The following is a 144,179-nucleotide window of genomic DNA, read 5'->3' as shown; positions in this document are numbered from 1 at the left end:
TTGTTCATACGTAAAGCATGCTCTTGCGTATCGAATCAACTGAGAGATATAAACCCCGATGCAGGTGGTATATTTTACAAGATTATCGCATATGAAATGTGAGGATATCGAATAGTAATCAAGCTCCAAAGTCCATTGAAGCAATACAAATTTGGAGCAGAGCAAACATGGACCTCTAAAAACATCAGAGGTGGGATCAGATGCCATGGATAATTAAGCATTCCCTGTCGGCTGGTCACACCTGCTGTGTGCGCCTTGTCATGATAGGGCAAACGGAAAAATATCCGTAGACAATTCAGTTTAGAAGTAATGGCCTAACAATTTGTATAGAAAACGTTAATCACCATTCGATTTAACGAGAGATTGTATTTGCTAACAAGGTCATTGTATCAACAATAAAATTTAAACTGTTCTTATCCTTTTAACTTTTTTTATTTGTCAAAAGCTTGTCTCGCTTTAGAAATTGTTCGTACGTAGAACATGTTCTTGCGTATCGGGGTGAATTAAAAAAAATGACCACCAAACTGAATTTTTTTGGCAAAATGCAACTACTTATAACATATTTTTCACTTATATCACATCATATTGCAAATGCATTCTAGTTTAAAATCCTGAAGTGGCAATAGAATAGACAATTGGATTAAAAAGTTTCAGAATTTTTATGAGTAAAATTTCTTTTGAAAAAATAAAATATCATTACACCTTAAAAGACTTTCTAAAATACATAATCACAAGAAATTATAGTTTTTTATGCTTCAAAATGGTAAAAGGGGTATAAATCATTAAATCTAGACCTTGAATGAGTATCTTCTCTTGTACATGTGACAAAAAATTGGCTTTTTGATTGTTATTTTACATTATTTTTTCAATTCTGGTTTGAAAAGTTTTAATATGAAAAAAAATAATATGAAGAATAAAATTCCCCAAAATTCACTTTTTTGTCCGTTCAAGTCAATTCTTTAAATCTAAGCCAAAAAAGAATTGTTATATACGAGTTTTCTTACAAAAAATACTAGATTTTGAAGTGACCCTATGTTACATTATTGTGTTGCACTCCTGACATCTGATATGTATTTTATTTAACATTGTTTTAAAAATTATAACACACAATAACCCACTCTTACTTTGTAAATCAATTTGTCGTGTTGATATTTTTCATCGTTTACAGCAGGTTTTTCATATTTTGAAGACCTTAAAACATGATTATTTGCAAAGTGTAATATATATAAATTTTATTTAAAATATATGTGAAATGATGAAAACTATTCCCTGAATTGACTGTAAAATTTCTGTAATTTGTTGATAGACATAGTGTTTTGAACATCAAATAGTATCAAGCATTTTTTTTTCCAACTTATTTTTTAGTAAAGCTAGTTAAAAAGCATCGGTAATTATGAAGCAGTTTTGTTGCACTCCTGACTGCAGTAAAGTTTAAAATTAAAACCATAGAACACAAAATTCATAAAGTGTTGGCAACATCAAGTGGTAATGAAATTGTGCAATACTTATAGTCCAATACTTCATAATTAAAACAGATGAAAGTATTTAAAATTCGCATTTTATCTGGAATTATACCCTATTTTATGCCAAAAAACTAGCTTAAATGTATATTTAGAAGATAAAATATATTTTAAAGCATATTTTCCTTTAGAAGACAAACACAGTAACCCACCAGAAAAATTCTACTCATCATTTTCTCTTCATTTTTATTCTTAGTGGATGATTTATAATTCTAACATATTTGTTGCACTCCTGACCAAAAGCATTGGGGCCTTTAAAGTAGAATTGTGAAGTGAAAATTACATAAGAACTTGTTCTGTTGTTTCAGTGAAGTTCAGGAGGAATTACTTGAATTTAATGACAATGTTTAGTGTGTTTATTTTTAACGTTCATTAAAAAAATCACAAAAAGATAAAAACACATCTGAATTGATAAAATTGAAAAAGGAAGAATTTTAATAACAAAACTATCAATAATTTAGCATTAAATTATACAAAAAGATCATTATTAATTAATTAATACCTCTAAGCATGAATAGAAGTCTTTTCGACACACAACTTGAATCTTTAAAAAAAATGTGTTGCACTCCTGACCATAGAAATATGGATCTGAAGCACAGACAGATCCTGTAATTGATAAATCTATTTGGTAAAAATGTTCTTTGTCTCTTTATTTTCCAAAATAAAAATCAGAAAATCATATAATGATAATAGTTTTTTCATGCTTGGGAGCAAAACATCAAATGTTGCACTCATGACATTTTTGGGTATGCACATATACTTGACTCTCATTAATGCTTCTTGTGATTTATATAACATTTTTAAGTTTTAAAATGTATATCAGTTATTATTTTACACTTCCAAAATTCTTTTTTGTCTTAATTTTCTATCAGAATTTTACAATTGATGTTTTTTTGGCAACACTACATTTTTTCTGTTGCACTCCTGACATGGTATAACATTTTTTTAAACATCAGTCATGACCACAACTTGAATAAACAAAAGTTATGACAGTCCACATTTAAAGCTCAATACTTTGAATATTATCAGGAAAGTCTTTATTTTCAACATGAAGCATTGTTTTTTATTTCACAGATCTCAAAAAAATATTGAAATTTCAAAATGTCACAAAAAGGTGTTGCACTCCTGACAATTTTAGCATCATTTTTGCGCATAACTTTTTTGTTAATTGAGATATCAACGAGATATTTGGCAGGTATTTAGACACTATCTAAAGACACATGCTGAGACACAGAAATCTATTTTTATTGCCTGTATTTTTAGTGTGGGTTGATAAATATGCGTTTGGTCATTTTTTTGGAATTCACCCATCGAATCATTTGGGAGACATAAACACCATAATTATGCAATTGCTAAATAAATAAGGGGAGTTGACGAAAGAAAACTTGGAGTCATCACATTTATCATGAAGTTTTGTTGTTAGTTTATCATTAATGTCTTTTTCTAGTAAAATATCCAAATATGAAACAGATGTGTTGGACTCTATGGTGTCTTATTTCAAGTTCAAAGGAACATATCATATGAAATGAAAATAAATATTGTTGATTGATAAAACGTCGTCGAAATTTCTAAATTTCGAATTGAAGGCCATAACAAGAGACTTCTATTCAAGTAGAAGTTTTTAAAACTACAAAATGGGTCTGTTAATATCGGGGCGCAATCAGTACCCATGTGAATTCCAGCAGGTTGTTGGAAGACTTGATCTCCAAAAACTAGATAGATATTATTAATCAGAAACCGAAGCATCTTTTTAATATCAACATTGGAGTACTTGTATGTATATTTAGAATGTTTTAAAAAAATAAGAATAACAATATTTTGCATATAAACAAGTTTCTTAACATGAATATCAACTTTTTGCATGTACATGTAAATTACAAGGTAGTCGCACATAAATCACGAGATTGTGGAATATGAATAATGCGTTTTTGCCTATAAATAACGTTTTCGAATATGAATATCGGCTTTTGCATTCAAATCACAAGATTATTGAATACGAATCCCAAATTTTTGCATATGAATAACAGTTTTTTTTTTTTTTTTTAATTTTTAGCGTATAATTTTCAAGATTATTGAATATGAATCACATGTTTTTGATGTATTATGCAATGCTTGCACAGTACTTATACGTAATAATCTATGAAAACGAAATTGGATTAGCATGATTTTTGATGGGGGATAAGATTTGAAAACGATCGTTACAAAACGGCATTTCCAGAATGGTTTTAGTTAAATAATGATAATTCCAGCCCAAATCAGTCTCAATATCTGGGCATGATGCTTATTTTCCTAAATATCTGAACTTCAATATCGAACCTCTCTTTGCTCTTTTTGATACTTGGATAAATAGTGTTATGCCATACAGCTGAACTTGTAGGGTTTTCTTAAGAGATCTGTGTGGCAAAAGTACATAAATTGCATTTCATATCGTAAGAGAATTTTAGAGGTTAGACAAAGTACGTGTAACGATATGGTTTACCTTGAGCTTGGAAGATGTCTGCTTAATTTCAAGAAAAAGGAATTTTTTTGAATTACTGGTTTAAAAAACACAAAGTAATAGGATTTTTATTTTCAGGATACGGTGGAAAATTATGAATGGATTGTGGGAATAAAAGTTTTATTGTAGGTTCTATTTTATTTTGATATTATAGGAGATAATTAGCGACATTTTGAAACAAAAAATCATTGTTGAATATTGTACCCATGCCAAAGGTAATTTGCATCAACATTTAGATAATTTTACTTTACTATACGAAAGGAATGTTAAACATAACGTCCAATAAATTATTAACCCCTTGTTAAAAATGTTCACTGCTTCACCTCTAAATTACCTACCTACGAAAGTCAAGCTTACCTGAAAGTGTATCATTGAGGTCCTGGAAAACAAAAACAAGAAAACAGTTTTAAAACATTTCAAAGAAAAACCGTGTTAACATTCCTCGCTTTGCTGATGAAACAGATTTTGTTTTACAAGTCTCAATTACCTGCGGTGATTGAAAACAAGAAGTGGTTGAATTTTCGACTTTGATTGAGATTTGAAAATCGTCATTATAAAAAGTCAAAGCTCCATATTTCCACTTTCGAATGTGAGATCGGACACAAAATGGATTATTGGCAGTTATTCTAAAAGACTTATTCATGGATTTCTCCTGGTTAGTCTTATTATCACGTGACCCGTCGATGTATATATCCGTGGCGTCTTGGTAAAGTGGATATATCTTAATGATCCTAACATGTACCTCTCCTGGAGGGACTTTGCTTATGTCAAAGCAAGGGACGTCATATGACGTCATAATACAGAGGTCAATGGGTGGCAGGTGTACACGGATATTGTTGACTCGATCCTTTTCGCCGCACACGACGGATATCAACGCAGAAGCCGTTATTGAGACATTGTATAAACCTTGCAGATTCTGAATCTGAATATTTTCCATGTGGGTCATCGTCTGGATATAATCTGAGGGGAAGGACGTTGAGTTAGGAAATGTTCCTTTATCGGACATTTTGATTTCTATAGATGTCTGATTTCGAAGCGCTGTTATACTACAAATAGTTTCCGAAGCATTGAAATTTACTCCATAGACCAAAATGTAATTTGTTCCAAGGGATGAAATTGGAAGTATGGTGTAATGAATATTGTTATTACCAAATAACCCTTGAAGTGAAACATATTCGTTCGAACGCACTAAAATAGAATCATTGCTTGCTAATCCATTTACATAAAAGGATTCTTTCTGTAGAACGTGTTCAACAGTAGAAACGCCTTGCCTAGTAATGTTAACAGTTGCTATTTTGTCTTCGGAGGGATTTAAGATGATAAATGATTGATTTTCTGTTTCATTTAGTGAGAATGTCCCGAATAAAAACTCTTTTCCAAAGAAACACTCACAAACTTCTACAATAATAAACACAAACAATTCATGTAAAATCAACAATTTAACACAAACAAACATTTAACGTTAAAATAGAATGTTAAAAAAATATTGATTTTAAGCAGTTGTCTAATTATAAAGTAAAGCACATGGTATACTTTGAACTATGCATCCTGTCAGGAGAGCATATATAGAAATGATTCCCCTCATGATATGTGTAAATGTCATGGCAAAAGCGCGTTTTGGGACAGGTATTTGTCGTTTTATCTTCAGTCGAATCTGGTATACAGGTATCTACAAAAAAATGGCATAAAACAAATAAACCCATCTAATTTTCAGAATCATTTCACAATTTAGAATTAATTTAATTTTAATATTAGCATGTGAACAATATTTAAGTTGTACTCACCAATGTTGTTCTTGGATCTCTTCAGAGGACAATAGTGTTAATTCCACCAATATTCTGCGTCTAAAATGGTCAATGTGAAATGTGCCGCCTCATTGATACCGATCTCTTATCATAATGAACCTTTAGAAGATTAAGAATTTCAAGCTCATGTTTGCAGTGAACTCAAATCTTAACATGTTTATTAGACCACGTGGATCAATACCAGAAAATGGGGCTACTGTGTAAATTTGTGATATTTTCCACTTCGTAATAAGAGATAATCAATTATTTTATGTAATTAATGGTTAATTTATAGGATTAACAGGATTGTCAAATATTGAGGTTTGAAATACTACCGAGAAAACGGATGTGATTCTTTGAACGTATTTATTTTGATTTAAATCACTGTTTAATTCTGGTCTGGACAGCTACTACATCGTAAATATAAAACAAGTGTTGCAAGAGAAATATTTACTGATATTTTACATGTACAACGATATCAGGAGCTCAATGAAATATACGATTGTAAAATGATTCCGTGAATGCACAGCATCGTTAATTCCGTGAACGCACAACACTGTGAATGCACAGCATAGTAGATTCCGTGAATGCACAGCATCTTAATACCTGAATGCACAGCATAGTGAAGTCCATGAACGCACAACATCGTAAAGTCTATGAACACAACATCGTAAATTCCGTGAATGCACAGCATCGGAAACTCATATTTATTATTTCTACCTGATCAATATTAATAATGTAATAAAACAGTTAAATATACATGTAGTAAATATATTTAGAAAAGTATAAAAGGTATGAAGGTAAGTTTAAACTATTAATAAAATCAAGTCATAGGTGTTCAGAGAAATTGCTATTGATCAGTTTTTAAATTCGTTCCTGGCATTTTTCAACGTCTAAGTTGTTAAGATTTAATTACAATTTCCAATCTACATCTTCTTAGAAGTCTCTTTATCCAACTAGGACAATGTCGTCTGCGACTGCGCCTGATGTTGGTTCCATAAAGTCCCGCTTGCCTGGCGTAAGCCATCATTCTCAGCCCACTATGGTGAAGCTCTCTCCGGTTACGTACTGGCAAAGCTGTTATAAAAAAAGGATAAGAAACATACACTCACTATAAATTTGAAATATATATGGCTTAAAAGTGTTTCAGTACTCTTAACATAGATAATTTGTAATAAACAATGACTTTGTATCCTAAACTAGCGAAGCAAGTATTATATTGCCATATTTTGTATAAATATTGAGTTATAACTGGATGAAATTTACCTTACCGTAAGAAGAAGACACTTTGTTGTCATAGCAAACACAACTAACCATTAAGACTGCTATTATAAAACAACCAATGGCAAAAATTTTCATTTTCCTCCTGTCAAGATGAGTGCATTTGGTACGTTTTCTTGGTCAAATCCCTTTATCAAATGACACAAAAGGTTGAATAAATCAAACATTGTACATCTGATAACGGAGAGTCAATTGGTCAACAATGGTATTAAAGGCAAGTAAACAAACTACTTTTGGTATCATGTTTAACAACTATAAATTGGTCAAACATCTATATAGATTTACTGAAGCTTTACTTCATTGCATACAAGATTATACAAGTTTTCTACGAAAAAAAAAAAAAAAAACAAACAAAAAAAAAAACTATCCGTTTTTTAACGAAAAAAGATTTTAAAACATAGTACATATTTTACACTAATAACCTTTCAAAACAGTTTCGAAAAAAGATTTTTGCACTGTGAACAAAGTCAAAAGGTCATAATTTCAAAGAAGAAAACTTAAGTAATTATTGAATTCTTGTTGGATAACATTTCGTATTTACACTTTGCAGCAGGTGTATTTAAAAAGAAAAAAAAAGTCATAAATATAAAGCAAGATCAAAGCTCAAAATATCATCCTTTAAAGCATATAATGATGCATAATTATATATATATATATATATATATATATATATATATATATATATATATATATATAAAATCATCGAATCGGGTTGATAATGCATCCTGTCGAAGCATTAACTTTCGTAACATTGCCTTATGACCGCTATTAAATCAAGATTGTCAAATATTATGGATACCAGATCTGTGGATATTTTTTTTTTCAAATGTGTATACATGTAAGTCCTTTGAAGAATTATGTCGTTCAATTGGCTATTTGAATTAACTTTATTTGGAGGGGGGTCATGTGTGTACCTATGTAGTCTTATTTTATCGTATAGACTATTTATAAAGTAAAATGAAATTAATAGAAGAGAAAGATAGTGAAATTTTGAGCCAAAGGAACAAGTTGCTTTCAATAACACTTTTCACAGCTAAATTCAAAATAAAAAAATAATGTAAGATAATGTAATATCTAAGATAGCCCCTATAATATTTATTATAAAACTAAAAAGAAATTGAAAATGTTTGGCATTTGATTCGTTGTATCTAACTTCGATTCTATTTAAATTTAATTAACCATTTCTTATGTAAGCTTGGGTGATATTTTGGTACAGATGGAATATATCGTAAAGTGATGACAGTTTTTTTTTTATGATGATCGTTCTATTTTCATTCGAAAAGTCTGAAGCAGCTGCACTTTCTTTGCTCAAAATTCATTTAAAGTGTCGTTAATTTGAACTTTAGAGAAAAAAAGATATGTGTTCCACTTTATGTTTGATATATTTCTTTTCCTACTGAATATTTTTCTGATTACATCAGCTTCAAGTTTTCATCAAGAAGATGGGCGAACAAGTCAATAAAAATGCATGCGATCTCACAAGTGTTGAAATTATTCGTCTGTGAAATAGCATGCACACACATATCAAAGAGGGCTAAAATGATAATTTCTTCATACTATAACACAATTTTTCTATATACTGTAAATCACTTTTTATTAGCGAGAACTTAATTTTCGCGTAATTACACGAGACGGTCTAATCGCGAAAATTTCATTCTCCTGTATATTTTTGTTAGTATAGGTTATATACAACAATGCCAAGAATTCGTGAAAATTTTCGGGGAACAATTGGTACCCATAAAAATTCCAAGAGATTGTTGGAAGACCTGGTCTCCACAAAACACATAGATATTGTCAATAAGAAACGCAAGCATCTTTTTAATATCAACTTCAGAGTACTTGTGTGTGCAATCAGAATGTTTTTTTTAAACAAAATAATTTTGCAGATGACCAATGACAAGGTAAGTATATTTACAAGGTCCATTATTAATGAAAAAGCTGCTGTCAATGATGTCACCCCTCCCCCCCCCCCCCCCCCCGACTTTAATTTATCGTGGGAAATGGTTGTATATAAAGTTGAAAAGTCATAAGTTATGATGTTATTGATTTTGGTAAAATTTTGTGATTTCAAATTATCCAAAAGTTCCTTGGAATTTTTAAGTATCCACATCTGATTTACACCACTTCTAGAATATATTGTTGCACAGTACTCCTAAAGTTTCTCCTTCACCGCTGTTAATATTTTAATGAGGAGTAAAAAAGGCCTGGTAGAACAATTACTCTAACCCGCTATGTATCTTTGTAAGGATTTTTTTTTATTAAGATTAGGAATCCAATATAGATATGGTAATTCAAATTCATTTTGGTTGTTTGGAATATTATAAATATTCAAAACTGACATATGATTTTGAAGAATTTCCTCCTTAGAAAGGGAGCTATGGGTATAAGTTGGATTACCACCTGTAGAATTAAATCCCAGTTCCTCTATAATGAGCCTTACTAACAAAGCCAATGTTGTTACCTGCTTTGTCAGCTGGGACCAATACATACTGATCGTGTAATCTAATTCTTTTTTCACTTCTGAATTATTTAACACTGAAGGATAGATGGTTTTCATATTACCCCTCAATCGCTTAATGCGAGATTTTAACATACATCTGATACACTTAATCCAATTCTTACAAAGTGTCAAGGTCTTCTTTTTCATGTCTGGCCCATTGCCTGGTGTAATCTTCCACAGAGTTCATAATTTTTATAAAATAACGACTCCAGTTGAAAGATCGGGGTTCCCTAAGTTTTGGCACTTTTAAAATAAGTGACTTAAGGTCCTCATTATTAACTATTTTATGTCACCAGTAATAACGTGTCCAGCAGGACTATAGTTGTAGGGTGAAGAAGAACATGACCACGATGGAATGTTTCAGATGTTTGATATCTAGGCTCAGTAACGTTTTCTTGTTATTAAAAGTTTGGAAGCAATAGACGATATATATTTGTATGAAATACGAGGTGTAGTCTTCGACTTGAAATATGGTGGAATACAAGACTGGACTATTTTGTATTTAATGATATTACTTATATTAATTCCTTTTGATTACTAACACTTCTTTTACTAGTAATCTTACTGGACAGAGCTTCTTTACCAAAACTTGGGAAAATCTTAACTGCATTTTGAAATTTATGTGATGCATTGGTTACTTATATTAACCGCGTCAATGCCTTATTTGAAATATTGATGTTTAAGGAAAAAACAGGTTGTTTTAGCTGTATTTAAACCGTGGCGGTTTAAAAAGCCTAACATGATCTGCAATATCCATAACCACAGATCCGAGTCTGTATTCTGGTGTCGAGAAATCCAAATATGGACTTTCCTTGACCTTTTCAAGTAGACTATTTAAAAATTTCAAAGGGACAGAGTAAAGTTTGGTGCGAATGTGATGAAGACTTAACTGTTGATTTACATAAGGTAGTAAAGAATCAAGGGAAACATCGTGTATAATAGGTTTATCGAAATACCAATGCCAATACGTCTCTGCGTATGGCTAAAAAGTCCCATCACATTTACATTGCTACACTGTGGACTGGAAAGATTCCCAAAACTATCATCACTGTCATTGCATTCATATGGAAAGGTTGTGCTAGTTTTCTCATCCAGTATTTTTCTCGTTGTCTACGGGAAGATGTACCCAATGATGGACTATTTGCATGATGGTTAATCTTTCCTAAAATTCTTACTTTCATTGATAAAATAGAATGATCAGGTAAACTAAAGTGTTTGTATAGAAGCTGCTGCCCCCATTATTAATTTGAAATCTATGTCCTGATATTTTTTCATTAAGTGAACCCTTGATTTCACAAACATAAATAAGTCCACAAAGATTCACATTCTATTCCGTAGACAATATTAGAAGATTTGCAGTTGAGATTTTCTCCAAGTTTTGGTATAGAAGCTATGTCCAGGAAGATTACTTATCTGGTAAAAGAAGTATTAGTAATCAAAACGTCACAGGTTTTGCAGTTTTTCACAGAACATTTTGAAATAGAAGACATGTGATCGGAAAAGGAATCTTCAAATATACCTCTAATAAAAACTTTACATTCTTTCAATTTTTTAGATGAACTTTTAAAATTTTACCAAAACACTGCACATATGACATATGTTTAATATCCCTGAGGATTATCCGAGGGGCACCGATTAAACACTGAGTCTGTGTCTCTTATAGACTCAAAAGCTTGTGCTAAATTTTTAGGATTAAATTTTATGTAAATTGATATGTACTAAGGAGAACTAAATAGGAGTACTTATTTTAGCTTGGATGCGAACACATTTCTGAAAGGCCAGTTTATTTGCTTTAATTAAATCAGTATTTTATTATGTAATGTCAAATTTCAAAATTGGATTGGACTTCAGATATAGCCTATATGAGTCCTCCCAAAGAAGGTCAAGGTTACAAATGTTAAAAATTAACAATTATCATGTGTAATGGTTTACGATGATGAAATCGTTCATAATAAATTATATTAATTTCTAATGTAACTAGAAAAGAAAAAAATGCAAAAGATAAATTATACACAAGAGTTATTACGTAGCATATCTTAGCTTATTATACAATATAATGAAAAGAAAAGAAAAGAGTGCAGCAAACAACAAAATGACTAGATAAATTAAAAAAGTGCAAGAGACATGTTTGCATGGAAAGATACCAAAAATAAATAAATAAATAAAATTGGAATTTATTTGCTTTAGAAGGAATTATTTTTAAAAGTCTTTGAAAAGAACACATCAATACCAGACATTGCAGGAGGTTTCAACGGTTTCTATGCTAGAAATACATGTAAGGGTGCAAGGATATCAACAATCTCATTAAAAGTTAACATTTCACAAATTCTAAGGTCGATACATTGATCTTGTTAGCAAATACAATCTATCATGAAGTAGAATGTTGTCTTACTTTTCCCATACAAATTGTTAGGCTACATATGGTGTTACGTTGAGTCCACTCGCACTTTCGCCTTTAGAGCGAAGATGCGAGCGTTCGATGTTGCGAAGGCGAAAATGCGAAGATGCGATGGCGAAGGTGCGAGGACGAAAGTGCAAAGGTGCAAAGGCTAAGGAGGGATACTAGTATTGCTCCTTTGCTTTCGCAAATTCGCAGTCTCGCCTTCGCACTTTCGCCTATTTTTGTGGAGCTCTCTATGGTTTGAACGTAAAACGTCATTGTACAATTAATTTAATTAAACCATTGCTTACCATAAATTTTTGTGCCATCACACTAATGTAGCTCATGCGTACCCATAACCATGCACTAAGTTTATTTGAATAATACCCAGGGGCAGAGAAGATGGTTTTTCAAAGAATTAATGCATTTTTACTATAATCAACAGAAACCCACCCACCCTAACAACAGAACCCCTGACACAGGGGCCATGAAATTCACAATTTGCAAGAAACACCCTTGCTCATCATAACTATGTACTTCGTTAATTTGTTTAATATCCAGGAGCAGAGAAGAATATTTTCAAAGAATTAATGCATTTTCACTATATAATCAATACAGCCCCACCCCTTTTCAACAGAACCCCCGACCCTGGGGCCATGAATTTCACAATTTGGAAGAGGCATCTTTGCTCATCATACCATGCACTAAGTTTATTAAAATAATACACAGGAGCAGAGAAGAAGAAGGTGCTATTTCAGAAATTTCCTGAATGAAATAACAGAGAAGCTTAGTTTTTGTTTACATGATAAATAATTAATAGCTCAGCACAATGTGAAGTAATCGTACTTAGTCATCAGCGCACACAAGGAGGTGAACTGCTGCTCCAACAATGGAAATACATGTACATCTTTTGCCAAATTGTTCGAAAACAGCAATGTTTAAACTTTAAACTTAATCTTTTATAGGTTTTTTAAATGACCTTAGTACAAATATTAGTAGTTACAGATTCGCAGAGTTTTGTCTATTTTAAATACTCGTAAAATGCCAACTTGTGAAAACGTGCATTATTTTTTACCCGATAATAAGCAGTCAACCAAATCAAATACTTCAAACGGAAGTACGTACATGTAATCACATGGAGGTGTCCCATACTACCTTAATCAACTACTACACATGTAGTATTTCTAGATGAATTTGATCAAATTATCTCAAAATAATGTCTTCAAAAGCATAAATACATGAACTATACTGCGCAAAATATTTGAAGAAATATTTATATAACATATAACTTTTGCACTTATCGAATCAATCTAGACTACACCTTTTTATTTTTTTAGAATATCACTGAATGTTTCCCAGAAATCTATTTCTTTTCTACGAAGTATTTCAATCATGCATGTGAATTTTCAATTGTGGCGGATGAACTCGGTCAGCTTTAAATAAGTGAACTAAGCCACAGGAAAGCAACCCTTAGAAATGATTTATTTTTGTAATATACTTTGAATCCAGTTCAGTTTGTATCTATCAAGGAAATGATTGAAATAATTTAGTTTTTCCATGCAATTTCTTTAAAACAAAACTGCAAGGAAGAGATACTGGAGTATTTTAATTTCTAGAATCATTCTAGTTCTGGTTAAATTTTTTCTCATTTTGTGTATACTGTAGTTTTTCATTTAATTGGTTCATTTCAATGAAAAAAGAAGCTGTGAAGATAACGAACAGTAATCAAGACAATATAATAGCAAAGCAAACAAGCTCCTCTAAAAACATCAAAAGGTGGGATCAGCTGCCATGAAGGAGTAAGCATCACCCGGCCACACCCGCCCTGTGCTACTGGATATGATCGGGCAAACAGAAGAATCCGTAGACAATTCAGTGTAAAAATAATAGCTACTGTATTCCGTTGAGGCCACTCGCACCTTCGCACTTTTGCCTTTAGGGCGAGAGTGCGAAGTTGAGAAGGCGCATGTGAAGTTGCGAAGGCGAAAGGGTGATGATGCGACGGCGAAGGGTGAAGATGCGAAGGGGAGAGTGCGAAGGAAAGACACTAATATTGCACTTTCGCTTTCGCATTTTACTTTTGTGGAGCTGTTTATCGTTATAAATTAATTGTAGTGGGCTAAATTCACTGAATTCTAAGAGTTAAGAGTTAGGGTGTGTGGTTCATTTATTTACTCTTGCCTTTTTTGCACAATTTTTTTTCTCTCGGATGTTATTGGTACCGTCAAGGCCCTTGGGCCTCTTGCTTTAAGGTTTGGCTTGTTTCAGTAAAATACAATTTATTGCCTTAATGTTAGGGAAATATGAAGAATTATTCAGCCAAGAAAAATTATATCCCTCGAGGGCTTCTTCAGATTTTTCTTGGCTGAATGATTCTTCATATTTCCTGAACATTCATGCAATAAATGTACCGAATGCATGTAATTAAAAAATATATATTTACCAGTGTAACATATTTCAATCAGTGTTTTCACCCCTTCGTAGAAGGACATCTAGATATTTTGTGTAAAATTATTTTAGCGCCATTTTTTTTTTACTTTTGGACAAGATGAATGACTCAAGTTATCATTAATATATTTAATTTTTGCATGCAAACCTTGGCCCATTATGAGAGTTCTTCCTCTAAGCACCATTGATACTATTGTCATTACTCCTCTAAGACAGTGCATTCAAGATATGACCTTGAATAAGATCATGACACGACACATCATTTGGTAACTCGGACCAACATTCAAGTTTCAAATCTTTTCAGTAAAGATAGCCACCATCTACATGATTGTATGTACCTTTAATTAATTATTCACAAAAGTTTGGCATTAGCAATGTACTTGGGCCGAGAACATTTTATGAACGAGACACTTAAGAGTGAATTCATTTTAATGAAAAATTTTTGAGTTAAGACCAGATCCCAAGACCATAAACTGAGAACAGACTTAAGTCAAAATTTCAAACCAATATAACTTTTGAAATAATTTTGATAATGAAACAAAATTTTTATCATATATCTAATTTAAATGTTATATAAAATTGCAATTTTTTAAGCATATACATTAAATAAAACTAAGATATATTAAAAATCAAAATTTTGACTTAAGTCTTTTCTTACTTTATGGTGTTGGGGCCAGGACTCTCAGTTTGTGGTCATGGGGCCAGGATTTTATATTTTACTCATGTAACCAGACGGGTAGACAACCTTTCCAAAACAAATATATCTCCTCAAATTTTGAGAGAAACAAATTAGGAATTTGCAGATTAATTCGTTGACAAGAAATTTTTTGTCTTCAGTTGACCATACAACACCATCTTCTTTCAGATACGAAGAATATTTTTTTTTATTGAATCACAAATTAGAAATATTTTCCTACTTTGAAGCTGTACAGGTTAATTAATCAGCTTGGCACAGTAGCAATTATGTTTCATTTCGTAAAATTCTGAAATATGCGAACAGAAAATGACCCGTAGAACAGATAATTCATCACTTCTCAGTACTTTCATGTGAATGTAATAATACATAAAGAGACGGTAATTATGAACAACCCTTCATATTCTCGAATTGACTGATGCGCATTGATTTTATAACTTTATTTTCATAGTAACATTGACTAAACACATAAAAATAGAGAAATATATTACATTTTTTTTTTACAAGCTTTGTCTTCAAAGCGCACTAATTAGAAGTACGCGTGTGTTTTGAATTGCCAGATTGCTTCATTTTATATGAAAAAAATTTCACACTAAATATACAGTACAATAATCAAATTTTCAATTAAAAGATGTTTGAGAGACTTCATACATAAAGATTTCTTGAACGTATTTCAGCGCTGAGAAATAAAATATTTGCATTTACATCTAGTTTTGAGATTTCATCTCTTTGCATATAATCACATAAAAATATCCACAGTGAGTATAATAAATCACAAATTAATTGGTCTAATGCCAGAATAAAGTACAGAAATCTGAACAAGGGTGTGAAGTTCGGCATCGCCTCAATGTTTCTGTATATATATTGCTGATTTCTTGGCCACAAATTTTACACAAAAATGTAAGTAATGACAGTGCTTTTTGTATTTTTATCAAATCACAGGTGCTTTATGCACTTCTTATCTTGGGTGTCTTCACGATTGTTGCAAATTTCCAACAAAAGAATTTGATGTATATTCGGGTGGTATTTTTCACTTGAAAGATGAAAAGGCCTCTGGTGTTGATTAAAGTCATTATGAGAAAGACATCTTGACTAGAAGTCTTATATAAATGATCCGCGCCCAGCTCTTCTATGTACATTGCCATTGTAAACTGTTAACACTTTCCCCTGATCCGCCTCCAAAAACCACACGGTCTCCTCTGGCGGACTCTGTTTGTGTTGTACATCGAATCATCTCTGGCAGACAGAAGAACTCGGACAGTGTTTTCACCAACTCGCCGTGTTTCTGCATCGATAAAAGAGTTTTTATTCAGAATGTATCAATTTTATAAACATATATAAACAGAGCATCATTTATTTATTTGAAAAAAATACTAACAAGCAAAGTCATGTTTTCTAAATAGATATCCTTTGAGCGAAATATTTTTACTCAGTACACTTTTAAAAATGGAAAGAACATATATTAAAAAATAATTTCAAATGTCATATCATTTCACTTTCACTAAAAAGCATTTCAAATTCTGATATCTTTTTTTGAAAAAATTTTAAAAAAAAAGATGAACGTATTGAATGAACACATTGTTCCCTCTCTTTAATTAACAAGCTATTATATTTATTATTCTTTAAAACGATATTTAAGTTGAAGAGAAAATTCCAAAAATTTTAAACAACTCACCTCTCATGGGTTCCGTAGCATCAGTATCATCGACATCGTCTGAATAACAGGCGACCACCAACGATAGAAAAATACAAGCAATAAAAAAGCCCCAAAACTTAGATACGGCCATTCTGCTCTCAAAAGTTTTAAAGAATTTTCTCCACCAGGCTCTTCACTTTTATACGGTTTGAGGGGTCGGAAACTGAGCGTGATTGCGATAGCGAACTTACGCTTTTTCATAAACCGCGATAAGGTTATAATGTGATGTGGAAGTAAACACAGTGGATTTTCCGTGTTCTTGACCTTAATTCAGGGCTTGTATATTTATTTCCGTCTTTTTCTGTATTTTTACAGGTTCACTAACATACAAGATATGCATAGAAGACTATAGTTAATGGAACTAGCAAAACTCCGGGAATGATTAGTATGCCAGTTGCAACAAGACGTTAATTATTTTCATAACGAACAATATAAAAACAAGGTAGCAATCAAATTTCTGTCAGAGTATACGCAAAGGTTCCAGCTTTGTGATTGTACTTTGATTAACTACGCATGGGAAACTGCATTTTGCTTCTTAACACAATTATTAAAAAAGATTCCTGATTGTAGGAACATTGACTTACGAATTTTAACATTTAATGTCAAAGAATGTAATAAATTATAAAAATAGACATGATATAAAAAAAATTGAGTAATCCATCGCAGAAAATAAAAAAAATTCTCGAAGCACCAAACCAGTTGGATACGCAGACAAACTAACATGACACAGACGTTGGAATGACTGCTGTCACGTACATTTGAATAATGTCAATTCTACCTAGAGACAGCTAAAGACTTTAGGATAGTAATACTAAGTACACTAGACTACATGTCTAGATGTTGACAGGGCATCAAAGTACATCTTTGAATAATTATTATTATATAGATTATTTTTTTCACATGGACATTTAAGTGACAAGCAATGTCTTCTACTTCCTAAGCAATAATTTGAAATTATACGAAAGTTTGCAGTATAGTTAACTGCAGTTAAAATTTTGACAAAAACTTTTACTAATCTATTCAAGTTTCTTAATTACATGTAAGTACAAAGGACTTGTAGATTAGGATTGATGTATGTTCTATTTATACGATGTACATTTACATATCAATATACTACTTGGATACTAAACACACACACACACACCCTCACACACACACACACACACACATATTCTCTCTCTCTCTCTCTCTCTCTCTCTCTCTCTCTCTCTCTCTCTCTCTCTCTCTCTATATATATATATATATATATATATATATATTTGTATGTATATATTATACTATCTTTTAATACTATGACATGGAATAAAGAAATAGTTTAGCCTATATCAAGATTGTATCAGTGGGAATATCAGCCTTTTGACCATGTATAAAGTCTTTTTTTTCCAAACGGATGTCAACAGTAAAGGGGCTTAATTTTGACTCCTAGACTTGTCAACTTCTACAGTAACTATATCTCCTAGACAGGTCAACTTATGCAGTAACTATGTCTCTTAGACAGGTTAACTTCTACAGTAACTATGTCTCCTAGACAGGTCAACTTCTACAGTAACTATGTCACCTATAGACAGGTTAACTTTTACAGTAACTATGTCTCCTAGACATGTCAACTTCTACAGTAACTTTGTCTCCTAAACATGTCAACTTCTACAGTAACTATATCTCTTAGACATGTCAACTTCTACAGTAACTATGTCTCCTAGACAGGTCAACTTCTACAGTAACTATGTCTCCTAGACAGGTCAACTTCTACAGTAACTTTGTCTCCTAGACAAATCAACTTCTACAGTAACTATGTCTCTTAGACAGGTCAACTTCTACAGTAACTATGTCTCCTAGACAAATCAACTTCTACAGTAACTATGTCTCTTAGACAGGTCAACTTCTACAGTAACTTTGTCTCCTAGACATGTCAACTTCTACAGTAACTTTGTCTCCTAGACATGTCAACTTCTACAGTAACTATGTCTCCTAGACAGGTCAACTTCTACAGTAACTTTGTCTCCTAGATAGGTTAACTTCTAAATTCAAATTGCAAATTACTGCTTACTTTTGCTTTGTTTAACGATAGGTCAAAAATTAAACAAAGCCTATTACTCTGGTAGCACTATATGTTTCCAGGAAAAGATCTCTCTCTCTCTCTCTCCCAAAAATGTCGTCATGGTAATAAAAGAGTTAAGAACACACATATGAGAAGATGAGCACATATTAGAATATTTTATCGGTCAAATCCATAGGAGATTTACGTATCACAAAGATCTTACATATCCACTTACCAATTCTGTCAAAATGATGCAAAAATTTAAAAAAGAGGTTATCGAAACGACTGATCGTAAATTTATGGCATATATTTCAGAGAATATAAATCATTGGTTCATAAAATTTTTTCCGGCTCTTGACATTCTATATCCTTAATCGAATAGATAGTTTTCCTATGACGTATTTTGCCTCGGAGTTATTCCCCTTGGACGCCATCTTGTAGGATAAAGTAGTGAATTTTCCTCTTTGAGCAACCAATTTTAAACATGCATGCCAGAAATATTTGGGGAAAAATATTTAAAATGCATTGTATTGAAATTATGAATTAAAATAGGCTTTGACAAACGTATATTCATAAGAAAACAGTGTTATCTTCACCTAAGTGCCCAGTATAAGAAATTGAACTTGATTGAATATTAAAGGGATCTGGGGATGTTGACCTACAATATGGCGGCCCTGGGGAATAACTCTTGCTTAAATCACCTCGATGGAAAGCATCTATACCCATCTTTGAGCTGTATAATCCATTACTGAAAATTAGGGATGTCAATTTTGTCAGTAATTCATATTCGAATATTCAATGAAAGTATTCGAATATATTCGAATATTCGATAAAATGAATAAAATCTGTTTTATCTTAAATATGCATCATCCTACTCTCATGAAAGGTTTAGCGTAGGTATACTTATATTGAAAGTAAAATTGTATGAAGACTTTTGTAGGTGTACAATAAGAAATTCCATTTGATATTTGTCAATGTTTGAAATAAATAAGTGATTTAAATGTAGAAAAGTATAATTTTAACAAATGAAACGTGTATTTATAGTAGCTCCAACTGAGGAACCAGTCGTCTTACAAAAGGCAAGATAGTCGTAACGGTATACTGTTCAGATTTCAGTACGTGTAATGAATTACAATTATTTGCCTGATAAGAGATATGATTATAATCTTTGATACAATGTAAACAAATATTTTCATAGACAATTTTCCTAGGTAATTAACTAATATCCCGATAATGAATATAAAGTTCAGGATTATCTACAACCCGAGATAATCAAGTAATTTGCACATTTATTCTGAAATTAAGCCCTTTACAATATTAATTACAGATTATTTCTATCGGACATTCATTCAATGATCAATTAATCTTAATTTGATAAGTATACTCTTCACGCCTTTTAGACATTCTTAGATTTCATTTGTTGTCCTCGATTCTAGATCCGATCGTATCTAACTAATAAAAACTTTGAAAGTACGTTTTGTATTATACATAAAGCATTATTGTACAATTCTTTAACACCTTACTAAAAACAACATACATGTTATTTAGTAGATTTATAAGCTAAGAAAGTAGTGAAAGAAACCAGGCGATCGAAATTGATCGCTAGTAAATTAAACAGGGATAATTCCAGCACTGTTCTAATCAAAATTTATTAATCACAGTACTTCTTTTTATGAAATCTGAAAAACACGGAATATTCGAATCTTAAATTCATATTCGAATATCAACTCATCGAATGAATATTCGAATGTTCGAATATTCGTTGCCATCCCTACTGAAAATATGTATATATGGATTATATTTGACTTACGTAGGTGAATTTAAATAGTATTTTAGATTTAAAAAAAAAAAAGAGTACTGTCAAAACAGCACGATATTACTCGTAAATAAGACAGCCAATTGCTGTACAAGTTTATAATCCGCATTAAAACGCATTATACGATTACCAGACGGCCACCATAGATAGAAAAATACAATTAACAACAGAGTCATTATGGTCATTGTAACTTTGTCCATATGTATGCTTTATAATAACGTTGAAATCAATCTAAATTATAAATAAAATATAAAGAAACGAACAATTATCAAGCTAAAAAGTCCATTGAAACTATACAAAATTGGAGTAGAGCAAACACAGACCTCTAAAATCTTCAGAGCTGGGATAAGGTACCGTGGAAGAGTAAACATCCCCTGTCGACCGGTCACAACCGCCGTGTGCTCCTTGTCATAATCAATTAAACGGAAAAATTCTTAGAAAATTTAGTATATAAAAATAATGGCCTAACAATTTGTATGAAAAAACTTCAGTCAATTCAACTTAACGGTAGATTTTATTTGGTTGTATCACCGTAGAATTTACGAAACATTGACTTAAAAAGAGACCGTAGATTGATTCGTCAATCGCTTCTCTCGTTTTGGAACGTAGAACATGTTCTTGCGTATCGAATCAGCTGGGAGACATTAACTCCATGTGCAGGTGATAAGGGTATATTGCTACATAAAAAAGGGAAGTTGACGATAGAAAGTTGAAGTCATCACGTTTATCATGAATTTTTGTTGTAAGGTTATTATAAACGTCTTTTTCTAATGAAATACCCAAATGTGAAATAGATGTGTTAGACTTCGTGGCATCTTTTAATTCGAGTTCAAAGGGATATGTCGATCGAATCAACGTAGGAATGAAAATGAATATGTGTTAATTGATAAAATGTCGTCGATATATCTAAATGTTGAATTAAAGGCCACATCAAGAGACTTCTTCTTTTCATGTAGAAGTTTTTGAATAAATTCTGCTTCAGAAAGTGAAGGAAGTTCTTTGCTTCATATGAATATAATAAAAGGTCTGCTAATAACGGGTTGCAGTTAGTACCCATAAAAATTCCGACAGATTGTTGAAAGAGTTGATCTCCAAAAATTACTCAGATATTGTTAATCAGAAATTCAAACATCTTTTTAATACCAACTTTGGAGTACTTATGTGTACAATCAAAATGTTTTTTTAACAAAAAAAATAATGCTAATGACCAATGATATTGTAAGTAAATTTACGAGTTCCATTTTTATTTTTTTGAAAAAGCGTGTAACCACCTCTGAATAATAAAATTATTTCTCCTTCACTGCTGTATTTTAGTGATGAGTAAAGAAAGAGGTTTGTTAGAACATTTACTGGAACTTGCTGTGTATCTATGTAATGATTTTCATGTATGGTAATTCCCATTCAATTTGATTGTTGGGAATATTGAAAATATATTTAAACTGACATATTATTTTAAAGAACTTCCTCCTTAGGGAACTATAAGTTTGATTACCACTTGAACCTTTACCACTTGCAGAATTAAATCCATATTCCTCTAAAATACAATTAGAATAATGAATCTTACATACAAAGACAATGTTGTTATCTACTTAATCATTCAGGTGGGACCAGTCTACATTGATCGTGTAATCTATCATTTTTCACTTCTGAATTAATGAAGACAGAAGGATAAATGGTTTTCATATTACCCCTCATCTACTTAATGCGAGATTTCAACATCCATCCGAAACTTTTAATCCATTCTGACAAAGTGCCATGGTCCTCTTTCTCATGTTTGGCCTATCGTCTGGCGTAATCTTCCCCAGAATCCATGATAGAATAGAACATAATCTATTTATGAAACTATAAAACTAAGTTGAAAAATCGAGATTCCATAAATTGTGGCCCTTTTTGTCCTCATTATTAGCTATATTTACGTCACCAGTAATGACGTATCCAGCAGGACTAAAGTTGTAGAGTGAAGAAGAACATGAACACGTAGGAGGATTATGTTTCAGATATTAAATGTATATCCAAGCACACCGTAGAGTTTTTTTTTTATTAAAAGATTTCAATGCAATATAGTCGATGTATATTTGTAAGAAATATAAAGTGTGGATTTTAACTTGATAAATGGTGAAATACAAGACTGGATCCTTTTGTGTTTGAGGATATTACTTATATTTACTGCGTAAATTCCTTTGATGGCAATTTGAAGGTTAAGGAACAAATGGGATGCTTAAGTAGTATTCTCTCCTGTAAAACGTGGTGATTAAAATATATATATATTATATGACTTGCAATATCCATAAGCACATACATTTAAATTAATTAAATCAATAGAGGACAAGGTGCGTTTGATTTCAAATAAGCCAAATAAAAAATTGTCGATCACTTTTTGCAAAATGAATGATTAACTTGATTTTTTTTTGTTCATAATTTCCATCAATCACACTCAATACTATTCTCAATAGAAAAGAAATTATAGATAGGAGGACTCCGGACACACTAGGTATCTTTAGTTGTTCAAATTTTACTATATACGCAAATAAAGTTGCTAAATTAAAAAGAATATAAAACAGGGGAAAAGATACATTTTCTTAAATTTGGTTTAAAATGCAAATATATTTCCATTTTTATATTCGTTTCTCCTTAGCGATAACCTTGTATGTAACTTTTTTCCATCCGCTGATGGGCTTGATGGAAAATAAGCAATTCGGAAATTACATTAATTGGACAAATATATTTTAAAAATAAATTAATGACCAAAACGGTTTGTTTAAGGAATAACCCTCTTTTTTTTAGGGGTGATGAATCGTTTGTAGCACATAGTAATTATTGTTTCAACTCCTTTGTCTTTAAAACAAAATCTGTTGGGTCTGATTGGTATAATACCTAATAGATCCCCCAAAACAATAGAGAAGCTAAGGTAGTTTGTGAGTTTGAGTTTTTCCTTATTTTCTTTCCAAAGAAATTTTGAGGAAAAAATATTCATGAACCAGAACGTCCTAGTACATGTTAAACAAATCAAGATTTTCCATATACACTATCAAAACTTCGGTTGCATTGCATTCAAATTGCACGCATATTCTGCAGTATTACAATCTCGCCATTGATTAAAAAGAGGGCACTGGGTGCACTAGACGGAAAGTCCGGATGTAGACTAGGTATTAAGGTGCAAGTTTAAGATTTTGCAACTGATTCCCTTTTCATCATCAAAGTTCGCAAAAGAGCATTCAGAATGGTGATACATCTGAGATTTCTTATCAGTTTGCAATATGATTTACGAGTTCAAACACTTCAATAAAGCGATGATGACATAGTTTGGCTATCGAATGCTTATCAGTATTAACACGTGGAATATTCACTGTAATACCCTCATTCTTTATGTGACAAATCAAAGAACCTGATACACAGAAATTATATATATATATTAATGTATTAACATAAACCAAATTCCAGTCAAACTAATACTATACTGCTGTTTATTTCATACCTGGGGATAAAACGTGAGATTTTTCTCGGTACTTGTTTGTTCTTAGAGGAACAAATTGGCTCCTTCCGTCGAGCCACATGAAGGTACACAAACCTGTCGAGAGAAGACTTTCTCCGTAAATGAACATGGGTGTGTTCTAAATTTAAAAAGCTTTGTGCTAAAGGTAGTAGGCTACCAGACAATTTTATTTTACGTTATTGTACTTTTACATGTATTGAAGTAAATCGGGTTGCAAGCTGGAATTAAACCTATTTATTATTTAATTTTATGGGGTAACCTTATTTAAAGCCTCGATGAATACCTATAGCATCCAGTATGCAATACAGGAAATATAACCACCCACCCCTTTCCTAAAAATAGCTCTTGCTGGTTTTCTCTATAATTTTTACAGTTAATTATTAATTTACAATTAGAACCCCACCCTGTCCTTTTTTCTTAAAAACTTGCATTTATCATTCCATTGAATGAAATTTAATGAAATGTAACGATGGATTATGCATTCGAAATACTTACTTTACTATATCAGTAAATTGATGATTCATTATTAATATGTTAATCTTTCAGAATAAATGAACTTTTTAAAATGTTCATTTGCATTTTTTGTTATTGCTAAGTTATATCATAGAATAGACAAGTCTTCGCTTTACAACAAGTAGAGGCATGTTTGTCACACACAGTTCTAAATGTACCCGTCTCTACGGCTTCAACACTTAATGTCTATTGCTCAACGTCTATGTGACAAAAAAAAAAGGTCAGAAATTTACCGGCAAGCTATAAAATATCCTTAACATTTTGTGTTATCTGAAAAGTTTTCGTTTTTATCAATCTGCTTTAAAAGTTATATTTTTAAACATTTTCAAAATAATTTGCAGACACAGGTGGAGTTTAAACGATGCAGTTTACAGTTTCATTCTATAAATTACATTCATTTACAATAACATTGATTCTAAAATCCTTCAGAGCTAAGATTTTAGTGGAATTACTTGTAAACATCTATACGAGGGTGAACAAGTCATTTCTTCATAAGATATAAACATATATCAAGAGTCCTGCCATTTGTACTTAACCATTAGCAAAACTTCTGGCCACTATGCCGTCCTGTCCGACAATTTACTTTGCTAAATGAAATCTATAGTCTTCTTTGAGATTTTTAAAAGAAAATTAGGTAGGAAGGAGAGGACAGTACCCAAAACACAAATCCAAAATCTTAATAGAAGCCAACGTTTCATTTCTTAATAAATAATAGTGCACTCTAAAATCCACTTAAATACCTGTGGCTTAGGAAACACGTGTGCTGTTCAGATAATTTCATTTTGATTAAACTGAATGTTTTTTATATTAAGCTAATTTTTAATCGTCCTCTTAGTGTAAGCTGAGAGAAATCAATAACTTATTTGTGTGATTTTCACACTTTACTAAGAAGAATAAGAATTTTGTATGTTTCTGAACAGAGTATAAATTCTTCAACATCAGGATAATGACTTTTTATTTTAGATATCTAATCGGAACTGTACTTCTTGAGTCTGGGATTTTACGTCATGGTTGCATATATATTATCGGTCAAATGTTAAAAATCTTTATTTATGAATAACATATTAAATATCGACATACCATTCTTTCAAAATGACCAAAAAAAAAAACAAAAAAACAGGCTATTGTAGAAAACAAGAAAAGTGTGTCATATCATTTCTAGCAATGCTAGTTCTAAGTTGTTGGGTTTTTTTTTTTTAAGAACTTTGCCCAATCCTATTGTATTTATTTATTACAATAAAATATGTTCAATTCTAAAAATGTACTTTGGTTTTTAAAAGCAACTAGAGCTATTACTAGTGATGAATATGTTTTAATCGAATTACTACACCAAGAAAGTGTTTCTCTGTATGAAAGGAATCATGAAGCTACTAGAATTTAAACTGAAAAGTATTTCACATACTATGATAGAAAGAAAAAAAAAGACCATAAAAAAACATAACCGCATAAAATTATTTTCTAGTGATTTCATGTGGAACGTTGGGCTCAATTAATACATTTTAAATTTGTTTCATTTACAGTCAGCCTTGTCAGATTCTTTACAAAAATCAGCAGGGTGCATCGACAATTTATCTGAAGACCCAAGTGCACCAGTAAAATATTTCTTGTAGTCTGAATGCAGAAGATGTGCATAAACCAATATAGTTTAATCTTAAAAAACAAGAATATTCGGCACTAAATTGAGGAAGATTTATATACATCGATAAAATCAAGACGTGCCTATTCAAATCTCTATCTTACGAGCGCCTTCGATTAAAGCAGCTAGCTTGCTTGCAAAATTTTGTCCCAGTTATTACAATGCCCTCCTCTTCTCTCTTTCACACACACATAAGCACAAAAGAGAAGTAATATATTTAAAAATATATATAATTACGTTTGTTGAATAACATCTTCCTTATAGAGGGTTTACGAAACATAATTCGTCATATCGTAATTGAAAATTTAAATGTTTCTATGACTGTTAAAATATACTATATAATGTTATTGTTACAGGTTATAAATATCGTTGATTCAGTAACATAACCTAGGTCTTATATCATGAACGCGCAGATTTATCTGTTTCATAACCATTACTCTCTTACATTTCAGTAACTCGAATACTATTTACTAAAACTTTACTTCCAAAAAGTTAAACTGTACGAAAAGTGTTTGAAATATGAAATAAAATGACTAAGAAAATTAGTAGTGTTGATTTTCACATTATGCAATAATTTACGCTTTTGACAGAGTCTTTATCCCTCCCCCCTCCTTTGCTTATCAGTGCTAACCTCTAATAATTTGGAGAAGTTACCAAACATTCCTTAAATCCCCTTTCTTTCTTAACCTTTGAATTGATTGTTTCACTTTTGAAATCCTCGAAAAGAATCGTTTTCCTTGAGATAATGATTCGTCATTGTTTTCACTTTTGATGATGATTTCAATTTTCCAGATACCTTGATATTTGTGTTCACTATTTAAATATTCTTTGATTAAGTATGGTGCCTCATTTCAGATGAAGACGCCTGATCTACTTAAGGCCACTTGTATATATTTAGATAAACCGTAATGATGGAAAATGAAAGACCCTAGGAACTTTCTCTAAGCGGTTTGTAATATATCATCATAACAAACGCTTTTTTCACTTGCTACAAATCACTTACAAATGAAACAAAAAAGTTAAAATAAAATAGTAGATGTTTTACTTTCTGTGAAAATGATCCCCGGGTCATTTTTTACCTTGAAAGTACACCCGAAGCCTTTGAATTCTGAATGTGATTCGTTTTCCAACACGGAAGAAAAAAAATTAGAATTCTATTTCAAATACTCATCCTTATTGGCCGCAGGCGAATTTTGACCATACAAGTCAGAAACGTGAGGAATACACTTTGTAGAAATTTCTAATCTTCTGTCTCAATTTTTAACATAAGAAAATCACCCGGAGTCATCTTTCAATTGGGCCAGTATCTTATGAAATCAATATTACGACTAGTGCACAATTAAATTTGCACTTATTTTGACGAACGTTTTTTTATCAATATTTGTAAAAACTGCATTAACACTTAAATTTTTACTTGTATGTTGACATGGATATTATTATTATTCTTCAAATAATGCTTCAATATCGACCGAATTTAAATCATCTATAGAATTTCTGTGTCTTGACGAGCTTTCCTGCTTATGAATACACTATTCTTTAATTAATGCTTTTGAGAGAGAGAGTGAGAGAGAGATAGAATCAACATTTTAAAAGAGTAATCCTAAAGGAATTTGAAAACTCATATATTAAAATTACGACAAATATTTATACTATCCTGTGTTCATATCAAAATATAAAAATTGAACCCTCCAAACGTGACTATAGATTTACTGTACAAAAGATGCACAAATCATTCATCTGATGAGGATTTAAGACTGAAGTGTAACTCTGCTTTAACATCTTCTCCACCATCTGAGTCTACACGGTCGTGGACGTCGGCCATTGGTGTTGTGGAGTCCTCCGCGTCTGGATTTGGTTGTTATTCGGACACTTCTCCTTCGTCTTCGGCTGAAACTGTTCATTCTTCCGAGTATGGATGTTTCGTATTTGATAGCACCTTCACTCAGACTCATCGACCCCACTGCCACTGAAAGCAGTCTACATATGATTTATTTCAGGATTAAAAGCATTTTGCAGAACTACTACAGTTGAACATAGAAAAACACAAGAAAATACTGTTTATGAAATCGTTGAAGAATCTATCGTTCTACATGATTTTTTTCCCAAAATATTTTGGCCTATAACGTATAAAATCAAAAATAAATATGTATAAATACAAATAAAGAATATGGTTGGTACACTTACAAACTCTCTCTCCTGCATTTTGAAGAGCGACTCGATTTAAGTGATGCCCAGATGATGTCCACAGATTGGTGGAGAGACATAGTCCACATAACAGGGATATCAACAAAAAACAAAGTAGTTTCCTCTGCATATCTACATACGTATTGTGTTGGTCAACATGGATTGAAACTGCCGACTGCTATGAAGTAAAACTTTTGTTCAGGATCACCACGGGTTTAGCTCTTTCAATATCTAGATAACTTCTATAACATATCCATCTTACAAGGTTATCTGGTTGTTTACCCAAATTTTTATCATCTAGTATGGCTTAGTCCTGTTTATTTACATTTATGTTTACACATAGATACTAACTATAACAAAACTATTTCTATGATTTATCTGAAAAATAAAAGCCTTAGAAAGCCCCGTTCACATGCGCTCATTTAATTAGATGTATGCAAATTTTACTCTTGGTGTGTAAATGCAAATTTTGCGATCTGCGTTCACATGCACTCTCAAGCTATATGTAAATCAGTATGAAGTTGGTATTTTCAAAGTGTTTGAAAACACTTGTTTGGGCTTTGTAGTTGCTCTTCAGTTGCTACTAGAAATAATAATTGGACTTAAATAATACAACAGATTGTCTCTGTTCTTTCTAATATAAAAAAAGATGCAGTTTTTAATGAAATAAATGATGCTATATTTTCTAGACAATTTCAATATTTCTATTCTTGTGTAAATTTTCCTACGCGTTCACATGACTGAAAAATTCACCAGGAGTTTTACTTATACTGCACCTAGTCTGACTAGATGTAAATTTTGCACACTAGGAATAAAAATACTCACTTGCAAATCTTGCTTACTCCTCGTGCACGTGCGCTAAAATACACACAGGTGCAAAATTTGCGTTTAAGTAAAATATGCTTATCGTTTGTAAAAGGCGCGTGTGAACGGGTCTTTATATATGTCAGGGAAATTTAGCATTTCGCTGCATCATACTTAATGTCATGAAAAATAAAACATAATTTACATTTCACATTATTTTTACTTATCATTAAATGAATTATTTTTCATTTCACAGAGGTATTTCGTTAGTTGGCACATTAAATGGGGGTAATGAACATGGGATCTTTATGTACACCTCTTTTGCAATACAATGACTCCTAAACACGGTATGTATCACCACATAAACTGGAAGTACATATAAAAAATAAACATTAGTAATGAACCAGGTTCAAGAAAAAGGATTTATTATAGGAAATCTACTGACTTCAAAAACAGAGAAATGTCAGAAAGGCCTCTTGTGTTGTTTGAGTGAGTTCTTAGCATCTCCTCCACCATCTTCGTTTACACGGTCGCTGTCGTCTGCCGTTGGTATTGTACATTCCTCCGCGTCTGGAAGTAATTCTGTTTGGAAGAACTCCTTGCTGTCTGTCGTTTAAAGCATTGAACATGCCTGCTCCTCTGGCCATCATGGGTCTATCTCCATTCAAAGTATCAGTTTCTGTTGCTGCAATAAGCAGAAATGTCTTATTTTATTCACTCTTGATGGAACGGGAAAAAGTTTTCATATGCTAATTAACCTAGATAATTGCTCTTAAAAGAGTGTCTTGTCTATAACAAATACATTCTTCATTTTACATTTCATCCTCTTTCGCCCAAAAATATAGATACAATTGATCATATTTCACAAAATAAGTAGAAATTAATTGTGATATACTTACAAGGATTCCGTCCAGTTCGCCCACGTCCATTCAATATTCGCTCCAGAAACTGTCCTGACGACATTCGCCGATTGATCGAAGATTGACATAGCCCCAGCACCACCAAGACAATGAAAAAGAAAAGTAACTTTTCCTGCATATTTTTCAAGATCAGTTAACATGTATAGAGTGTGTTGAGACAAACTTTTGGAAAATTTTCCAGCTACTCAGGTCAGCCTCTCTAGTTTTATGAATATGATTTGCTATATTTTTATCCCCAAATAAAATCTGATAGCTTATGTGAGCTTATCATCGTTGTTATCAACTTGTTTTTATCATGGTGGAATTGAGTTATGTTTAGAAATGAGCACAGTGTTGATTGAGAGATATCTTTAGAAGTAAAATAACTACACAGACTTAATCACTTTTATATTAGTATGTTGTTATATTGTATATCATAATCATAAAAAGTGTTTAAGTGTTCTGAAGGTTACCAACGTTTACATGCGTCAATCTTAGAAGTGAATCAACTGCTGCTCCGTCAGCAAAAAAAAAAAAAAAAAAAAAAAAAAAAAAAAAAAAAAAAGAAGAAGAAGAAGAAGAAAGAAAGAAAGAAAGAAAGAAAGAAAGAAAAAACACTCGCTCTATCTTTTCAACATCATTCCTGTCTTTTGACTGTATATAATATATGAAATTGAATCTATTTGATAATTGCTATTGTCTTAAAATATATAGAGACTTTATTTAAAAGAAAATCTATATCTATAGTTTATTGAAGTTTTTACGCATCAGTTAAAATTTATTCCTTAAATAATAAACAAACAAACAAGCAAACAAAAAACTCAGCAAAAGCAAACTACAAACTAAAAGAGAGAGAAAAGAAAGCAAATTTAACGTAAACAATTATGTAAAGAGTCTTGAAAAAAATATTTTCACGTGACCAGAAGGTAATTGCAAATAAATACAAATTCTCAACTGTTGTCATTGAACGTACAACAATTGTGAGATTTTCTTTCTTAAATTCGGAATCATTCCCCCACCACAAATTAAAGCCTAGGCGTTTTGATATGATAGATAGCTGCTTTTCAACAAAAACAGAACTCATAAATTTACTTATCTTGTCATTGGTCATTTGCAAATTTATTTTGTTAAAAACGTTCTGATTATACATACAAGTACCCCGAAGTTGATAATAAAAAGATGCTTGAATTATCTATGTAGTTTTTGGAGATCAAACCTTCCAACAATCTGTTGGAATTTCCATGGGTACTAATTGCGCCCCGTATTAGCAGACCTATTTTTGTGTTCATATGAAGCAGAATTTAATACATAAAATAAATAATATCCTTATTTATGTAGTATTATACTCTTATGACCTGCACATGGGGTTTATATCTCCCATTTGATTCAAAAGCATGTTCTACCTACGAATAATTTCTAAAACAAAACAATCTATTGACAAATAAGTTGATGAAACAAGAATATCAATAGTCTCGTTTAAATTCAACATTTCGCAAGTTTCTATGGTCGACACAATGACCTTGTCAGCAAATACAATCTATCGTTAAGTCGAGTGCTGACTGACGTTTTTCATACTAAGTGTTAAGATACTATTAAAGCAATATGAGCTGCATTTTTGATAATTTTATTTTGCTGTTAAAATATGTATAATGATAAATCTGTATGTAATCTAAACCTTTATGATCAATTAGACTGAAATCAAGTATTAATTTTTTTTTCAGAAGAAAGGTTTCTGTACAATGAAATGTATAGATTTATATCAGAAATGAATATTGTACAGGATGACAATAGTGTAATTTTGTTTCAATCAAAGCTTATAAATAGTTCTTCCATCGCAAATATAAACAACAGAAGTTCATAAAAGTTTTTTTTCTGTCATTGAAATAGTTTTAATTACAATATTGCAACAAATTTCCGACATCAAAGTTGCAGCTCATATTGCTTTAAAACACTGATTTGTCTATACGGATTTTTCCGTTTGCCCGATCAAGACAAGGAGCACACGGAAGGTGGGACTGGACAACAGGGATGCTTACTCCTCCCTGGCGGTAGAGTGCTCGATCCGTGATCTGAATATCGTGTGTTCGAATCACGGCCGCTACTGACCTCGATTAAAAAATAGGTATACCAACTGTTCCTTCTCCAAGCGCTCGGTACTTTGAAGTGAAAAATGCCGGTCCTTCGGATGAGACCTTAAAAGCCGATGCCCCATTTCACGGTAGGCGTTGGCACGATAAAGAACCCTCACTGCTCAATGGCCCTCAGTGCCGAGTAAAGGTCTAAATTTGAAGCCCTTCATTGATATATGGTGGCGTCTATGTAAGAGTGAAAAAATCTCGAATGGGACGTAAAACAACATACAATCAATCAATTCCCCCACGGCATTTGATCCCACCTCTGATGTTTTGATGAAAATAATGGTCTCACAATTTGTGTGAAAGATGTTGATCAATACTGTAGCATTTTTGAGAAAAAAAGTCCTCATATTCTGAGCTCTAACAAAGAATGTTTGAAAACACATCTACCATTGTATACTCATAAAGTTTTTTTTTTTCCTTTCGTTTTTCTTTTGTACGAGTTTCCCTTTTTTCGTTTTGTTTTGTTTTTCCATATCATTTTTTTACTTTGTCTTTGTTTATACTGACAATGGATGGATTATAGCTAAAATCTTATTAATACCCATATTTAAGTATATTGATAATTTAATTTGGGTATCAAAACCTATAATTTTACAGACTACCCTTATTAAAAAAATTACTAAGTATATATTTGTAGAAGATTAATTCTAAAAACATAACTATGCCAAATTAAATCGAACAGAACTTAATTGTTTATCCTTTTGTCAGATATATCCTCTTAAATGCGTCTTTGATCTGTTTTGTGAGATTACTGAAAAAGCGAAGAAAAAATTCATACTATTAATTCAAACCAATCTAAAATTTATCAATATTGAAAAGAATTACGGTATTTGAAGGGTTCACGTGTTTGAACTTCATAAATACGTAATAAGAATATTAGGGATCATAACCGTTCTGATCCTAGTCAATATGATAACACATTATCAGCAAAGGTGAAGGATAAGAAAGATTACCCATTAACTCAATTATATCAAGAAAATATTCCTCTCTTACTTGGAGATATATAGATACCAAAATACAAGTCTGCAATGGCATAGATTTAACTTATTTACACAATATAAGCATTGACGACGTTTTTTAAAGTTTATATTACTATTAATAATTGTATTTCTTTCACAGAAATGTTTTTTTTTTAATTCTTTTTCTTTTCTACTGAATCTCATTGCTAAAGTAAGCCTTTTTATCCCTCTGATTTGCGATTTTGACTTAAGTATCACATATTTGTGTTATTGAGAATTGTTCCTTGAATGTCTTGATTTTCCTTCATACTAAAATTTGGTAGGATTTAATAGAAACAAATCTACAGAATATCAAGGTATTTTTTTTTACATGGAATCTGCTGGACCCATTCCAAGTTGAATGAACTCATCATTGGTAACTAACGACTGCTATTGTACTGTATTTCTGTTCAAAGTTAATGACGTGGTTGATAAAAAGTAAGGCACAGTGAATGCTTACCCATACATACTAGCATATATAAATACTGTACAGTTATTATTTTGGTCATCATTAATTCGTTACCTGTTAAATTATTTCAATCCATATGACTGGATAAAGAGATAAAAAGAAAGAAAACACTATAATTCTGTATTATGTAATCTAGTCCTTCTTTCATGTAGCCTACCACTGAATTAACGAAAGAAAAAAATCGATTTTAGAACAATCCACTTAAGAGAAGATTTTCAACTTTCACAAGAATTTCCTACCTTTGATATTTTTTTGCACCCTGTTGGATGTAAATCAAGGTACCATTTACAAAAATTCTCTAATCAATTTACAAATTTTATAATATGGTGCTTTGATTTCGACAGTCAAAAATTGCTTCTAACCCATACATTGATACGCATATGTTACATATTTTAGCAAATGGAAGCTATATTTTCAAATTGAAGTCTGTTTCCCCTTTTGTGCGGAAATTATCTTAGGACATGTACATCAGCAATTGTATGCTTTCCAGGCTTATATATATATATATATAGAGAGAGAGAGAGAGAGAGAGGGACATGCAAGAAGATATTGAATATTAATCAGTTCTAAGAAAAAATGTAATTTTTTATTACGTTGTATGTATTTTTTAAACAGATACATTTGGCTTTTAATCTCGAGGAAGGGTTAAAAAATTGTAAAATCGGAATTCATAAAAAAAATTCAAAATCAAATTAATTGACGTCATTTGAAAGCAGCACATGTTTAAAGGGAATAAAAAATGACATATCAATATATTAAGCAATCTTCTTTTCGCTTAACCTCTTTGACTCTACTCGCCAGGAAAAGTTGTTATAACAGAATATACAGAAGTGAATGATAAGAAAAATATTTCTCTTTCATATGAATAAACTCTCTCTCTCTCTCTCTCTCTCTCTCTCTCTCTCTGATTTATAGGCGAAAGCATGATGTGATATTAAGTATTCTCTTCTCAATAACGTCCTGACACATGATATAATAATTTTAGACGATATGTTATCTGTTGCATGCAGGTTTTCTATTATTTCTTGATATGATAGACTCTTTCCTATTTTTTTAAACATGTGCGTTAATAATCTGAAAGATATAAATTACTTCTAAAGTACGCTTGTTGATAGAGAAAGGTAAAAGGTTATCTCAATATTCAAAAAAGTGAATGCCTCCAACTTTTTTGACAACCCTCGTATTCATATCGTATAAAGATGTTTAACTTATGAATCAATAAGTTTATAACTTATCTAGATACATGTAATGTTTTTATCAATGCAGGTTCTGTCAGTTTGAATTAAATATGCTCCTATCCCGGTTTGTGTGTTGTTGTTTTTTTTTTGTTATTGATTACAATTTGAAAATTACATATTGCATCACATTGGGAATCAATTAAATGGTCCTCTTATTTTAACCATTCTGTGTATCTTTAGATGAAATGTAAAGATAACGAACAGTACTCAAGCTCAAAGGTCCTTTGAAATAATACATATTGGGAGCAGAGGAAATACGGGCCTCTAAAAAATCAGAGGTGGGATCAGGTGTCATGGAGGAATAAGCATCCCCTATCGGCTGTTCAACCCGCCATGGGCTCATTGTCGTGATCGGGCAACGGAAAAATGTTCTACTAATGTAAGTCTCTTTCATTACTCCTCACTTAAATATTTACAGCAGTGAAGGAGAAACTTCAGGAGTACTGTGCAACAAAATATTCGAGAAGTGGTGTAAATTATACATGGATACTTAAAATTCCAAACAACTTTTAGAAAATCTGAAATCACAAAACTTTATCCAAATCAATAGCATAAAATCTTTTCAACTCTGTATACAACAATTCCCCATATTAAATTAAAGTCCAGGCTTTTTGACATCATTGACAGCTGTTTTTTTTTCAATAACAAGAGGCCCAAGGACCTACTTTTAGAGGATCCATAGAGTATAAAATAATCTGAGAGATGAAGCTTTGTTGCCCAAAAGCAAGAGAAACATGATAATCAGTATCAACAAAATAATTAATCTTGTATTCAGTAACAACTCATCAATTAAGTTTTAATTCCCCCTTTATCACTATCAGCATGCAGAAAATAACAAACTATTTGTACTTTTGTACTATTTTTAACCCTATATTATAACCTTTCACACTGGCCTCCCTTGGTCTTTGAAAAACATTTAATAAGATAAGTTATTTTTATCTCATTTTTATTTATCTATTAAGTACAAGTCTACTTGATCATTAAAAACTTTGAAAGTACTTTTTGTATTAGGCCAACTTTTAAATAATGTTTGTTTGCCCTCTTCCGATTCAAGATGAAAAAAATTGGGTCGGTAGGAAGGAGGAAAATTCTTTTTCTCAGAAAATATCAATATCAATGCTGAATTTTCAAAATTTATTTTCTGGAATGCATTAAAAAAATAATTGCTTGCTGGAGGTTTTAAAAAAAGTTTTGAATCAGGCCATTTTTAGCCATTCGGTCTGGAGAGGGCAACCAACCAAATTTTTAAAAATGGCCTTATACAAAAAAAAAATTGCGTAATTTTCTTGTTCTATTAACCTTTCAAATACTTTTTTACTCCGATTAATTATCAAAAGTGACTGTCAAAGGGGAATAACTTCTCTCAGTAGAATAAATAATTAATTGAGCCCTGTCCAGGACCAGAACACTTGACCAAATGGTCCAGATGTTAAAAAATCTGGTAAAAATACCCATGCCTATTAAAACTTTCACTCCGTTTGCCTCCGATATGCCAAGAGGCAGAGAAGAATTTCACAGAAACAATGCATTTTTACTATAAATTCAACATAACCCTACCCTAATACCAGAACCCATGACCCAGGGTCATGAAATTCACAAATCACAAATTTGGAAGAGGTGCCCTCATCATCATAACTATGCACTTAGTTGAAGATTTTCAAAGAATTATCACATTTTCACTACATATATCAATTATTAATAGAATCCCCCTCCCCGAGAAACATCAGAACCCCTGACCCTCGTCGGTCCCCAAGTTTTAAAATTATGTAAGGAGCAACCTCGTTCATCAGAACTATGCACCTTGTTTATCTGCTCAACATTATTGAGCAGACAGGATCATTTAAAGGAATTAATGCTTTTTCACTATATTATTAATACAACCCTACCCTTACACCAGAACATCTGACCAACGGGCCACAAAACTCACAATTCTGGAAGAAACATTCTTGCTCATCATAACTATATACTTAGTTTCTTTGCTTCATAACAAGGAGCTGAAGAGGATACTTTAAAAAATATGATTTTTCACATCATAGTCAATAGATCGAGCCCCCAATTTCACAAGAACCCTCGATTTTGGGGCCGTTAATTTAAAAATTTTAGAAAGGCAACCTTTATTATCATAACCATGTACTTAGTTTGTTTAAATAATACCCGGGAGCGAAGGAGAGGATTTTCAAAGAATTAATACATTTTCACTATATAATCAATAGAGCCCTGTCCTAACACCAGAACACCTGACCTAGGGGAATGAAATTAACAATTTTGGAAGAGACATCCTTGCTTATCATAACTATGTACTTAGTTACTTTTGTTTAATACCCAGGAGCAGAGAAGAAGATTTTCAAAGAACCAATGCATTTCACTATATATTCTCAAGAGCCACGCCCTAACACCAGAACCTATGGCCCAGGGGCCATGAAATTCACAATTTTGGAAGGGGCAGTCTTGCTCAACATAACTATGTACTTTGTTTGTTTATACCCAGGAGCAGGGAAGCTTTTCAAAAAATTAATTCATTTTCCCTATATTATCAATAGAGCCCCGCCCTAACATTAGAACCTCTGACCCAGGAGAAATGAAATTAACAATTTTGGAAGAGGCATCCTTGCTCATCATAACTAAGTACTTAGTTACTTTGTTTAATACCCAGGAGCAGAGAAGAAGATTTTGAAAAAAAAAAATGCATTTTCATTACCCATATCCTCATTAGAACCCCGCCCTAAAACCAAACCCCTGACCCAGGGGGCATTAAATACACAATTTTTTGGAAGAGGCGGTCATGCTCATCATAACTATGTACTTAATTTGTTTGTTTGATATCCGGGATCAGAAAGGAAGATTTTCAAAAAATTCATTTTCACTATATATTATCAATAGAGCCCCGCCCTAACACCAGAACCCCTAGCCAAGGAGTCATGAAATTCACAATTTTAGAAGAGGCTTTCTTGCACATTATAACTATGTACTAAGTTTGTTTGTTTAATACTCAGGAGCAGAGAAAAAGAAAGAATGCACTTTCACTATATAATCAATAGAGCCCCGCCCTAACACCAGAACCCCTGACCCAGGGGCCATGAAATTCACTATTTTGGAAGAGGTCATCTTGCTTATCATAATTATGTACTTAGTTAAATTACTTTGTTTTATACAGAGAAGATGATTTTCAAAGAAAGAACGTACTTTCAATATATAATTAATAAAACCCCGTCCTAACACCAGAACCCCTGACACTCGGGCCATGAAATTCTTTTTATAGAGGACTCAATTCTTATCACAATCATGCCAACAGTTTGACTGCTTGAAGTCCAGGACTAAAGTAGAAGATTTTTAAAGATTGCATTAATTTTGGTGGTTTTAGCCGCACCTCTCAGGACCGCGGGGGGCAGGGACCATGAAATTCACAATTTTTGTTCCCCTTCAATCATAAATTCTATATACCAAAATTGGTTTAATTTGGTTTTGGTGCCGCCGGAGAAGAAGCTAAAAATGTTCAAAAGTTAACGCACGATGGACGTCGCACGACGACAGACAAAAACGAATAGCAATAGTTCACGTTAGTGACTCAGGTGACCTAAAAATGGAAGTCGTAAATTTACTTACCTTGTCATTGGTCATTTGCAAAATTATTTTGTTAAAAAACAGTCTGATTGTACACATAAGTACTCTGAAGTTGATATTAAAAAGATGCTTGACTTTCTGATTGACAATATCTTTGTGGCTCTTCCAACAGTCTGTTGGAATTCCTATGGGTACCAATTGCGCCCTGTTGTTAGCAGACCTATTCTTGTATTCATATGAAGCAGAATTTATTTAGAATCTTATACATGAAAAGAACAGATCTCTTGCTTTGGCCTTCAACTCGACATTTAGATATATCGACGACGCATTATCAATTAACAATAGTGATTTCCATTCATATGTCGACACGTTATATCCCAGTGAACTTGAAATAAAAGATACCACAGAGTCTGACACATCTGTTTCATATTTGGATATTTTACTAGAAAAAGACTTTAATTGTAATCTAACAACAATCTAACAACAAAGCTTAATGATAAACGTGATGACTTTAACTTTTTGATCGTCAACTTTCGTTACTTATGCAGCAATATACCCTTATCACCCGCATATGGGCTTTATATCTCAGTTCATTCGATAGGCAAGAGCATGATCTACGTATGAACAATATGTAGAACGAGGTAATTTAATGATAAACAAGTTGATGAAACAAGAATATCAACAGTCTCGTTTAAAGTCATCAATTCGTAAGTTCTATGGTCGATACAATGACCTTGTCAACAAATATAATCTATCATTAAGTCATACGCTGACTGACATTTTTCATACTTATTGTTAGGCCATTGTTTACACACTGAATTGTCGACGGATTTATCCGTTATTTACCGATCATGTCAAGGAGCAAACAGCGGTGACCGGTCGACAGGGGATGCTCACTCCTCCATGGCACCTGATCCCACGTCTGATGTTTTTGGAGGTCCGTGTTTGCTCTGCTCCCAATTTGTATTGTTTTAATGGACTTTGAATTTGAATACTGTTCGTTATCTCCATAATATCTCATTCATATACTTAAAATCATTATTCATGTATTTTGAGATTTAATTAATTCAGTTAAATGATCGTCATTATTTCTTTAAAGCATTTTATTTCATGAATAAATCCACATGGAGTTATTTACATTAATCTGTGTTTCTTGAGTTATTTATAGATTTATGACATCACAGTGCTCATTAAACCCCTGTCCTGACTATTTATATCTTGTGTGATGTCAGGGACAACTTGGATTTCATTGATTGTCAGATTTCCCTCTCTTTAGTTTTAACTAATTTGTCACTATTGTTTGAGATTTTGGTCTCGTCAGAAGCAGACATCTTGGCATTTCTTTTTTTCATATTGACTAAATTATATGGTTTGACCAAGACAGGACTGAATGTAAGCTTACTTTTACTAATTTTATTATCTCTTAATATTTGTTTATCTGCATAATTCCCAATGTTAATATTTTAATATAAAGTATGAAAGTTCGCTCTGTGTGATTATTTTATGACTATGTAAATATTCTAAGTAATGATTTTCATATATCAGTATATTTTATATTTGTGAGAATGAGTGTAAAGTGCAATACAGTAAAGTTATGTATTATGGTTATGTATTATTCATATACAGATCAGTGAGTAGAGTTCAATCAACTTCACATGTTTTGTATATATTTGGAGTTATGGATCTAAAACACATACAGGTATGACATATCTATATCTTAAATATTGTCTTTAAATATTATTATGGAAGAGTTCAGCATATAATCATATATTCCAGATTTTTTTTATGATTTGCACATAATCATTGATTGAGAAAGATAACTCTAAATGTTTCATCTATGGAGCACAGTTAAAGGGAAATAACTCTTGATTTGACCGTGCAATATGGCAGGTGATCTACATGTATGTATTGTTATTAAATATACTTATGATTGTTTATATATATTTCAGAGCTGTGATAATACTGATATTGAAAATATTTATCAACAAGACAACATATTGTTTGTGTTCACTATCATATTATAAACGAACCCCACTACAGTTTTTGTTATCAAGGTTCTTACATGGACCATAGAATTTGCAAAATGTCGACTGTAATAAAAAGGTGAAGAAAAGGTATCTGTCTTTGTTTCAAATCCATATTTCTACGGTCAGGAGTATATAGCACCCCTCCCCTTCAAATCTTGAAACATTCCCAGCAGTCAACAAGCCAATCATTTCTAACAGGTACAAGCAATTATGGCAACTAAAGGTCTATGATTTCCATAGTGTTGTTTCTCCATTAGGGGCTCATGTAGGGGTTATCGGTATACCGGTATATCGTGATTTTTTTACTGCGTGATACGTATCGTGATACGGAGACTAAAATACCGGTATTTGGTACATAATTATTAATTCCAGAACTTACTAATTTATCATGTTTATTTGTTCAAACTATTAAATAGAAATTACAGAAAGTATAAAAAATGTTGAAAAAAGTTAAACTACGGCATCCAAACATGCTTTATATTACATAAGATAAAAATGGAAAAAAGTAAAGTTATATTTTTGCAGTGTATTTGTAAGAAAAATTATGGAAATTCATTTGATAATGAAGTAAAAATTCCTGATAAAAATATCCCGATTTTATCGCGATATTTTTGGAAAAAATCGTGATATATCACGATACGAAATTTTTTGGCGATACCCATCCCTAGGCTCATGTTAATGAAAATTTAAAAGATATGATATAGAATATTAATGTTAATGGAGTAAATTGTTCATTAAAGAACCAGCTTCAGAGGTTTAACATCAGGTCGTATTTCAGGAGGGCTCATTTCAAATCGAACCCAAACATAAGGAAAAAAAATAAAATATTTCACAGTGGAAGGAAGCAATTTCGATATTTGCATCAGTTTATTGCATCAAACACCCAGCAAATGTTATGGGTTTGTTTCATTACATTGCCGCCATCAGAAAAGCATCAGAGAGTCACCTAAGGTTGGAGGGAAAATTATGTTAAATTTAGACTTAAAAAGATTGATTGATTGATTGTATGTTGTTTAACGTCCCTTTCGAGAATTTTTCACTCATATGGAGACGCCACCATTTGCCGGTGGAGAGCTGCAAATTTTGTCCTATACTCGGCACTTACGGCCATTGAGCAGTGAGGGATCTTTTTCGTGCCAGCACCTACTGCGACACGGGACCTCGGTTTATACGGTCTCATCCGAAGGACCGGTCTCCACGTCCCACAGTGGGATTCGAACCCGCGACGTAAGGATCAACTCCTTACTTCGCGACTCTAGAGCAGACGCTCTAACCACTGCGCCACGCGGGCGACTGACTTAAAAAGACTATTGAGTCTTCCTTGAATTAGGGTTCTGTGAATGCAAAAGTGTGTCTTTTTATAGAGATGTCAAATCGGTCAATTTATGATAATCGGTTACTCGGACGTTTTTCCGATCGAGTACCCGGGTATTCGGTAAAAATGTAAATACAGGTATGTTAATTTTGTTGAGCCCCGTTAAGCTCTGTTAAATCTCAAAGCTGTTTTTATCAAGTTATAAATGTATTTAAACATCAAGTCCAACAGAATTGATTTTTTGGTACAAAATTTATTTAAAATAAACACAAAAGACACAAATAATACATCAATAATTACAAATGGTTTACAGTTCTTGTTTCGGATCTATTTCATCAATACAAAAGGAGGACAAGCTGTTACGCAGGTTTGTGATGATTAAACTAAAGAGAAGGAACGAACGTTGTTGGGATCGCTAGTCCAATATTATTTCATTTGTTGGTTGTTTCCATCGTATACACTAAACTTTCTACGCAAACTGACTTTCAACATTATTTGAATCCTTAGTTATTTCTTAACTTTTCTTCACTATTGAAGTGGGTAGCGCCATTTCTATGCATGTCCGATTTCGCTGCCGTATATTTACTAAATAATTAAAAAAATGTTTTCAAGATAATGGACATACTTAAACGATGTTCACTGAAAACAATCATTGAAGCCATCCAAAAATTAAGGACCACGACAGGTGCGAACAGTTGTGTACCAGGTGATTGGTCACTAAGTACTGTATATACACAGCCACAGGCGATAACGGGTGTTTTACAGGTGTAGATGACGACAAGCTAATTACCGTATACATATTTAAGTTATCTTTTGATATGTTTTTGATAAAAATATGTACTTTGAAATAAGAAAAAATACACATCCGAGTAACCGAGTACCATTTTTAGTATTCGATACTCGGACGTTCGATATCCCTACAATTATACAGCCAGTTAATCAAATGTCAACCTACAAAAAATAGTTTAAATGCCATTCATACAATTTTCAATGTATTTGTAAAAAAAAAAAAAACCTCATTGCAAGTATTTATACCTTTACGTACAATGTTATGGGGCTCCTCCTTCAATGAATTGTAGTTTTGGCCACAGCACTGTCAGAACCCAACCTAATCTCCCTGCCCAAAAAGCCCACAACAGGCCTATATTCCCAGATTCTTTTTCAGAGATTCATGTAATTTATTCAATAGATAATGGGACCTGGATAATACACTTGTAAAAGTTAACAACCTCCTCATGCACTCCTTCATCTTTTATCACATTTATTAGTTAATTGTTTTAGAAAAGGATTTTCATTACAATACCAAGGATGTAGAAAAAATGTATAATACAAGAATATGAAGTCTGCTTCAGATCAGAGTGCAGAGAAAATAGAGAAAGAAATTCTTTAAGTTGTTTGATTAGGTCCTTTTCCTTCTAACCAATCACAAATTTACGTTGTAATCGTGTAGGGTTATTACCAAAGAAACGGGGAGGGTGGCACATGATAACTAATTTATCATATTCACTTGGCGAAAGTGTCAATGATTACATTGATCAGCGAGATTGGTCAGTTACATGTAAATATGCATCATTTGAGAAAGCTTTAAATATTCTTCAGCAGAAAGGTCAGGGAGCCCTTATGGAAAAATGGATATTTCTAGTGCATTTAGGCTTTTTTCCATTGCTCCACAAGATTTTTGTTTTCTAGGTTTAAAGTTTCAAGATTCTTATTACACTGACAAGTGTCTTCCTGATCTGTCTCATTTTCGTTATTTAAAAAAAAAACTTTTCTACGCTGATAATTGGAACAAAGGTCAAGACTAGATGGTATTTTGCATCATTAGGATGATTTTTGTTCATTGGCTATCGAAAAACAGAAGGACCTTGTACTAGGTTGTCATTTTTAGGATTTGATATTGATTCATTATCTAGAACAGATTTCGTTCCACAGAAAAAAGCATCTAAATTGTTAGAGAAAACTGAGTTTGTATTAGGAGAAGGAGAAAGTAACAAAAAAGAAAATGAAATGACTTTTAGGTTCACCGGCCTTTGTAGAGAAAGCCCTTTCTGCTGACAGGGTAGTTTGTCGTAGGATGTATGGGGCACTGGTAGGTGTACGCAAGTCTTTTCATCTCATTAGAGACGATCTTGAAATATGGGTAGAGTTCCTGACTAAATATAATGGTTTTTCTTCCTTTCTATCGTCCAGTTGGCTGGATGTTTTACACAGATAGTTCTAGGGCTCATGACTGTGGGATATTATATCGGGATAAATGGAGTTTCTTGGGTTAGCAAGAGAATTGGTCGTCGGAGATAAGGAAGGCATTGCTTTTGGTAGAATTTATACCAATATTATTTGGTATCTATATTTTGGGGGAAGAGCTGGGCTCTCGATAACTTTTGCTTCATGTAGATAACATGTCGCTTGTTCATAAGACATAAAAAAGATGTGATTTTGTTGAGGGCATTAGTATTATACACACTGCATCGCCATATTCCTGTTCAATTGTCAACATAAATAGTAAGGAACAGGTCCGTAGGAAGCAATGTCAGGGGGTATGGGTGGGGGGACAACCCAACATTTTCAATTGGGGGCACTACCACAAATTCAAAATTTCCTTGACAAGCAAAAAAAAGGTCATCAGATATTATTGAGGGGGCACAAGCAAATAGTAGCTAAGTTTTCTATAGTATTCTATATATCGGAAAATTATGGAGGGCACGTCCACCGCCCCCCCCCCTCGGTTCCTACGGCTATGAGGCAGATACAATTTACCTTTTGCAGGGTTGGCGGTTTTGTCAGCTAGCATCTGGGGCACAACAATATCCTGGTCAAGTTCCTACACAATTTTGGGACATTATCAGGCAACTGTAGATTCCCTTCTTGATATGCTAGCCTTTCAGTAAATACAAGCAAAGTTTATAAGCAGGGCTTGCAAGCGTTTTCCAATTTCTGGTCACAGACATTATTTGAGCAAGTATGGCCGCCCCTCTAGATCATATTATTAATTTCATTGCATACATGTCTGAAAACAGCTGTTCATTTTCTATTGTGAAATCTTACTTGGCAGGTACAGGTATATGTTTTGCAATAAATGTAAACAGAGGGTTTATTCCGATATATATTCCTTTTAGTTAGGAAATTGTTGGCGGGATACAAAAGATCGAAGTAGTAACTGATATCAGAAGACCTACATAACACTTCAGCTGTTACAAAGTACACGGCTTATGTTGCCACATTTTCTTCGTATGAATCCAAATTGCTAAAGTCAGCCTTTGTACTAGCATTTTTTGCTTTGTTTAGTTTTTGTTTACTTGTTGTTTAATGGCCCTCTCGAGAATTTTTCACTCATATGGAGTCGCCACCACTTGCCGGTGGAGAGCTGCAAATTTTGACCTATGCTCGGCACTCGGGGCCATTGAGCAGTGAGGGATCTTTTTCGTGCCAGCATCCACTTTTTCGTGCCAGGTCCACACGGGACCTCGGTTTATACGGTCTCATCCGAAGGACCGGTCTCACAGTGGGATTCGAACCCGCAACGTAAGGATTAACTCCTTAATCCCCGACTCTAGAGCAGACGCTCTACCACTGCGCCACGCGGGAGACTGCTTTATTCAGAGTTAGCAAGGTAATAGCGTTGGCGGAAGACTGTATTCATATTTTGGAATCAAAAATTTTTCTGCATATTTAAAAGCTCCAAAACTGATCAATAAGACATAGGAATGTCCGTAAGAATAAATAAGTACCAGGATTCTGCTATTTTACATTGACTTTGTTTGTAAGGCTCATTATTTTGTATTTTAGAGGAACTGGGATTTAATTCAACAAGTGGCAATCCAACATATACCTATAGCTCCCTTTCTAAGGAGGAATTTCTTCTAAATCATATGTCAGTTTTGAATATTTTTTAATATTCCCAACAACCAACATGAATTTGAATTACCATATCTATATTGGATGCCGAAACTTCATAAAAATCCCTACAAACAAAGATACATAGCGGGTTCCAGTAAATGTTCTTCCAAGCCTCTTTCTTTACTCCTCACTAAAATATTTACAGCAGTGAAGGAGGAACTTCAGAAGTACTGTGCAACAATATATTTGAGAAGTGGTGTAAATCAGATGTGGATACTTAAAAATTCCAAGGAACTTTTGGAAAATTTGAAAATCACAAATTTTACCAAAATCAACAACAGAAAAACTTACGACTTTTCAACTTTATATACAACCATTCCCCACGATAAAACAAAGTCCAGGCTTTTTGATATCATTGACAGCTGCTTTTTCAATAAAAATGGAACTCGTAAATTTACTTACCTTGTCATTGGTCATTTGCAAAATTATTTTGTTAAAAAACATTCTGACTGTACACACAAGTACTGAAGTTAACATTAAAAAGATGCTTGAGTTTCTGATTGATAATATCGATGGGGTTTTTGAAGACCAGGTCTTCCAACTATCTATTGGAATTCCCATCATTGACAACTGCTTTTTCAATAAAAATGGTACTCGTAAATTTACTTACCTTGTCATTGGTCATTTGCAAAATTATTTTGTTAAAAAGCATTCTGATTGTACACATAAGTACCCTGGAGTTAATATTAAAAAGATGCTTGAGTTTCTGATTGACAATATCTATGTGGTTTTTGGAGACCAGGTCTTCCAACTATCTATTGGAATTTCCATGGGTACCAATTGCGCCCGGTTATTAGCAGACCTATTTTTGTATTCATATGAAGCAGAATATGTTCAAGATCTTGAACGTGAAAAGAAGAAAACGCTTGTTGTGGCCTTCAACTCGACATTTAGATATATCGACGACACATTGTCAATTAACAATGGTTATTTCCATTCGTATTCGATACGATATATCCCAGTGAGCTTGAAATAAAAGATACCACAGAGTCTGACACGGGTATTTTATTAGAAAAAGACTTTAATGGTGATCTCACAATAAAGCTTTATGGTAAACATGATTACTTTAACTTTTCAATCGCCAACCTCCCTTACTTATGCAGCAATATACCTTCATCACCTGCATACGGGGTTTATATCTCTCAGTTGATTCGATACACAAGAGCATGCTCTTCGTATGAACAATTTCTAAAACGAGGTAAGTTATGACACACAAGTTGATGAAACAAGAATATAGGCAGTCTCGTTTAAAGTCATCACTGCTCAATGGCCCTGAGTGCCGAGAATAGGTCAAAATAAATTTATGAGTGAAAAATTCTCGAATGGGACGTTAAACAACATACAATCAATCAGTCATTGGTTTGGAATTAAAATGAACTAAGAGTGGCCTGTCCTGTGTTTTTGTCGCATTTTTTGAAAACTTTGTAAAGTAGAGAATGAAATATATGAAGAAAACGAACAGTACTCAAGCTCAAAAGTCCATTACACAATACAAAATAGGAGCAGAGGAAACACGGACCTCCAAACATCAGAGGTGGGATCAGGTGCCATGGAGGAGTGAGCATTCCCTGCCGACCGGTCACATCCGCCGTGTGCTCTTTGTCATGATCGAGTAATAACGGAAAAATACGTCGACAATTCAGTGTGTAAAGAATGGCCTAACAATTAGTATGAAAAACATCAGTCAGCATTTGGCTCAATGATAAATTGCAATTGCTGACAAGGTCATTATCCCCTCGCGCAACTAGTTGCGGAGGGGATATAGCATCGCTACTGTGCGTATGTGTGTGTGTTAGTGTGTCCGTTACAGCTTGTGGGCAAGATTTAAAGAGAACCTTTGGACTATCGATCAATTCTCAGCTTCGACATACTTATGTGGCATTGTAAAAGGACGAACCCTATTCATTTTCAAATTAATCGGTAAAATATTTCTTAAAATATCGCGATTTTACTACCCTAAAACCCTGAAATTTTATGTACGACTTGACAATACTGGCTTCCGCTTAATCAACCTGGAAAATTCGGTTCGCTTAAGAGTTCAGTAAGTTCTACTTTGTATTTACGTATTGTCATATTATTGTGCGTATCTTGAGACAGTCTGTATAAACTACATGTAAAAGTGTCATCTCTGACGCTGAGTAATTGAAATGATTTGATGAACGTCGCGGTTTCATGACCAAATTTCCACAGGTGTCTGTTTACAACATGGAATTTATTCTTGAGGCGCATGTAATTCCCGAAAGCTATAAAGACATTTCACAAGTTTCAGTGACCTCTCAACACCGGTATATTTTCATTTTTTATTACGAAGAAATATTGCTTCCGCGGGTATTCTCAGATTTTATGCATATTGCATACAACTTTGACATTTACATAGGTAGGTAAATTACTGAAACTTAGAGCATACGTGATATGTTTCTGCTAGGAATAAGGGAAACTGCCCACTTACGTATGCATGTTATTCCCCCCTCCCCCACGATTTTATGCACTTTGATTTAAAAATGCCCCCACCCCACCCCAAGATAATTTTGTTAAAATTGTGCTGCAATATATTTTATTTTCTTTACCTTTAAATATTTTAAACCTAAATAGTTGATTGTATCTTCATTAACGTCCCTCTTGAGAATTTACCATTACCAGTGTAGTGCCTGGCGCGAGGGGATGCTCCGCTTAGCGGTGCTCTTGTTGTATCGACCATAGAACTTACGAAATGATGACTTTAAACGAGACAGCTGATATTCTTGTTTCATCAACTTGTTTGTCAATAATTTACCTCGTTTTAGAAATTGTACATACGTAGAGCATGCTCCTGCGTATCGAATCAACTGAGAGATATATACCCCGTATGCAGGTGATGAAGGTATATTGCTGCATAAGTAAGGGAAGTTGACGATTGAAAAGTTAAAGTCATCACGTTTATCATAAAGCTTGGTTGTTAGATTACCATTAACATCTTTTTCAAGTAAAATATCCAAATATGAAACAGATGTGTCAGACTCTGTGGTATCTTTTATCTCAAGTTCACCGGGAGATATCGTATCGGTATAAGAATGGAAATAGCCATTGTTAATTGACAATATGTCGTCGATATATCTAAATGTCGAATTGAAGGCCACAGCAAGTGTTTTCTTCTTTTCACGTATAAGATTTTGGACAAATTCTGCTTCATATGGATACGATAATAACGGGGCGCAATTGGTACCCATGGGAATTCCAATAGATTGTTGGAAGACCTGGTCTCCAAAAACCACATAGATATTGTCAATCAGAAACTCAAGCATCTTTATAATATCAACTTCAGGGTACCTGTGTACACAATCAGAATGTTTTTCTAAGAAAAAAGTTTTGCAAATGACCAATGACAAGGTAAGTATATATTAGACCAAGATAATAAAAGTAATTGAAAAAATTATCATGATTATTTGCATAAATTTTACCAATGTCTTTGAACAGTTTTCCTGGAAAATGATGCAGATACAAAATTCCTCACATTAGAACTACATCTTATGTGGAAAGTTTTATGCCATCAACAGTTAAACAGTGGAATAACTTCCCAGATTATATTAGAAATGATTCTGGAATATCTTCACTCTAGAATCTTTTGAAATCTTATGTTTGTAAAAAAGGCAATGAACTTTTTCATTTTGGAATAAGAAAATGCAACATAATACATTGTCATTAATGCAAGTAATTTGATAGCAGACTTCTGTAATAATTGTTTATCAGAAATGCCAATGCGTGTTCACTGTAATGATACTGTTGAAGATGCTTACCATTACTTTTTTGCAAGTCCAAAATATATATCATCTAAGAGATGTACTTATGGTGTCCCAATAGGGCCATTTGCAAAAGTGTAACTGCGTGTTAGTAACAACGCGATTGCGCGAAGTGACAACGCGCTAACACGTTGTACACAAAGCGACAGTGCGTTGTCACTTTGCAGTAGCGCGTTGTCATAAAAGTGATAACAGCCTGTTAGTAACAAAGCGCCGGTATAAAGTGACGACGCACCAGCACAAAGAGACATTTTACACATTGCGCCGGCGTGATGTCACTTTGCGCTATCGCGCTTTCACTTGCAAAAGTCAGGACTTTAGTAACAACACGCCGGTGCGTTGTTCACATTAGTAACAACGCGCCGGCATGTTGTACACAACACGTCGTCGCGCTAACACACAACAAGCCGTTGAGCTAACGCAACTTTATACAAAACGCCGTCGCGCTAACACACAACCCGCCGTCACACTAATGCAGCTTTACACAATATGCCGTCACGCTATTGCAACTTTACACAACATGCCGCTGCGCTAACAAGCAATGAATTGTGTAAAGCTGTGTCAGTGCGACGACGTGTGATAGTTGTAAAGATGCATTAGCGTGACGGCGAGTTGTGCGTTAGCGCGACAGCGTGTTGTGAACAACTTGCACTTATGCAAATGGCCCTATCTAGGGCAAATGGCCCTACATGTACTCTATCAAACAATCCAAAATATTATTTATTGTGATCATATCTCTGAACTTGAATTATTAAGCTATAAATAACTTTTTTCTAAGTAAGAATCCCTATATGTGAAACTTCATCTTTTAGTGTCATTGGTAGATCCCCTTTTTAAGTACTGTACAGGTGAGAATAAAAAAAATAATTTATTATGACATCCATATAAAAGTCAGGAATTCTGTGCCAGTAATAAAAATTTGCCTTCTTTCTCATTTTACTGTAATTTGACCTAATCAGGTAAGAATCGCTAACCACTGTAAATTGAAGACGCCATTTAAAAATGCTTCAGATCATATTTTAAAATTTCCGTGACTTTGCAAGAAAATAGTAGTTTAGATGACAATTTTCCTACTCAAATATTCAGTAGCCTCTGCATGATTACTTGATTATTATTAATGGCATCCATACCGACTGAAGATTACATACTAAACTTACTTGATTCCAAATCACGAAACACTGCATAGTAGTAGTGTGAACAAATGGTCTTGTATATATATACTGAATTGGTCACGAGCACCGAATGTAAGCTCTTTGCGGGTACACAGATATATATATATATATATATATATATATATATATATATATATATATATATATATATATATATATATATATATATATATATATATGCTTTTTTGGATTTGAATTCAAAATATGTTTAATTAAATTGACCTCAATGCTGCACGAGTGCACATTCAGAAGTACATGTAAATAAATGACTATGACTTATTTAATTGTCGGAAAGTAAAGTTTTGCTCCGACGATTTTTTCCGAATTTTTGATCCAAAATAATTATTATATTTTGCTTTGTTATATTTTCATCAATTTCGACAAAAAATATGAGGAAATACTGTAAACCACTTTTTATTCAATACAAGATAAATCAAGAAACCAAAACAATTTTTACGATGACAATACAAAACGTGTACATGTACTAGTATATATTTGACACTTTCATGCAAAAGTCTTAGAAACATACACAGTTCTGCTAAAGAGGTTTGTTTTTTATGAAATTTTTTTTTTGAATTCTTGAATGATATTTTTGTACAAATCTGAGAGACCGTTGTCAGCTTCTAGGATTCTAAAATTAAATTCATCTCTGTTTGGCTCCATTTCGATGGCTATGCAGAAATCATGCAGAAATTTACCAAAAAATAAATGCTCGACATGAAAACTAGGAAATGGGAATCGTAGAATTGAATTTAGATCATGAGCAGAAATTGCACATGTCTGAAATTGTGCAAAAGCGTGTACTATGTCTGACCTAGTTTCCTTTGTTGTACTAGTACTTGCTTCGCAGTATGGTGTTAGATTCCCATATATTTTTCCCAAAACCTGTGAATCAGTTCTAGATACTGCTCTACCTATTGTATTGTCTTTCGATGGTCCTGTTGGGTTTTTGACACGATGTTCTATACCAAGCATTATCCAGCAAACAATCAGTGACGACAGATGACACGCCGTAACTTGGGGGGTTGAATTCTTGTACCAAAAAGATGTCAATCCAAGCAAAAGACTCAGTTCTGGGTCCTCTGTTTCGTAGGCATCAAACTGACTCCCTAGTTGCAAAGCAGTTTTAACTAACTCTTTCCTGTCGTCCACAGTTTTTGCCTCATTTGCCCCAATCTCAGTTAAACCTGGGACTGTGAAATGTCCAATTTTATCGTATACAGGTAGTACACAGGTATCCAATGTTAAGGCTGGGATACCTGCTTTTCTATCAAACTCTTCTACTGTGGGTTTTCCACAATCTTTCAACAAAATACTATATAGAATTTGTCTCAAAGATTTGGAGCATTGGTAAGAAGATGGACTCTTAAAATCTTCAGGCTGGCTTGACAAAAATATTCTTTGTGAAGTAATTATTGTCATAAAAATACTGGCAATGATACAATTCTCATGATCCAATAAAAACCATTCTGGCAAAGGAACAGCACATGGTAATGATGGTTGGTCAAGGGAGTAAGCATTGACAACAACTGTAAGAATGTTTTCTATATTTTCCCCTTCCATTACTCCTTCGATCTGGTTCTTAGCAATCTGAAATGATTCCATCTGCAAGAGCCAATGGATTATTTTCATTTGGTATTTATTTACTGCTTCCAAAGCATGAGATGTGGTGGTCTTTGGTATGGGAAGTGATTTTAAAAATGGTTGGAAGTCTTTATCTTTTGTATAGTCATTTCCAAAGAGAATAGCAATAAGCGGAAAAACATCCTCGCCAAGTTTAGGAAATTGAGAAATAAAGTCTTCTACGTGGTAGATTTTTGCTGGGAAATGGTCATTGTTCTTTTCTTTCTTAAGAAGGTCAAATGGAAGAAATCCTCCAACGATACGTACAACATAAAAGTCCGAGTCCTGAGAAAGAACAGGACATCCTTTTTCATTAGCAATAACTGCTATCTCTTTGTCAGCCTCGAATTTACAAGCGCGGACTTGAATGCCCATGTCCCTTAATACTTCTATAAACAAGTTGTATCCTAAAATTGGAAGATTTTTGTAGCCATCAGATGACTCACTTCTGCAACTTGAAAATCGTTGCTCGGCTCTTTCTTTTCTTGTTGCTAATTTTCTATTATCTACTGCATGTCCACCGTCCATCACAACAATTGGACAAACTCCACAACTTTCAAGAGATCTGAAGAATTCTCGAATAACGACTGCAAATTTGTTGTAGTCCCCGCCATACAAGTTTTTCATATCTGTATTTGTTTCAAACAGTTTATGTAAAATGTTTGGTCCATCTATGACGAGTTCAGTATGCTTCAACTCGTAGCTCTTTAGGAAAAGACACTCATTTTTCTGAATAAAACTGTTTAATCCCCTTATTCCCATGGTCACCTCAACTTAAATTGAAAGGAGAAAAAAAAATCCTCTAATTTATTTGAACGGTGAAACATATTTCAGTTCAATAACGATTTTCATTACTTATTATATAAATATATTTTCAGATACCTGATTCTTTTAATTGTCAGCTTTTCTTAACATTTTTTTTAGAATTGAACAGCTTATGACCTTTAAGGACATACGCAACGTACCTTACCTACTGATAATTTTTCAAGATATTCTTAATTTAAGATTATAGTGTAATCAAATGTTCGTAGACAAAAAATCAGCATGCATTACCAGGGATTTTGAAAAGATATCAATTGATGAAAATTCTTGTATACTTCAAAGAAAAATATTCAAAAATTACTAAACATATATTCTAGATGTTTTGTTTATCCAAACTTGTTTTAGAAGAAATGTACAACAGCATATATAGACATTTAAATGTAGCACACAGTTCTTTAAGTATTGGAACTCTTCAACTCCAGGGGAAAAGACAATAAAGTTCAAACTATGTTGCATATGTCCTTAAAGATAGTACGCTTGAATCTTGTACTCCTAATTCAGAATATTTTGCGATTATTTCTAGATCTTCTATTTAATTCTAATCAATCATGACCTGATAAGTTGCCGCGTTGATTGGGAATGATTGTTGCTGCCCACGACCTAAACGAGTGTCAAATAAAAAATCAGTCGACTCAAGACCATACATCAAAGATCAACGTCACTGGAAAACCAGATATTGAAATTGTCAGAAAAGAGCCCTTAGATGGAAGGGAAACAATGCTCATATCTTATTGGAAGGGTATGATCTAGATTAGAGGAATTGTCTCAAAAGCACAGGGTCGTCGAGCAATGTCTAACTTGTGCTCATGTAGTATTGCAGCAACATGAACATTCCAGTGAAGGACTCGAGAGTTAGGGCCATGACATGATTTTGTGATAAAGAAACTGCTTAAACAAAAAGACATACAACCATGCCTAAACCGATATTATAAACGTATTACATTTGCCTGTCTATTGTAATTATTTGTAGTATTTTGCGGAAAACGCATTCAAAAATTCACAAAGGAAACTCGGCTGCACTTCTTGAAAAATCATTTTCCGCCAAATATTTATACAATCTTAATAAAATACATTAATACTTTACAGTAAATCCTTTTCTTCGAAGTAGACAAATCTTTTCTAAAAATTGCATTTACATTGTTCACAATGAGGAGAAAAAGAAAGTTGATTTCCAGGTATTTGAAACTAAAATAAGTCGATTCGAGAAATTCAAAATGAAAGATATCTATTTTAAAATCGTCCTCATCTAAACTATGATAGGATTATGAGAACACCTATTTTCCTAAACTCGTTATGGCATTGAAATACTAGTACTGGAAAAGGAATCTTTAGAGATATTACTAATTTTAAAACGGGTGAACTTTGCAAATCTCCGCTTTAGAAAAATACAAAATAATGAAGCTAATTGATTAATCATTTTTAATGCAAAAGAGAAAACTGCAAGAACTGGGTGAAGTATAAGTAGAACGAAGGCACTGTTGGGAGGGGGGCCTAAAATGCCTCTCACATAAATAATTTCTCGAAATGAATTCTATTATTTATAGCAATTAGATTTCATACATAGTAAAGAAGCAAAATGCTCACCTTTCGGAATGTTATAAGAAAAGCCACATAGGTCCTATTGATATCTATTGGATACATAAAAATAACACATCTCTCTCGTTACATGTACATTTTCTGCACTGCCATGTGACAGGTGAACTGTCAACATACCGTATCCGTTTGTTTGAATTTAAAACACAATGTGGTAAAGTCTGACACAATTTAAAGCACCATATGTTCACAAGCGCTTGCCTATTTTCCTATTTTTGTATTTTAATATGCACTGTCTGATATCGATAATGTAACCCCTTTGTCTCAATAAGCCGTTTTTAAATATATCGTTTTCGACTGATACATAAAAAGATGTATCAGTCGAAAACGATATATTTAAAAACAGCTTATTTGAGACAAAAAGGGTTGCATTATCAATAATAGGTAGTGCATATTAGAATACAAAAATTGGAAAAGGGTGCGTCGACCCCAGATTTAAAAACGAAAAAAATGGAAGGGGGGTTCCAACGATCCAGCCCCCACAAGCGCCTGTGTATATGTTATCGATCTCTGTGACGTTAAATGTATATTTTTACTTACAGTCAGTTTTGATATATTAATTGATACTTTCTCTCTGTTATCATTATGTATCACATGTTTAATTACTCCTTTATCCCTTGGATATCATTTTTTTGGATATTTTTTTTCATATCCCACTGTTGTGATGTCACAATGGCTTTTGCGTGAAAGTAATGAAGTGAAATAGTGTGGATTCATATATGAAAACAGTGCAAAACATTGATAGTAATTTATAAAACATGTGATAAAAAGAATCTTCCATGATTTGTGGTTAGATATGATTTTTATCCAACTTGTTGTGTGTTTTTTATCCCCTCGCCAAGGCTCAGGGATAAAAACACACAACAAGTTGGATAAAAATCATATCCAACCACAAATCATTGGAGATCCTATATTTATGTATAAAGAAACTGAATTGTTTACTTCCTGTATAGAGTAAATTTAAGCAGTACACGTGTAATCTTGGGAGCAGTAATCATTTCATACAAAGTTTAAGTGATATCACCTATTCAAAAGGAATAGGTGATATCACCTATTTGATTTGAATAGGTGATATCACATATTTGAAAAGGTGATATCACCATTTCAAATCAAATCGGTGATATCATCTATTCGAATAGGTGATATCACCTTATCGAAAAGGTAATATCACCTATTGAATAGGTGAAATATCACCTATTGAATAGGCGATATCACCAATTAAAAAGCTGAATAGATGATATCACCAATTCGAATAGGTGATATCACTTAATGAGAGAAAATACCAAAACCGCCCCTCATAAGAAGCTTTCACGTAAGTTTCATTTCTTGCCCATATTTCTTAGGAAAAAGATTTCTTTAAGATGCCATTTAATTTTCACTAATTCTTTATTATCTCCCCTTGGATAAAAAGGTGAAGATAACGAACAGCGATAGATCTCATGAAATCTAGACAAACAATACAAATCTGTGAACAGGGCATAAAACACGGACCCCGGTGTCTAAGAGAAGTAAGCATTCCCTGTTGACTGGTCACACCCGTCGTGAGCCCTGTGTTGCTTAGCTGCAGAACTGTAGTTCATTGTTAATAAAATTCGGACAGACAAACCATAGAGCTACAGATCCATGCATTGTAAAAACCTTCGATTTGCGGCAACGTTTTTTTTTCGCTCGCTTCGGGTATTATTTCTTGAATTATATGCGTTCTCCCCTACCATATGGGCGTCGGAATGCGAATTTTAAAAAGTGATATTCCAATCCATAAAGGGTTGTTTGTAACCATTAAAAGCCGGTAAATAAAGTATCGGGAATACAAGTAAATAATGGTTAATTAAATAATATCATCCTTTAAGTGGGGCAGTGCAGTGCATATAATATATGAAAAAATACCCGAAGCGAGCGACAAAAAGTGTCGCCGTAAATCGAAGGTTTTTAAAATGCATGGATCTGTATGGCTCTCTGGTTTTTCTTCCGAATTTTCTGAACCAGAGAGCTACAGTTCTATAGCTATGTATTTATCAGGTAGACGGAACATTCCATAATCAAATTTAGTATAAAAACAAAGGCCTAACAATTGGTATAAAAGACCTCAGCCAAAATAAGACCCAGTGAAAGGTTATATTTGTTAACAAGTTCGTCATAACGTGTCTTTAATTTCATGTTCACTGGGATATATAGAGTCGGTATATGAATGGAATATAACCATTATTAATTGATAAAACGTCCTTTATATGTCTGAATGTCGATTTGAAGGCCACAGCAAGTGGTTTCTTCTCATGAAGAAGTTTTTTAATAAACTCTGCCTCATGTGAAAATAAAAACAGGTCAGCTAATAAAGGAGCACAACTAGTGCCCATCAAATTCCAACAGTTGTTGGAAGGACTACAAAAATGTTGTAAATAAGGAACTCCAGCATCCTTTTAAAATCAACTTCAGAGTTCTTATGTGTAGAACCAGAGCCACGGTGATTTTTAACAAAGTGATTTTGTTGATGACCAATCATAGGATAAGAAAATTTCTGAGTTCCATTTTTATTGAAGAAGCAGTGTTGTCTATGATATCAAAAAGCCTATTTTTTAATTTATCAAGAGGAATGGTTGTATAAAGTGTAGAAAAGTCGTACAATTTGATGTTATTGACCCTAGAAAAACTTGGTAATTTTTTTAATTTGAAAGCAGGCGTGACCTTTCCATTTGAATAAACTTGAATTCCCTTTACTAAAGAATAATATGTGCCAGGTTTGGTTGCAATTGGCCCAGTGCTTCCTGAGAAGAAGTTGAAAATGTGAAAAGTTTATGAAAGACGACGCCAACAACAACAATGAAGACAATGACAACGGACAAATTTTGATCAGAAAATCATTTCAGCCTTTGGCTCATGTGAGCTAAAAAGTCAGGAAAAAGGTGAATAATTAGAAATGTTTAAAAAATGGGTTGAACGATGTGAAACTTGATCTGTTATACAGGGTTCTCATTAACGCAAGAATCTGCGTACAAGACGCAGCAAAATTAGTTGGGACGCAATGTTCTTGAAAACGATGCGTCCGCGGACTCATGAGTGGACACGTCCTCGATAGCGAGAAAACTCGGGTGTCTTCGAAATTAAAGATGTCAGAATTTGTCCAAAATATATTGAATCAAAGCTTCCCTGTAAATAAGATTAAGTTAAGTTTATCCAAGAAATATTTTTTCTTGTATTTCTATACTGAAATATGGATAAGACTGATTAAAACATATTTCGCGATTATTACTCCCAAACTCCGATAGCTGCAAACAACACATCACTGCACATGGTAGCTTTTTCTTTTCTTTCTTTTTCTAACACTTTTGAATCTTGTGTTTTATCGAGACCATAATTACTGCAGTGCTTGTATACACAATGTGAGCTTGATTGTGAAACTTGATTTGTTATTCTCTAAGTCATCAATATCAAGAGACATACCAATAATCAGCTCATTATCCAAAATGTTTCTCAGTAGTCCAGAAAACAATAAAAATAATAGGAAATCTTGAAAGTCTAAAGTCCAACTAATCAATTGTTGTGAAACTAAAACTTGATAAAATATGTCATCAATATAAATAGGCATAAAAAAAATCAGCTCACTATCTACAAGTAACAGAAAAAATTCCGGAAAACTCGGACAGAATGATGGACAGAAAGGGTAACACTATGTGCATTTCATGGAGGGGCATAAAAAAGGGACCCCCACCAACCCACAGACAAGATATAATTGAAAGGTATGAGAACTTGTTTTCAGGTCTGGTGAGCTAATAAGTAATCATTTATCAATTCAGACATACAGTATTTAGCATTTGATAATTTATTATCTGAAGATAAATTGATTTGACAATCACATCAACACAGAACCTTATCATTTACACATTTAAATTGCACAGATTTCTTTTCCCTTGCATTTCCCAAATCTGACAGAGGAATGTGTAAACACAATATAATGTTTTTTTATCATATCACTTCACTAATGACATTATATGAACAACATTTCAGCCACCCAATGGTTAAATAACTTTGATTTTATAATACACATACTTTGCCATATTCCTCCGACATTTGTCCATTTGATATGAAAACATAGTTAGAACATACTACTAGTATGAAAACTAAAAACAATTTTTAAAGTCAACAATCAAATGCCAAACACTGATGGGAAAATGCAGTTTTACAAATAATGCAACAATCTTGATTCTAGCCATCAGGTTAAAGAACTGTAACTCTTACTGCAGGATTTACACAAAATTATTAACTGAAAATGTGTCCATTACTTTTACAAATGAAAGCTTCTACACGAATCATAATAGAATTACTTTATATATTCATAAATAAGAACTCTTTGCACAATAACCACAATGAATTTTAAAAATAAACACAATTATGTGAACAACAACATCTAAATATTAACAAACTTGCAATCCAACACATGTACACATGATGTGTATTGGTTAAAATGGACGATCACCACACACTTTATAACTAAATTATTAAAAAACAAAGTATTGTATGGGGTGTAAACATGTGCAATCCATACAAATTCTAAGGATAAATATGAAAATTTCTTGCCATATTTGCACATTATCAAAAATATGCTGATTTTCCATTTGTTGGTAAAACACCGTTTAAAAAAAGGTTGACCAAAAAACTTGACTACCAGACTTAATAATATATTCATAGTTTAACAAAAATTGTTACATGTCTCTCACCATGCTTTGCAATACTATTACCAGTTCCAAAATAAAGTTTACACCAAAGATTTCTCACCAAATACTTTTGTTTCAACAGCATTATCAGTACGTTTTAACCTTCTGCGCATTATCAGACTAAGTTGTGAGATCTCTACTAAAGGGAAATAAACACATATATATTAACACCAGCCATATAATGTATACTTCCATTCATTGACAAGTTAGGAGTCATTTGTCTCCATATATATAAAAAAATAATTATGAAATGAAACAAGAAAAATAATGTCAATCTTGCATACCAAATCTTGTAAGAAATGGCTTCCTTGATATCAAATGTCAAACACAAACTAACACTGCTAAGCAGATAGCATACAGCTGTTATAATCAAATAATCGACTTAAATACCAACTTATAAAATAATGCACAAGACAATCTTCATAAGTTGGTAAGATTCCACAGGATAATCCTTGTTTTGACTGACATACTGACATAGACACAGGCATCTACCACATGAACAGCCTTGACTATGCCATTACCAAAGTGTGGACAGTTAACACTTTTACAGCATACACACTTATATTGAATTCACTCTTACAGCAAAGTTATTTTCATTCTCAATGAATGACAGAATAACATTTTTAACAAATAAAAACTGTTCGTCCCTGGCACTTCGCTATGTTTTACTGTATAGCAGTGTTGCATGGCAGACTCTCCTTACCACTAGAAATAAGCCATTTTGACTTTTGATTGGTTTAAAAAGCATTAATTATAATTTAATCTAGGTTAACTATTCCATGTGTTGAATATTAAGAACATCAATTTAAATAGATGAAAAGTCAGTTGTAATATTATAATGCAGGAATAAAGATTTCCTTTCTTTAATAATAATGATTCTTTAAAAAATTATTAATATGGTAGTCAGACATTGTGAATATCAATTGTGCATATATCAGAACTCAGTTTTTCTTTGAGTACAAATCAATAATTTAATTTTTGAGAAAACACTTTCTAAGAAACTTTGATCATCTTTTAACTTCATCGTGTTAATCTGAAATAATTTTATTATCAACATAATCTACCAAGATAAACAGTCTAGCACCAAATATTAATTGTGATTATGTTTAAATATACAACATATTCTGTCTTGCTTTATGACATTTTTAAATAGATCATATCTTTTTCAGCTCAAACAGTAGTGGTTCCAACTGTCAAACTGTAATTTATTTATCTACTTCAAACTTAATACTTGGATAACAATGATAGTTTAGATAGTTCAAATTTTATTCATGTTTTAAAAGGATTAACTTTTTCATCCTCTAAATGCATCAGTGGATGATTATGAAAAAATCTAGTAAAAATACCAGATACAACAAATCTGCTGTGTTTAACACTGAGCCACAACTTCCTCTTTCTGACTTTTTTGGGCTTTTTTGCACAAACAAAAATAAAATAAAATACATAAACAGGCATCATGATTCTTCACCCCCATTTCCAGAATCATCATCATCATCCTCATCATCATAATAATTATCTTCTTCTTCATCATCATCCAAGTCATAGTCCTCATCATAAAAGTCCGTATCATCCACACTGTTGTGGGAGGTCTGGGGTTTGATTGAAACACAATATTCTTGTAATGTGGTGGGAACATTCACTCCATCACGCTCCGCATCTTCCTTAGTGGCCTGAACTTGTTTTCTGTAAATACCAATAGCAGTTGAAAGATTCTATTTCATTTTATCGATCATAATTAAGATGTGTTTCTTTTCTTATGTTATAAAGAGTATATTTATTTTGAAGCTTTATACAATATTTTACTGAAACAAATTCAATTTGAACATTTCTTGCACAGTAATATAATATAGCAGCAATTCTAACATCCTGCCATTAATCTTTTACTCATATAAGTATTCTGCACACATATCTTGTTAAGCTGATGTTACATACATTATACAAATGCTAAAATATGATTTATACATGTAAATCTGTTGTATTTGAATAATCAACATACTACTGATTGAAATAAGTAATAAAACTTTCTTTATGGCTAAGTCATTTACTTCTACTGAATTTACTAGAAAGTGAAGTATACTTCTGCTTTGATAATTGTTGTTATTGTAAAAGAGAGGCTCTTTCTGGGTCTGAAATACCAGTAAATATGAATAATTCTTATTTGGTTAAATACACAAGTATTTTCTGCACTACTGCTGTGAGTGGTTAAAACATGGTATTGGGTCACGAGTTACTACTATTCATATCAGTAATCATTTAACTACATTTTTTAAAATTTTAAATTTTTTGCTTTAAAAAAGATATGTTGACCTTTAACCCATCATCATGGACAAAGAAACTCATATACACATACACATTTCCAATCAATATCTGCATTTTTGTCACCTGCAGAGCAGAGCGACACTTAGGGATCACTTTACCCTGTGTCTGTCTGTCTAGCTGTCCGTCTGTCAAACCTTGTATCTCAAGAACTGTAAGATATATGACTTTGATATTTTGCACATTTATTGCTTGGCACTTATTGCCATGGTTACCAACTTCAAGGCCCATGACCTTTGATCCATTATTATGCTAAAAGTGCCAATATATAGCATATTTTTGATATTTAAGAGGTAAGTCTATGCTATTTAGCATGTATACTGATTGTCATAAAACATTATGAAAAATACCATCATTACAATCCACTTGACCTTGACCTTTGACCTACTTTTCAAAAAATACCCTGGACAGTTTATGTCTTTTGAATTTTAGAGTTGATAATTAGCACATTAATTCATGTTTAATAGCTCATGATACAATACTTTGAAACTGTATGATATTCAATTACCACACAAACTGATTTTTAAGATCCGTATCCCACAATGGATTGTGTAGATTGACAATTGGAGTAAAGTTTTTGAAATGTATTAATAAATGTAAAATGATAACTTTAATTTAATTTATAATAATTTCAATTTAATTGTTCATTTGAGAGTTGGGAATCATATTTTCTTTGATTGTCAGATTCTATCAGTCTTTTACTATCCAAGGATGATTTTTTTTTTCTGCATGAACTATCATGCTAGTAGTAAATAAATAGCATTTGATTGGATAAAAAAATTTCATCGTATAAACTGTATTGTTGTGTCACAATGACTTAAACATATCGATCATCTGACATTACATTTGAATTTTGATGTTACTTTTTGTAAAGGCAATCATCTTATAAATGAAAATTAAAAGGAATGAATTTAATAGCTACCTAATTTATAAGGTATAAACTAATTCATAAGGTATAAACTGGGTTGAAACTGTTCACACTTCTTTATAACTGCCTCGCAGTTTATAAAGCATAGACTGCCCCAACCAAGTTTATACTGTATAAATATGGTAGCTATTAAATTCATTCCATAAATAATGCAATATATGAGTATTTTTGTATTTTTACTTTTCCTTGCAGTGGGAATCATCCTTGAACACTTCCCAAAGCTAATGTGTTTTTATGAAATTTTTGCTCACCTGATTATATTTTCGTATTCTTTGTCCTTTCCTTTAGAATCCTTCCACTTTCTGTACATAACAGAAGCATCCACATTGGCAGGGGAAAATGTGTTGGGCTCATTTAACAGAGAAATTATACTTAACAGGATTGTCCTGAAAATAATTTAATCAATGTTCATAAAATAGTAGCATATTTTCCATGACTCATCACTTGACGGAGGTTTGGGTCAATTAATTATAATCACAAAACAAGAAACTGCTTTAGACAATATTGATGAATTGCAAAGCATCACAAATGTGAGCATTTTCATAGATATAGTCCTACAAGGTCACTTTAAGAGAGCTAAATGTTTAACATCTATTAATAGTAAGGTCAGAAGTCACGGACAAACTCAACCTCAAAAGGGAATCTGAAATGAATATGTTAAAAATAACTATGTGTATTTATGATTTACCTAAAAGTGAAGTTGAACAGTGATAATCATAGAAGATCAAGTGGACAGGAATTATGATTTTGGTTGAAAGTGAATGCTAATTTCAGAAGTCTGTATGAAAGCTTTAGGATAATTTGTAACATACCTACACAAGAAATTAGTGTAACTTTGTAAACTTTTAGAGATGGGTAAAGAATCTTATCTTGGGTGACCTTATTTGAGATCAGATGATGATAGTTTGAAGTCAAACAAAACAGACATAACTCAAAGTACACAGGCAGATGAACAGAAATCTTCCATCTCATGGCATAGGTCATTTTACTTTACAATCCACTCAGTGATTTGAGAGAGAGAGAGAGAGAGAGAGAGAGAGAGAGAGAGGGGGGATCTACCTGACATTCTGTGTGGGATTCCACCTCTCTGAAGGAAGTTCACCACTCTGTGGGTCATCTACAGGTGGATGTAATATAGATATACATACATCTCCATTCTAAAACAAGAAAAGCAGTGCTGAAAAATTAAACACAGCCACATTCTGTTGCGACATATTTAATATTCATTTATTTACTTGTTGGGAAGGATAGTATATTAACATCATTAAGTCTTAAAAATGGGGTTTTGGGATGACCTGTGAAAACTCACATAAAGACTTTCTAGAAATCTCTGATACACTAAACAGTGTCAATAAAGAAAAGGAAAGAAAACCTACTTGCTTCTAAACTTTAATATTAAATGACCTAAAAAATGTAAGAAAATTTTTTACCTCATACACATTAGGGTGCCACATCTTGGAGATAAACTTCACACTTGGGGGATTGTATGGATAATCCTGAGGAAACTTCATGTGGGCCTAAAAGATACCAATACACATTAGTAAAATCTATCATCTTCTTACATTAAATTTCCTGGTAAAAACATATATACTTATTTACTGCTATTAATAGATTTACTTATTTTCATTCAGTATTGATTTGAATGAATTACAAGTAAATTTACAAAATTTATTGTTTTGGGTACTTTGTAATGTGCTTATATTTACAACACAACTATCCCATGACATCAATGGGCAAAATAGTTTACATTTAATTACATCAGATTTAATGACTGGGTCAAGCAATAAAAAAAAATTGAAAATTTCAAAATTTCAAAATTTTATGACAGAGTACTGTACCATAATTTATCTTTGTTTCAATGTTTCTTTGTACATTTAGCAAAATTCCAGCAAGGAGATAATGATTTCTATTTACTTGTCTGTTTGCTAGCAATGTTCTTGAAAAGTTATTTTGAATTTTTGTTCATAATTTTCAAAAGAACTTAAGTGGTCTAAATATATTTTCTAAGGAGAAAGGGGGATCAGGCTTGTGCTTCTTCAGATGCTTGACTCTGTGTAGCTTGTTTATCATGTTTATACTGGAAACTTTTCTGATGATTTTTTTTCTTATATTTCAGTTGCGAGCTCTTAGTGATCATTATACTTGAGTTAAATTTCCCATTTCACATAAAATCGTTAATTGGTGTACACATGAAATCAATGTGATATCATACTGATATTTTTATCTATTCGTGGGTATTGTCCATTTGATGTCACATTATTACATATAGTCCAACATGTCCAATGCAGGGAAATTAATTCATATATATTCTTGTAAAATATTTATTAAAATTTGTGTAACTGTAAAATAGGTTTTATTTATCATGAGATCAGTGGTGTATACGTAACAAAGTTTTTTTTAAAAAAGTTAACAGACACTTCCTCTGATTCACACTGCACTTTTCACTATTTATAGAAACATCATGATCTTGGTTGCCAACCTTTTTTTGCTTTGTTCTATTTATAAAATTTCAACAATAATTTCAAGAAAACGATACATTTTCTATCTAACCTATTAATTTATTACACACCTTAAAGTATCCACCCTCGTACATAGTGCCAGGGGGTCCGAAAATTGCCACTTCCCACTCGAACAAACTGTCATCATTCATCAAGTTAACACGAAACCCCTCCACTGGTTCTTCGCGGATTTTTTTCAGTTCAAGCTGTAAAGCTTTCACTGCCCCACCAATGGGACTCTGTGCCATATCTTTGAGTTCAGATCGATGTACTTTTATGATAATCTGTTCACGGGGAGACAAAGAAATACCAACTTTCCGTTTGTGTTTTCTTTGTGTTTTGGCTGCAGCGCAATATGGCGAATTGTGACGTCACACTATTATTGTCAAGACTAAACTAGTCTTTTTTGGATTGAGCTATTAAGAACCAGTTTAAATATTGAAGTCGTAAACAATTTTTTTTAAATAATCGTTATTATGCAGTTTAAGTGTAATTTCATACGATAATTTCCCTCTTGGTACTTCATGCAGCATATCTTTTATACAAAATGATACGTTAGCAAACAGGGCACAATATTTTACGACTTTGATTAAAAGTCAGATGTGCCACTTCCGGTAGGCACACAGATGAGGAACGAAGGATGGATAATTCTTTTTTGACAGAGGAAGAGAGAAGGGTAAAGCTTTTAATTATGAAAATTATGTACAATTGTATATTTAAGCAAACAAATGCATAAAAATGTCCTACAAGTGGACAGGAAAGACAGGGGCAATTTGTCTACGGGAACATAAATTATCATCATTGATTATTTAATTAATCTGCAGTTGTTTAATACTAGACAACGAAAACCATTGTGAATTTAAAACATTTTTCCTCAAAATTGATTCAGAATATTTATAACCATAAAAGTACCAGTTAAAAATCGGTTCTAAATGTAGAAAGTTGATAATATCTTCAATATCTTGTGATCTTTCATTTTATGGCAGTTAACATGAATTGGGCTTAAAAACACAGTATATATTCTGTAATAAAATTTAAAAAATGTCATGATTTTTCAAAGTATGACTACATATGTTAGTACATATTTGAGCGAGAGAAGCAAGCTTTTAAAGCAATGCCTGGACAAAAAAAAAAAAAAAAAAAAAAAAATCTGGTAATCTGCAAATTTGATCCAACTGAATTCTTTCTGTAAAAAAAAAAAGAACATCTGTGCTTACAATTACTTGTAAATTGCATATGGCTGCCTAAATTATGTCCTCACATTAAATGTTTTCATTTTAATAGCTTAAGCTGTCCAAAGTTTTAAATTCAATGTTTAACGTCACCTGAGCGCATATATTTCTGAGAAGATTGCACTTTGAAAAAACAAAACAAATCAGTATTTTTTAAAGTTTCTTTTCTGGTTTTCTTTTACCTTTAGCAGCTAAAATCTGCATTCCATAAAAAAAGACAACATTTTGGCCCTGTATGAGTATATTTAGGAGGAGTTTATCATTTAAACTGACAGATTTTAGTGATCATTAAACAATAAGCCTACATGATGCACAAATATTTTAAAGTATATTTGTTTGTTTATTTCTTTTTTCTTCCTCCCTCGAAGGATTTAAATTTTTTAGGTGTAGTTGAATTCAGGTAAATTTAAACATAGAAGTAATTTCAGCCAGCCCAAAGTAAGATTAAACACTCTTCATTAAAGACATGCACTTTCTTAATCTCTGTTCAGGAAATGCAACACTGTCAAACATATTATTTGATGTTCATAGTTTTATACTTTTATTAACTTTTAATTCCATATAAATTAAGACCTAGCTGTTCTTTACCTATTTATTTGATGTTCACAACAATTTATCTAAGTACTATATAGTACAATACTATTTTCAAAATCTTACTTCACAATACAATTTTCAATTTTAAATTAGTTATTTCTTATTTTAATTATAGTATGTTGACGGTGCGACCGTTAGGGCGAGCGCAGATACGTTTTCCATGTTTTCAGTGCACCTTTTATAATCTGTACTTAGACGCTTCTCTTGAAATCGCACGTGACAGTTGGTAAGTCTAGACTGGGTACGTCTTTTTACCACAAGGAACCACAAGGTACCACAAGGAACCACAAGGAACCCCAGGGATACCACAAGGTACCCCAGGGACACCATATACATCCTTAATTATTCTAAATATGGTTTATATGCACTTGTAAACTACAAAAAAATGTTTTTGAAGGGCAAATTAACACTTTAATTGTCCTAAACAGAGCAGTTATCCAAGATAAAAATTTAAAAGTAGTATACTTAAACAATTAAGCTCAATTATGCATGTATAGTTTTGAGGAACTTTAATAATATTTTATATGGTGTGAAAAAAATAATCCTGTAACTATGAATGGTGTATTTCAATACACAGAACCAATGGAAACTCACATAAACCCAAAGAATACCCTAGGCTTAAGGTACCACAAGAATACCCAAGGGTACCCTAGGAATATCTCAATGACACCCTATTTAACTATTTAAAAAAATGTACATGTAAATATGGTTTATATTTGCATTTGTAAATGACATAGTAACTGATTATTGTATATAGTGCAATACACAAAATAAAATGATACCCACATAAGAACCAAAGGATAGCCTTCAGTTACCACAAGGACATCCCAGGGTAACCCCCAAAATATCTCAAAATATCCCAAGGACAACCAGTTTGACCTTTATAAATCTAAAAATGGTTTTAATGCTTTTGTAAATAACTTAGTAACTGTTTATTGCATATTTTAATACACAAAAGGATACCAAGAACCCCAATTAAGGAAACTCTAGGTATCCAAATAATACCCTTAAGTATCCCAATAAATTTGAGCTATTTCAATAACATCCAATTCAGCTTTAATAAATGAAAATAGGTTTATGTGCATTTCTTAATTACATTGATCATTATCTGTTTATTGCTTAATTCAATACACAAATTAGAGGATTCAAAGGATGTACCCCAAGCGTACACCAATGACACCTCATTCAAACTTAATAAATGTCATATGCATTTGTAAGTTAGATATTAAGTCTTTCTGAGGTTTATTTGCATTCACTGTGTACAAGTTAATGATCATATTATGGTCATCTACCCAAAAATTTCAGCCAATCTGATAAGAATTTTTCACTCACGATTTCAGTCAAATTGCCAATTTATCTGTGTTACCTGCTATATAAATGAAACAAGTGTATAATTTATTATTATTAAATGTTATTATTAACCTGAATAAAGAAAATACAACAGTAAATCATCCTAAAAGTTTTGCAGTATGATGGCTATAACTTACAAAACTTTATGCATAAAAAAATATAACTCATACATGAAAGGGTCATAAAACCTAAATAAATAAATTTTATGCAATAGGATAATTTTTGTCAATGTACCACTATACACCAGAATATCGGTATTATTGTACCCAGCCCAAGTAGCCTTTCGGTGACTTAACTTGCATGGATCATGCATCTATAAGGATGTACATGTATACTACCACACTTGCTTCAGATGCTGGATCTGACCTACATTTTTTGGTTGAGTGACCAGAATTATTTCTTTTTTCTTTTTTTTTTTTGTGCAGGTTTCATTCTAGCTGAAGTAACTGTAAGCCCCCCGTGGTGATCAATCTTGCATGAATGATACCTCTAGGAATGTACACATGCAGATCTATATGGTTTGGTTGCTGAATCTTAGTACATTTTTCTGTATGATTGAACAGTGTGATTTAACAAAAAAGATTTGGAGCAAGCCCATGCCTATATATTACATGTAGTACGTACCTTTTAAAACATCCTACACGGGCGCGGATCTAGAAACTTTTCAAGGGGGGGGGTGAAGAGGAAAAAGGGTTGTTATAACATACATATACATACAGTAATAGTTTAACAACTTAATAGGATACATGGGCGTAGAAGCGTTTTCAAAAGTGAGGGTGAGGGAAGCCAGGGAAAAAATATGGATTTCCTGAAAATTTTTGTTAAAAAAAATTAAAGGAAAAAACCCTCCGAACCCGAAAATCCTAATTTGTAGGGGGGGGGGGGGCATTTTCTTTCAGCAACCAAATTTATTCATACATTACTACATTAGCCTTTCACTGAACAATTTCTGTCGTAAAAACACAACAAAAAATTGGGTCTCCCCCCCTTCCCCCTCTCTCTCTCTGTCTATGTGTCTCTTGTTAGCAAATCCAAAAGGGATGGGGGGTTGCAAATCCCTGTTACCCCCCCCCCCCTTTGGATCTGCCACTGCTACACAGACCAAACATGTTTAAATCTTGCACTAATTACTACCCTAATATTTATAAAGGTTAGACTTTAATGTTGTACTTATAAATAACATTTAGTTGACTTGTACATCAAGATGACCTATGTAATCTTTTGATTTAATACTTATGTTTTGATAGTTTCTCAAGTACATAACAGTTTTGCTGCATTTGATTGTAATATTTAACTTAATTTTTTAATAAGTGTTGTTTGATTCATTGCATCAATCTTAAAACTATAAATATTTTGGTACACAATTACAGGTACATGTAATGTTTTAATTCGTATCTGTATAAATTCATTAATACTTAAAAAAAAATATCAAAATCCATTCTCATGCAAGTTTATTACAATTTACAAATTCAGCACTGATTAATTTTCTCTCACAGGAATAGTAAATAAATTTATTTGAGGTAATCAGTTTCCAGTCAATTGAGTTTAATGTTAATATGTGATAACCCTTGGCCAACTTTTTCAAACATGTTTTAATTTATGCTATGTATTAATTTTACCAATGGCAGGTGTCATTTATGATTCATTGATGCAGGAAAGAATGGGTTATATACGATTTTTTTAACAGCATTCAAAATTATTGCCCATCTTTAGCAGCATGATCTGTAGAAATGTTGAAAGTACCATTATGTAGAATTATGGGGAAAAATGGGTCAGCTTCAGGTATTTTTGTAAAAAATATTTAATTCATTTAATTCACAGTATCCAGCTAAACATAGTGACACAATTTAATGTTTATACTTGTATGTAAATAATACAAGAAAAATTATACATGTATAAGTTTATTAATAATTATTACATTATACCAGGTATATTTTTTCACTAACCTTCAGATTTACTTTTGTTTATATACCTAAGGTATGGTGTAACCAGTCTTGTGTACCTTGTGTATACACAAGTTAATCACTGAAAACTTGATTATACTCCTAATAATTATCACTGTTGATTACCTGAAATGGTGGATCTATACAATGCAAACAAGGCACCCTATACACAAGAGAGTTCTCCACATGTCATTAAAATACATGCATGCTATTTTCCATACTTCTTTATTAATAAATGGATATTTATTTTTCTATGAACTGGAAAATAAATAATGTATTCTGTACTATCTTTATAGACATCCATACAATTAAACTATTAATTTCATGATACATGTTTCAATCTTATATCATGTATATTGAGAAATTTAAGAAGTTTGAATTCATTTCCGTAACAAAAACTCAATTATGTTTGACATCCTTTTTACATAATTGTTTTTAAATTTGAAATTATTAAGGAATTAAATCTATGAAAACACTGAACAAAATATTTTTGTTGAGAAAAGTTCTTGTGTTTATATAAATATAAATTAACAAAAATTATTGTTGTTTACTTAATTATTTGGATATGGGTGAATTAAAAAATATCGACTAAAAAATTGAAATTTTAGAGAAAATTAAGTTTGTTGTTAAATTAATAAACATATATTTTTACAAGATCAGATAATGTATAAATATTCTAGTTAATTTTTTTTAAGTTAGCTCATAATGGGTATATATACAGAATTTATTGATCACATAATGTATAAACATTCTAGTTACTTTTTTTAAGGGTCAATAGAATACACAAATCCATGTAAAATTTCAGAATTTTTATTTACAGAACTTTATTTAAAAAATAACAATTTTTAATTATGAAAATAATTCAAGCATGCCTCCACCAAAAATATTTGACCATGTGCAGAGCATAAATTAAACCCATGTGGAACATTGATTAAAAAAAAAAGTGTTACAATTAATTTCCAACTTTGAATTACATTTATATGATATTCTGTTTCCAATCTGCTTTTTCATAAAGTTATTCAATTAAATTTGAAATTGTAATAAATTTTCAAAATTATTTACCTACCAACCTACCCAACTTGAGATTTTAGGGTCGGGTTAGGGGAAACTAAAATATATTTTTAATATTAATGGCCTAATTTTTTTTTTTATAAATACAAGATTTTGAAGGGATCCTCTTTAACCTTATTTTGTTGCACTCTTGACTTCTGATGTTTATTAAAAAACATTAATCTTAAATTCATAACGCAATCATTTTAAGTTTTGTGAAGCAGTTCGTTGTTTGAAAATTGGAAAACATTTTATTTTTAAATACCCAGGGGCAAAGATTGTTTTGAAAGAAATAATTTTGAAAAAGGCATTGTTGCTCAACACAACTATAAGCATTTTATTTTGCTTCATACCCAGCAGCAGAGAGATTTTCAAAGATTTTAATAAATGCTTAACACTATATTACATTACCAATAGATCCACAACCTAACACCAGAACCCCTAGCTGACCCAGGGGCCATCACACCATGCATTTAATATGTTTGCTGAATTAAATAGAGTAGAGAATAATAAATAGAGTAGAGAATAATACTTTTTCACCATATTTACCCTAAAACTCTGACCCTGGGGCCATGAATATCACAAATGATAGAGGGCTCAATGTTTATTACAATCATGTCAACAGTTTGATTTCCAGGAGTCCCACCCTTCAAGCACAGAAAGGGGGAAGGGTTAGGGACCATGAAATTCAAAATTAATGTTTCACTTTCACGCTCCAAACTCCTAACATATAACTGGATTTGAATAAATTGAATCTACACTACCTGAGGATGCTTCCATATAAATATGACCAATCATAGCTTTGCTGTTCTTGAGAAGAAGATTTTTCCTATATATTCCTATGTAAGACTTTTATTGTGATCCAGTCCTACCCCCAGGGGTCATGATTTGATCAAATTTGAATCTACACAACCTAAGGATACTTCCATTTGAATATGACCAATCAAGGCTTTGCTGTTCTCGAGAAGATTTTTAAAATTTTTCCTATATATTCCTATGTAAAATTTTGATTGTCCATTGTGGTCCCGCCCTACCCCGGGATATTTGATTTGAAAAAAACTTGAATCTATTCTACCTGAGGATATTTTCATACTTTAGTTTCATTTTTGCTGGCCCAGTTGTGGTTCTTGAGAAGATTTTTAAGAGATGCCATTAATTTTTAAATTATCTCCCCTTGGAAGAGGGCGTGGTACTTCATTAGAACAAATTTGAATCCCTTTCACCCAAGGATACCTTTTGGTAAGTTTGGTTGAAATTGGCCCAGTTGTTCTTGAGAAGAAATCAAAAATGTGAAAAGTTTACAGATAGACGGACAGCTGGATGGACAGGTGCACACTGGACAATATGTGATCAGAAAAATTCAGTTGAGCCTTTGGCTCAGGTGAGCTAATAAACAGTTAATTAACAAATGCATTTAAACTATGATTAGATTTTTTAAAAGTTGAATTAAGTGGCATTTAAGTGTCATTTTGTAGGTACCTTGGCCTATCCTAGTGGTACAGGGGACATGACATTGTACAGGGGACATGACATTAGGGTTCTTCTTGGGTATTTACTTATGGTTTGTGTATTGAAATACACAATAAACCATTAACTTTTTATTCATCATAAAAATACAATCTCTGCCTCTGAACTATGCATGCATAATTTAGCTGAAATAAGTGAATTTAATTTAGATTTTTACCTTGGTTTAATAGCGCTATACTGTACCTATTTAAGACAATTAAAGTGTTAATTTGCCCTTCAAAACTTTTTTTTGTAGTTTACAAGTGCATATAAACCATATTTAGAATAATTAAGGTTGTATATGGTGACCTATGGGTTCCTAGTGGTATCCTTGTGGTTCCTTGTGGTATCCTTGTGGTTCCTTGTGGTACCTTGTGGTTCCTTGTGGTAAAAAGACGTACCCGTCTAGACTCTAACGTCACATGATGTCGTATTTAGGTTGCATTGCAAAACCGAAGCCTGAACAGTGCTGATTTTAATGAAGAACGTTTTATTTACTATTTTATTTGCAATATATTTATTTAATCAGGGCGAGTTTATTTTTTTGTTGAATTTTTTATGTTATTCTTGCGAGAACGTAGCTTTCACAAGCGATGCATTGTGGGTACAGAGTTACTGTGGAAAAAATTTTTTTGGATCAACGTGCAAAGTCCGAATTTTCTCTTCGCCTAGGCATTGCTTTAAGAGTTCACAGTGACGAGTGGCACTTTGCAAAGCTTGCTGTGCTCGCTATTAATGAATTTGACCTTAAATATAGCATATGCCAGTAGGGGTGAAACGATACACCTCCTTCACGGTTCGATACGTATTGTATAATTTTGTCTCGGTTCGGTTATTTTCGATACAATACATTTTCAAATTGATAGAAGGAAACAAATTCAACCTTGATTTATGCTTTCTTTTACTAAATCTAGTCACTTAATTTACAAATTTTTATTTGCAAATTGACTAGAAGAAATTGATTAGAATTATTTGACTGCCAAAAATTATTTTACAAACTATTAGTCATAAATTTTTTTTATTATTTATATTGAGTAACATGTTTTACCTTATGCCAAACCCGACTGAATAACAATCCCCACTGAAAAATGAACGGAACCGAAAATTAGAGATTTTGCTCCGTGTATCAAACTGAGAAAAAATACCGCGGTGAATCGATACCGCGGTGAACCGTTTCACTCCTATGTGCCAGGAGTTGAAGTTTAGTCATTTTAAAAGTTGTGATCGGACAGGTCAGTTGTTACGGAATTGGATTAGGTCAAAATCTTAACACATTTGGATGATTTGTCGTTTAGCAAACCATTTGACTATGGCGTAAGCATGATATCTAATGACGCATCTGTCTGGAGTTAGAATTTAGTCATTATGGAAAATTGTGATGGAATACGACATACATCGAATGTTAAGGAATTGAATTATATCGATTTGGAAATTTAAGCACATTTCAATGTTTTGGATGATTTGTTGTTTAGCAAAGTGCTAGATAAATATGATTTATTTGTTTTTTTCTTCAGTTCGTTTTGTTTTGAAACAATTACATTGAATCAAGTTGTGTTAGAATTCATTCTTACATTGTTTGTAATTAATCACTGCTAAGTGTAAATAAAGTTTGAATGAATGAATGAGAGAACTTGAAAGTACTATTATGCATTTTTTAAAATAATTAAATTTTGGTTATTGCTCTATATAATCTTAAATAATAGAATTATACGTGAGAATGAAAGATTCGCAACTAGACAGTCTCAAGTAATTACGCGAAAAATAAAGTTGTCACGAATAATAATTGGTTTACAGTATATGTAGCAGTGTTGGGAGAATAGGTTAGGAACTCAGTTATTTATATATTATTAAGAATATTTAAAAAAAAAAAAAAAAAAAAAAGGGAAAAAAACATGATTAAAAAAACCCATTTTTCCGCTGTTCCCTCCTCCGAGCTCATAAGGATGTCTTCAGTGAGTCTCTATAACCCACATATCCTGAAAGAGTTGAAAGTTGATAATACATGTACATATGTTCAAAATTTTATGACAAATTGATTAATTTTCCCATATTATCAGTTACCAGTTGATATACATGTAATACAATATAGTATAGTATAATTAGTATTAAATTTGTGTGTTAAGTAATAGATGTACATTTGTAACAAAACAGTAAACCAAATATGGATTTTAGTGGAAAGTAATCAGTTTTTACAGGCATTGTGGATGCAGTCCATAAAGTCCACACATTTTTAAATGCCAGAATGAATAATTTATTTGTCAGGCTGCAGTGTGACTGTATAATTGTGATTATATAGTTACAAGTGTTCACATAACAAAATTCATTGATCTAAATCCTTAAGTGAGGAGTATTATTTTTACAAGTTTATGGTTAAAAATTCTTATCCCATCGTACACACAAACTTTTAGAAAAGAATGTCTTTTTTTCCCAAATCTAGTCCCTGATAGTAATGTTCTTTTCAGTAAAACTTGGTATATTAGTAGATTGCAGAGTTTCTGAAAACCAAATATTTCTGTCAGTCATTCGGACTTATGACTTAATGTGTTCTACCAGTCTGAAGCTAATTCTATCAGACTGAATAAATTCAGTATAATTCATGATGTAATTCAAAAGAATATGGACTAGCTGGTCTGTTTCACCTGAACTTTAAATTACTGCAGAACATCAATGGCAACCTAGATAACTGGACCTTGAATTTGTACTCAGATTGAGTGTGTATAAATGAATCTGTGGATCGTAACAGCACGAATTGTTAGGCATTTCAATAGAGTAGAATTAATTAGAATAATCTAACTGTGTCTCTAGACAAGCCCTCACCACAGTTAGAATCATCCCACATATCGATAGTTGCATGAAGCAAATTGGAGGGAATCCACTCCAAAATGAGTTTGAAGAATACAAAAGAAGTTGCACTGGAAATAACTACTAAATTACTCATAACAAACATTTTTAGCCTGTATATGTCTTTTTTCCTAAAAAATAACCTATATAAAGACAAAAATTCAACTCATTTTCTCAGTGTTTTTTCTCGCTTCGAATTTACATGCCATGTTGATGTTCGGAACTCTTGAATTTATTCGTAGTAGTGTAGATTAGAATTATCTGCCCCTTTTTATTTTGCTACATTGCCAGAAAGTAACTCACTAAAAGCTTTTTGAGATTACAACATAAAGACAAAACTTTACAGTTACTACGAAAACTCAAAAAACAATGGGTTGTTAATGCAGAAAATGATCGGTTCATGCAGACCAGTGAAATAGTGAATTGCAGGGGACATTTCAATTGTAATGGTTTGGGCTGTAGATATCGGCCTGGGTAGCTCAATCGGTAGAGCACCTGACTAGTGATGCAGGGGTCCCAGGTTCGATTCCCGGTCCAGCCATATATTTTCTCCTTTCCTGTTAAATCATTTGGTGCCATTGACCACCCCTGGACTTGCAGGTGCAATTCCTGCCGGGGGCTAATAAGAACTTGGGTTGTGTCTTCGAGGACAAAGACAATTTAAGAGGAAGGAGTGTAATGGTTTGGGCCATGGATATCGGCTTGGGTAGCTCAGTCAGTAGAACACCTGTAATGGTTTGGGCCATGGATATCGGCTTGGGTAGCTCAGTCGGTAGAACACCTGACTAGTGAAGTAGGGGTCCTGGGTTCAATTCCCAGTCCAGCCATATATTTTCTCCTTTCCTGTTACACAATTTTCTATTGGTTTTGCCGGTAGGACCGATGGTTTTCAGAAACTCTGGATTGTTAAGATACATAAATCTATTGATCAGTTTCTGGTTTGATGAACCATGTTGCCCTGGTTACTAAGAAAAGAATAAAAAATTTTGTGGAATTCTTTCAAAATGCTACCTCTCCTTTGGTTTTGACCTGATTTCAATTAAACCTGGTACACACATAGACTAGCTACACCAAGATGCATTATTCTATCTCAGTTTTGATTTCAAAACCCCTGTTTCCTTGGTTACTAAAAATAGAAAATTCTATGAAAATCATTAAAACTCTAATTCTCCTATAGGTTTTTTGTCTGATTTCAATGAAACTTGGTACCTCACATGAGTAGAAACATTTTTTTTTTTGGAAAAGGGACCTGATCCTCCTTAGTCATGTATGCATTCCAAGTAAAACACTGGTAGAGCAAGATGCCTACACTATTACCAGAAACTTGTTCACGTATAAAAAAAAAATAAGTATCTAATAATACAATACATTCACTAAGCAAACTATGTCCTAATAAAGTAATCAAATGTAATCATGATTACTTACAAAAAAAGTAACTGCAGTGTAATCAATTACTGTCCAAAAATGAATTTAATTGCAATTGTAATCATGAGATTTCAGTGTAGGTAATTGTAATTGGTTCAGTTATTTTTCAAAATAATTGACCACATTTTACTCAAGCATGGTAGAGGTTTACTTTTGACTTGGTATATAAGGAGGGTAGGCACATTCAAAGAGACCAAATGTCTGCATAGTGTTGGATTGATTTTTGATTTTTTCTGATGATATTTTGCTTTAACTTAATTGTTTTTCAACACCTAACATTAAACTTAGATGTTTTTGTGTCTTTTGAAATTTATAACTAAAATTCATATAATTAATAATGATTATATTTAAATAGAGAGTTGGTGCCTTTCAAGAAAAAGTAAAGAAGTATAGAGGAGGTGGCCAGGACCTACTGCCATGGAATACAGCTGTCAAGTTTCTTATGGCCAGGAAGTTTGATTGTCAGAGGGCATTAGAATTATATATCAATCATGAGGTTAGTTCTACAAATTATCAACAAGTTAACTTTTAATTGTAGACTGCAATAAGGCTTTACAAATATTGGTGATTTCTAAAACAAATACAGGAAGGTATGCCACATTAAAATAGGCTATATTGGTATCACTTCCCTCTCCAGAATTTCTCTGTTAGACAAAGAGGAGAAAAGGAGGATCAGTAGTAACAGGGGGAAATAAGTGTAGAAAAAGGGGGAATCAGTTGTAACAGGGAAAATTAGTGTAGAAAAAGGGGAGCAGCAGTAACAGGGGAGATAAGTGTAGAAAAGGGGGGTCAGTTGTAACAGGGAAAATAAGTGTAGAAAAGGGGGGATCAATTGCAACAGGGAAAATAAGTGTAGAGAAAGGGGAATCAGCAGTAACAGGGGAAATAAGTGTAGAAAAGGGAGATCAGTTGTAACAGGGAAAATAAGTGTGGAAAAGAGGGATCAGTAGTAACAGGGGAAATAAGTGTAGAAAAAGGGGAGCAGCAGTAACAGGGGAAATAAGTGTAGAAAAAGGGGGAACAGTAGTAACAGGGGAAATAAGTGTGGAAAAGAGGGATCAGTAGTAACAGGGGAAATAAGTGTAGAAAAAGGGGATCAGTAGTAACAGGGGAAATAAGTGTAGAAAAAGGGGATCAGTAGTAACAGTGGAAATAAGTGTAGAAAAAGGGGATCAGTAGTAACAGTGGAAATAAGTGTAGAAAAAGGGGATCAGTAGTAACAGGGGAAATAAGTGTAGAAAAAGGGGATCAGTAGTAACAGGGGAAATAAGTGTAGAAAAGGGGGAACAGCAGTAACAGGGGAAATAAGTGTAGAAAAGGGGGATTAGTAGTAACAGGGGAAATAAGTGTAGAAAAGGGGGATTAGTAGTAACAGGGGAAATAAGTGTAGAAAAAGGGGATCAGTAGTAACAGGGGAAATAAGTGTAGAAAAAGGGGGAACAGCAGTAACAGGGGAAATAAGTGTAGAAAAGGGGGATCAGTAGTAACAGCTGGGGAAATAAGTGTAGAAAAGGGGGATCAGTAGTAACATGGGAAATAAGTGTAGAAAAAGGGGGATTAGTAGTAACAGGGAAAATATGTATGGAAAAGGGGGATCAGTAATGAGTAGTAACAGGGGAAATAAGTGTAGAAAAGGGGGGATTAGTAGTAACAGGGGAAATAAGTGTAGAAAAAGGAGGGTATCAGTAGTAACAGGGGATATAAGTTAAGGCTGGGCAATAATACCGACAATTCGGTATATTGCAGTATGTTGACAAAATATATCGTATTGCAATACATTTTTGTAATACCGATTTAACGGCAAAATAAATGGTCTCAGGAATTCTATCATAAAATTGAACGAAAAATTGTCAGAAAGGTTTGCGATCATGCCAAACAGTAAGACAAAGGCTGTTGTGTGGTGTATTTAGTTGCATAACTGTAATTCAATCAACAAGATATCTTTTATTGGTTATTTATCATAGTTATGTACATTCTACATGTAAAATGAAGTGAAAATAAAGAGAATATACCATTTAAATTTTTGCTGAAAATATTGCAATACATATCACAATACAGTTAAATATATTGTAATATATCGCAGTACAAAATATCTAGCCAATACCCAGCCCTAATATAAGTGGAATTGTTTGCTTCATCAGTGACATGAAGACATGAATAAATAAGCATGGGATAGTGGAAAAACCAAAAAAAGGCATTTTCCTTTAATACTGCTTTAAATATTAAAGGGGCCTGGACACAGTTTACATTTTAAATTTCTATGTTTATTTGAAAAAATATCACCAGTTAAATGAATTGAACTTATAGGAATATTCTTAGAATTCAATGACAATGACATTATTTTTTACTTCACATCAAACATCTGTATTTGGAAACAGGGCACGAGCTCTGTTATTGTTAATGTTTATGTTTCACCTTGTGTGTTCAATTTGTTAAACTCTGCACACATCATTGAGCAAGGACTGACAATACTGGTGAGTTGGTTTTGCTTTCTTACATTTCTACTCTGAATTTTTGGATTATAGTTTTAATATTTTAAATAATGTTTTTCATTACTACACAACAGAATTTCTACTTTCCTTATGTATTAAGGATAAAGTTTACTTCATGACAGTGAAAGGATATGTGTCAATCAAATGCATCCCGAAATTGGTAGTTTTAATTATTTTCAGATAAAAGAAATTTCTGAACACATTTTAGTTATATTTCTATAAGAAATGCTCTAGCAACATATACGCCATGATATTATACAGAAAAATTGAGAAAATATTAACTTCAGGTCTGTGTCCAAGCCCCTTTAAGAGAAGTTGGCAATGGTATGGGGTGTAAAGTTAACTCTTGTTCTGAGTTCATTTTAGTTTTGTAAAAATGTTGTTCATGCAGTAACATTTATTGTAAGTCCTATCAAAGAGTGTAAGTATGCATATTTTCCTGTGTTGACTGTCTTTACAGGCAGTAATCTTATTTTTTATTTTGCATAAGTATATTCTGATTTTAAAAATTCTTCTAAAGCAAAAATTGATGTCCTTAGTAATGTTAGACAGACCATAGAAAGTTACACTTTGATAATAGATCCAGCATATAAAAATTGTGTCAGATTTAATGAGTGATACATTTATAAGTGCTTTGTGAATGTATTTTTTCCTTCCTTGTAGACAATGAGTCTTTTATTTACTTCCTTTCAGTGCATATAGCCATACGATATTTAAGTTATCCGCTAAAGCACTCCTTTTCCTCATCTTTGAATTTCATGGAATTCTATGGTACATTCACATGGCATTGCTTGTTTTGTGATTTTGTGAACGTACATTTTTATTTCTGCTGAAGACACAGAAAAGGATCTTGTGTAACTTGTATGGCTTCTAATTACCTTGGTCATTGTGTACATGTATTATGTTAAGATTTGCCGATGTAGGATTTTCATGTTTTGAATGCATTTGTACCAGACTTTTTTTTTATTGATACCATAAAAACAAGATTAAACTAACTCTTTGAGACATCATGGATGAAAAATCTTGGATTGTTCCTCATGTGGATTATTTAAGAGGGGAAAATATAAATGATGTGAATTTATTTGGACTGGGAAATGTTATTGTGTGGTGTGTTAGTCATCAGATTATAAGGCGAGAGGTAAGTATCCTGTAATCAGTCACCATGATACATGTATACAATAACCTATACTGTATAGGAACGTCTGCTGGGTATACAGTCAGGGAACATGTCTCTTAATTTATAGAAGACACAAATCATTAGGGCTGGTTATTGGTTGAAAATTTCATATTGTGATATATTGCAATATTTGGAACTGTATTGTGATATGTATTGCAATATTTTTTAACAAAAGTTAAAATGCTCTTTTCTTATTTTATTAACCTCCATTTATAAGCAGAGTGTATAAAACTTTTAAAACGTTGTAACAAAAAAGTTCTAGTTGATTTCACTACAGTTTGGCAATGAAATGCAGCCATACAATAGAAACCTTTACTGTTTGGTACTGTTTGGCACGATTGAAAATGTTTCTGAAATCTTGAATATCATATTTTACTTCATAAATTGAAAGCCCAATCATTTTGCCAGTATATCGTTACTGGAAAAACGTATCGCAATACGATATTTTTTGTTAATGAATCGCAATATACCAGAATATCGATATTATTGCGCAGCCCTACAAATTATATAAAGAAATTCATTGAATACTTTTATTCTTTTAAATTTATGTTCATATATGTCATCTCCTTTCATAAGTGAATCCTTTTTGATCTAAGAAATACTAGTGTTTGGTGTAAAATTTTCTCACTAGATTAGTAGAACATTCAGCCACTGTGCAGGAAAAAAATTGTTGTTTCCTCATTATGTAATACAGATGTCTATAAACTTGTAAGTAGCAAAACACAGCTTTTTTAGACTGTTCAATTATCACTTAAAGTTTGAGGTATCAGCCACCCAGAATTATCTTCCTGTTAAAATTGTAGGAGTAAGGAAGTGATCAATACATGTAACTTCTGTTTTAAATTTTATACAGGAATTTTGAGTCACTTTTGATTGGACTTATTTCAGACTGCCTTCACTAAATCTTATCTAAGCCAGTTTTATAATTTTTTTGTGTTTGTCGCACAAGTGGATACACTTTACAAATAAGAACAGAAATGATACAGTGTGACTGACCCTTCCTTTGTTTACATTGAAGTTCAATGTTTTGACATGGTCATAAATTATATTTGATTACATAGGTCATCCTGTAGTTAGCCGTATATATCCTGTGTATATATACATGCAGAAGGAATGCTTATGAAGTATGTTTATGTTATAAGATAATCTTTGGTATCAATTTAAAACGTGATTTTCTGTAGTTTTACATGTACCGTGTCATTAGTAAAATTAATATGTGCAGAGTCATGTCATATAATTATATATGCACCAGTACCAAATGTTTGGAAAAGAATTTCATTGTTGATTTTGTAAAGCTATCATATTCAGTGATTAGTAAGATATCATTTGTCTTTTTAAAAAAAAAATCCATGCCTTAACAAAATGGAATGTAAATTTTGTAAACTGTTTGCATCCACATATAAAGTCAAAAGTCTGCTTTTAGCATGTTTAGGTGTCAATATATTTTGTTTGACATATGCCTGCAAAATAATTCCAGAATCTCCTCTTCCAATATTTATTTTTTTGCTACAGAGGGAATGATTTTTTTATGAGATGAGAAATTTTGTGTAAACTTCCTGATTTTTCCAGATTCATGAAATATTTAGGCATGCTGATTATTTTTGTGTGTGCTGTATTTGAGTAGGAAGTTGGGAGGCTGCTTACTTGATTTTTAAGCACATGCTCAACTTTAAGGAAAATAAATTTACATGCCTTGCTTGATGCAGCCTACGTGTTTTTGGTTCTTAAAGCTAAACATGACTCTTAAATGGGCATATGCCATATTAGTTTCATATCTCAGATATCAGCACTGGGGTATACCCTTCACATTGGTTACACCTGATTACTTTTTGGCTGGTGCTACAGAGGTGTCAAAACCTTTATTTATATTACAATTAAACGGGAGGAGGGGAGGACAATAAATAAATAGATAGACAAACTCATGCACATGTCACGAAAAAAATATTCTTGTGCATATATGAACTCGTGCAAAGGTCTTAAAATATTATTGTAAATCTTGCACACATATTTGGATAAATTTTTGGAGCCAGTTACTCATGTACATTCTAACATGTTTAACAAGAATAATAATAGCAAAATTAATACTGTAATGCAATATACACAAAATTTAATTGTCATGAAAAATTGGACGATTCCTTCTTTTTGTAGTTTGTGTGATACATGTACTGACATAATATTTTTATGAAGTGAAACTTTCATAAGATTTATTATGTCAATTTATAATTTGTATTTGTTGAATAGGAGACAAGAAATCGAGAAGATCTGAGTGTCATCCAGACAGGCGATGAACAGCTGAAAAAAGAACTCTCCACGGAGAAATTTACTATTCTGGTAAAAATAATTTTCATGAACTGCAAATTCAGCTTAGAAACCTCAATAATAGAAGGCACTTGTAATTAGACCAGGATAAAATATGTTCTTTAATGCAGCAGTGATAAGGGTTTATGATCAAGGATATTTGAGCTGCCCCTAAAATTAAAAAAAAAGTATGCGACAGTTATTCAGTAATTTAATTATTTATGTTATTTTACTTATGTTTTATTTGCAGTTTAAAATTTGTTTTATTACATTTTCAACGGTGAAATACAGTAAAACACGCTTATAATGAAATTATAATGACTAGGAGTAACCTGACTAATTCATTTTACAGAGTGGCAGAGACAGAAATGGTGCAGCCATTGCCTTATTTACAGCCAGAATCCATCAACCTAGCCTCACCACCCACCAGCTGGTCCTGAAAGCCCTTGTCTATCAGCTAGATGCTGCATTAGAAAGGTAACCTATGTGAAAAAAAAAACTGGTTTTGTTTCCTCAATGTACACTCAAGAAAAGTGGTTTATGTCAGTAGGTGTGAAGTCCTTTACTCTCAGTGACTAGATTTTGTAGATTAGACAAAAATAAACTTGAAAAGTCAATATATATGTACATATGATAAACATGATAAAGGAAAAAAAAGCAAGCCAATATTCTTTAATGCCTGTATTTTGTCCCCTGCTTTCTTGAAAGTGCAGAGATATTAAATCTCACTTGTCTGTGAGTCTGTCTGTCAGAAAAACTTGAACCTTGGTCATAACTTTTGAATGAGAGAAAATAAGCCTTTCCTATTTCGTGACCTTGACCTTAAAAGTTTAAACTATTTCCGAAAATTTTATCTTAAGCCATAATTTTTGCACTAGAACAGACAGGGCTTTTATAGTTTTGCACATGTGCATCACTTTTGACAAGGCCTTTCTAATTGGATTTTTGACCTCATGACCTTGACCTTTAATTTGGATTTCAAAATCTTTCATCTTGTTCGTAACTTCACCAGAACATTTATTTTAAAAAATATATAACTTCTTTAGCATGATGGACAGACAATGACAGTGACAATATGCCACATATCATTGAATTGCGCCCCAAACAATAAGACTTCAGAAGCGGGGGACTGCAGTTCTCTGAATTTGCTTGTTCACTGTTAGTTTAGTACCTTTAATGTACCATTGATCCAATTTTTCAGTATTGAAACTCAGAGAAATGGTTTGGTATTTATATATGACATGACAGATTCCAAGTACTCCAATTTTGACTATGAACTCAGCAAAAAAATCCTCAACATGCTAAAGGTGAGTTAATCGCCCCAAAATTTGAGCTTCAAACTAATACTGTAAAACTGATTATTTTCAAGGGGGATAAGTACATGATTTTTAAAACCATTACTAATTGGTGTTAAATACATGATCCTGTATTTTATAGTAATGATGACTCCAGAACCTGGATATTTTTGTAAATATATGCAGGGGAATTTTACCGGGCTCTAAGCTTACTGCAAAACAAGGGTATATTTCCCTAATTCAAAAATAATCATTTTTACAGTAGTTGGCTTTTTGCTGCAGTCTTTGCAGCTGTGCATGATTTCTTGATCTCTTCTTTTTAATGAGGCAAACCCTTTTTGAGTATGAAATGATTTAATCCTGAGCAGATCCCATCGAGGTACAGTTTTTAATATTTAATTGCTAAAATTACAATCATAGATAAATATATATGTAATATCATAAAACAGAAAAAATGATATTGATCAATGCATGAAAATCTTGCAAAGTGGATAATACACAGTTAGTTAATGTCTGATCAGTCAATGGAACAGAATATTTTTCCCAAGGTGCTGGGAACAGCTCAGAGTGGTCTTCCCAGAGGTGTATGGCAGAATTTTATGCATTAATTACAGTACTGGTATCCAGAATGGATTTTATGTGTATTGCCTTTTATTACAGGGTAGATATCCTGAATTTTATGCTTTTATTACAGGATTGAAATCCAGATTACCTTAATGACAGGGTAATATCCAGGATATTAAATCCCTCATTAGGGCCTTATATGAAAGGCAGGAGCCCTATAGAAATCACATTGTCTGTCTGTTTGTCCATCCTTCCATCTTTCTGTTCAACAACACTTTTATTTGCATGATAATATTATTAGCTCACCTGAGCCAAAGGCTGAAGTGAGCTTTTCTGATCAAAATTTGTCCGTTGTCTGTTGTCGTTGTCATCGTCGTTAACTTTTCACAATTTCATCTTCTTCTCCAGAACCACTGGGCCAATTTCAACCGAACTTGGCACAGAGTATCCTTGGGTGAAGGGGATTCAAATTTGTTCAAATGAAGGGCCACACCCTCTTCCAAGGGGAGATAATTACAAAATAGTGAAAAATTAATGGCATCTTTTAAAAATCTTCTTCTCAAGAACCAATTTGGTCAGGAAAGATGAAACTCATGTGGAAACATCGTCAGGTAGTGTAGATTCAAATTTGTTCAAATCATGATCCCCGGGGGTAGGGTGGGGCCACAATGGACGATCAAAGTTTTACATAGGAATATATAGGAAAAATCTTCAAAAATCTTCTTCTCAAGAACAGCAATGCCATGATTGATCATATTTATATGGAAGCATTCTCAGGTAGTGTAGATTCAAATTTGTTCAAATCATGACCTCCAGGGGTAGGGTGGGGCCACAATGAAAGTTCAAACTTGTAGAGAAAAAGAGTCACAGTTAGTCAAAAAATTATGTAAGCATTCTTAGTTAGTGTAGATTTAATTTTGTTCAAATCATACCCCCCCCCCCCCACTCCCTTTTAGGGGTAGGTTGGGACCACTTATGCATTTAAGCTTTTCAATACTTAACTGATTTTTCCTATTTTCCTAGCTCAGGTGAGCGGTGTGGCCCTTGGGCCTCTTGTCAAATTTTGTACAGGAGTACAGTAAAACATGCTTATAGCGAACATGCTTATAATGAATCCACACTTATAGCAAAGTGATTTTCATTCCCCATGGGCTAAAAGGCCGATATTTTTAACTGTACAGGTTTTTTTCCCAAGTAAGGGAGGGACTTTATTTTAAATGTGTAGTACCCAGAGGCATTGACTGTCATGCAGACTGTGCAGGGCATTAATCCTATGTACACAAACAGTATACAAAGGAAGTTCTGAGTATTACCTGTACAACTTGTATGTCATACATTTCATCCAGAGATGAAATAATAGCGTATAAGCAGAATTTTTAGCAAGGATTCAATTTTGGCATTATTAGCAAGGGTTCTGAAATTTGCTAAAATTGAATATCACTAACAATTTATTCCGTATCGATTGTTATAACTATCTATCTTGACATCAGAAAGTCGCTAAAGTTATTTCTTGCTAAAAATATATGCTAATTTTTTTTTGATAAATTGCTAAATTTGCGTCTCACTAAAATTTCCACCTACACAGTAAAATCTGTACATCGATAAAAAATATCATTTAGTAATAACTAATATTTGTAAAACTCTGTAATTTCTTATTCTTAATCAATATCAAACAAACAGAAACCCCATCGATTTTTTGTAAAAATATATGTACCTTGAGTCATTGTTTCAATGAGTTGAGTTCATCATTAAAATTATGAACTCAGGTAAATTTAAAAAACTAATTAAGGTGTTCAACCTCACCTGCCCTCGTCAAATTTTTAAATATTATTATCATAATAAAGTGCACAGCCACAGCACATGATATGTCCATCAGACATTGTTCAATAAGGCCAAACAAAAAAATATGTGTGGTTCCGGTTACACCTCCAAAAAAATTAGGGTAGGTAGGTAGTTTTTTTTTTTTTCTTTAAATTAAATGATTTTCTTAATTTTTCTAAATAATACCTATCACTCCTTTGCAAGTGGCATTTAGATGTGGTATGATAATATACTAGTCAATATTGGTAGGGGACACCTACATGCTAGCTTGCTTTGGATTTAACACTATTAAACACTTACACTATGTTTTGCAAGGAGGCCATCATTGCTGAAACTAAAACTTAAACCGGAGCCATTGATAGAAATCTGGGAAAATTCTGGAAAAAATATGAAAATTGCCAAAAAAAAAAAGTTTAGGGTCGGGGGTATAGAATAGGGACGGTCGGGTAACCGGAACCACACATATTTTTTTATTTGGCCTAATCATAAATAGTTTAGAGTGTAAGGAAGAAAATCATGCCAACCATGATACAAAGATTTCAATGATTTTTCCACTCCTTATAATGTTTGTTGTACATCTCATGTGGTGTAGGTATTAATTATAACAAATAATACATCATATATTTCTCAGCTGGTTGTGTTAGAGTTTAACAAAAGCCCATCTGCAGCTATGTTTATTTTTTTTATGCCCCACCATGAATATGGCTGGGGCATATAGAATTTGTCATGTCCGTCTTCTATCCTTCCATCCTTCTGTCTGTCCTTCTGTCACACTCTGCGTTTAGCTCAGTTCAAATCTCAATTTCAAAGAAACTATTCAAAATATTTTTATAAAACTTCATATGCTGATACATATTGATGAGAGCTATCCAACTGCACCAACATTTTTTGACTTTGACCTTTCCTTTGTTTTTCTTAAATTAGTATTTAGCTCAGTTTTAAAGAAACCATTCAAGATAGTGTTATCAAACTTCATATTCTGATACATACTGAAGTAAGCCATTCAACTGTATCAACATTTTTTTTTACCTTGATCTTGACCTCTTTTTTCTTAAATTAGTGTTAAGCTCAGTTTCAAAGAAACCATTCAAGATAGTGTAATCAAACTTTATATGCTGATACATATTGAAGTAAGCTATTCAACTGCATCAACATTTTTTGACCTTGACCTTTCCTTTGACCTCTTTTTTCTTAAATAAGTGTTTAGCTCAGTTTAAAAAAAAATCAGAATAGTGTTAGAGTTGACCATAATAGGAAGACATCTATTGATTTTTGTCCATCAATCCTTTAGGTTAGACAGTTTTTAACCATAATTTCTTTCAAAATTCTGTACATAGGAAACTTATCTATCGTGATATGATGTCAAAAAGTTTTCATTGTAATGATTTCAGATTTTATGCAAAAGGAGTTGATGATGAGAAAAAGACTCCTATTAATGTATGATCATATAGTTTCGCATCTCTGTGTGTATAATGTCTGTGAATATTGTAGTTCGAACAAATTTAAGTTATTGTTCCATATCCCTTTGTGTGATATTTAGTTCTAAACATTGCTGTACTAAGGACAGTTGTGACTTCCTCCGACAGCCCTTAACAGGACCCTCTCTGACTGTGTCTAGTTTTCAGGGTGGCTATCCAAAAATTGTATGTTTAAACTAGTTTTCAGGGTGGCTATCCAAAAATTATATGTTGAAACTAGTTTTCAGAGTGGCTATCCAAAAATTGTATGTTGAAACTAGTTTTCAGAGTGGCTATCCAAAAATTGTATGTTGAAATAGTGCCTTATTTACAAGGTGGCTATCCCAAATTCTATGTTAAGTGCCATACTTAATGACTTTCAAAATTTTGATACCTATCCTGAATTTTATGCTTTATTAGTGTCTTATTTACAGGGTGGCTTCCAGAATTGTATGGTAATGTCTTATTTACAGGATGGCTTCCAAAATTTTGTTAATGTCTTATTTACAGGGTGGCTTCCAGAATTTTATCTTAATGTCTTATTTACAGGGTGGCTATCCAGCTAGACTAAAGAAAGTCCTCATTGTAACAGCCCCACTGTGGTTTAAGGCACCTTTTAAAATTCTCCGACTTTTTGTGCGGGAAAAATTACGAGACAGGGTAAGTATTCAATTTTATCATAAGTAACTAAAATGGTAATATTTTTATCCTTGTCTGAGTTCAGTTAAGGTGTAAGTTGAAAAATATAAGGTTATCCCTAATTTTATCATAATGATTAAATCTGTATATTGATCAAGATTAGAAATGGAAGAACACTGTCAGCTTACATGTATCTAGAGAAAAACTGGAGTAGAGTAATCCAAGTTAATTATTTATTTGTGTGTTGCATAGAACTAACTATTTCATGTTTTACTGACTTGATCAAATTTACTCAAAAACCATTGTGCATCACAACTGCAGATATGAAAACAATATCCTATGAGTTATATCCACTCTATAAAGGAGTAAACATGTGATAAAAATGTATTTTCCCTTGGGAATGGTAAGGAAGTGAATTATTGACATTGAAAAACCGCTGTAAACAATAAACAATCATACACATTAATACAAAATACACCTTAAAAAGAATGTAAAGTTTATTTTGAACCACAATTAACATGTACCATCCTCAATTAGCACATATTCCTTCAGCACTGAAAAGCTTTTAAATTTACCGTGCGTGGTGATCAAATTGTTTGAAGGTCAGTTGTCACTGTGGAATTTATTTTATAAATGACAAAGAGGATAAACATACCAATATGAAAAAGATTGGAAAACAAAAACAATATGTATCTTGATAGTTGTGAAAAAAAACCAACAACAGTCATGATAACAACATTTAGGAAAACCCACCTGTTGAGTGAGCCTTGACATTTTATTTCTTGTGTTATATTTATATAAGATTTCTGATGTCTATAGTAATCCAATGGTTTAACTTCTTGAAATTTCTTGATATTATTAGTTATTATCTTTTAGGTTTATACCATAAACTTGTCCCAGCTTACACAGCATATACCTCAAGAAGCACTTCCCAGGCAGTTGGGGGGCATGTCATCCAGCCAACACAAAACATGGCTACAGCTGTGCTCCCAACTAGCCCTCAAAGAGGAGGCAGATATGAACTCTTATTTTGTGTCATTTAAAAGAAACACAATGGAGGATGGACGTGATTCTACTTGTCGCAGTGTGTCGAGTGACATGTCAGATCATAACATACTTCATAGTGACATTGATTCTGAGGAGTCTAAAGAAACTGTGAATGAGAAACAGAATAATGAGGACCTAGAAAAAGAGGATTCCAGTGACGAAAAGGAGGTCAATGAGGAGAAGGATGATTGGTCAAACTCAGCCCCATCCAAACGGAGGCTTGATTCTGTGAGTGAAAATGACTCAGTAAAAAGAGCAGCTCAGGAGAACAATGAGGAGAATAATTTTGAGGAGAAATCCATCGACAGTCCTCGTAAGAAGCGCCCCTCCTCCTCCACATCCTCAATGTCCAATAACACGATGGAGGAAAGTATACACATGCCTGAGGAAGAAGGCATGGACTTGGACCAATTAGTAGAATATACTCGCACCATGAGGAGGCATGGACTTATGGAAGAGTATGCCAGTATTAAAATGGAACCTCCAGCAGGGACATTCACTTTATCAAAGTAAACATGATTTTTATGCCCCTGGATGGAAAGATCCCGGGGGTATATTGTTTTTGTCCTGTCTGTCTGTTTGTCTGTTTATCTGTTTGTCTGTTTGTCTGTCTGTCTGTTGTCAACTTTAACCTTGCCCATAACTTTTGATTGGTTGGAGCTATGACTTTCATATTTCACATGTGTATTTCTTGTGACAAAACCTTTCTTTGGGTACCATCATATTTGACCTTTTAACCTTGACCTTTGAGTTTGACCCACTTTTGCAAAATTTTATGAGACTTTAACCTTGGCCATAACTTCTGAACAGTTGGTGCTTGTGTATTCTTTGTGACAAGGCCTTCCTTTGGATACCAACAACTTTGACCTTTTGACCTTGACCTTGGAGTTTGACCTACTTTTGAAAAACTTTAACCTTGGCCATAACTTTTGAAAAGTTGGTGCTTGGGGTTTCAAACTTCACATGTGTATTCCTTGTGACAAGACCTTCCTCTGGATATCAACCTCTTTGACCCTTTGACCTTGACCTAGGAGTTTGACCTACTTTTGAAAAACTTTAACCTTGGCCATAACTTTTGAACGGTTAGAGCTAGGGCTTTCATACTTTACATATGTAATCCTTGTGACAATACCTTCCTTTGGATACCAACCACTTTGACCTTGACCTAGGAGTTTGACCTACTTTTGAAAAACTTTAACCTTGGCCATAACTTTTTAATGGTTGATTCTAGGGCTTTCATACTTCACATATGTAATCCTTGTGACATCACCTTCCTTTGGATACCAACCACTTTGACCCTTTGACCTTGACCTAGGAGTTTGACCTACTTTCAAAAAACTTTAACCTTGGCCATAACTTTTGAATGGTTGCAGCTAGGGCTTTCATACTTCACATATGTAATCCTTGTGACAAGACCTTCCTTTGGATACCAACAACTTAGACCTTGACCTTGATGCTTTACTTACTTTTAAAAAACTTTAACCTTCGCCATAACTTTTGAACAGTTGCAGCTAAGGCTTTCAAATTTAACATTTTTATCTTTTGGCCTGGATTTTGACTTGCATTTGAGAAACTTTAACCTTCGCCATAAGCTGCCATACGGGGGCATCAGTGTTTCACAAACACATCTTGTTTTCTTGATTTTTTTCTTTACTTAGCACTTGTACCTTCTAGCATTCTAAACAGGAAGAATATTGTTACAGGAAGTTACCTGTGTATTTTAGGCTCACTTGATCAAAGATCAAGCCAAAAAGTTCAAGATTATTTGTATCCTGTATGAGCACACTGTAGGATCCTGTTTGACTTTCTGAGTTTTCTAGTAGTTACGTGAATGCATAAATCAATTTATGAACAATTTTAAGCAAAAATATTTTTATCTGAATCTTTTGCCTTTTATCAGTCAATGTTTTTATTTATTTAGAGCAAAGCACAATCTTCCAAAAAACCGCTATTCTGACGTATTATGTTTGGACCACTCTCGAGTCATACTCCAAGTCCTGAACAATGATCCCAGCTCAGACTACATTAATGCTAACTTTGTTGATGGTTATATGCACAAAAATGCCTACATATCAACACAAGGTGAGTGGTAAAAATACACAGCAGTGAGCTTCTGATGGAATAGATTGATGTAATGGTAAATTGATGACCAACTTTGGATTTTTTAGGTCCATTACCAAAGACCTTTGGAGATTTTTGGAGGATGGTATGGGAAAATCAGGTCATGGTCATTGTTATGACCACAAGGTATGTTTGGCAAATTGTTTCCAAAGCAGGTTAAAGTATATCTTACTTTGTAAATGTAAACTGCTAGATGTTGATTTTTTTTTATGATAATAGGTTAATATGCATCAATCACTAGAATCAAAGATTTATGGTTGGAATCATATGAAAAATGCTTTGTTAGAGCATATTTTGGAGGATATAAGGTGCCATTTATTAGGTTTTCACGAATACTCAAAATGTTTTCAAGATCCGGAAGATTCATATGTTGACAATTTAGATTTGTTAATTATTGTTCCTTGGGCCAAGATAGGCCACAAAAGAGATGTTTAACATACAAGTATGTTGGGAGAAATTCTTTTTCCCTAGAACTTTGTATGTAAGCTAGGCTACAATTTAATTTTATTCATCGTCATTTAGTTTAGATTCAGATAACCTGCAGTGTTAAGTCAGGGCCAGGGGTCCAAAGTTACACTTAAAAATATTATGAAATATTGCTTACACACCATGACTCAAAATTCATGGAGGAGTAATTATGATTATATGTATTTAACATGGCTAGGAAGAAAATGCCTTTTGACACTCAGGTGATTGCTAAGGTTCATAGGCCTCTTTTATTTTAATCTGTTGCATTAGATGTAATGATGTAGTTATTTGTTTGATAAAAAGATTTTATCATCTCTAACTAGTAGAGCAAGGGCAACAAAATGTGTAGGGCTGTACATGTAGAGTATGTTGTAATTTATCTATGGGGCTATAGAGCGAGGGTGAGCTAAGAGTGAAGGGACATGCATACAGTGTATATTATACAATTATGAACTCTTTCGGTGGTGAATTTTGTTTGTTCTTCACCAGAAAAATATTAATATTAAACGAGGCAAATATTGATATTTTTCTGGTGAATAACAAACTTTAGTCACCACTGAAATAGTCCATAATTGTTTTATTATATAGTAAGGATTTAAATAAATAAGAGATTGCTAAAGGCTACATGATGATACCATTTTCATTGAACCTCGGATCTGTCGTAAAAAAAAAAAAAAGTCCAGATTACAACTTTGCTGTGTGTAAGACATCGAAATGTATGGAAAATAATCCTGCGATAGACATGCCTAACATTTTTCCTGCCCAAATACACAGCTGGCTCCGGCTGTTGCAACCCTTGTTTACAACGTTGTTTGAGGTGTTGTTTGTGACATCACAATCACCACTGCACATGCACTGATCTTCCAGTGAATACGGCTTCAAATCCAGTGAATAATTATGTAGTATTATGAACTGTTTGCTTTTGTATAGATTATATAGGGACTATTTGTAGACTCAATAATAATGTCATACATCTATAGGGCTGTGGAGCGTGGACGAGCTAAGTGTGGTCAGTATTGGCCCCCAGATGAAGACGCCGAGGAACAATTTGAGGATTACCTTGTAATAAACACTCGTATGGAGGTATACCAGGACTACAATATATCATGGCTTTTCCTGCTTAATACAAAGGTAAGAAATCAGAAAGCTGTAAATCAGCATCTAGAGGGACTATTGAAGTACCAGGTGTCTGATAAATCAAGAACTGTACTAACATGTAGAGGGACTATTGAAGTACCAGGTGTCTGATAAATCAAGAACTGTACTAACATGTAGAGGGACTATTGAAGTACCAGGTGTCTCACCATTGAAAAAGAAATGCAACAAATACTTAACATCATATATGCTAAGGTTTAAATCATCAAGTTTTTGAAAGAAAATTTTCTCTGTTATTTTTTCCCCCTAATATTCTGTCTATGTATTTAATATATATATATATATATATATATATATATATATATATATATATATATATATATATATATATATATATATATATATATATATACATATATATATATATATATATATATATATATATATATATATTGTCTTTCATACCTTGATTGTTTGTTAAGTTTTTTGTATCTCATATGAACCAAAGTTTAGTTTTGAGAGAATAAAAGAATTGAATAGATATTCATAACAAGTATTACAAGTTAAATTGATGATAACTTATTGATTTTATTTCACCAAATAAAAGAACAATGTACATGTAATTGCTTGCAGACAAATGAATGCATACAGTTATGCAGATATTCTAATATTATTTAGCAGACAAATGATTCTCAGCAGATTTACTAATTGTTTTGTAGACAAATGAATCTCGGCAGATTTACCACCTTCAGTTTACTTCCTGGCCCGACTATGGGACCCCCAGCTCAGCTGCAGCGTTCTTGGATTTTTTGTTCAAAGTGCGAGCCTGTCAGGAGGAGGCAGTCAGCTCCTTAGGGTCCAGCTGGCAGGGGCATCCTCTGGGTCCTCCAATTGTAGTACACTGTAGTGCTGGCATTGGTAGAACAGGTAAACAATTTTATGCCCTTGAGGTGCGAGGCCCTCAGGTTGAAGGTGAGAGTTCCTCAGTTTGATGATGTGAAGCTCTCAGATTGAAGGTGCAGGCTTGGCCCTAGGATTAAGGTTTGAGGGCCTCAGATTAAAGATGTGAGGCTCTCAGATTGAAGTTGTGGCAAAATATAAAGAGCTAGGTTCACTTTATCCATAAAATGCCCAAATACCAATTAACTGACCAAGACCCAGTTGTCATTTCCTCAGAGAGTCCAGGTATTAAAAAACAGGCTTTGTGAAATTACAATTTCATCTTTAGCAAAGAATTAAAATATGAGCCCACCCCTCGATCCAAAAAATAAAACATATTTTACAATCTTTAGAAACAGTTCTTTCATTTTGTAATTGCACATTTTGGATCAGAAATTGGGCTGTATGCAAAATATTGATAAATGGCTCAAAATTTTGGTCATTTTTGAAGAATTTTTATGGCATCGAGCTCTTGAGCTCGAATGCCATGTAGCGGGCGACCAAACTTTACCCGACCAAATGTGTCAGTCCATGCAACTGCAAAAGAAAATAGCAATAACAATGCATCGATTTCTTTGAAAATGTTCTTTGAAAATGTTTACAGTGAATAATAGCTTGAAAATAAAATTGCATCAATTGTAGTATATCTACAAATAATTCTGTTGCATAAAAAATATATCCTGTTTTATTTTCACACAAGAAAAACGTAACAGTTTCTTGCGGATGAATTTCTAATGAAAGGCTGTGTTGAATGACATGAATTACCTTTATGAAGGAGAACCGTGTAAACACAAACAACTTAATAGGCGGTAAAATAACCACAATATTAAATTAACAGGGATGCTAGAAGACTAAAAGGATTGAATTTCCAAATCTAAACCTTACTTTTACAATCTTATAACCAATTTTATCATAAAAACTGAAGTTACTACTGTATTTCACCATTTCTTCCATATCGCATTTCACCGTATAGGCCTACCACGCCCGCTCATATCTCAATCGTAGTCCTAACAGAGCGAGTTACGGTTGTTGTTTAGATGCACTAAAACAATGCTTAGACATTGACAATTAGAATAATATTCATATAAATTCATTAAATCCTTGATAGTCTAAATAACTGAAAAAAGATGAGTTTGATTGTTTGATGGTGTCTAGTCAATTTGAACCCTGCTGTATTCGGACCATGGCATAATGCCCCAGACTGTAGTTTTGACATTTTGTTTAAAACTTAACATTTTTATTAGTCACTTATTTGACCTACTGCTATCTTCAAATTAAAAAAAAAATGTTTTGAAAATGGTTTTCATGTTCGATGCCATTGAAGCCTTTCAGGCTTTTGATTTAGGATTTGAGAATAATGATGCAATTTATGATGTCATAATACATGGACTAGTGAGAAAAATGCATCATTTGTAATAAATATGCAGTCATCAAAGGTCCAAGAAAAATTAAGTGTATTTTCAACCAAAACTGAGCAATCTTGATTTTTCAGTGTATTTTCAACCAAAACTGAGCAATCTTGATTTTTCAGAAATTTCTATTGCCAAAATATGCCCAAAGTGAATTTCATTCTTCATTTTCATGCCCTCAATTTGAAGGTGTGATGTCCTCAGATCAGTGTGGCAGAATAAGTTTTTCTTTCCTGCCCTCAGATTGAAGATGGAATATAGTTGTACATGTATTGTTTTGTCTGACACAGGCTTGGCAAAAACTTAATGGCATTAGAGATACTCCATATTCTATCAAGGTGAAGGACAAGATAATGCTCAGGAGTCATAATCAGGTCAAGAACTGGCATTAAATGAAATGGTCAATCACAGATTTGCCACTGTGTTTCATAAAGTGACTAATGTAAAAATGTCTTGCACCATAAAGTAAATTGTTTTCAACAATAAATATCCTCTGCCAATCCAATATTTGTAAAGCTTTTGACACATTGTGCATTTTAAATACATTTAGGTATAAGTTCTTTCTAAATGAGCTCATTGTGAGATTTTCGTTATAGGCACATTCATCACAACTGATGTCAGTCTGCGTAGACTTGAACATATACAGACAGTCAACATTAGAGACACAGTCCGCCGCATAAGGTCACAGAGAGCCTTTAGTATACAAATGCCTGACCAGTATGTGTTCTGTCACTTCGCCATCATTGAACATGGCATGAGAGAGGGCGTTATAGGAGATGTGGATTGGACTGGGTTTGACGATAGCGACAGTGACCTGAGTGATTGAGGAGGGCATTTCTAATAATGTGTCACATCATATGGCATGTCATGTGATATCTCATGTGATTTGACATTTCATTTGGTATATCATGTGATCTGTGATGATCATGTGATCTGTGATGCCATGTGGTGCAGTTTTGTTAATATTTTCTCAGTTTTAAGTGATTAGTGTATTTATGTTATTTTTTATTAGTTTACTTGGTATTTTTTGTAGTACTTTTGTTACTTTTGTATTAGCAGTGGAAAAAAAAGATTGTTATTTTTGTATTAAATCTTTTTTGGGTAGCTCATCATTGTTTTCAAAAGAATCAATTGCTAGTCCTTCAGTGGAATTAACCATTGGACATATTTACTTGTATGTTTCTTTAATTTATATGATAAAATTAATTTATAAGTGCATCATCATTTTGTCCACATCTTTAAAGGTGCCAATTTTCTATCATTAATACAATATTTGTCAACTAAGTTGACATTTTCATAGATCTGATGGTTTTGCTTTATAGTGTTTGTACAAGGTATCTTACACTTTTAACACTGTGTTACAGTGTATAATTGTGGATATCTCAGAAAATCTACATATTATGCTTTTCATCAATTAACGTTAATTTTGTGTGATGGAAGTGTAAAAAAAAAAAATTAACAAAAACCATCATTTTGTTTACTGATTTATGGGGGGGGGAGGACCCAGAAAAACTGAATAAAATGGACAAATTTACGATGTCAGGTATTAAATGACAAGTTCACTTTTCTAAAAATTATTTACCTATGTTGGCAAAGACTGTGATTTTCTAGTTATCGTCTATATTTAGCTGTTAAATGATTTTCAAAAGCTTTGCACTCTTCTTACCAAGTCTCAATAAGGGACTAATAGAAAAAATTGTATCCAATCATTATTATGAACATAATTATTGCATTTGTCAGAATGTTTACTAAGACATGCTGTATGCTAAATGAGGCTTAATTTGTCATGCTAAGAAAAATATTTCTTGTAAATCTAAGATTCTGAGTCTTAAATTTCTTCGCATAGTAACAGTGTTTCCTGTATTGAAGTATTACTTAGTATACTATTGTTCCAAATGCCTAATACACTCCAGCCTTGTTAATCTAGATACTTGTGTTCCCCAGCAAATCATCCCAGATTAATGAAGCTTCCGTATTACTGAAATGGACCTTTTATAATTGGTAAATATAATTTTTATTTTTTTCGATGGGAAGGTGAAGCTTCTGGATAATTAGTGTCCGGATTAATGAGGCTCCACTGTAATTGCCTTTGTATTAAACATGTATATTAAATATTAATACAGTTACTCATGTTAACTACATACATGTACCAGACTTGTAACCAGATTAATGGTGTCATAACAGTATTTGGTTGGAGGTTCATGTCAAAACATGGTCGAAATAATTCCTGAATCTCCCCTACTGTTTCAGGCTTTTCTGCGTGAGACTTGGACTAATTTTTTTTTATAGGATAAAAAAACTGTATGTAAACTTTCTTATTATACCAGATTTATTAAAATTTTGGCATGCTGTATTTGAGGGGAATGATTAGGCCCTGCACTTGATTTTCAAGCACCTACTTAACTTTGGCCAAAGCAAAGTTGTGTGACTTGCTGGATGGCTATGTGTTTGTTTTGGGTACTAAAATATATACAGAGAATTGATTTACAACATTTGAAAAGGAAAACTCTCAAAGGTTTGTTTTTAAATTATACCACACACTCAAAGGTGTGCATTTTTATTAAGAATATATAGCCGAATTCATTACTGTAGTGGCACCTATTTGATTCAAATGTTTTAGTGTATATATTGATTAACAATTACTGTCTTGTGAAATCCAGTAATAATTAACATTTTAACTTTCTCATTTGATAAACACCTGAAAGTCAAATGTACATGTCCAGGAAGATAGTTTGGCTACAAAAAAAGTTAATAAGACTAGTATACATAGTAAAGAGAAAACTGTATATGGAAATCTGAAAATATAGAATTCTCTAAAAGACAATCAAATATGCTGTGTGCCTCCTTCAAAAGAACTTTTTATAAAGGAAAATTAGTTATAAAGGTTTCTTTTAGTGCACAGAAAAATCATTTTGTTCACTAAGAATGTGAGAAGGACTAAAATTATATTGTTTAAGTTTTTTGAGTTTTGTAAGAAATCTTGATAAATTTTGATTTTTTCATTGTGTACTTTTAATGCATGTATGTATAGAATTAAATTTCCCCTTTCATATTATCGTGATATACAACAGGTATTAGTGTGCTGAAAGAACTATATACGGTAAGGGCGTATTCCTGCCCCCATATTAGTCAAATTTTGAAAAACTCTTGAAATGAGCAAAAGTGCATATAAATGTATAAAATAATCCAAATTAAGATAATATATTATAAAATTGGAAAAAATAGTTGGCTTTTCTCGTCTCTGTGACGTCACAAACTATTTGGATTTCCGTTATTTTTAAAATAGAGGCCAAAATGCACAGAGTTTGTTCAATTTTGACTATAGTATTTATAGAGCGCAAGCTTGCTCAGGTACCATATTCACATATTTCATTGATATTATCATTCTACACATTATATCAAAAGATCTAGTCTGAGCAGACCTGCGCTCGATAATTTCCAATCAAAATACCGACGTAAAATACACTTTTCTCTCAAAATTATTGCAATTTTGAATTTACGTCATTTTATTGACGTCATATCTAACTAATGATGTCATAATTGATAAAAATATTTAATGCTTTGAAGTCTGCAAAAATCCACCTGGTTTAGAACATAATTAAAGATTTCTCCATCAAAGTTTTATTTCGGGGGCAGATACTGGCCACTACAGAATATAGTCCTTTGTAGTCAGTGTTTCTTTTCAGAATAATACAAATACAATCATGCATGTGGAGATCAATAATTAAATATGCAAGTTTTATAAACATTAGCATTAAAATATAAGCCTCAAGGCTTAATTAAAGGAAAACAATAACTGGTCAACTAGGGTACATAACCAGTAAACTGGTCTAAACCACTCTTCTCTCTAAATGCTATTTTTTCCAAACTCTGTACAGCTTAAATGTGTAAACTTGGACATGTATAATTTATGTCAGAAGAAAAATTAGACTTCCTACTGGTGTTTAGTGGATATAAGAGACATGGATTTCTACTGGTTTTAGTGGATAAAAGCTAGGGAAATGGGTTCCTACTGATTGAAGTGGATACAAGGGAAATGGTGGATAGAATTTTTGGGGGGGTTAAATTTATTTGATTTTCAAAGAACATGTTAAAGTAAGAGTATAAAAAAGTTAAAGGAGATGCACAGTATAAGGTGACAGTCCAACATTTTTCAATATTCTCTAAACTGATTCCATATGAATTAGATTTTTACCACTGGGGGCTCTAAATTGCAGAAATTCTTATATTTTGTCTTTGAAAATCTTCATACATTGGATGTGTCACCAAATCAAATATTCCTCATTTTATTTCATTTTTTATCCAAAGACATGTAAGTCCCTTAAATAAAAGATAACATTTTGACTTTGTTTAGTAAATAGAAAAGTGGGTTTTCTATTTCCATTTTTATTAATTGAAAAATTTAATTATTGATTTTCAAACATTGATTTTTATAAAAGTCTGCATAGAGTGATAGACTTCTTCAGAAATGTACAGTGAAGGTTTTGAGATACGTGTAACTGAATATTTTCTCTAAGTTTTCTCGTATATTGGTATGAACTTAGTGGTAGTATTAAAACAAATTAAGAAAGCAAAGCTTTGCATTAAAACTATAATCCTGATGTTTTCCGAGTGTATCTGCATGAACCTATAGGGAGTTAAATTTACATTCCAACTTTTTATTTTATTAATCTGTACAAATTATTGGTATTTTGATTTTTTTTATAATAATATCAAACATATTATTAAAATATAGCCTTAAAAAAATTTCCCCCCCAAAATTATTATTTAAAATCATACTCTTGAGTATATCTACCACCAAAACTTGGTCAGAAATGTCATTTAATAAGTAAAAATGTATAATACATGTACATAATTATGGTTTTCAATGTTATTTGCATCTCATTTTAAAATTTTTATTAATGAACAAAAATAAAGCCATGTAATTTTAATCCAGTTTCAAAGGTTATTCAAATTAAATACAAATTAGAATTAAAAATTAATTTTTAAATTTTCAAAAAGTGAAGTTTGATATGGGCCAGTAGTACACGTTGTGTTGTAATTGTCGTCGTGTTTTAATTCTGTGACTGTGTTAATTATTAATCACCATGTCTATCAATATTGTCATTTCATGATACATGTAAAAGAATAAAGTAATAAAATACAGTATTCCATTGGCCTTGTTGAATTGATCTGAAGATTATTTTTAGGTCACCTGAGTCACTCAGGTGACCTATTGCTATCGGTTTTTGTCCGTTGGCGTGTGTCGTGCAATGTGCGTTAACATTTGAACATTTTTAGCTTTTTCTCTGAAACCGCTTAACCAATTTCAACCAAATTCAGCATATAGCATCTGTGGGTGAAGGGGAACAAAAATTGTGAATTTCATGGTTCCTGCCCCCTGGGGCCTGAGGGTTGGGGCTAAAACCACCAAAATTAATGCAATCTTTAAAAATCTTCTTCTTTACTCCTGGACTTCAAGCAGTCAAACTGTTGGCATGATTGTAATAAGCATTGAGCCCTCTACAAAAATTGTGAAATTCATGGCCCCAGGGTCAGGGATTCTGTTGCTGGAGTATATAGATCATATAGTGAAAGTGCATTATTTCTTTGAAAATCTCCTTCTCTGCTCCTGGGTATTAAATAAAGAAACTAAGTACATAGTTATGATATGTTTCATTGTACCAGTCAAGTGTCAGATGCATTTTCAGCAAAAGAATGACCAGGTTAATGTTTTTGGAGCAAGTTCATTCTTTAAGTAATGATAAGCCCTATGGTGACCAAACTTGCATATATGATGCATCTAGGGGTGCATGCACACCACCAGACTTGCTGCAGATGCTGGATCTGACCGATATTTTCTAAATAAGTGACCATATTAAATTAAGTTTTTAAAGCTTTTTTTTAATAGTTTAAGGTCATTTTCAAGTAACTCAAGATCTTTGGAGACTAAAATTGCATGGATGATACATCTAAGGATGCACACTACTGACTTATTCAGATGCTGGATCTGACCTACATTTTACAGATGAATGACCAAGTGAAAAGTTTCAGGAGCAGGTTCATTCTTCAGTATATACTGTAAGCCCATTGGTGATCAAACTTTCATGGATGATGTTATTGATGTATCTAGGAATGCACAATACCAGACTTGCTTCAGAACCTGGATCTGACCTACATTTGTGGATGGATGACCAGGTTTCACATGCAAGGAACTATAAGCTTTATGGTGACTTAACTTGCATGGATAATGCATCGAGGAATGCACACTACCATTAAGGATGCATCTGACCAACATTTTCCAAATGAGTGACCATTTTAAAGTTTTTTGTGCAGGTTAATTTTAACTTAAATCTCTACCAGGACCAATTTAAATCCATGTATGCTGCATCAAAGCATGTACACTACCAGACTTACTTCAGAAACTGGATTAGACATGCATTTCTGGATCATTGAAGAGTTAAATTTTTGGATGAAGTCCATTCTCAGGTATGCATTTGTTGACTTGACTTCCATGGATGATGCATCAAGGGATGCACTCTATCAGACTTGCTACAGTTACTGAATCTGACCTACATTTTCCATGAGATGAAAAGGGTGTTAGTTTCATAGCAATTAGTCCAGTTCAAAGTAAATGCAAGACTTGTGGTGACAAAACTTGCATGAATGAAAAATCTTGGGATGCTGGATCAGAACATGCATTTTCTGAATGAGTGACCAGACTAAAGTGTTTTTGATTGATTGTATGTTGTTTTACATCCCATTCGAGAATTTTTCACTCATATAGAGATGTCACCATATACTGGTGAAGGGCTTCAAATTTTGACCTTTAGTTGCGGCCGAGATTCAAACTCACGACCTCCCGATCATGGAGTGAGTGAGTGCTCTACCGACTGAGCTACCGTGAACGGTCTAAAGTATTTTTGAAGAGGTTCATTCTCAGATTATTATTAGCCCTATTCTGACTAAACTTGGAAGGAATATGACTTGGTTCAGATGCTGAATCTTATATTTCTGGGTTACGGAACAGAAAAAGACTTTGGAGCAAATCCATTCCAAAGTGACTAAAACTCCTACCCAGACCAAACTTGCATGAATGTTGCATCTAGGGATGCACACTACCAAAATATTTGTTAAATGTGAGACTTTGCCTTACTTAAAGATAACATTAGTTGAGATGAGCTATGTAATCTTTGATTACTCATGTTTTTGTTTTATTGAAATTAAACTAAAACTGGAGGAATAGAATTTCACAGAGATTTCTATTTCTAATAATCATTCTAAATCTTGAACTGACACAAAGAATAATAAATTTTAGTGTACCAGTACTCTACTTGAGTATTTAATTGAAAATGGACTAAAACTGTAGGTGAAGCATTTGAGAAAGGAAATCAAAGCTTACATAGCTCATTTTAATTAATGAATCTATCAGTAAGGCAAAACCTCACACCAAACAAATGTTCTAGTAGTGTGCATCCCTTGATGCAACATTTTTGTAAGCTTGGGTAAGGATTTTTAGATTCTTGGGAATGGAATTGCTCCAAAAAGTTTCCATTAAATCACCCCAAAAATGAAAGTAAGAAAGCACCCTAAGCAAGTCTGGTGAGCATTCCTAGATGCATCATCCATGAACATTTCTTTAGTACAGGGCTTTTAGTTTCTTTAGAATGAACCTCTTCAAAACACTTTAATTTGGTCACTCATCTGTAAAATGTAAGTTAGATTTCAAATCCAAAGCAGGTCTGATACCTTTCATCCCCAGATGAATCTTCCATGCAAGTTTTGTCCAGATAGGGCTTATAGTTACTTGGGAATGGATCTGCTCCAAAACTCTGAACTGTCCATTCACCTGGAAAATGTAGGTCAGATCCGGCATCGAAGTCTAGTAGAAGGCATGCCTAGATGCATCATCCGTGCAGGTTTAGTCATCATAGGGCTTTTAGTTAATTGGGAATGGACCTATTCTAAAAAATTAACCTGGTTCCTCATCCAGAAAATATAGTTTTGATACAGCATCCAAAACAAGTACTGTATCAGCAGCTTTCATCTAAAAATAGATTGGCAATGCAAGTTTGGTACAGGCAGGTCTGAATGTTACTTTGGAATGGATCTGCTTCAAAAACTTTAACCTGTTCATTCAGCTGGAAAATGTAGGTCAGATCCAGGCTCTGAAGGATTTGGGGTAATGTTCATCTCAAGACATCATCTATGCAAGTTTGGTTAAAGTAGGGCTTATAGATACTTAAGATTGATAACTGCTCCAAAAACTTTAATCTGGTTACTCATTCAGAAAATAAAGGTTAGATCCAGCATTCAAAACAAGTCTGGTAGCTTTCATCTGAAAATAAATTGGTCATGCAAGTTTGGTCCAGGTAGGGCTCATTGTTACTTGGGAATGATCTGCTCTAAAAACTTTATCCTGTTCATTCACCTGGGAAATGTAGGTCAGATCCAGCATCTGAAGAAAGTCAGGTAATAAACATCTCTTGACATCATCTATGCAAGTTTGGTCGAGGTTGTGCTATTTGGGCATACTGATAATTAAGATTGATACCTGCTCCTAAAACATTGACCTGGTCATTCTTAAGGAAAATATTGGTGTGAAAATGCAGCTTCTGAAACCTGACAGGTACAATGAAACATAAATATAATAGATCCAACATCAATGCAACTCTGATCAATATAGGGCAAAAAACACAAGAAAGAAGTCTGATACAAAAACTTTAACCTGGAAGGGATTATATAAGCTTTCCCAACTTTGTTGAGGTGAGCTAAAAATTGTTCAGAAACAGGTGGAAACAAGACGTGTTTGTGAAACACGTATGGGTGAAAGCCCTAGCAGCAACCATTGAATAGATATGGAAAAGGTTAAAGTTTTTCAGAAGTAAGTGAAACATCAAGGTCAAAATTAATGGTGCCCAAGGAAAGGCCTTCTCACAACAAATACACATGTGAAATATGAAAGCCATAGCATAAATTGTTCAAGAGTTATGGCCAAGATTAAAGTTTTTCAAAAGTGGGTCAAAATCCTAGGTCAAGGTCAATGGATTACAATGGAATGTTATGTCACAAGGAATGGACATGTAAAACATGAAAGCCCTACCACCAACTGTTCAAAAGTTATGGCCAAGGTTAAAATTTTCCAAAAGTAGGTCAAGCTCCAATTGTTGGTATCCAAAGAAAGGTCTTGACACAGGGATTAAACATGTAAAGTATGAAAGCCTTAGCACCAATTGTTCAAAAGTTATGGCCAAGGTTAAAGTTCGGTAAAATTTTGCAAAACTGGGTCAAACTCCAAGGTCAAGAGGTCAAATATGATGGCACCCAAAGAAAGGTCTTGTCACAAAGAATACACATGAAATTTGAAAGCCATAGCTCCAACCAATCAAAAGTTATGGGCAATGTAAAAGTTTTTAGCTGACAAACAGCTAGACAAACGGACGGACAGGGCAAAAACTATATACCCCCAAATCTTCGATTATGGGGGCATAAAAACAGATGGGTGATGGACACCATAACTCTGGTCTTTGTACATTGAATTAATAATATATACATGTTCATGTATATCACCAAATGTTTTCTATGAGTGGCAGCCTTACTTATTGATATTACAGGTCTTCACAGAGAAGTATCAAATCCAGTTCTCTACTGCTTTCATTTAATAAGTTATAACAATTACAGTGTGCTTTGTCTTAACAAAAGTACCAAATTATCAACAATACTTATTATATGCATGAAAAAGCTTTCAAGATGGTTATCATGTGAATTAATGCCTTCTATTACTCAGTACATTTTCAAACTAAGTTATAAAAATAAAACATTATTCCAATGTTAAGTATTTCTCCTTGAAATCACACTCATTTCAAACATTCTATTTACTTCTTTTAAAGTAACTTAGAAGATTGTTTGATTTAGCAGTCTTTGTGCTTTGTGTTTTTGTGGTTTGTTGATTCCTTACACTATTTTTGGCTTGTTTTACATAAGCCCATTCAGCTTTGCTTTCTTCCTCTTTTAACAATTCTTCCTGAATGTTTGTTGGTAAGCTTAAGAAGACATCCCTGTCATATCCTGCTGGGACAAATGAGGCTGTGACAGTCTCAGTCACTGGAGTGTTTGATTTAAAATCTGTGTCATTGCTTCCACCTGGCTGATCTGTGCATGGCTTTTCACATAAACTCTCTGTCCCACAGTGTTTTTCATGCTGATGTTCACTTTTAATTGATACACTTTCCATTTCACCATTAACAGAATTAGTACTGGGTGGAAATTTAGACCTGGCTTCCTTTATTTCTTTCTGGATGTCTGGAGGAAGAAGAGAAAACACTTCTGCATCAATATAATCCAGCTGATCTGGATTTACAGACTGAGAGGCCTTAAAACCCAGCTGATCTGGATTTACAGACTGAGAACCCAGCTGATCTGGACTTAAGGACTGAGAGGCCTCAGAGGGAGCCCTTTTAAGCCTCTTACTGAAAAAGCCCGACTCAGGCAAGGATTTACGCTTGGTGGATGATTGACAAATGACACTATTTTTATTCCTTGGACTTTCTATAGAAATTGTATCTAGTAAGATGGGTGTGTTTGCAGTAGGCATATTACTGACATCTAATTTTCTTGAATTATTTAAGTTATGATCAGTACTTGTTGCAAATCTAGAGGAAGAGCATTCCTTGTCCATCTGACTTGCAGTACAAGTCAGTTCCTCACTACACACAGTTTTATTATTGGATTTGGATTCATTAAGACAGGAATCCGTGTTATTGTTCAAAGCCCTGTGGTTGTTCTTGTCCTTTTTTGGAGAAAAGAAATGACTGATGGAGTTTTTGTTTCTCTCTATTAGGTTGCAGAATGCCACATTGATAAGTGTCAAGTGAAATGGCATCCTTATATCCACCAGCTTGTTAAATAAATTCATTACAATGACTTCTAATTTACCACAGGTTTGCTGTTGGTTCTCTGAAAAATAAAAATACAGTTATAAATAAATTTTCAAAATTTTCTATATACAATATACATATATATCACTTGTCAACTCTCACAGTAAATGATCTAATATACTGTAAGTCACTTATTATTTGCGAGAACTTTATTTTCGCGTAATTACATGAGACAATGTGCTCGCCAAAATTTCATTCTCGCAAATATTACCTTTCCTTAAGGTTATAAAGAGCAATAACCACAATTCGTGAAAATCTTGTAACGCTTATATAGAGTCAAAGAATATCTCGCAAAAATTAGGTGTTAGGAAAATTTAGTAATCTACAGTAGGTTAAAATGTCAGGTCACATACAAAGTTGTTCAACAATATATGTAGCCAAAACATAACATCAAAAGACCATCTTATCATGTAAATGCACAATGAACTTTAATTGATATCACACTAACAACCAATACATGGATGTAAACCTGGGGTGAAAGCTTATAGCAATTGTCAATAAAAGAAAGGAATTAACGTAACATAAATATACTTTATATATATATGTGTGTACCTTTAGTTAGCTTTGAGAGGACATGACTTGGAATGTTACATTGTTTAGATTCCCTGTTGAGGTATTTGTTTTCTGCACTCAGTCTACGAATGGTCAATCTTACTGTTCCCGCAATTCTCCCATCTTCTACTAGCCTACAAAAAGTGGACTCATTTTTATAAATTATAAAAGTCTACTAAGAAAACTAAGTTATGGACCTTTTTTGAAAGCTAAAAAATTAATTTGGGATTAAACAGAATTGTGAAATCAGGTCGATAAATCTAACCAAGCAATGTTGTTATATAAATGATATTTACTACAGAAATCAGGATTAATACATGTATATCAATGTGTAAGACAGAACATGTTGAAAGAGGGGATTTTATGTGCATTGGCAGGGGGGATTATCAATTGTTTGTCTTTTATATCTTTTTTTTTTATTGATCTACCTATTTGATTTTAGGAAAAAAGGACTTACGGATAAAGAAATAAAAAGAACATTTACAGAAAATTTAACAGAACATTTGCTGAATGTTTTTCAATTTCGTATACCGGTACTTTGAAAATAAACATTATTTTTTCTTCAGAAGTGAAGATTACTCTGTATAGACTACAGCTAGATCATAAATTTTGCTGCACATTATACACACTATTTTGTGACCCCCCCCCCTCCCCGTTTTTCAAGCCCATAAATGGGGTGTGTATTAAAAACAACTGCATATTCTATTTGGAAAAATACAGTAGTAATCTGTTGTAATTGCCATGAAGGATGAATTTATTGGGTTTTTTTTCCTAAAGCCAGAAAGAACTACCAACTGTTACCATGTGTATATCAGTGCCATGATTCATACATGTATGTTAAGCATACAATTATAATGCAATCAAAGAGATCTGAATGACTTTTTACCACATTTATATAATTTAAGTGTCATGGAATTTTTAAGCAGAAATAAGTACATGCATGACATGTGAATCTACAGTAAACATACCTTATCATTAAACTCTTGATTAGTTCTTTAATTTTCTGATTTGCCTCTTTCACAGAGCAGCAGCTTTTGAATGAATCTTCATCACTTAATGTCTGCCAAAGATTTAAACATATGAATAAATATATCCAAATGTTACTTTCTTCACTCTAACATGATCGTGTGACCATAAGTAGTAAACCCATTCAAAACAAGAGATGTTTGTGAAACACTTATGCGCCCCCTCCCCTGGACATACATTATAGGGTGCACAAGCCTTTATTATGAGCAGTGTACATTATGGACAGAGTACATGGATATGAAATTGACCTTTTGAACTTAATAGGGGTCATCTACCGGTACTATCTGAGATGCATCAACCAGAAATAGTCTTCTACATCACATCTTTGGCAAAAACATGTCTCTCATGATACCTTTGCAGAGATAATGAACGGAAAATAAATAATTAGGATTTTTCTAAGTCCAAGGGGCATAACTCTGTCAAAAATTGCTCGATAGTACCCAAAACAGAATTGACCTAGATATTTTTATTATAAATCTGTATACCAAATTTCAGTATGTGCAACCTCTGCAAAGAAAATGAATGGAAACTGCAAATAATTGGAATTTTTCTAAGTACAAAGGGCATAACTCTGTTAGAAATTGCACAATTGTACCCAAAACAGACCTGACCTAGATACTCTTATGATAAATCTGTATACCAAATTCCATTTCAGTATGTGCAACCTCTGCAAAGAAAATGAACGGAAACTGTTGGTGGACCGACAGACTGACCGACCGACAGACAGCAGTAAAGCAATATGCCCTCCCTTCTTCAAAGGGGGGCATAATAACAGTCTAATAACACTGTATCCAGTTTATTTTTAGCTGATTCTGAAATATTTCAATTTAATGATATTTTATTTGTCCCCTAAGTAACTGTTCTCCTTGACTGTACCTGTGGTTTGATGATATTTATTTGTACCCTGTTACACTGATTATACCTGAGGTTTGCTGTATGGAATGACAGGACTGTTATCAATTCCTTGACTGAGCTCTTTAATAGAGGCAGCCATATTGTCCCCTAGTTCCCTCCTCAGATCTTCTAGAGGGCACTGCTGTAGGTCTGTCATGGTAACGACACCAAATTCAGCAAGCTTCTTAGCAGTGGCTGAACCAACACCTAATACAAAAGTATAATAGTGACAATTTTTTTTTTTTTTTTTTTTTTTTTTTTTAATTCATAGATTTTATTTGTGCTTTCACATATACAGACTATACAATATATTAGTTAACATTCAATACATACTTTCATTTCTACTGCCTGATACTTCATATTAAATATAATTTCTTTGTAGTAAATATATGTTGCATTTCAAAATCACATTAAAATTGTATATGACATATTGTACATTTTAATGAATATTCACTGTGAAAGCTTTATATACAGAGATAAAATTAAAGAAAGGAAAAAGGGGGTGAAAGGGTGCAAAAAAAGTGAGGTGGGGGGAACAGTATTAAGTATTTTAACATACTTGTACATTTGTATATAAACTTGAGAAAAATAAATACATTATATCATATCACAAATAATTTTCCAATATTTTTCATATTCTGAAAATTTACAGTTTCTTAAAAGTATAACTTTTTCGACTAATATTCTATCCACAATATTTTTTTCTAGCATTGAGATGCTTAGTTTAGGCACATTTTTAAACCTACTAGCAAAAATAAATTGCTTGACAGTAAGTATTAATATATTGTGTAGTCTAAACATGTTTTTGTTGTTGAATTTGCCAAAAAGTATATCCTTTCTATCAAAATTAATGGTAAAATGAAACTTATTTATAAACCATTCCTCAATGTGACACCATATTTTTTTAACGCAGTAACACTCAAAAAATAAGTGTTCAATCGTTTCGACATCTTGTTTACAAAAGGAACATACAGGTGAATCAATTAGTTTGAGATTGTAAAGGTATTTATTTGTTGCAATAATCCTATGCAGAATTTGAAATTGCATCCACTGAAATTTTGCTTCTTTTGTTACTTTAAAAGGAAGTTCAAATATTTTATTCCAGTCTATATCGCCAAAAAATATTCCATTATTTTCCCATTTTTCTAGTGCCTTAATTGCTTCCTTTTTCTTCTTAATGAGTAAACTATACATGTCTTTACAGCCTTTTGTACTTTTATAAAAAATATAAAGTGAATTAGGGATAAAAGGTCCAGTTTCTCTTTTTTCAATATCCATACTTTTCAATGTTTTTAAAACAGCTACTTTTAAACCTGCATATTCTACAAAATTTGTTTTTACGTTAAGATTTGTGAGGTACTCAAGGCTTACAAATTTTCCTTCAGAGTCAAACAGATCTCTTACAAAAACAAAGCCTGCATCGAAATAACTTTTCAAAAATATGGATGAGTTGTTCATTTTAATTCTTGAATTAAACCATATATGTTCATGAAGAATTTGCATATTATTTTGACCAGAGTCAATGATCTTTACCCAATTAAGTAAAACCTCTTTCCAAAACTTGTTACTTATTTTATTACACATATTAAAAGTAAAGTCTAAACCTCTTACCCATAGAGATTCAACTTTTATTCCTAATTCTGATTCAAGAAGTTTTAGCCATTTTGTATCTGAGTTAATTAGTCTTCGGATCCATGTTGATTTTAACGCACATAGAAAATCTACATATTCAATCATTTTCAACCCCCCATTTCTATAATCTTGAATCATAACATTTTTCTTAACCTTATGAATTTTACTTCCCCATAAAAAGTAGTACAGGTCTTTCTCAAATTCGTCTAGGAGTTCCTTATAAGGGTTCGGAATAGTCAATATCAAATGGTTCATTTTTGGTATAATCAGGGATTTAATCACTGCTAATCTACCAACTGGAGTAAGTTTTCTTAACTGCCATTGTTTTATCAACTGCTTTATTTCATTTAATTTTGAGGGGTAATTCAGATCAACCATTTCATCTAAATTAATAGAAAATTTTACACCAAGAAGATCAAAAGTAGAATTATTCCAATCTAACTTCCATCTCGAGTGATGAAAAACTTCTTTGGAAAATTTTTTACTGCCAATCCAAACCATTTTAGTTTTAGTGAAATTAATTTTCAGACCAGATATAAGTGCAAAATAGTCAAGTTCTCTTAATATACCATCCATAGACTGTGGTGATCCATCAGATATAATTGAAGTATCATCAGCATATTGTGAAAGTTTATATTCCTCCCCATCAATTATAATTCCTTTTATGTCTTTATTATTTCGAATCAGAATCCCAAGAACTTCAGCACAAATTAGAAAAAGATATGGGGAAATTGGGTCCCCCTGTCTACATCCCCTTTGAGGGAACAGGTAGTCAGAAGAAATTCCATTCTGTATTACACATGATTTAATTCCATTATAAAAAGTTTGAATCCAATTTTTAATTGACTTCCCAAAATTAAAAAAGTCTAATGTTTGGTATATAAACTTCCATGATATAGTGTCAAAAGCTTTTTCAAAATCAATTAACATTAATAAGCCTGGAATCTGCTTTTGTTCTGTGTAATGCATTAAATCATAAACCAGTCTAATATTTTCACCTATGAATCTTCCCTTTAAAAAGCCAGTTTGGTCCTTATTTATTATTTTATTCAATACAGTTTTCAATCGTTCAGCAATACAGCCTGAGGCTATTTTATAAATCACATTCAACAAACTGATTGGGCGCCAGTTTTTTAAGAATTGTTTTTGTTTTCCTGGTTGTGGTAGGCAAGTTATTATACCTAACTTATTTGATTCAGTAAAGTGTGATAATTCATATGAGTTGTTTATTGCTCTTGTAATAAAGGCACCTATATTCTGCCAAAAGAATTTGAAAAATTCGCAAGTAAAACCATCTGGTCCAGAACTTTTCTCATTTTTCATATTTTTCAAGTAATTAAGGACTTCAGAATTGGTCAATGGGCCTTCAAGACTTTCTGATTCTTTTTTATTTAATTTTGGGACATCATATATTTTTAATTTGTCATGAATACTTCCAGAATCCACATTCTCCCTACTTTTATAAAGATTTTCATAGAACATTTTAACTTCATTCAAAATATCAAATTGGTTAAAAATAATTGTTCCATCATCCTTTTCAATTTAAGGTATAACTTTACTCTGATAGTTTCTTGACTCTAGACTGGTAAAATATTTTGAAGGTTTTTCTCCTTCTTCTATCCATTTTACTTTTGACCTAATACATAATAGTGACAATTTGTCATAAGAGCATATGCATGTATATGTGTATTATTTTAACATTCATTATAATAGTTTCAAAAACATTTGTACATTGACATTTGACTGTCAAATCTTTTATGATTATGCCTCAGAATAATATAATATACTCAAAAAGAATACAATAGCTGAAAAACACCATCAAAATTGATATTCTAAAACTAAAGTTGTCTTAGCAGGCTAGATACCCCCCCCCCCCCCCTTCTTGCATAATCAAAGCATGTGTCTAATTAAGAATCAATAAATATTTACATTCAGTGAAAATTTCTTTATGAAATCCATTGTAAATCTAAAACATTCAATACACTATAATAAACACGAAAACCTTGTCACTGTGCAGTAGAATACACAGTAGGAACTACAGGCATTTTCGATACTCTAGGAACACCAAAATGTATACATGTATTGGTTTAGCTCAATTTAAATTAAAACAATTACCCTAATAAATTATTGTAAAAATATAACAAGAGGCCCATGGGCCACAATGCTCACCTGAGTAACTTTGGCAATGCTGTTCTTTACTAGATTTCCCCCTTGGAATACTTATTGTGGCCCCGCCCTATCCCCGGGGGTCATGATTTTAACAATTTAAAATCTACACTATCCCAGAATGCTTCCACATAAGTTTCAGTTTTTCTGGCCCAGTTGTTCTTGAGAAGATTTTTAAAGATTTTTCTTACATATTTCAATGTAAAACTTGGATTCCCTATTGTGGCCCCGTCCTACCCCCGGGGGTCATGATTTGAACAATTTAGAATCTCCACTACTCCAGGATGTTTCCACATAAGTTTCAGCTTTTCTTGCCCAGTGGTTCTTGAGAAGAAGATTTTTAAAGATTTTTCTTATATATTTCAATGTAAAACTTGGATTCCCTATTGTGACCCTGCCCTACCCCCAGGGGTCATGATTTAAACAATTTAAAATCTACACTATCCCAGGATGCTTCCACATAAGTCAGGGTTCGACACTAACGTTAGTCTCAGACTAATACATTTTCATTCGGACTAATAAAATATGTGGCTAATTAGTCCGAACGGACCAAGAAAAATTTCTGTAAAACAATATGAATAAATTACCGATGTCGGACTTTTACTGGAAAACCCCGCATGTATTTTTAGATTTCTAGCTTTTGGCGGGTAGTTACGCAATACCGGGTCAATTCAGCCTTAATTTTTCGACTGATCGGTATGAAGTATAAGGATTTAGCGATCATGATTTAGTATGACACTTTTAAGAAAGATGTTGGACATTTTGGATGTAATGCAAAGGGGGAAAAAACGAGTACAATCATACTTGCTGATAGCGAGATTTCAACGAATCCGTGGAATAATATATTTCACGTAAATACTTTGTTTACGTATATTAATTGTCACGTTAAATTAATGTTAAAAAACAGTGATGTTCCTTTTTTTTGACGGACTAATAAAATCGCGTGCGGACTAGTAAAAGTGATGAAGCACTAGTCCGGCTGGACTAAAGCCTTAAAAAGTTAGTGTCGAACCCTGTAAGTTTCAGCTTTTTTGGCCCAGTGGTTCTTGAGAAGATTTTTTAATGACCCCACCCTATTTTTGTCTTTTCTTGATTATCTCCCCTTGTAAGGGGACTTGGCCCTTTATTTTAACAATTTAAAATCCCCTTCACCCAAGGATACTTTGTACCAAGTTTGGTTAAAATTGGCCCAGTGGTTCTTGAGAAGAAGTTGAAAATGTGAAAAGTTTACAGACGGACAGACAAACGGACGACGGACAACGGGTGATCAGAAAAGCTCACTTGAGCTTTCAGCTCAGGTGAGCTAATAATTGTACATTTAAAATTAATTTGTCATTTTTTCCCCTCGCAATATTTATTTGCGTTATTTAACTTCCCAACTTCATAATGGCTCTTACGTCTATTAAGCATACCAGGTCTGAAAGGCGCTAAATTCATAATAAAGAATAATAAAATTATCAATTATAAGACAAATTAGAGAATGTAAATTAATGTGCGGTGTGATAATTTGTCGCATGGACAGGTGGTGTTATAGGACTGACGACATCCAAAAATAAGAATTCAATGCTTAACTATACCATATCTGCATGTTTCGTTTGATAACCCCTTGATATTACCACAATAGTTATCATAAGATGAAACATAACCTTGTCACATTTTGTACATTGTGTCACATGTAAATGTATGAACAGACAGACAGATGGACACATTGATTCCAGTATAACCTCACCTACCCACCCCCCACTACCAACAACAACTTCATTACATGTGTACAGAGAGTATGATTACAGATTATAATCTATGATACATACATATCATTGCATTCGATTGTGTGTTAAGGTGTCACTTGTGAAATTAGTTATATCAAGGATTTTTTGAGAAGTATATTTTAGATAAGTACTCATATAGTATGATTCAAAATCGCAAAGAAAATGGGGGGTCAGTGTGCATGTTACTGAGCTACGGTACAATTAAGTTGACCTTTTTGCACTTAAATTTTAACTCTTTGGTTAATCACTTTTATCTTTATCATATTTTATCAGATGTAATTATGGCAATAAATATAATCTTATTTTACGTAAAATAGTTTGAATAAAATTTATATTGGAACAAATCATGCAAATTAATGTGCATAAATTATTGTGTGACCTTTTTGCACTAAAAAATATCACATTTGGGGTAATAAAAATCTAAATAGGCAATATTTTCTTGTATCAAACTTTTTATGACTTTTAAAGTGCTGATCAGTTGGAAGTATCGTGTTGTTTAAAATAATGAAAGAAAACGTGATGTAAATTTTGAGATATTGGTCAAAATGTGCGACTTTCAGGCAAAAAAGGTGTAAATTTTATCTTGACTTCTTTGATATATCTTCATTTTGGCAAAGTCTGTTGAGTGAATGTGTAAAATTTGTTCTAAAAATATAAATTGAGACCTATATTTAATATTCCTATCATATCATACTGGAAAATATTCTCTTAGTAAAAATATGTGGGACTAAAGTTCCAAGATTTTAAATTTAACAAATGTGTAGATTTGAAGAATTTTTTTCTAAATATCCTTCCACCACAAGAAAAAGTCCGTCATAAATCTTGCTTCTTTATGAATTTTTGAGCAGTTTTTTTATTTGAATGTTGAATAATTTGCATTGTTTAATTTAAATATGTTATGATAATTGAATTGTAATAAATAGTTTTGAAGTTAAAGGTTCTGACTGAACTTTTCTAAAAAGCTGACGAGTGACATACCTTAAAGACCAAAAAGACAGACTGAATCAGATACCTGGTATACTCCTTGCCTTTGGAAGCCTGGCCATAAAAGCTTCAACTTGATGAGAAAACAGTGTTGTTTGTTGATTGGGTTTGTGTTGTTCTCCTACAAGTTTAGCCAGCAGTTTGTTGTGAGAGATGCCGGCACAGCACGTCAACCCTATCTCTTTGTAGAGTGCTGCACGAATCTCCTCTGCAATGTGGGAACCAGTCAAAATCTGCTCATAGCAACCACAGGTACAAAGGTCCTCTTCTATGAAAGTGAAATGTGACACATTTTTATCAAGTTTAATATAAAAATGGTTAATAGCCTGCATCGAATATTATAATATTTGATTACCTTTGTCTTGATGTTTGTCTCCAAAAACATGTCCAGCAACTGTCAAGTTATTTTCATCTTTTCTCTGGTTTACCAAGTCTGTCACATCTAGATAATTTTCATCCATACCTAATCTCTCTACATATGGTGTGTACTTGTTCAAAAACTCTGTTAGAAAATATGACCTGACATGTAAATTCACTTAACATTATACTTTTTTTTCACTCTCTTAGTTAAATTATATAATCTGAATAGTTTCAGTGAATAGATACTTTTAAATGAATAAAAAAAATTGTCAGCCACAAAATTAGAATTCCATAAAATTCTGACGATGTAAAGGAAAATATGTACAACATACAAACTACAAATACTACCTTACCAGACATCATACCAGGTAATCAATTCATAAAACACTTGTAATGTATCACTGATTTACATGTATATATCAAATGATTTACAAGATATTCAAAACCTAAATGTGTAAAGAAATATGTCCATTACCCAAGACTTGCCTGAGATTTTGTAAGACATTTCCCTGTAATTAGTCAAATCCTCTCCACTGACCAGCACCAGCTGTGGACATTTTTCCTTTGCATCCTTGATGTACATGAGCTTTGTAACTCCGTACTTCCTAGCAACATAATTACAGGTCACAACTATATTCTTCTGTTGAATTCCTGTCAAAGTTTACACATACATATTATTACAAGTTTTGTAGTAAACAAATATTTTTTTAACATTTGATACTAATTTTTGCTGTTTTCAATAATGCAATACTCTGACCTTTCTCTACAATACTGCCATTGAATTCACACATCTTTAAGATGGCAACGTATAAATCTTATCGGTGAGAGAGAGAGAGAGAGAGAGAGAGAGAGAGAGAGAGAGATGTACAAACCAAGTGGCTTATCTCTGAGTGATGGATCCCTGATCATTTCCACTTGGGCATAAAAGCAGTCCACATCAATATGAATAATGGTTCTTTCATGAATAGGCTGTGCATGTGCTGACTGATCTAGGAATAAAATGATGATCATAGTTAAAAACAATGCTCAGCTGAAACATATTTCGCTTTCTATCTCAAACATGTAAAACTTCAACCCCATGTGTCATGATTTGAACAAACTTGAAGAGATTTTTCCCCATAAATATTGCTATCTAAACTCTGACCAGAAAATTCAAGCTCCCCTCTCCCAAATAAAAAAGAAGGAAAAAATCAGATATAGTTTTCGCCATCATACATTGATTACATTCTAATAAATAAAATAAAGGTATAAAATACAGTTATTTAAGTGACCCAAACCTACAAGTACTCACTGTATTTAGACATCATTCCCATTTATTACAGTGGAACATGTCCTAATTTATGATCACTAGGCCTTGAAGAGTTATCTCCCTTCTCTTAATCAATAAAAATCAATTTTAAAAATTGATGCAGTAAAGAAATTATTTTCAATCATTATTCTCTTCCTTAATCCATAATTAAATACATCTTTCCACTCCAGCATTTATTGATATCCTTAGTATTTGAATTTTTAAAAATTTAAAGTCCCTATAGACCCAATGCAATCTTCGTTGATTAATTACTGCTTAGATAATTTATGTGCAATATACATGGCATCCTCTTAGCTTGGGCTAGTGGTTTAAGCCTTGAACTTGGTAGAGCACTGGACTGGCATGCTAGAGTTCCTGGGTTCAAATCCATTCGGAGGCACAAACCTGTCTCCGTTACATCTGGTGCCCACATTGGGACCTAGGTATTCTCTGGCTAATGAAAGTGAATGCCTCTAGAACTTAACCCCACAGATGCTGGTACTTCAAAAGAGACGAGGACATATTATTCTCCGGAGGGGGACAACATAATATTTTAAGATACATCGCATCCTACTAGCATGCGCTAGTGGGTTAATCCTTTAGCTTCATTGGTATAGCACTGGACTGGCATGCCAGCAAATCCATTCAGAGGCACAAACTTTTTTGAAAATGTCTCTTGGTAAATCCTTTTCTACATGTACTCTAAAATGCTTTATTAAATTAATTTCAGAGTATTTTTTAACTGTGATGGATAATATTTTAGGATAGAAAATTAGGTTGTACTAGGGGTGGAATACCTTAAAAAAGTGTTTCTTTATGTACTGTAGAATCATCATTGTTCATGGGGGACCAATGTTTCTGGATTTCGTGGGTGATCCTTACCCACAAATTTTCATCCCGATGAATGATTATTTTGTCGGTGTTTTCATTAATTGAATCTACCATACAGACTAATTACTAATGAAATTACATATCAACAAATAAGTAAAATTTTGCTTGCCCACAAACATTAACCCCAAGGAATTAAAATGATTCCACAGTATTCCTAGAAAAACTTTGACCTGCAACTAAGGCCCCATCTTAGCTTTTGTTCTTGATAAGATTTTTCAACATTTTTCCATGTATCTAAGTAAAACTTTCACCCCATATTGTGGCCCACCCTATGTCCAAGATTTGAACAAACTTTATCTTCACTCCATGGAATGCTTTAATTTATATCAATATGAAAAACTAAAGCCTCTCTATTCTTGAGTAGAAGTTTTTTAATGCCCAATCCTGGCTTTGAAGGCAATGATTTGAACATATTTAAAAATACATGACATTGGGATGTTTATATGTAAATGTGACTAACTGTAGTCCTGAAAAGATTTTAAAGATGTTTCCAATATATTCCCATGTAAAGTTTTGACTCTCTATTGTGGCCCTACCTTTGGCTTTGAGGCCATGATAAGCATACACTTGCATCTTCACTACACTGGGGTGATAAATGGAATATCAGTAATTGTAGCTTTTCTAATCTAGAACATTTTTTTCTACATACCTGTATTAGAATGTTTAAATTTGACCCCCTACGTGACCTCTCCTTACCTCTAGAGTCTATGACTAAGGTGAAATTAAATCTAAACTCAAGAAATTTTCACACAAGTTTTGACTTTTCTAGCCCAGTGGTTCTTGAAGAGGGATTCTTAAATAATCCCACAAAATTTTCACTATTTCTTAATTATCTCCCCCTCCTCCTGATCTGAAAATGGGGCCTGACCCTTCATTTGCACAGAATCCCTTTATTCGAAGACTGGTTGAAATTGGCCCACTAGCTCCAAAGAATTAGTCAAAACATGAATAGCAGACAGGAAGCTATGGTAACCTTTTAGCAGAAAAAGCTCATTTGAGACTTTGGGAAAGTTTAGTAAAAAAGCTGAAAATCTGAAAAAGGCAATAGACAGATGGCCAAAGAATCTGAGAGACAGACAAGGGACACACTATGATCAGAAAAGCTCACTTGAACCTGTGGTTCTGGTAAGCTGTTGATGTGAATAGCCGTACACTGATTTAGGAATCTCATGTTTAAAGCTCACTGATACTCTGATAAGAGAGATATCTCTAACTGGAATAAACATCTATTATTCCTTTAAAAAATAAATAAGTTAAAAGGCCATAGGAAATTTGTTTGCATTTTAATTATAAATTACATTCTTTTAGCAAAATCATATATTATGTGTTAAAGCAGAATTTGATATGAGTGAATTAAAGAAATACTCAATAAAAGTTATAAGGCAAATATTTCAATATATGTGTCGTACACTATTGTCTGCAAATATAAGTTTCTGGACCTTACCATGTGTTCTTTGCATTTTTAATGAGAAAGGTATACTAACATATAGCATTAATAGATCTCTTAATTTTTTTTTTCACTATGCGGAAACAAGTCCAATCATCAAGAATCCTCTTAAACAGATGTAATCTTCTTTTCCAGTTCCTAATTAAGTTACAATATCTCTCTAAGATCATGTAAAAGACATTTTAATTTGCTAGAGAACACTGCATCACACGAGGCTCTAACCATTTATTATGTGGATTCCCTAGTCAATATTTAGAATTTATATATTTACATTTACATATAAACACATATGTAATGTTCCATGTACCTTTCTCCAGAGATCTGTTATGCAGGTTCAGTCTACTTGTAGGACTCTGTGTTTTACCAGTCAACTCTACAATAGGTTTGTTCCAGGATTCCTCTTCCTCATCCATTTTAACTGTAATGTTTGAAGTCATTATCATCATGTCCAGTCCAATGACTATTTCCACCCGTATAGCTTATAATATAAATTTCTACCCGTACAGCTAATTATACCTACCTAGCTATTTAAACCTACTTTTTGCTTTACTTGCATTCTGTGGCGAAACACTGTAGTAATGGCGTAAAATGACGAGTACCAAATTTCTTGATACAGTCACATTGACAATGCATACAATAATTTTGGCCAAAAAATGATTACTTTCTAACTTATCAATTTTGCATCAAAAACTACATCCAGTTTTATTTTCCAGTAACTAAAGATCAGAGCTAAATATAAAATGTACAGCAAATCTGTATTAATTTTAAAACTTATCTTCTTGCATTCTTAGATTAAAGGTTTATGAGATGATTTTTCATGCATTACCTCTACATTCTACACCCTTATAAATTTTTCAAATTAACACCCAAAATTTTTTTCCATGCAAGTGCAAAAGATGATAAACAACACGTTTTACCTGTTTTAAAGATGCGCTTTAATTAGTATTTATTTCTACTTTCAAAGATGGGTATAAATAGGTAGAAGTAGCTACTTCAAGTAGGTTTAAATACCTAGGTAGCTATTACAGTCCCTGAAACGTTCTTCTTTCCCATTTTTCCGTTCGCTCACCGTTCGTTCACCGTTCGTTCAGCGTGCGTTCACCGTTCGTTCACCGTTCGCTCTCCGTTCACAGTTTTGCGTTCAGCGTTCACCGTGCGCTCGCGTTCACGAAGCGTTCACCGTTCGCTCTTTGTTCGTTCACTTTGCGTTCACCTTGCGTTCAGCGTTCACTTATCGTTCAGTCTCCAGTGTCATTCGGAACTCCGAAGTGAAAGGACTTATCTTTTTTATGTAAGGATTTACAGGTTTTGAATTTAATAAATAACATACCGTGTTTAAAGAATCATTATTTCATGGGAAAAAAATTATCTACGATACTTATTTTTATTATTCTAATTTAGCTGTTAGGTTATTTATAAAATTTATCTGGAAAATAAATGTCGTTATAAGTGCATGTATGTACCTATGTAGAACGATGCTGAAAAATTAAATTTAAATACGGGCAAAATAGTGATACTTCAAGCACTGCAACATTTTGTTGTTATGTTAAAGACGACAAATTGTTAATGGATAGATAATAATCGAAGTCAATTAATTTACCAACTGTAGCAAAAATACGAAAATATTTATTTCTATCACATTTTTTTTCAAATAATACAGAAATACATGTTAGAACATGTTCTGAGAATGATAAACAGTACTGCGGATATCCAATTAATTAAATATCTTTAGAGCGAATTAAATTGATAGTGTGGTTAAAAAAAAATATTTGTTTAAAATGTTATGCATTAAAGAATTTTTTTCTACTTTACATATATAAAGTCTTTAATTAGAGAGAGAGAAATCCCTTTATAACATGATTATCATTTATATAACCAAGGTGATTCTCCAGTAATGATATTTTTCACCATAACTTTATATGTTTGTCATTCAATATTATTAAGAGCCCCCCCCCCCCCTTTCCCCTAAATCGATAACTTAGTTAGTATTTCCAGTATATTTCAATTAACATTTAAAAAGAAGTTAATGCGTTTTGTAGCACAAAAATTTCAGTCTCAAAACAAACATGCATCTAAACAGAGTCATTAAACAATAGTAGTTCAAAATATACATGTGCCGGCGGTGATATTTTAAATTGGCAGGGAGTATGTTTCAAATTCAAGAGGCTTAATTATTCCAAGTATTTATTCCTAATGTATTTTATTCATTTATTTATTTATCTATTTTTTAGAAATGTTGGAATCAGATCTAGAAATAATAAGAAAAATGTTCAGTAAAACTTCTTGGAAATACTTTGCCTTCGGTGTGACGAGATTTTCACACCTGCACAGTGTCGAATGATTTTGATTGACAGGTCAAGCACGTGGACTTCGTGTGAACTTGAAGCAGGAAAATATAAACCGATTATAACTGTAAAACAAATGGATTTGTTGATAAAAAATGGTTACTTTCACTGCCTGATATATTTGGAAAAAAATTAGAATTTTTGTTTGATATAGGTACAAACATTTGAGGAAGGGGGGTTGGGGGTTGGGCTAAAACCGAATCTCTCTCTCTCTATCATTTGTCTATTTAATAAAAACAATGACAGCATATTACTTAAATATCAAGTTGTGAAAATTTAATATATAACAAATAATATGACTGCCTCTTTGTATCATCTTGTCCGAGTATAATCACGGCCAGGAAATGTCTACAGATAGATGTAGAAGTCTGCTCAATAAATCATCATAAAAAATAAAACTGACACATAAATATATTATTGCATTAAAATTTTAAACTACGAGTGTATTTATGCAATACGTCCACATACCTTTGTAAAATATTTTTTTCTCATTATTTTACACGGAATCGCCTTGTATGGTTGTTACAACCGTTGTAATTCATTCTATAAGTCCGTAGTTTTCTCTTCTAAAATCCACATTATTTGTAATGGTTTTATATATCAAATAAGAATAAATTACAACTAGATTAATTTCATCTGTTATACTACAGCGTTCGGTAACAATTACAATGTTTTACAGCGATAAAAATCGTATTATCAAAAAGTTGAATTTAAACATCGTACATATGTGCAGAAAATATTGTAAGAAACTTAAATTAATAATTTTACTTAATGTGCATTTATCATCTTTCTTAGGACAATTTTCATTGATTTGTTTATTTATTTATTTTTTATTTATTTTTTTAGCACCAGGCATTCGAATACAATAGAATAGTTACAATGCAAGGAAAAGATCAGAGGCATTCCGAATAAATCGTTCATCTTGCGTTCACCGTTCACTTTGCGCTCGCGTTTGCGCTCCGTTCGCGTTCTGCGTTCGCTCACCGTTCAGCGTTCACACATCGTTCACCAAGTTGCGTTCAGCGTTCACACTTCGTTCACTCACCGTTCGCTCTGCGTTCGTTCAGCGTTCTTTCACCGTTCGTTCAGCGTTCGCTCACCGTTCAAGTGGGAAAGTAGAACGTTTCAGGGACTGTAATAGCTACGTAGGTAGAAATAGTGGACCTGATCATTGGTAGATATGCAAATAAATAAATTTTAAAAAATCACTTTCTTCAGGAATGTTCTTTAACAGGTCCGGCACAATCTCTTGATTTAGCTATATAGCTTGATTTAGCTATATAGCTTTATTTAGCTATTCGGAATAGCTTTATTAAGCTATTCAGAATAGCTTGATTTAGCTATTTTATCATACTTTTTTCTCAAATGTATTATTTTCTCAGGATGCACAAAAAGTCGCACCTTGGTGCAATGATAATATTCAACCTTGAACTCTTCTGAAAATAATGCATGTAAAAATCACTCATCAAATTGTGTCTCCTTAAGAGACTTTGTACTCAAACTCAGGGATCGACATTAACGGTTGTCCGATTGCCCGGGGCAAGTAAATTCTCAGTTCGGGCAAGTGAAATTGTTATGTACTTGTCCGATCGGGCAAGTTAATATTTCTGACAGATTTTTTTTTATATCTTTCATTAGTTTATAAACAAAACAATAAATTGAACATTTGATTTCTACCAGGCATATGACATTGTTTTGCATTCGTAAATTCCTCGGTAGCGTTTGAAAAATCGGGTTCATTATTCTGTTTTTCTTTCGTGGTAGTTGACAAAAATATGCTTTCCATCTGACAACTTTCTTTACATTCTTATTATGAAATAAGATACATAAAATAGTTTATTTATTAACTCACAGAATATAAAGAATAGTTATTCTCGGTGCACGATGTATTCTGATCAGGATATGTAAGCATGGCAACTGTTTCCCCTTTTTCATGGAAAAAAAAATCAAGATTCGCAAAAAGATCGCACAAAAATAAATTTAAAAATATGAATGTTATTTTATGGGAAATATTGCTGCATGGCAGTGTGAGTTTACAAGTATTTAAAATGTAAAATGAGCAGCACATCAAATTTTTTCTGGCACTTATCTTGCCAAATATAAAGTAAGATCTCACTTTATTTACAATAAAAAATTAAGATACCGGTTCTCTTCTTTCTAAATTTCGGGCAACCAAGTTTTGCATTCGGACAAGTCAAAGTTTGAGTTCACTTGCCCAAAGGGCAAGTGAGTCTGAAAGTTAATGTCTATCCCTGAAACTTCTAAAAGTTTTGGGGCTATATAAAGCAATTGATACAGTTAGATCTCGAATGAAATTATAAAGGTCAATTATGGTCCACAAGATAATTGATTGGTAATAATTCAGTACAATGAGGAGCAATCATACTTATCCATGCCTCAACGCACACAAGGTAGTGTACAGTTACCCAAACAATGGAAATTCATCTTTTGCTTAAAAGTATTCAAATGCTGCAATGTTGGAAATATCTTTGATTTTGGTTGTTGTTTTGATAGCCCATAGTGCATATATTTATAGTCAATTACTTGCGACTTTTTGTCTATTTTGCACAAATAACATTTTTGTTAAAAACTGCATATAAATAGCTTTATCAAGCTATTTTGAATAGCTTAATAAAGCTATATAGCTATTTCAAGCTATATAGCTTAATCAAGAGATCGTGCCGGACCTGTTTAATACCATGTACAGATGTACATACTATGGATATACTTACCAAGTACCTATACTGTGTTAATAAGATTCAATTTTTAAAATCAAACTCTGGTAGTGGTCTTCGTGTTTTACCGTACATACTACATTCAATAACATTGTTTTCTTCACTTCAAAAACAAGCAGTTGACCGTTCTGACACAAGTTCACAACTTTATATATAGCCCAAATTCAACAGTTCAGTAGTCCGCTGGTAGTAGTGTATAGGCCTACATGGTAATTTATGTTAGTCATAAAAAAAAAAAAAACAGTCAATGTTATTAACATTCATCATTTCATAATTTTTCTTCTTTTTTCCCTCTAATTTGCTTGAAAGATGAACTTCGATCCCGATCAAAAATCTCTATTCTTGAAAATTCTTCATTTGAAACCATAGACTCAACAATCACATGCAGACAGCATCAATAAACAATATTTAATAAAAAATAAATATATTTGAAAAAGATTTATTCCTAAGTTTTATAAATCAGGAATGAATTTTACATCGAATATTTTACGTATGACCACAAAAGTCGAGACACGAATAGTTAAACGTATAAATTAATCAATTAAAATCAGTCGGCATTGCCTCAGCATCAAAATCCAGTAAGGACTTTGAACAGGAAAATGATTTTAACAGCATGATGGGGGAAATGAGTGATAGATTTTATTATGTGTATAGTTGTGACCTAGATGTGAACCTACAGATTAAAATGTAAGTCTACCAAGAATAATACTTACTAGCCTGAAAGGTGAGAAGGCTGTTGGATTTTTGATATATTTCCTCAACATCTGCAGGGCTTAATCTTTTTGGTACAGGGCCCTGTGTCCTTTTATTTGGGAATTTTAAATTTAAAAAGTGGCAAAATTTGGAAATATTGATGACAAGTATGTTTCACTGTTGATTAAAGACTTAGATTGTAGACTTATCCCCTATTTACATTTTTTTTTTAGTTATAATTATCTCAAATTTAATAATTTTCGAATTATTTTATATAAAATAAATTGAACATTAGGGAATTTTTATCTTAATTTGGATGAGTGGAGGTGGGGGTGGAGAGTACATTTTCATGGGACAGGATGATTTTACCGAACCTGGATAGAATGGATAATAAGCCCTGTCAGATCTGTCAGTTTAATATTAGGGAGATTCAGTAACCAGTCAATTTGGCTCAGTGAAACAGATCAGTGACACTTCAGTCAAAATTGTTTGACAGTTTAGCCCCTATACTGTGTTGTTGGGTAAAGCATCAAAGAATGCATTCTAGTTTAATAGTTATAACAAGGGCACTGCAGAGCAGAGCATCCCCTCGCAAAAGAGCATTTAAATTCTGATATGGATTATTACTTGCATAACTTCTGTTACGCATGCTCTTACTTACCTACTTACCCCAGTCCCCCAACACATAAGCACGTTACTATATCCCCTCCAATTCATTGCAAGAGGATAAAAAAGCTTTCTTGAAAGGTAAACACAATTTCACTTTTTATATTTTCCCTGGATAATACTTTTATAATTCTGAGTAAATACAAAGTTACCACAAGGTTTTGAATATTGAGTATGTTGAGTTTTGATATTTCCATGTCATGAGGTATGTGAACCACAATACGTTCTATTTGCACTATGGAAGAGTTATACTTTTTAGTGCGCTCCTTTGTGAAAAAGTCAGAAAAAGTATAAATCTCGCAGGATTTCTGGGAGAAACGTAACAGAAACATGTAAACAATATGTTGAATGTTGATGAACAAATCCTAAGAAAATGCAAATGAAATATTTTATTGTTGTGGACTTTATATGCATCAAGAGTAGGAATGACAGTGATATCAATTTATATCTATTGTTGATCTATGTATCTATTTAATGTATGGTACATCTAAATACAATACACATGTCTCGGAAATGTCGTATTTTTTTATTATAATGGGTGATAAATTAAGGGTTCTTGCTCTCTTACATATGTCTTTAAGTTCTTCTATTCTTTAAATGGAACATCAAATACATTTAACATTTAAAATTGGATTGAGATTGGCATGTTTTGTATTATCCGCAACGCCATGCTGTCCCAGTCAGACGACCAAACGCGCCTCTAATTTTGAAGAGTTCACTATTGGAAATAGAATGTATTGGAGACACTGCTACGGTTTGATTTATTATGAGTGTAAATTTATTTGAGCAGTTATCATTATGAATGTTTTCTGAGTTATAACAGAATGAATGTGCCATACATTGCATCTATTATAGTTTTATATTGGCCATGCTGCAGTGAACAAAAACGAAAGTAGTTTGTCATCGAAGCACAAACATCTCTGTCTTCAGTGTGCATGTTTCATAATTTTGTTTGTCAGATGCTCTATTAATGTTGATTTTCAAAATTTTGTTATTGATTATAGACAGAAAAACAATTCTTCAATGACCAGTGTGTTTTTTAATTTTTCTGTGCTTTAATTTAAACAATATGGCTTAAAATACATATGGTGACCCGGAACTGAGACAATCCATAATTGGCAACTTCACTGTATGTAGGCAATATAGGCTATGATATTGTCTAATTGCTGTTGAGAAGTAAATGTTTACATGTTTGAAAAGTACTAAGAATAATCATTGAAATTTAGATGTAATTGTAACGCCACTATACATAGGTACCTGGTAATTCAAGCTACATAGCTAAATATAGTGATTGTATAAGTGCTGTTGAGAAATAAATGTTTACATGCTTGAAAAGTACTGAGAATAATCATGGAAACGTAAATGTAATTGTAATTTCAGTGTACGTAGGTCCCAGTAATTCAAGCAATGTAGCTAGATATAGTGAATGTTTTCGAACCCGATTGCACACAACTCAGTATTTACACTTGGAAAAAGCAAAATACTGTATGTTATGTTTCATTATCCCCTTGTTCATTTTATTTATGTGATTGAAATGTGAGAAGATCACACAATCAGTGAATAAATTAATATATACCAGTATATATATAAATCAAGAAAGCATTCGACATTGGTCCTGGTGCAAATTACATCACTTCCGTTATGCACATAAGGACAAACTAACTCACTTACACACTCACAAGCGCATACCGGTAACTATATCCCCTCCAACTCCACTGCCAGGGGATAACAAGAGAGATTGTAAATTTCGTTTTAGTATTGTGTACACAAAAAGCAATAGATTACCTTAATTCATATACATGTATTGAATAAATATACAATATTTTAAGGTTCTGATGAATGTTGTTACTTCCAAATCAAACAATATATTAGAGACTAACTTTGAGACTATTATAATATGTAGAATTTTGATAACAGAGGGACTTTGGAGGGGGAGAGACAGAGGCCGGACTATAAAGACCTGCTGGAGGATCCTATGCTGAAGTTTTCTGGGGCCTATGGAGAAGGATGCTCAGATCTATATGTTACCTGCCAAGTGTTTGCGGATGAACACCCCCTTTCTCTGTGTATGAGTACATCTTACAAAGCCTTCAGCACTCGATGGAAGTGAGTCAGGACTGACATTTTATGATTGTACAGTACTTGTAAAATTTTATGGTTATAATGAGCTCTGGTATAATGAGTCTATGGATATCTATGGATTTTGTGTCCTGTAGAGGTAAAATAATAACAAAATTAACATCTATTATAACTGATTTATTATATTCTTAGTAAATTATAACATTTCTTCTCTACAGCCTTGTTGAATTTTTGTAACATTTCTGGCAGACATATTATTTCGATAATTCATTCTATATATATAAATTAAATCTCCACTTCATATGGAATCTTCTAAGGCCAATAACTTGAAAAACTTCACCATGAAGTCAAACAGCAGAGTGTTGCTATTATTTTTTTTTTATTGTTTGTTGTATTCATGACTGCATGTATGCCATTGTATAATGATGGTGTTGTCAATAAATTGAAATTGAATTATGCCTGACAATTCCTGACAGTAGGTTTCAACCTTGTTTTTTAGCTGGAATGAGTGGCTAACATTGCCAGTGAAGTACAGTGACCTACCTAGGAATGCCATTCTGTGTCTGACAGTGTGGGACATTTATGGAACTAATCAATCCATTCCTGTAGGCAGCACAACCATTCCTCTGTTTGGTAAAAGAGGGTGAGTAGACTTCAGAAGATGTGACCATAAAATTGTGCTCAATACAAGTAAACATTGTATGCTTTGACACCTAATTGCAGAAGATACCTGTAATTGAAATAATTGTTCATGAAAAAAAAAAAAGCCCTACAAAGGATGTGCTTGTGTGTATCATGTGTACAGATATGTATGTAGAATACACTGTAAATTCTAGAACATGTGTATGGTAAAATGACTCAAATGATCTGAGAGATCAAATCAAACAAGCATAAGCAGTGTAAAGCAATTAAAACATATAGGTGATTGTTGTGTATAGTCATTAATCCGCACACTTATAATCTGAGCAATTTGTCCAGATTACTGTAACTTCTGGATTACTGAAACATTTTTATACTTGGTATCAATATAAATTGTTTCCCACAACTTTCGACCAAAAGGTGAATTGTTCAGATTAATGAGACTCCACTGTATAAAGTTTTTAATGACATTACAGAACCTACAGACAAGGCATGCATGACTTAAAAGTCTGGCCAAACACCCTCCCTGATCCAAGTGTGAATTCCACCACCCCAGGGAAAACCAAAGACCACAAGGATCAGATGAGCAAATTAGCAAAGGTAAAGTTATGTTTATTAGCAAATACATTAACATTTAGAATGCTAGTCATCAAGTGTGTCACTTAATTTTCATAAGACTTTTGGAATAGTAACAATTTTTCAAATTTTCAGAATGATTGAATATACATCTGTTTGTTTTTTGTTTGTTTTATGAGTTATTAAACATTTAGAATATAGCAGCTATGCTTGGTAAAAGTTAAACATTACCTTTTGTCAAAATGATATTTGTTTTTTTATGTTCTGCAGTTGAGCAAAAAGCACAGAGATGGGCACATGCTGAAAGTGGACTGGTTAGATCGTCTGACATTCCGAGAGATTGAAATGATCAATGAAAAACAGAAACGAGACTCCAAATTCATGTATTTGATGATAGAATTCCCCTTCATACATTATGATGAAACAGAATACACTGTTGTCTATTTTGAAAAGGTTAGAAAGAATTAGAAATATAGGACTGTTGTCTTTTTCTTATCTATATATCATTATTACTTTTGATTATTTTTTTGTGTGCACTTAGGTCGAGTGGAATACTTTGGTCAATTTTAATTAAAATTATTAGAAAAAAATTGAACAACAGGAATTGTTGTGTTGTTAACTTATTTTGTTTATTTATTTATTGTTTATTTATTTTTTTTTTTTTTGGCATGTGTTTGTGTTGAGTGGAATACTTATGCCTGTAACAGTAGAAACTGTTGCATTTTTTTCCCATGAATTGAGAAAGGAGATGGATGATGTTTATTTTATAGGGAAATTCATAAACTTTTAAGAGGCCTTGGATATAATACCAGTATAATTATGCAGGGTGTGAATTGATATAACAGGGAAGAAAATTTAATTAGCACTTTATAAGCTTTTTTAATTTCTAGTGTTCTCATTTGATGTATTACATTAGGAGAGTACTGAAGGCTGTATTTTGAATATTTTTAGGAATATCTGAAGGCAAGTGCTGTATATATTCCTATCACTGCTGTTCGTATTTTTTAGGATGGAGATGAACCATTTGTTTTTAAAACAGTAGCTGACCTAGTTCAAGTCCCAGACCCTGAAATTGACATGGTAAATAAAATTTCTTTCTTTCATGTCTGTAAGTGTACTTTGACACATATTTCAGCAATGCATGTACATGTATACTGGTAATTTCAAAGTATTTTTACCCTTAAATATGCTTTTTTTCTTTCAGGAAAATTTAGTTGAAAGTAAGCATCATAAATTGGCTAGAAGTTTAAGAAGTGGACCAACTGATAGAGACATGAAACCAGATGCCAAAACCAGAAATCTACTCAATGTAATTCACTTAATTAGTCAATGAATACAGGAGTTGAACCAATACATATAGGAATTAAGGTGTAATAATGTGTTAAAATGTAATCTATTGTAGGAGATTGTGCGGTATCCACCCACAAAAACTCTGACCTCAGAGGAGGAAGATTTGGTGTGGAAATTTAGGTTTTATCTGTGTAACCAGAAAAAGGTAGGTTGAATTACTCAAAACCTTCAACACATTTTTGCTGACTATCAGTCAACCAAGTTTTGATTATTGTACATTAATCAAAACTCACACTGAGCACTGAGTATTTGTTTGTGGGAAGTGAAGCTGATTCCACTGATGGTTCAAAATAAGATGCAAAGATCTGAACATACCATAATTATCATTATATATCTTGCATGTTATTTTGAAGGCTCTGACAAAGTTTCTGAAGTGTGTGAACTGGAAACTGCCACAAGAGTCTCGTCAGGGTATTGAACTTCTGACCCGCTGGAGCCCTATGGATGTGGAAGATGCCCTTGAACTTTTGTCCCCTGCCTTCACTCATCCCTCTGTCAGAAAGTATGCTGTGTCAAGACTCAGGCAGGCTGATGACCAGGTAGTTTTTTTATGGAGGGAAATTGGAAGATATCATTAGATCTACATTGGGGGTTTATTTGATTCACTTTCTTTTAACTTCAATTGATCTCATACACAATTTCATTTAAAAGAAAATACTGTACTGTAAGAGTTGTTTTTTTCTTAAAATAACATTGTGTTTATATATTCATTATAATTGCAAATGTAATTGTTGAAACTAGGGGAAATAATGAGGAAAAATTTCTCTAATTCAATTATGATACATGTATACTATTCATGATTTGTATGATTGTTAAATAAAAGAACCCTGCAGCACTTGAATTCCTGCAGTTTAATTCCTTTTCAACTTCCAGGATCTCTTGCTGTATTTGCTCCAGCTAGTACAGGCCCTTAAGTATGAGGATTTTGACGAGATAATGAGTCACAACGACATTGTATCAGAGAGAAGAGACTCCACAAATGACCCTGGTGCTACAGATAAAATCAGGTCAAATCTCCTTTTTTGTACATGCTGCCATTTTAAAGAAAAAAGCATGCTTATTCAAGGGAGGTAATTTTATGATCTAAATGTATATTCAAAAAAAAAAATCCTATTTTCTATGAACAATATTTTTTTTGAAAATGAGAAGAATATCTTTAAAGGATTTGCCTAAAGGCAAGGTATATATATACTGTTTTGTAATACTTTTTTTGGCTATCCAAACATTTCAATTTTCTTTCAATGTTCAATAAATTTATTTAATTTTGTGTAACATTTGTACATATCAGGACTATCAGCACCCTCTCTAGGGCCTCCTCTAATGAGTCCATCTTGGATGCTTTGAGTGGATCCTCTCCTTCTCAGACCGAGAGTCCCGAGTCTAAACTAGAGAGGGAGGTCAGTTAACCACAGAAAGTGTAATGTCCACTGCTTAAATCTCCCGTTTTTAATTGATAAGTATTCACTACTGTATCTTCATTCTTTACTTTAAAGAGATCAAGTATCCTGATCTGAAAATCAGATTTTATTTGTATGTATGAACTTGTTTCCATGCTTTTATATATTTTTTTTTAATTTTGCAAGATGGATTTAGCCAGCTTTTTGATCTCACGAGCTTGTAACAACTCATCTCTTGCCAATTACTTTTACTGGTAAGAATACTGTACAGTCACATGTAACACATTCATGTTTTAAAAGTACGAGGGGTTATCAAAAAGTTCGTGGACTGACGCGATAAAATTAATAATATGTAGTCTTTGCTTACAAAATTTAAGCGGAACATCAAACAACAAAAGTTTAAGAAATGTTGAAAATTTTAGCTTGATACGTTGATAATTTGCCAAATTATTCTAAAATTAAAAAGACTTTGTGTGATCATCCGGCGCTGTCGCCGTTTAGTGTCATGACGTCTGCTTAACGTCATTGTTTCTTAATGTCCGCTCTCTCTACCTCATACACTTATCTTGATGAGATTACCTTAAATCGACACTAACTGTGCATATTTCATCTCTCTGAATCTTTTTGGGCATTAAAAAACAAGTACTCTGGATGCATTTTATTTTTCTGTAGCCAGTTTAAACATTCCTTAGGTCAATACCAGTTTTTCCAGGAGCGAAACTCTATAGAATGTTTGAAAAAGAAACCCCTTCCCCTTTTTGACGTTATTTTCAAGCCCATAATTGTTTGGACACTCCATATAAAATTTACGATGAAATTTCATAGAAATTACAGAATGGGGTAAAAATTGCAAATTTTACTGAACAAATGTGTCGTACCACATGCCTGAATTAACGAGATTTTTATGATGACAAATACTCATATCTAAAGAGTTTTTCTCAGTTACACTCAGGTAGAAAAAAACGTCATATTAGAGGTTGCGCCGCCTGGACATACCTTTGCTTACAAAAACACTAACAATTTATTAAAAAATAAAAATTATGATTTATGGTTTATTCTATAGATAGAAAAGATGATGCTAACTAAATGTGTAAAAATTCATTGATGTACCTAAAGCGGTTTTAATTTTATGACGCTAGTCCACGAACTTTTTGATAACCCCTCATAATAATTACTGTAAAATCACTTTAGGAAAAAATATTTTCGTTCATGGGGATTTATTTCTTGGTTGAAGAAGTGAACACAATACATGTACTGTAGTTTGAAATTTTGATATTTTGTGGAGGACATGAATTTGTGAGTCTCTTCATACTTCAAGTTTATGAAGTTTTTAAATATACATGTACCAGTTTAACTTTCCAGTCCAGGGATGAGGTAAACTGAGGTCCTGTGTCGCAGTAGATCCTAGCATAAAAATGATCCCCCCATGCTCAGTGGGCTATAAGTGATAAATCTATAGCCTTCCACTGATAAGTGCTGGCATCCAACATGAGCTAGATATTTTCAAAGGATGTAAAGCTAACATTCAAACAAGGCTGTATTTGGTGAACTGATGAAAAAATTTAAATTGTTGAAATTATAGACTGCAAGTTCATGGTCACTGTAAGGGGTTTCTTTATCTGAGTATAATCTTATATTCATTGTGAGGAGGAGAAATGTGATTCAGCATTTTTGCCCATGCGCTACATCAGTTATAAAATCCGATAATTGTTTTCATCAATAATTATCACTTTTTGTCATATCCTCTTTTACTTTTCTGCACTCTTCTTTCTAATGGTCATGTGAACACGGAAATTTACTCTTGGGGGGTAATTTACTCTAAATACAAGATAAGAAAGTCTAACCCCCCCCCACACACACACACATATGGCTTTTGCTTGTATTTGATGTAATTATAACAGTCACATTTTCCTCTCCTACAGGTACCTATCTGTGGAGTGTGTAGACCCTAATGGCCTAGATATTAAAGATTCCAAAGTGACAAAAATGTACCAGCATGTTTTAAAAAGATTTTCGCAAGCACTCTTCAAGGTAAATACATGTATTCATATGTCTGTATGAAGTGAGATAAGTAAAGTATTTAATAAAATTGTGTTCATATCACTGATTTTTCCCCCATTTTTTTCTTTTGATGAATATTGAATGTAGACATCTTTTTACATATACCCGGTAGATTATTGAGTACTTATCTTAAAAAAGAAATTTCATTTCATAGACTGAATCTTCTGAACCAATTGTTTATGAAGAATATTTTAATATAAGAAAATCTTTTTATAATTGCATATGGGTGAACAAACATTGTAAATTTTAAGGTCAACAAACATGTACACATGAAACAAAAGCTTGGAGAGCAAAAATTAGAAAAAATAAAGCAATTCTTTATTCCTGGCCCCAGGATCATGAAACAGACTTAGACTTAAGTCAAACTTTCAATCGCCTGAAAAATGTTCATTAATTATTGAATCAACCTCTAAATTTACAGATAACAACATGTTTATTAAACATTATTGAAAAAATACTTTTATTTTAAACTCCTTGACTTCAACAATGCTTTAGTCCAACAGAAAGATTTTGACTTAAGCTTAAGATGTTTCATGATCCTGTGGCCTGGTTTTTTAATGAAATGAACTATTCTCATGCTTCATACACAGTACATTTACATCATAATAATGTAATTTTGAGGAGAGATATGCTCACATTGAGTTTATGTAGTGAATTTGGAATACTTGTAAAGATGGGATTGATTAAAGTGTGCCGTATAAAACCATAAGAGTTTTACTGGATACTTTTCCAGGAGAGTCCCGAGTCCAGACAGAGGAGATCAATGATCGCTCGGCAGCAGACGTTTATAGACAGACTCGTGGATTTAGTCAAGACAGTGATGAGGGAGAGTGGCAACCGCAAGAAAAAAGTAAGTCCCATAAACCTTTGGTTACTAGGGTTCAATCTGAATTATTCCTGCAAGTTAGTTGGCTAAAGATTCACATTAATTTTGGCTATTTAATATTTTTGTGGTTTTATTTCAAGTAATCTACTGAAAGTAGCTAATCTGACAAAATAGAAGTTTGGTCTTAAAGAGGGTTTTGATTTACTTAAAGATAGAGAGGTTACAAGCACTCCTCCATGACCCTGAGGCCTGCAAATTTGACTTTTCGAATTTTGAGCCATTATCACTTCCTCTAGACCCTGACGTTAAAGTATGTGGAATCGCACCAGAAAAAGCAACACTTTTTAAGGTGAGAAAACAAATTGAAAGAAAATTCCAATATACAGGACCCTCTGTGCTGGTGTTTAATTTCTAGGAAATAGTCATTCTCTACTCAAGTTTTTGAAAATGTGCCAAATTTCTTTGTAGAGCAATTTGATGCCATGTAAATTCGTCTTCAAAATAGTGGATGGTGGAGAATATGTGACTATATTTAAACACGGAGACGACCTCAGACAGGATAATCTTATTCTGCAGATCATCACGTTAATGAACCGAGTAATTTCACACTAGAACTATTAAAAGATTCAAGTGGTGTAGCAAACTTACCTTATTAATATATATACAATTGTTTGAAATATTCTTTTCCTTAGTACTCGTGGTATTAAAGGATAAGTAAAATCAAGATTACAAATACTGTAGACTCCTTATTTTACATGAGTATTTAATATCTCCAAATGGCCCTTAGACTCAAAATCCCAAGAACAATAATTTGCGAGTGGACTATTGATCTAGGGCTTTTACATGGATTTCAGTGCCATAAAAATAGAAGTGAGTAATTTAATTTAGTGGGTGGTACTTCTTGCCAAATAACAAGATGATTAATTCGTCACGTATATTTAGGAATCCACAGTGGAGGGAATATGTACATGTATAGTATATTTATTTTCACTTTTCAGTTATTAATGAGGGACAATTTAGATTTGAAGTTGACACCTTACAAAATTCTTGCTACAAGCTGTAAACATGGTTAGTATGAATTACAAAAGATTGACAAATTCAGAATAAACTATACTTAGTATTCTATGTAGGTGTTGTATGTGTATTTTTTGTGAGATACTGTAAACCAACTATTATTTGCGTCATCTTTTATTTGGGATTCTTCAGTTTGAAATCAATCAGCGACGATTAATTTTAGTGACTGAGGAAACATTCTCTACAAATACAAAGCAAAACAAATGGTTTGCGGCGATTAATATTTGCGGGTTATAGTAGGTCACAAATTATATTTCTTGCATGCAAAAAAAAGTTGGGTTACAGTAATAATATCAAGAGATCAGATTCATTTTTCTGGTATATCAAAGTTAATCTGTTTAACAGGTTTTGCTCAGTTTGTGGAATCTGTTAATGTGGCTGAGGTTCTGAATCAACACACTGGGATCCAGAACTTCTTTAGAATCCATGCTCCATGTGAGAACACTCCATACGGATTTCAGCCAGAAGTCATGGACAATTACATTAAGAGCTGTGGTAAGGATTCTGTTATAATCTATAAAACACCCGAATAGGAAATGTATTGTACAGTTGAAATTAAAAATATTTTTAAAAAAGAAATATCATGTATAAAATGAAATAATTTTATGACTATGAAGTGTAAAATACAGATATATGAGTTATATACATGTATAACAAATAATGGTCATAAGCTGTCGTAACTTTGAAGGTTTGCTTTTCATGTTCACCTCATACCATCAGTTTGTAAATATTGTTCAAACTACAACTGATCTCTCCAATTTCAGCTGGATATTGTGTCATAACATACCTACTGGGAGTCGGAGATCGTCATTTCGACAATCTGCTGCTAACAAAGACAGGTATTTTTATCTTGATTTTTTTTATATTTATGTGTGGTTTTCTGTTCTTTGTATTGTTACATTGTGATAATTCTTATGGTAATTTCAGGAAAACTTTTCCATATTGACTTTGGGTATATACTTGGACGAGATCCCAAGCTCCTCCCACCTCTGATGAAACTGACAACAGAAATGATTGATGGCATGGGCGGTCCCAACTCGGAGCATTTTCATGACTTCAAGAAGCTCTGCTACACTGCATTCCTTGCAATTAGAAGGTAGCTTAAAATATTATTTGATGGTAAAAAGAGATGTAAATTTTGTAGTAATCATGATATAATTTTATACTGACAGTAAGACTTCATAATTTTAATTATATACTGTATGGGGGATTAATTTCACGGGTTCTAATTTTCACGTTTTTCTCTTTTCTTACACGATCGCGGTTTGTTTAATTCGCGGAATTGGTATATAATAAAAGTTACCTCCCTTGTCTATAGCGACATTAATCAGCGTTATATATCTACTTCACGAACAAAAGTTTAGGTTTATATAAAATAGTTAGATTTAATAATTAATTGACGATTAATTAAAACAAGTGCATTTACTAAAAGTCCTCGACTATAAACGTCGAATGATGATGCTATTATGATGAGTGCATGTACACCGCAAGATCTTCTTTCTGAAGGGATAATACATCGCGGCGAAAAACCACTGGACGGTAATAAATGTGTTAACGTATGTCAACGAAATAATATCTTTCCACATCTTCAGCAAGTTCGATAAGTATTTGAATGATTTTTTTTTAAACCATAATGTCGATAAAAACTAATAATAGGTAAAAATACACGTGGTAACATTAGTTACGCACGGGTAATCAAAACCCATGACCCACGCGTTTTGATTGATGAAACGTAGCGTTGGCTTTTAAAACAGCTTTTTAACAAATACAGGTTTTTATCTGCTGATTTGAATTAAAATAAAGCGTGATAATTAAAATAATTGAATGACAAGTACTACTTGCAATTACTGAAATGACCATGTACTGCACGTATATATACCTATCGTAGTCTGTTCTCAAATTTACAAATAAAACATGGAGGTTTATGAAAACTTATTCACTGTTTCTTGAATTCACGGATTTATCAACACCGTGAATATAGCGAATATTAACACCGCGAGTTATTTTCCCCCTATACAGTACATGTATGTTCACCTAATGATTAAGATATATGAAAAAAGTATATGAACTTTGCACATGAAGTAAACATACTGTGGATGGAATCGTCGTTGCTTGTGGGGGACCAATGTTGGTAGATTTTATGGATCCCCCTTACCTAGGAGTTTACATCCCAGTGATGGAATCTTCTGTATAAACAAGAAAATTATGTCCCCATGAACCAGAAAAATGTTGATTGCCCACAACATTGACCCCCCACAAATTAAAATGATTCAACAGTAGCTCAAAAACATACGACAAAGTCATAGTACAACTTTTTTTGCAGGTCTTCCAATTTGATATTGAACTTGTTCACATTGATGGTTAGTTCCAACATTCCAGATATTGCAATTGAACCAGATAAAACCGTCAAAAAGGTGAGATGTCACATCCCTAGAATGTTATTTTATTTGAATATAATACAGATGCTTATGGACAGGATTATGTTGAGATTTGACAGATGAAGACAGTTCATTTACATGATTAAAAACCAAAATTTCCACCTAGACAAGGAATGTTGAAACATTTTGACTGCATGAAGAAAGCTCATGATATCTGAGGCTTGATATCCATAAGGGGGAGGGGGGCCAGTGTAAGCAAGCAAAAGTGACTTACTTGGTCTGCTTACCTACCACCAGTAGTGATTGTTTTTAAAAATAGAATATTATCTTATTAAAGTTATTTTAGCATGGAAACACATATAATTTCTATTATGTTTTAGAAAACTTTTTCATACCAAAATCCCTGGTACCTGCAGAATATAGAGGTTCTATGAATATATACTGTAGTGTGGTATAGTTCACACCCATTTCTATTCAGTTATGAACCGATAATAAAAGATGGATAATAGTGTGTCTTGAGAAATAAATGTGATTTATATCCAGCAGAATTACAAAATACAAATGATTTTATTTTCAGGTACAAGACAAATTTGTGCTCCACCTAACAGACGAAGAAGCAGTTCAGTACATGCAGAATGTGATTGATGGCAGTGTGTCTGCTATGATGCCAGTGCTTGTAGAAAGATTCCACACAATAGCACAGGTAAATAATAACCCATAGCCCAGGTAAATAATAACACACAATCCCACACCATAGCACAGATAAATAATAACACACAATATCACACCATGGTAAATAATAACATACAATACCACACCATAGCCCAGGTAAATAATAACATACAATACCACACCATAGCCCAGGTAAATAATAACATACAATACCACACCATAGCCCAGGTAAATAATATCACACAATACCACACCATAGCCCAGGTAAATAATAACACACAATACCACACTTTAGCCCAGGAAAATAATAATACATAATACCACACCATAGCCCAGGTAAATAATAATACATAATACCACACCATAGCCAAGGTAAATAATAACACACAATACCACACCATATAGCCCAGGTAAATAATAACACAAATACCACACAATAGCACAGGTAAATAATATCACAATACCACACCATAGCCCAGGTAAATAATAACACACAATACCACACCATAGCCCAGGTAAATAATAACACACAATACCACACCATAGCCCAGGTAAATAATAACATACAATACCACACCATAACCCAGGTAAATAATATCACACAATACCACACCATAGCCCAGGTAAATAATATCACACAATACCACACCATAGCCCAGGTAAATAATAACACACAATACCACACCATAGCCCAGGTAAATAATAACACACAATACCACACCATAACCCAGGTAAATAATAACACACAATACCACATCATAGTCCAGGTAAATAATAACACACAATACCACACTATAGCCCAGGTAAATAATAACATACAATACCACACCATAGCCCAGGTAAATAATAACATACAATACCACACCATAGCCCAGGTAAATAATAACACACAATACCACACCATAGCCCAGGTAAATAATAACACACAATACCACACCATAACCCAGGTAAATAATAACACACAATACCACATCATAGTCCAGGTAAATAATAACACACAATACCACACTATAGCCCAGGTAAATAATAACATACAATACCACACCATAGCCCAGGTAAATAATAACATACAATACCACACCATAGCCCAGGTAAATAATAACATACAATACCACACCATAGCCCAGGTAAATAATAACACACAATACCACACCATAGCCCAGGTAAATAATTATACAAACATAATTCTACACCATAACCCATATAAATGAATACACATACAATTCCACACCATAACCCATGTAAATGAATATACACATACAATTCCACACCATAACCCATGTAATGAATATACACATACAATTCCACAACATATTTAACCCATGTAAATGAATATACACATACGATTCCACAACATAACCCAAGTAAACAGTTAATTAAACAATGCCACACGATAGATTGGGTAAATGATTATACACATTCAATTCTTCCACATCATAACCCAAGTGAATTGCATCTACAATCCAAGTATTTCTGGATAATCTACATGTTAATTTAATTTTCTCAGCGGGGCAATACTTTTGTCATTTATGATCAGAGAATGGGACATGACCCTGAGTCAAGCTCATGGGGGAAAGCAAAGGTCACTTATTTTGAAACAGAAAACTTTTTTGGCACAGTATCACTACTTTTGTTTTATGCAGGGATTTTAAAATTCTGATAGGCTAAATGTTAAGTCATTCAGAGTCATTAAGTCATTAATTTTTTTCCCTCTGAAGTAGATTTTTAACTAGGCTTATATTTATTGTTGTAAATTTTCATTGCAGAAATGGAGGAAATAGAGAATTATGTTAAATGTCATCAGATGACCAGTAGTCTGTGATGAGGAAAGTGCAATATTTTCTTTAGATATATAAATGTTCCCAGAGATAATTTGAAAATCCTGAAACTTCATAGCAGTACATACTGTATGTGAACCTCTGTTAAATTAAGTATTTGAAACAAAATTGTATTTTGAATTTTTAATAAATTTATTTTGCAAATTCCAGCATTTTCCATTTTGTCCATTTCTGAAATATTCTTCACATATATGTAGGGAACATTAACGCTTTGTCAAAAGTATTTATGCCCCCTTCATTGAAATTGAGAAGGGCGGGAGGGGTGAACGATTTATCTAATTTCATTTATCTAAAGATAATTTGGAAATGAGACAGAGAATATGTGAATGGCTTGATTGAATAGAAATAAAATAAGTTGCTTGGATTTTACTCAAACAATATTTCTAACATTTGAGGGGTGTAAAACTCATGCAACAATCATTCTCTACAAGAAAATTCTGTTGGCACAACTTAATGAAATAAAAGTGTTTGTTATACCTTTAAAAAATGGTCCTTTTAGAAATATATACTTAAAAAGAGTCCCAAGCATTTCCAACATGTTTTACTGTGCGGTAAAAAAAAAATCGATGTTTGACCACAGAGTGAAATATTGAACCTATCGATGAGATACTGGACCGCTTACGTCACACTGTGGGCGGGATCAGCTAAAATCTTATTTGCATTCGTTGGTATTCGACAGTGACAGAATTGACCATTGACCAAGTTTTAGCGCAGGTAAAGTAAATTTACATCATGAAAGCCAGCACAAGATACATGTATGTCATAAAATTAAAAGGTATAATAAAACGTTTTTTGACTGTGTTCTCGGGCAAAATGCGTTTTGTCGACCCCTTGAACCAAACTGTTTATTGTTATACCTTTAAAAATTGGTTTCTTTATACCTTTAAAAATTAGTTCCTATGTAAATCTATACAAAAAAAGTCTAACATTCCTAATGTTTTACTGAGCGGTCATAAAAAAATCGATGTTTGACCGCAGAGTGAGATATTGGACCTGTGAACGAGATATTGGACCGCTTACGTCTCACTGTGGGTGGGATTAGCTAAATCTTATTTGCATTCGTTGGTATGGAAGCCAGCAAAAGATACATGTATAACAAAAAATAAATAAAAGGTATAACAAAACATTTATTGACTGTGTTCTCGGACAAAATGTGTTTTGTTGATCCCTCGAACCGAACAGTTTGGTTCTTGGGTCGGACAAAACGCATGATGCCCTCGGGCCCAGTCAATAAATGTATACATAATATTATATGTGTAATAGAGAACAGAGCGGATAAGATGCCCCTGTGGTTTATTCGTTAGTTTTTCATTAAAAAATTCTAAATATGAAACAGATGTGGCAGACTCTATATTTTGGGTTCACTGGGATATACCTAGCTACACATAGATGAAAATAATTATACATTTATTGACTTTGTTCCAGGGCAACGTGCGTTTTATCGGACCCAAGAACCAAACTGTTGCCCGAGGTCATTACGCCGAAGACAAACAGTTAGTTCGGGGTGTCGACAAAACGCATGTTGCGCGAGAACACGGTCAATAAATGTTTGGTTATACCTTTTTTCAGATACGTGTATCTTGTGCTGGCTTCCATGAAGTATAGCACTGCGGTAAATCTCGGTCAATTCCGTTACTGTCGAATACCAACGAATGCAAATAAGATTTAGCTGATCCCACCCAGTGTCACGTAAGCGGCCCAATATCTCATCGATAGGTCCAATATCACACTCTGCGGTCAAACATCGACTTTTTATGACCGCTCAGTAAAACGTTGGAAATGTTAGACTTTTGTTTAGTATAGGTATATAGGAACCAATTTTTAAAAGTATAACAATACAAGTTTATAAACATCCTTTTTTTCTGTCATTGAAATAGTTAATATTGCAACAAAAATCTCAATGTTGCAACTCATATTGCTTTAATGTATCCAAGCCCTAAAGAAAAAATATTGAAATGTAAAATACATGACACTGGGCGGGATCATAACAAAAAAAGCACATGGTAAGTAATGGTCGACTTTACAGCGAATTACAAAATACCAGTAAAGTTTTCAATAGCTTGCTGGATAGCTCAATAAGGTATACAATTTGGTCTAACAAGTATCACAATAGGTTTGAATCTAGATCATGAAGTTACTCAGGTGTATCATTAGATTTTAAAGGTAAATGTGAGTTGATTTCAATGTTGTATGAATCAACATGTATGGGCTATAAATTGTGATCTTTTATTAGCCGACCTGTTTTTATATTCCTTTGAAGCATAATTTATTCATTATTTTCTACATGTCGATGAGAAGAAGAAAATTTTCGTTGTGGCCTTCAACTCAATATATAGATATATCGACGACGTTTTATTATTTAATAGTAGTTACTTTCATTTATATGTCGGTTAGATATATCCCAGTGAACTCGAAATAAATGACATAAGAGAGTCTGCGCATCTGTTTCATATTTGGATGTTTTACTGACTATAGACGATGACGGCCAACTATGATTACAAAACTTTATGACAAACAGGATGAGTCAGGCCTTTTCATCGTGAACTTCCCTCATTTATGTAGCAACATCACCTGGATAGGGTGTTTAGGTCTCCCAACTGATTCGATACACACGAGCGTGCTCTGAATACGACCAATTTTTGTACCGAAACAAGCTACTGACAAATAAGTTGATGTTACAAGGCAGTTTTTTTTTCAAATTCCACGGTCATTATACTGACCTTGTTTGTAAATACAACCTACCATTGAGTCGTAATTTGTTTGACATGTTTCGTTCCATTTGTTAGGTCATTGCTTTTATACTAAATTTGACTAGGGAGTGCTCTATCAACCTGATCAATACATAGGACTCACGACGGATGTGACCGGTCGATCGGGGATGCTTTTTCCTCCTCGGCAC

General features: G+C 32.9%; 6 protein-coding genes and 2 long non-coding RNA genes across 9 annotated transcripts in view; 3 read left to right on the top strand and 5 right to left on the bottom strand.

Annotated features, from left to right (window-relative positions):
- Positions 1-7,118, bottom strand: part of LOC133183981 (uncharacterized) — a 9,180-nt gene extending 2,062 nt beyond the window's left edge. Inside the window, exons 1-5 of the mRNA XM_061318853.1 lie at positions 7,073-7,118; positions 6,718-6,878; positions 5,551-5,686; positions 4,505-5,415; positions 4,375-4,396 (exon numbers count right to left, since the gene is read on the bottom strand). Of these exons, the coding sequence (XP_061174837.1) occupies positions 4,375-4,396; positions 4,505-5,415; positions 5,551-5,686; positions 6,718-6,878; positions 7,073-7,118 (1,276 nt within the window). The remainder of the gene's footprint in view (positions 1-4,374; positions 4,397-4,504; positions 5,416-5,550; positions 5,687-6,717; positions 6,879-7,072) is intronic.
- An 8,411-nt stretch (positions 7,119-15,529) lies between these two features.
- On the bottom strand, positions 15,530-17,268 carry LOC133183194 (uncharacterized). Its single transcript, XR_009720604.1, has 2 exons — positions 16,780-17,268; positions 15,530-16,389 (listed from the first exon to the last, which is right to left on the bottom strand). It is a non-coding gene; the product is annotated as an uncharacterized LOC133183194 (long non-coding RNA).
- Positions 17,269-29,692: 12,424 nt separating this feature from the next.
- Positions 29,693-30,409, bottom strand: LOC133183193 (uncharacterized). Its single transcript, XM_061318143.1, has 2 exons — positions 30,184-30,409; positions 29,693-29,969 (listed from the first exon to the last, which is right to left on the bottom strand). Exons 1-2 carry the CDS (start codon positions 30,320-30,322, stop codon positions 29,782-29,784), a joined length of 327 nt encoding a protein of 108 aa, XP_061174127.1. The 5' UTR covers positions 30,323-30,409; the 3' UTR covers positions 29,693-29,781.
- Positions 30,410-39,895: 9,486 nt separating this feature from the next.
- Positions 39,896-40,635, top strand: LOC133183192 (uncharacterized). Its single transcript, XR_009720603.1, has 3 exons — positions 39,896-39,979; positions 40,214-40,286; positions 40,537-40,635. It is a non-coding gene; the product is annotated as an uncharacterized LOC133183192 (long non-coding RNA).
- A 10,537-nt stretch (positions 40,636-51,172) lies between these two features.
- Positions 51,173-65,659, bottom strand: LOC133181661 (protein asteroid homolog 1-like). The gene is made up of 6 exons (XM_061316217.1): positions 65,335-65,659; positions 64,196-64,282; positions 63,825-63,922; positions 63,017-63,151; positions 61,131-61,204; positions 51,173-53,170 (listed from the first exon to the last, which is right to left on the bottom strand). Exons 1-6 carry the CDS (start codon positions 65,509-65,511, stop codon positions 51,330-51,332), a joined length of 2,412 nt encoding a protein of 803 aa, XP_061172201.1. The 5' UTR covers positions 65,512-65,659; the 3' UTR covers positions 51,173-51,329.
- Positions 65,660-65,824: 165 nt separating this feature from the next.
- Positions 65,825-101,179, top strand: LOC133181667 (tyrosine-protein phosphatase non-receptor type 9-like). Of its 2 annotated transcripts, XM_061316223.1 has the most exons (12): positions 65,825-65,939; positions 77,560-77,700; positions 83,115-83,204; positions 83,524-83,648; positions 84,373-84,478; positions 88,858-88,968; positions 89,824-90,503; positions 91,916-92,076; positions 92,163-92,241; positions 93,564-93,714; positions 94,398-94,605; positions 96,623-101,179. In XM_061316223.1, the coding sequence occupies exons 1-12, from the start codon at positions 65,904-65,906 to the stop codon at positions 96,850-96,852; spliced, it is 2,118 nt and encodes a 705-aa protein (XP_061172207.1). In that variant the 5' UTR covers positions 65,825-65,903; the 3' UTR covers positions 96,853-101,179. The 2 variants fall into 2 exon arrangements, with proteins under 2 accessions (XP_061172207.1, XP_061172209.1); XM_061316225.1 differs by lacking the exons at positions 65,825-65,939; positions 77,560-77,700 and adding an exon at positions 80,663-80,834.
- A 4,512-nt stretch (positions 101,180-105,691) lies between these two features.
- Positions 105,692-125,252, bottom strand: LOC133181660 (DNA polymerase iota-like). The gene is made up of 10 exons (XM_061316216.1): positions 125,029-125,252; positions 120,259-120,369; positions 117,198-117,314; positions 116,812-116,976; positions 116,321-116,467; positions 115,994-116,233; positions 109,443-109,621; positions 108,463-108,554; positions 107,495-107,628; positions 105,692-106,961 (listed from the first exon to the last, which is right to left on the bottom strand). Exons 2-10 carry the CDS (start codon positions 120,362-120,364, stop codon positions 105,877-105,879), a joined length of 2,265 nt encoding a protein of 754 aa, XP_061172200.1. The 5' UTR covers positions 120,365-120,369; positions 125,029-125,252; the 3' UTR covers positions 105,692-105,876.
- Positions 125,253-125,573: 321 nt separating this feature from the next.
- On the top strand, positions 125,574-141,429 carry LOC133181659 (phosphatidylinositol 3-kinase catalytic subunit type 3-like). The gene is made up of 23 exons (XM_061316215.1): positions 125,574-125,718; positions 128,308-128,496; positions 128,969-129,112; positions 129,585-129,708; positions 129,955-130,137; positions 130,693-130,764; positions 130,889-130,993; positions 131,087-131,179; positions 131,388-131,573; positions 131,908-132,041; positions 132,323-132,431; positions 132,618-132,685; positions 134,354-134,462; positions 135,226-135,342; positions 135,530-135,667; positions 135,787-135,915; positions 136,317-136,386; positions 136,738-136,887; positions 137,157-137,231; positions 137,320-137,488; positions 138,716-138,806; positions 139,348-139,473; positions 141,209-141,429. The coding sequence occupies exons 1-23, from the start codon at positions 125,645-125,647 to the stop codon at positions 141,221-141,223; spliced, it is 2,670 nt and encodes an 889-aa protein (XP_061172199.1). The 5' UTR covers positions 125,574-125,644; the 3' UTR covers positions 141,224-141,429.
- The last annotated feature ends 2,750 nt before the right edge of the window (positions 141,430-144,179 follow it).

This window comes from Saccostrea echinata, unplaced genomic scaffold, assembly GCF_033153115.1.
Source record: "Saccostrea echinata isolate AGI-Se365-2 ecotype Australia unplaced genomic scaffold, CSIRO_AGI_Sech_v1 ptg000009l, whole genome shotgun sequence".
Classification (NCBI taxonomy): Eukaryota; Metazoa; Mollusca; class Bivalvia; order Ostreida; family Ostreidae; genus Saccostrea; species Saccostrea echinata.
Note: the sequence above shows the minus strand (reverse complement) of the source record. Positions and strands in the feature narration are given on the sequence as shown.

Coding starts and splice junctions, on each gene's coding strand:
- LOC133181667 (XM_061316223.1), top strand. CDS start 65,904: ATGGATAATTCTTTTTTGACAGAGGAAGAGAGAAGG. Junction 90,504..91,915: donor GGGACATTCACTTTATCAAA/GTAAACATGATT, acceptor TTATTTATTTAG/AGCAAAGCACAATCTTCCAA. Junction 92,077..92,162: donor TGCCTACATATCAACACAAG/GTGAGTGGTAAA, acceptor TGGATTTTTTAG/GTCCATTACCAAAGACCTTT.
- LOC133181659 (XM_061316215.1), top strand. CDS start 125,645: ATGATGGGGGAAATGAGTGATAGATTTTATTATGTGTATAGTTGTGAC. Junction 129,113..129,584: donor CCTCTGTTTGGTAAAAGAGG/GTGAGTAGACTT, acceptor ATGACATTACAG/AACCTACAGACAAGGCATGC. Junction 137,489..138,715: donor GCATTCCTTGCAATTAGAAG/GTAGCTTAAAAT, acceptor CTTTTTTTGCAG/GTCTTCCAATTTGATATTGA.
- LOC133181661 (XM_061316217.1), bottom strand. CDS start 65,511: ATGGCACAGAGTCCCATTGGTGGGGCAGTGAAAGCTTTACAGCTTGAA. Junction 64,283..65,334: donor ACGAGGGTGGATACTTTAAG/GTGTGTAATAAA, acceptor GGTATCTTTTAG/GCCCACATGAAGTTTCCTCA. Junction 53,171..61,130: donor CACCACATTACAAGAATATT/GTGTTTCAATCA, acceptor TTTCAATTTAAG/TTGAGGTGACCATGGGAATA.
- LOC133183193 (XM_061318143.1), bottom strand. CDS start 30,322: ATGCAGGAAAAGTTACTTTTCTTTTTCATTGTCTTGGTGGTGCTGGGG. Junction 29,970..30,183: donor GCGAACTGGACGGAATCCTT/GTAAGTATATCA, acceptor TGCTTATTGCAG/CAACAGAAACTGATACTTTG.
- LOC133181660 (XM_061316216.1), bottom strand. CDS start 120,364: ATGGATGAGGAAGAGGAATCCTGGAACAAACCTATTGTAGAGTTGACT. Junction 116,977..117,197: donor ACTCAGAGATAAGCCACTTG/GTTTGTACATCT, acceptor AAACTTTGACAG/GAATTCAACAGAAGAATATA. Junction 116,468..116,811: donor AATGTCTTACAAAATCTCAG/GCAAGTCTTGGG, acceptor ATTTTCTAACAG/AGTTTTTGAACAAGTACACA.